The 116,993-nt window shown below is 37.7% G+C and overlaps 1 protein-coding gene and 2 long non-coding RNA genes across 8 annotated transcripts; 2 read left to right on the top strand and 1 right to left on the bottom strand.

The window, feature by feature from the left end:
• Positions 1-353: 353 nt before the first annotated feature.
• Positions 354-34,516, bottom strand: LOC308067582. Its single transcript, XR_013929664.1, has 2 exons — positions 34,408-34,516; positions 354-15,156 (listed from the first exon to the last, which is right to left on the bottom strand). It is a non-coding gene; the product is annotated as an uncharacterized lncRNA (long non-coding RNA).
• LOC308067586 lies at positions 17,940-32,443 on the top strand. The gene is made up of 2 exons (XR_013929674.1): positions 17,940-25,053; positions 25,231-32,443. It is a non-coding gene; the product is annotated as an uncharacterized lncRNA (long non-coding RNA).
• CGNL1 (cingulin like 1) lies at positions 34,465-98,370 on the top strand. 6 transcript variants are annotated; one of them, XM_080396576.1, is made up of 19 exons: positions 34,465-34,611; positions 51,192-52,797; positions 53,328-53,422; positions 54,362-54,455; positions 55,460-55,561; positions 56,286-56,434; positions 56,950-57,085; positions 59,072-59,284; positions 74,064-74,270; positions 74,573-74,677; positions 81,022-81,174; positions 81,836-82,006; positions 85,026-85,187; positions 85,983-86,072; positions 91,708-91,791; positions 93,596-93,720; positions 94,285-94,393; positions 95,307-95,470; positions 96,111-98,370. In XM_080396576.1, the coding sequence occupies exons 2-19, from the start codon at positions 51,211-51,213 to the stop codon at positions 96,235-96,237; spliced, it is 3,873 nt and encodes a 1,290-aa protein (XP_080252702.1). In that variant the 5' UTR covers positions 34,465-34,611; positions 51,192-51,210; the 3' UTR covers positions 96,238-98,370. The 6 variants fall into 6 exon arrangements, with proteins under 6 accessions (XP_080252702.1, XP_080252704.1, XP_080252701.1 ...); XM_080396575.1 differs by lacking the exon at positions 34,465-34,611 and adding an exon at positions 35,635-42,827 and having other exon boundaries at positions 96,114-98,370; XM_080396574.1 differs by lacking the exon at positions 34,465-34,611 and adding an exon at positions 35,636-42,827 and having other exon boundaries at positions 54,365-54,455.
• Positions 98,371-116,993: the final 18,623 nt, after the last annotated feature.

The raw sequence follows: 116,993 nt of genomic DNA, 5'->3' as shown, positions 1-116,993 counted from the left end.
AATGACACCTTGGTTAATCCGACTGTTTCTGTAACCACTGACTTTCCAGCTGGAAGGCTATGTGAACGGAGCTGTCTGCAGGTGCTTCCACAGAGCTTCCTGGACTTCCTCCCTCCCTTGTCCCCACCCTGCCCCACCTCAGTTTTTGTTGCACGAGATACGTCCTCCAAACTGTATCGGTTATAAGCCAGCCTAAAACTTAGTTTCCAGGTATGTGCCTCTGCTAATTAACTAACGGAATGATGAGTGTGGTGCAGGTTTACTGCTCCAGTGTGAAGAGCGATGGTGAGATTCAACAATGCTAGGTCCCTTCCAGCATCCACAGGTAAGTGTCAGGGACACTTCTTGCCTCACTTACCTGGGCCACTTCTTGCCTGATCCTTTGCCCGTCCTTGAGGGGTTGTCCCTTCGGGCTTGCAGCTCTGGGTCTGATCCTTCCCTCCCAGCCTGGTGCATGCCGGCTTCTGCTCCTCCCAGGCCCAGGGCGGGGGCTGCCTCACCTGGGTGAAGTGGCGGCTGCCTCCTCCTCAGCACCCAGAAGAGCAGTGGGACAGGAGAAGACAGAGCAAGTCCGAGTCCTTCTCCATTCCAGCACACAGCACTGTGCTCACCTTCAGGGCTGGAAGGAGTAATTACGAGGGAAGTCTTATTCAACCCAAATCTAATAAGCCTATATTGAACATATGCTTATTAAACCAGTACCTTTTAAAGGTAATTTTCAATGAAAAGGAACATTCCTGATACAAGAACCTACAAACACCTATCAGACTCTATTATCATTCTAATTTGTGAGCAGTAAATTTATGGGCAGTAAAATTTCTCAGTAATAGTAACAAAAAAGGAATATGCACAAACCAGCAGTTCTTCTTAATCAAATTATCGGAAAGTCTTGCTAAAAGTCTTAAAAGATTTCAGCCCAAATTCTCAGCATGGAAAACTTGTTCCTATGGTTAAAATCTGTAAAGTAATAAGCACTAAAAATAGGAGCTGAAATCGGAAAGCAGCAGGCAGGCTTACCCATGGGAAGTGTACCATCTCTAATTGTACAGACAGGGATGCCATGCCAAAACACAAATGGAACGGTTTGGGGTAGTCAGGTTGTTCCACTGTTGAATCGTGCAAGTGCACGACCCTCTTACTGACAGCCTTCATCTCACCTTCCTGCTCAGGCTCACGCTTGGTGAGCTTCATACACCTTGTCATAAATCAATTCCTAAACTCTTTGAGGTATCTGCTTCCTTCTCCCAAATACTGTCTTAAGGCAAAAAATTGACAATAATCTGTTCATTGGAAAAAACATAATTTAGCTCACATTTGTTTTAAATTTATTTCATATTATTTTGTAATATTTTAAGCTCCATATGGAATGAGAAGGACATCTGAAAGAATTTTCATCTTAGATCTGGATTGCTGCATTATAACCATATAATTCTTCTCTTCTGCACATAGAGTAATTCTCATCCCCCACAGCCTACTACAATTCCCTCTGCCCAAAGGCCCTTGATGCCACAAAGGCATATGCAGTTTATGTATAGGACAGCCCTTCTCATTTCAGTGGGCATATTTCCATGCTTCATACTTGAGTTCATTTCATTTCTTCGCAGGTCAGAAGCCTGATGCTTACAGATATTTCTGGGGTTTCTACAGTACCCAAGGTAAGAATATGTGCAACAGAAAGGTCAAATGGTTAAGCCTCACTGACTGCTTCATTTTTTTAAAGAATTAGACAAAAATACCCCTATCAAGTCTTTCTTTATGTCTCTGTGAGTGAAGCAAAAACAGTGTTTGAAAGCAGGAGGCTGGGTGCGGGGACGTAAGTACGTTGCATCTGTGACTTTATAAAGAGATTTGGAGACATCTATTTTGCAACAATTGGGAAGAAACTGGGTGGGTGGCGTAGAAGAGAGGGAACTGTGAAGACCAAATGTTTAGCTGTATTCAACTGTAAACAGAGTGATAGTCAGTAAACAGTCTCTCTGAAGAAAGTAATTAATAGGCACATGTGAAGAGACGGAAAAGAAGATGTATCCTTCTTCAGCAGACATCAAAGGGCAGGCTGGACAGTGAGAAATTAAGCATACCCCAAGGAGGCCACACAGCTGTATGTACATTCAGCTAGGAAATGTAATGCAGTGTAATGAACTAGGAAAAGGAGTGAACGGGGAAAATAGGCCATGAAAAAGGAGTCCGAAAGTAACAGATGAAGCAGCAACTTGCTCTGGGAGGAAGGGAGCAGGAGCAGAGAAGCAGGGAGGTCTAAGCAGGTCAGCTCTTTCAGTGGAGGGGTCAAGTTGCAGAGAATTTTTGCAGGATTAGAAAGAGTGATAAGATAACACAGTAGGTAGCCTCAAAATAAGATAAGGAAACAGAGGAGGAGCCACTGAAATGAATGGTTCTTCATTGTGATTCTCCTGCATCTTGCTACATCTGAAAGCAGAACCCTGTGGCAGTTGGCCAGTTTGACAGGGAAGGCGATAAAAATAAATTACATCCTCTGTTTCCAATACAGAATGAGATGTTTCCAAAAGAATGGGGGAAGGGAACTTATTTGCAGGGAGGAAAGGTACTTACAAGATCCAAAACTCATTGTCTGTTCTCTATGAAGTGGTGCCACAACTGACTCCATAACGTACATACTGGGATCCAAATGGGGGTTTGGAACATTCCACCTCTGGGCCCAGCTGCTTTTGTGAGTGTTCAGCTGGAAAAGAAATCCAAGCTCAAAATTAAGGAAATGCTCTTTTTTGTCTCTCAAAGAGCGTACACGAAGCTGAGAAGAGCAAATCAGAGAAACTGAGGCCAAGCAGTTTGAGATTCCCAGTGTCCTGGGACATCTTTGCTCTTAAATTCTGTTAGTGTCATCTGTGGAGAATGTTTTCCTTCAAAACCTGACTATAACGTGGACGAGATAGACTTTCCCAACCAATCTGCTTTACAGTTTAGCACGAGCAGAATACACGTATGTTAGTAGTGTGGTTTTGGCCTACTGTTGCAAATCAGGTTTTATGCCCCCAGTTCAAATGAGCCTAAGGAAACTGTGAGGGTTTGAGTTTCTTAGCACAAGTGAACATGCGTTTTTGCTGTAAAAGCAGCTTTAGCAAGGGCAACTAACCTCTCTCAAACACAGCACTAAACGAGTGTTTTTGCAAGAAGCAACCTAAGAGAAGGCTGGAACCAGTGGTATCTAAGATGAAAGGTTAGTAGGGCCTGTTGTGATAGAACAAGGGGTACTGGTTTTAAACTCAAATCGGGTAGATTCCCACTAGATATAAGGAAGAAATTTTTACAGTGAGGGTGGTGAAACACTGGCACAGGTTGCCCAGAGAAGTGGTAGATGTCCCATCCCTGGAAACATTGAAGGTCAGGTTGGATGGGGCTCTGAGCAACCTGTTCTAAGTTGAAGATGTTCCTGCCCATGGCAGGGTGGTTGGACTAGATGACCTTTAGAGGTCCCTTCCAACCCCAACTAGTCTATGATTCTGTGAAACATACCCTGTCCTCTTGCATGTGCTATCCTCTTGGGTCTGATGTGTGCTCTGTGGATCTTTGGAAACTGAGGATTGCCATGTCTTCTCTAATACTCCTGGCTGATACGTCGGATCACACACGGAGGGAAAATGTGTCTTGTACCATGCAGGGACTATAACCGTGGGTTACACAAGGCAGGGAAGTATTTTGCATGCTAGCACTTCATCCTGTGCAAGGACCAGGCAATCGCCCTGTTCGTTATCTACTATCACTCTCCCACTTGGAATGCAGTCCAAGTTCTTTGTTTAACAATGTATGGAGTATTGTGGAGTAAGCCATCAGCTCCCCATGAACTGGAAATCAAAAGTAGATCTGTCCTTATGGATCCAGAATAAATACATTATTCATCTTACCTGGCTGATTTGTCCCGTACCACTAGTGATTTTCCCAGAGAAAGATTCTGCACATGATTAATGGCATTTTTTGAGGGTTAGACATTTCAAAATTGTCTACTCAAGGGAAGAAATTTCATGTTTCAGCAACATAGAAACACTGGCTGCAGTTACAGCAAAGAATGGAATTTCAATTAGCCTTCTATGATCTTTATATGCATGCCTGAAAAACAGAGATGTCAATATTGCAAGTCTGAGAGGTCAGTAAGACAGTGTCCTTTGCTGACAGACAACAGGCCATGCCTCAGAACTCCCACTTGCTGGGCTGGTAGAGATAACATTTAGTGTGAGGCAGAGCAGCTTCAGTTTTAGGGCAGGGGTGCTGCCTCTGTGGTTCTTTGGAATCCTCTTTGCTGGAAAACAATGCTGTATTATCCTCCAGAGATCAGCCAGGGCTGGTCTCCCATCTGTTCATGGATCTGCACCTGTTTTTCATTTCACCAATAGTGGCCACATGGCCTAAGACTGTTGGGGAATGTAGAGAAGAAAATGAATGTGTGGTTCAGGCACTGGAGTTGGATTCAGAAGCTCTGAGTTTAATTCCTGACTGTGGCATAACCGTGGTGAGTCCTTTTATTTCTGTCTGCCTTAACCTCATCTGTAAAGGAGAGGAAGGAGTGATTATTATTCTGGGGCCTTCTCCTTACCTTTTTTAACAAAGGAATTGGAGAAAATCTGTTTTTTCCTCTCTGCTTGTATTTCACCCAGCACAGAGGTCTTTACGGAAGCAGATCTCTATAAAACACGTCATTGATGATTAGGAACGCCAAACAGGTCTCCCATCCATTTCCTTTGCACTCTGAAAAACAGAAGGGAAGTTCCTTGGGAAAGCTGCTTGGTTTCTGCCTGTGTAAATGACAGTGCTGCTGGGACATAGCTCCAGTAGCATAGAACTGGTGTACAGGTATATTGAGTGTTTATCTGCAACTGGTCCACATGTATCCAGTGTAGTGACTCTTTGTTGATCTGAGCCTGAATCACGTTCTAGCTGCAGCCACCTTCCCTGCCTCTCTCATGTCTTGCACTGGACATGCCATAGATTTGGCATTGTACATTTTGTAGCCCTTACACTTGTTTAGAAAACAAAGGTAAAGTTGTTGCCCCCCTAGCTGCCTTTTCATTTTATTGATTGGTTCATCAGCCACACTCTGTGTTTACCTTCCAGTACAACAGTTTGGCTGCAGCTTGTGTTGACAGCCCGTAGATAGCTCAAGGCTAAATAAAGAGGGTAACTTCTGTCAGGTTCCATGTAAGTTCTCAGCTGGGCATGGTAACGCCATGCTAACTGGGACACGGCGACCTTGCCAAATGCTGTCAGCTTCTGCAAAAGTCCCTTCAAGTGCTCAGTGTCAGAGATCCTTGCAACTCACTCTTTGTGAATTCTCAACCCAGGCACCACTTGTAAAGAATCCTCTCACATTTATTCTGTCCTTACTGGGGACTGAGTTGATTATAACTGTTCTCAGAGTTGGTTTTCACCTTGAGCCTCACCCAGCTTCTATTGAAAGCTGCCGGGTTTTGTCGTTGACTTCAATGGAATTAGGCTTAGGCCTTTATCACAAAGTTTGCTGTTTGCTGCAAGTTTGATTTCCATGTGATATATCTGGAAGCTTTCAATTATCGTACTGCCTTTGAGATGGGAAATTGACAAACTGTTATCTCTGGGAGCTTTGGGTGGTTCAGATTGGTTCTGTCAGATCACAAGGAAATTTGTGCCAAGCAAGGTTGCTATTGAGTTCTTCATTTGATCCTCAAATTAAAATTTACCTGTTTGACTGTTTTGCACTTGAGTCTTTGTTTTTATCTGAAATTTGCCACAATACAAAGGGCAGGTATTTTGCATGACCCATGAATTAGGAGGTTTGTGTCACCTTCAGAAAACCTCAAGAGGCTTGGGATACAACGTTATGCTGAGCACTACACATTTGCAGGTGCTGTGGCCACAAGAGACAATTACGATCATTTATTTTGACCTTCTGCAGTTTTTATAGAGGTCCATACCTCCCAATTTAACCAATACATAGTCACTAGAGTAGTAGTTTGATTTAACTACCTCAAATTATGGAAAGTTCACTGCAATCTAAGGTTCCTTCTCCTCAGTGTTTAAAATTTGTTCCTTATCTCTCATCTGAACCAGTTTAACTTTTGTTTTATGTCACTGGCTGTTGCTCTGCTTTCACCTGTGCCTATTGTTGGACTCTATAGCTCTATAGTATCTCCATGTAGACCCTTACACACTGCAGTCTATCAACTTTTTGCTTTTTCTTCGTAACCATCTTTAGTCAGGTATATATTTCAGAGCTCTATTCATTCATAAGTCCAGTATTTATAGTTTCAGAATTTGGATTATACCCATTAATCCAGCTTCTGGTGATCTGAATCACCATGCGATTTTTAAATGTTGGTTTCAAATTAAATATTTCCCTTGAAACTCCTGTGGTTCACAGTCACTTTACAGTTTCGTAAGGCCTGCTTATAAAATCAGTTCCTTCACACTCAGATGTATAATTAATATTGGATTCAATGGAAACATCCATTTTACCCAGGAATAGCAAGATCAGAGTTTAAACTAGCAGGCAATGCCAATGAAGACGTTAACCCTGAAAGAGCCAGCTACTGAGATTTTCCCTCTATTTCATGACTTGGCCTGTTTTTAAGTTAATTCCATTAGATTAGTTTTTTCATAGAACGCTATAAATGGATTTGCTAAAAGGTAAACTAAATCTGGACCCAATGCTATTAAGCCATAGAGTAATTGCAGTGGGAAGGAACTTTTGGAGGTCATCTTGTGTAAATCCCCACTGACAGCAAGGTGAAGTTTGAAGTTAGATCCAATTGCAGTGGTAAATACAACCGTGAGTACAGGAAAAGGTTGAATGTACCACATTCACCTTTTAACATTACACATTCATTAAGGACATGACATACAAATGTTATGAGAGATTATTACAATAGGGATGTTGCTTTTATATTTTGCTAGGCACCTTCTCACTGTGCATCCTTAACATATATTTTGGAGCAAAGCTCTATCAGTCAATCTAAAATCAACATAAATTTGCATGCAAGTATACAAATGACTTTGAAGTCTTTTGTCTCATCAATGGCCTGAGACCTAATCCTTTTGTTTAAGCACATAATGTGCAACAAGTTGACTTAAAAGCTTTTCTTTATCTATATGCATTTGTATTGCATCTATATTCATTCTACTTTGTCAAAACGAATATGAAGAATTACTCTTCCCACTTTTGGAATGATCTTAGTAAAATTAGACAGCTGACAGAAATCTGTACAGTGATTATTTTTTTTTCTTTAAATATAAAATGCTGCTGTAACATTTGGTCTTCTGGTCTTATTCTTTATTTACTACAGTTTTTGACATCTGTCCCTGTCTCTTTTCATCAAATATTTATCTGCAGCAGCTGAAAGAGCCTCATTTGTTTTAATTAAAAAAAAGACCACCAAGCTGGGATCACTTCCTTAGCTCTTCCATGGCTTGCAGAGACAGACAGTAGATCTTGTGAGGCTTTCCTGAGGGTGGCCCATTGACAGGCTTTCACCCCTCCCTATATCCTTTTCTTTTGCACCATGTTTATTTTTGGATAGAGAAATGTAATCAGAGCCACATTCCAGACAAAGAAACTTTTTACAGTTAACACGCATAAGAAAGGAGGAAGATCATGTTGTGTTTCGTTTAGCGTTTCATTGTAAGAAACCATTTTCTAATGTGTGGCTTCTGAAATGGAAGTATCATTGCCACAGAAACAGAAATTGTCATAGCATTAAGGCCTTTAGTTCAGCATGCTAATATTGCCGCAGGCAGCAAGCACTTAAGGAAAAACTGTAGAAATTCAGCTGAGAAATATCCTACTGATTGAAAACATTTTTCACACTTTTCCTCCCTAGCTGATATCTGCCTCATGTATTTTTTGCCCAGTGTTGACTTAAGAAGAGGAAAAAACAAAGAACAAAGCAGCAACCTAAAATAACTCCTTTGTGCAAAGTTAGTATTCTAAGGTCATGGTACAAGCTGATGCCTATTGCTACTAAAACTGTTCTAGAGGGTGTTTGGAACGTGTTCTCAGTTTTAGATGTCATAGACAAATACTTTTTGAGTGCACAGACAGACTTCTCATGACTTCTAGAGGTGGTGAGATGTCTTCTGGTCTCGGGCTCCCAATTCAGTTGCATAGCATCACTGGCTGCTCTCAGCCATCTTGATTATCTTAGTTCTTATCAATAAGACAGATTTTTGAATTAGGCTTTTATATTTATTTGAGATGGAGGAGACTAATAAGCAAATCTTGTTTTTTTCATACCCCATTTTCACCTCGTTCTTCATCTTACATGAAAAGTAAAAAATAAAATGAGCCATCCCTGTGAATCACCAAATTAAAACTGTTATAGCCTCACTCGGCAAAAATTACCTTCAAAAATGATCCTATTTCAATCTCCTCTGGCAGTAAGTTACAGTAGAGTCATCCCATGCTTAGACGGATATTTCTTAGTTTGTTAGGTACAAAACATTGACTAACTTTAAACCAAAACAATCTCTTTGTGGGTATAATCTGTTTAAAACATTACGCCAGTTGGAGTTTTCTGAATTCTGAAAAAACCCGTAAGACTCAAAGCCTGACAGTAATGTGTGCACCTTTTAGTTTACTTTGTAGGCAAAGCAGAAAGAAAGGTTGATGTGATCTTATGTATCACAAATTACCTCATTACAGCATCTACATAAGAAAATGGGTTCAGGTAAGGAAAGAAATATTTTCCCTATTATAATACACATATGCAACAGGCACACGTATAGCACGTTTCAGAACATTTATATAAAAATTGCTGACTTACCAAGAGGTCAAAGGAGATTTTATCTCAGCATCTTTTCCAATTCACGGTATTATCTCCCATTCTGCAGGACACAATAATGTGGCACCATAACATTCTCATGTAGACCAGTTCTGTATTTGAGACGTGTAAAACTGACATGGAATTTTAAGAGCAAAGTTTTCAAAAGTAGACACATATATTAAGAGTACAAATTTAAATAAAAACTTGACCCCTAAGTTGTCGTGTACTGAAACCTATTATTTAAGTAACTTTTACAGACAATAATTTGCTATATTATAGTTATAATATTGTACTATGACTTTCTAAGATCTTGATATTGGCATAAAGGAAACTAATCAATTACATAACTTGGAATCAGAATTTAATCCTTTCCTTGAGAGATACTGAGACAGGAGACAGCACCATTGCTTAATCAATGGAACAATAGAAGGGCATTCAGGAATTTAGATTTTTCTTTCCAGCTCTGCCATTGGATTGAGGGTGACCTTCACCAAATACTGTTTCTACTCTGCAAAATGCAACTGTAAATTCTCTTTTTAAAAGCATTTTAAATGAGAAAGTACTGTAAAGTACCCTAGATTTGATGCCAATTGCTTATAAGGGTAAGTGAAATCAGAGTTAAACTAATTTAAGGGAGGCTTTATTATCTAGAAAGATTATGAGCTTGTCAAAAAGATATTAATTAAAGTCTGGGGACTGCTTGCCAGTGTCATTCTAAATTAATTGCTAATGGGTTACTCTTAAAAGTGGAGTGCAGCTGCAAGAACATCAGGCTCAAAGGAAACTTGATTTTGTTTATCATTCATTTTTACTTTGTTTAGCAAAGGATTTCTAAGTACCAAAGAAACCTGAAACTGTTTCTGGCAAGGATATTTTTGATTACAAACCTCTTTCTATAATCTAAATGGCAGGATTCACACACTTACTGTAACCTTCTATACTTTCCTCTCTTTCTGTAAATCTCTTGAGAACAGAAAAACCTTTAGAACTGTGTCTTGTATATCTTTTAAGAGGCAAAGAAGCCAAAAAAGCCAACTGGCTTTTTAGAGCCAGTGGCACACAAAATGGATTGATTGACATAAAGTTAGCAGTGGTTCTGCTGACCCCCAAATCATGTGTGGTTGGTATCATGTTCTTTGGGGATAATAACTGCAGGTGAGAGCAATTCAGAACAGTCCAGAGATTTCTCCTGATTTCAAGGCCTCCAGTTTATAGTCATACTTAAGGGCACAGGCGTGGGAAGTGGTTCATACCCACTTCTGTCCCTATGTACAGGCTACGTGTTCTAGCTTTTTGTATATGGGTTTTGCTGCAATGTCTCACAGAAATAAGTGCCTCAGGAGGATATGTAGCTAAAGAAAGGCCGTGTTCTGATCAGACTTAAATCAGTGCATGTGGGGAATATTCTTTGAAGACAGTACAGTTACACTGGTGTAAAATGTGGGAAACTGGAACGTGAAGATTGCAGCCCCTGCTAGCTCCTTTTCCTGTCGGTGACAGACTCTCCTGCTTCTGACCCTTAGACAAGACTTAGTCAGGCTGCCTTTTCAGTCTAGGCATTCAAGGGGCTTTTGCAGGTACTTCCTTTCCAGTTCAACAGTAGTGAGCAGGCACCCACAACAGAGAAAAAAATCTATCCCACTGAACATCTGTTAAACTATTTATTTCCTTATTTTATGCTACCTGATAGCATAACCATTTTGTATCAGTCCCTGGGTTAAACAGAAACACAGATCACTGTTTTAAAGGAAGTTGAAGAGGTCTGTGCTACCTCAGACAGACATTTTTGAAATAGTTGGAATTTAGTGAAAACATTTATTTTTTAGAAAGCTCTGTCACCAAAGAAGGAAGTGATAAGTTGTAACTTTTTTTATTCCTACAGTTTAAATTTGAAAATCTGAAACCCATCACTACATATAATCCTACTAATTCAGGTATGTTAAATCCTGACAAGATGGTCAGACCCAGAAAACACAGTTCTGGCCTTGTGGAAATCAGTTACAAAAATACCAGTTGATTTTAATAGATGCCAAAATTGTACCAAAGTGTTTAGTTGTTTTTTACCCCAGAAAATAAGAATATGATTTACACCTTCCCATATTGATCCTTCTGTTCAGACAGTCATGATCTTCATCATACTGGGACACTTCAGTGCTTTGGCTTTTATTTTGGATGCTGTCATTTTATATATACTAAGTAATATGGGAATATGGTGCTTTGAAGTGTTGATGACTGTTCTGTTAACGGCTTGGGAATATGGCTAGCACATCTGTCTCCATATTATTTGTGAACAGAATTCCTCTTCTGTTTGCTTCACAAAACTTGATGACAGAGTATTAGCAATAACTTTTGAAACTTTTTAATATACTAATTAAAAGTCATCTTCCTAATACTTATGAAACCATCTCAGGAAAGAGCAACATAACACTATTACATTAACTGTCTCATTTGAAATATCTGGTCTCTAAGCCTGTAGGTTCAGAACCCCCAGCAGAATTTACTAGCCATTTCTGCTCAATATTGACGTGACAAACTTCATAGCATTTTTCTTACAAGGGATTTGAACCAGGACAAGGGCCCAAAGTTTCCCTCCCTATCTGGTAATCTATTTATCATTGTGTCATTACTTCTCTACTCATACACATGCATATATACATATAGGCAGCCTTTCTTGTGGTTTTTCATAGCTGTATATGCAGTATGCAACATGCTGGACCAAGCAGGGAGAGCACCAGCAGCTGGAGAAAATTTTATCACAGAAACTTTCAGGAGCAAAGTAGTAAGTCTCCCCTGAAAGTGAGATAAACGAGAATGAAAGAACAGCTTTCTGTGTGCCATGGGTGAAGCCATTCACTGCACTTGTTAGTGAATCTGCTATTGTACCGACAAAAAAAAGAGGAGGCCTATAGTCCAGCATGTTCTTTGGGACTCAGAGACACAGTTTGACCAAAGCAGAATGCTTTGACAACAGAGTATGTCTTGTAAGAATGCCATAAAAAATGTAGCTGTGCTTACTGATCATAATTTAATTCAGTAACAACCATACACACTGCAAGGTGAATGCTGTACAATGTTTGGTTGGTACCAGGATTCCTTTAGTAACACACGGGCAAGGAAGCTCAGTGATTCACAGACCACGTTCAGAGGGACTATAGCACCCATGGCTACATGAAAGTTGGCAACTGATTCTTGTGGACAAAAGTTAGTAAGTTCCTTAAAATTAAAACATGTATTAGAAAAGAAGAGAGGTCAGAGAAATACATTGTAACTCTGATTCATGAGAAGCCTTACTTTACTAGATGCTCCAGTTTAAGATTTCTAGGCATCCCATCTAATCTTCTAATCCAATAATCCTAAAATCCAGCAATTAAAGAATGTTTTGACAAAGCAGCCAGAGGCTCATTCCTCTAATTATGCTGCACAGTTTAAGCTTCAGATACATAGGTTTACTCATGCAAAATATGCATGCAGTGCACCTGAACTTACTAGAATAATAGACACTTCTGCAAAATGCAGCCTATTAACAGCTTCATCGAAAATGAAACTAAATCAAGACATCTTATTGCCAAAGAAGAAAACTCTGGGGGAAGTGTTCCCTTAAGCATTTCTGTTTCCTTCCTGAGAATGAATTCAATTATACCTCTAACACTAAGTCATATCCGAGACCAACAACATTCTTAAAAAATAGAATTTAATCAGCAGCTTCTAGAAATCCCTCTCGCTCTGTCATGTGGGTTGAATTCCTCTTTAAGCTCTGCCATTTTGCTGGTGTTTCCTGTCAGAAGGTGCAGAGTCTGATGATTCACAATGAGAGACATTAAATGTTCAAGTACTGAAGCCATGGAGAAATTGGAAGCTTCGGTGTTACAGGGAATCTATGTTATATGTTGGTTAATTTAAGATAATAACCAAAATATTTCTGTATATTTTTCCTGTGGTAGAATTATACTCTATCAAGTATAATTAATATTCTTTCCTGCTCCACTCCTAGACATTAAATCATTCCTTTCTTTAATGAGCTGGTTTTATGAGAGGTATGAGAATTCACAGGCATCTGACTAACCTCCAGAAAATTTCTCCACCATAAAGGACCTGGGACACTTCTGAGTCAGCGGTTTGACAACTTGCCATTTGCAGTCTTACCACTATATGCAAGATATCTGCACTGCTGGACCCAATCTATATGGCAAAACTTCCCATGCTTGGCCCACTCTCCAGAAAGATGTCCCAGTGACTAAGACCCACACAGATTTTTTACCTCATGCTCCACTTCATGTCCTCCTCATCAGTCTGCTTTGCTTGTCTAACTGCAGTGGTTCTGTGGGAGGATCCTTAGGGCTGCAGAAGAGAACAAACTGAAATCTGAAACAACTGGTAGCTGGAACTGCTGGGTGGCAGCATTTCAAGCACCGTGCAAAAAAAGTGTAGGATGAGGAAAAGGTGGGGTGAGAGGCAGCTTACCAGGCCTCAGATGATACCCAGCCTATTGTTTTACCCTAGCTGCAGCTGCAGATTCATGAGGATAGAGACTGGTGAATGACTGGCTTTGGAGTAGGGAAAAAAGTTACAGAGCAGGCCTGGGGGAAGCAAAAGCACTGCTGAACTTCTGAAGAGGAATGCAAAAAGATTTGTACTGTTTGATAACACGTGAGAGAACTCTGGAGTGTATAGGGTTTGCCCCAAAAGATGGAAGAGAAACTAAATGAAACATTTGACCTCTTGTAGCAGAAACCCAGAACAGAATCATAGAATCACTTTGGCTGGAAAAGACCCTTAAGATCACAGAGTCCAACTGAGCTGTCTTTTCAGAATTTTGAATTGGACTCAGGTTAAACATGAAGCCTGCACTATCACAGTCTGATGCAGCATGTGTCTCCAGTAAAGTACGTTTACTAGCGAAACAAATTACAATATTTTCCTTGTGAGTTCTGTTGACCTTCAACCTGGTAAGAGGATAAAATGTTAAAAAGCACAGAAATAGACAAAAGTGTTTTTTACAAGTGGAACCTTTTTAACAGCAAGATTATGTCTGTGTGACAGGAGGGCTTGGCTGTTTTGTTGTTTGTTTTGGGGATTTAGCAGGGTAATGAACAAAGCAATTACAAGAAACAAAGATATGCAACATTTGCTGTTGTCCCAACAATCTAGGGGAATTGAATCCACTGGCTGCCTGGAGTTCATTCTTGTAATCCCTTTATTAACCCTTTCATTCAATAAGCCCTCAGTTTTCCACAAGTAAAACTGCCATGTGTCTGTGCCCACATTTCTCTTTCATTTCTATGTTGGACAGAAATTCTTCTCTGTAGTGTTTGCTTCCTTTTAGTTGCATCAGTCTATTACCAGACCACGTGCAGCTTTTCCAGTGTTGATGGCATTATTATTATTAAAAATACGAAGTACAGTGATATTATTCAAGGGACCACACTGAATCTTCCTTTCTTCCTAATGATCTCCCGTAACTTCCCTGACTTCTAATTTTTTTGTTATTTTATACATGTTTTTCATAATCCTTTAGCCAGCAGCTAAGGAGTTAATTGTTTTTTATCATATATGTATTGTACAGGCTGAGGTGAAAGCCATGGCTCAGCAAAGTCTTGGCTAAACATGCTTATTATCATCAAACACTCACTCTAAAAAGGTGTTGCTATGCACCTGCTATTTTAATTCATATTAGGTTATTAAAATCAAAGTGTCAGAGCAGAAACAGAGCAGTGCTATGATCTGCTAGAAGACATCAAAAGTAGACAGGTTGTGAAGTCTGATATGGCTACTGGAGTAATGTCTAAATTTAGACTATTCATTCTGTGTAAAATTTTCAGGTAATATCCTCAGCAGAGATACTGGCACTGAAGCCAATAACACTGTTTATATCAGCAAGATCTGGATCCATTTATCTTGCATAAGACATGAATTACTAGCTTTTATGCAGTTGCCCTGTCCACTGTGATTCTCTGAAGAAGAGGCATGGAAGAAATAATTTTTGCAAGGAAAATTTGAAAAGCATTTTCCTCTTGCAAGGCACCCACCCTTGACCGCTGTTCAAAATACAATACTGAGCTAGATGGGCTTTTGGTTTGACCCAGAACAGGTGCTCTTAACTTCTCATATATTCACTCTTTTCATCTGGAACAAAACCTGTTGTTTCTCTTTTGCTTCTACTCCCAGATACTTGGTAGAATTTGGTATGCTTTGAATCTACTCTCTATCAACAGAAGAACATGCATTTTGTTAATTATAGAGTGGGGGATACAGTTAGCAAACTGGACACATCACACATTGATCAGGAGTTATTCCAAAAAGTACCGAGTGCCTGTTACAGTCGTATCTTGCAATGCTGCTGACATCCTGCTCTGTGTCCCAGAATATGAGATAGCAGTATGTATCACCTCAGCTAGGGAAGATGAAAAAGAAAACATTGCTTATCAATAGAGACGGACCAAACTGTTTCTCAGAAATCAGGTGACCAGAAACTCTGCTATAGCAACTCTAAGCCTCAGGAAAAAGGCTTGCATTAATTTTCATAATTTGAAGAGCACATAAATAGAGAATTTTAAAGGTTTAAGATCAGCAAAGAAGACATTTCAAAAGTACAGAAATAACAACCAAGTGTTGGGATCCATCAGATGCTTAATTGCAATGAAAAAAAGAATGAAATATAAATGTCAAAGTACACACAGAAGAATACCCAGGAGTATCTGTGACTACTTAGTGAAAGAACTGAATAGATCAGATCTTCTTCACAAGTCTAGAAATTTTTCAGTATGCAGATGGTCTGGAATTCAGTGGAAACAAAAGTATCACATCATAAGTCAGTTGTTTAACATACTCTGTGTTTATATAAACTGTGGGTAGACATCGCATTACTGTAATATCGTGGTTGAGAAATCAGGCACTCAGGTCAGAAAATGCAGCACAGGTCAAACCACAACCATAATTCTTCCCTTCTCTTGCTTATGCATGAAAATACGAGATTGGATGTTCTACTGACTGATGTCAGGGGGCCCGAGTGCACCGATAGGATTTAATGGCCCTGACCAGCATCGCCTGGGGCCTCTACCCACACTCTTGCCCATGGGCCCTGGGCCTTCATTTAAGCTCAGCCCTGGACTTTCAGCCCCTACCTGAGCTATTTTTTAGGTGTGCCGGTGCTCGGCTATGGAACCTGCTGATCAGATCATCAGCTGAGCTGACTTCCCAGCTTCATCTCAGCCCTGCCTGTCGCTATGGTCCTGCCTGATGATTCTTGGGCTGATCCTGATGTGCAGACTGCCTGCCTGTCTTAATGTTGGACCTGCTTTGTTGCTGCAGACTTGCCTGGTATTTGGCCTTTTGCTTAACCCTTGCTGCCTCCCCTGAGTTTTCCCTGCTCTCTTGCTCTGGTATTGTAGAATGGGGCCCGGGCTGATGAGGTCTCTGCCACGCTGGCTGTAGTGTCATATTTGGCTCCTTTGGCCAGAGCTAGCCCTTGGTGTGCTCTGACCACTTATACTTTATGTTACCATGTATATTTTGAAAGAGTGAGAGTGTGACTTTCCTATAAAGTCCTAACCTCCCCAGCAAGACTTGGAGGGTAAGCCTGCATTCACTCTGCATTTAGAGATCACTGGTTAAGAGATGAAAATCAATTATTAAAATCTTACAACTACTGCAACAGTATGATAACATAATGCTAATGAACTGTACATGAAAACATGTGTCTTTAGGTAAAAAGTAACTTTCTCAATACCTTGGAGAATATCTAAGTGACATTTAGTATGAGACTTCACAAAACCGTTTTTATTGGTCTCCTAATGTTTGGCTATCTTTTTTTTGTTTGTTCTGTTTTCAAAAATTCTAGACTTTGGTTATGAAAACTGAGGTTTCTTTTAGCAAAAAGAAAATCAATTAATTGGTGGTTGTTTATAAACTTGTATCAGAAATACAAGCATGTTCCACCTCTGCTATTAGTTTTTCTAAGACCAATAGTTCCATAGAAAAAATCAAGAAAAAGCTGGAGCATTTTCAAACTGACAAAGCATTGCATGCTTCTAGTCTTCAGTGATTTTAAAGACAGGAGGTGAAAAATTCTGGCATCTTAAAATTTGGTGGCTCCAGTTGATTTCAGAGAGACCAACACCTTACCCAATAGCTAAAGCAGAGGGACCATTCTGCCAAGTGAAATGTTTCCAGAGACAAAGACGACCAGTCAGGAGATGTCTCCTGGCAAGTCCACAAGAGAAACCTAACTGACAAAAGAGATACTGCTCAAAGGCACTCTCATGGACAAAATATGTGCTTACTTTGCACAGCCAAGGAAACTTCAAGTATTTAAGAGTTGGGGTGCGTGGAAATCTTAACCTGTTGTATGTTAGTGAGGTACAGCTAGAAAGCAACAATCAGTGGCTTTGGCATTAGCAGTGTGAAAGCTCAGGCTAGTACCTAAGCAGTCTCTAGTCTGTTAAAGTTCATTTGCCAGTTTCAAGATGAAATTGCAAAGACTTTTTCGGAGTTGGAAAAATTTGAAGTCAGAAGAGATTGGGGGGGTGGAGCATCAGAGGGGAAAAAATTGGTCTTTTGAAGTTTTATATGTAAGGAAAGACCTGGATTTGTGCCTTTAAAGTAAACTTTCCTAACATTACAAATCCAAAAAACCTCGCTGTGGCCAAAAGCCACATTGCATACACTTATCTTTGAGAGGAAGGGGGAGGGAGATCAGTTCACAAGCAGGAAATGGTTTCCAGGTGTCCCCCTACTCCAATGCACAACTTGATCACTACAATCCAGTGATGCCAGGCTTAGTAGTCCCAGCTGTTTTCCTTCTTCTCAGAGATTTGGACTAATCGTGCATTATCACAGTCCTTCTCCTGGTGACAGCGTGTAACCCTGGCTCTGGAACTCTGCTTGAACTGCTTACAGGCTGTGGGTGATTGAAAAAGTTACAGGTAGGCCTTCTCAATCAAGTATAAGCATGTGGAAATAAGCAAGGTACATATGTATATGTCTGTGTCTGCATAGGCACTCATGCCCATGTGTGCAGGAATTCAAACCACATCTGTTTCTGGAGCTGGACAACAAAATCGGCAACTCTGCTTCTTGGTGTGTTGTGGAAGGAAGTAACTGAATGTGGCACTCTTTCCATCCCAGCACTTTGTACAGCTGAAGAGGGAGAAAAAGATCTGTTCCATTTACTGCTACCCACCCCCCCCACCCCCAACTGTAGAAATACTTTCTTGTTGGGTATTATGTTTTCATTTTTGCAAATATGGAAGGAAGAGCTTTCTGAAACTTTGTTCCAGCTTTAGTTAAGAGTATAACAAAAAAGTAATTAGCTTAGATATCTGACACAGAAAGAAAAGTTAGTTTTAAGAAGTACTGTTTAAACGTTCCCTTTTGGCCTTTTTTTCCTCATGCAAAAGTTTGAACTCATAGCATTAAGCAGACAGAGAAGTGCTGCTATCCATTCTATTACATTATCTACATCGGTAGAGACCATGTCATGATGCACTAGAAAAGTGTCCTTTTATTTGCCAATGAAGTCACATTCCATGCTGACTAACTTTATTGTTTTCTGGTTAACCAGAATCAATTCAGCAGGGAATGTGACATATGGTGGGGAGAAATAATAAAGAAAACAAAAAGTAACTTTATTTTGATTGAATATATAGTGTCACAAAATAGTGAGCATTTACTTGGCTGCAGAAGCAACGAATATTTGCATTCTCAATGCTGATGAAAACTTCTCCATTGCTGTCCCAAGAGATACTGTTTTCACTGTGTTCTCTGGAGGACCATTTTGAACAAAACTCTTAAGGTCTGTATTCAAGTATAAAAATTTTTTATGAGTAGTTTCTTTTTAAAGCTGAATGAAAGTATAGCAGTTCCTTAGCCTGGAAAAGGCTTTCTCAACATACAATAGCAGCTTTCCTGGGCAAAAGGATGAACAGATTATTGAGAACTTTAATTCTTGCATGTAAATATTTTTTTAAAAAAATCTGTCTTGGAAAAAAAGCAGTCTGAACAGCAGGAATTGGCACTATACTTTTTTATGTCAATGTGAAAGGCAAGACCAGTGGTATTACAGCAACCAGCACCTCCTGTACTTAGACTATGTCTGTAAGACATGGAATGGTAATTGTTACAAGCCGGTATTGTGAAACTTATAAACAATTATTTAATGTGACATATTAGATGACAATATATTAGACATATAAGGAGTCAAGCAACCACCTTCTCTTCTGTCATTGTTTTCTGACAGTAACTAACACCCTGATGGTACAATGCTCCTATATCATGTATGCTGAGTACACCAGCACTCTACATCTAGTTCATGATTTTGTGAAGCTCTGAGACGTTTCTGCATTGAAGTAGGGTCATGCTTCTGTTTTAATCTTTTCACTAAGGCTTTTAATATTGTAACTTTTAATCTTTATTTTTCAGTATGTGAGAAACTCTAAAAAGCTTGAAGCTGTAGTCCACCAATTCTATTGTCAAAACAGGAAAACTATATGACTCTGTATATCCAAAGTTTTATTACCTACCTTTTTGCCTAACTGCTTAGCTTCTTCCCAGATATGACTGTTTCAAAATGAAGTGTAGTACTCCCGCACCATATGTTCAGATGCGCCAAGGGAGAAGGGAGTTGTTTTTCAATTGGCTCACTGTCTTTTAATGAGACAGAGGACTTGTGACCTCGGTGCATTGTGGCTGATAAATGGTAGTATGTACCCACACATACTTACAGAAAACCTGCAAACACAAATGAGTCGTGGGTAATCTCTAGCCTTTACTAAGGAAAGGCAATCTTGTGGGCAAACACTTAAACAGAAAGCTAATGCTTAATAGTATGTGATTTTAAACTGCCAGTGCACAAGCCTGTCAACATTTATTTCCAGGTTCTCTGATCCTCTTTATTAGTTTCCTGTCTTGCTTTCATCTTAACCAAGTCACAGAAAGATTTGATTTTATTTTGTTAACAAATATTCAATTTTTCTCTTCACATTTGTCTGTATTTCTCAAAGATCTGAACAGGTTAAAAATGTTGTTTGTGCAGCTGAAGGTAAAGTATGCTCTTAAATAAAAACTTATGTAACTTATACAGAATAATATCACATGCTAGACCATTATGCTAGGATCTGATCAGATAAGTAAGCTTTGCCTTCATTAAAGGATTTAATCTTGATTATACTCAGGGCAGGCTCTAAATAACAACCCTGGAGTTCTCCTCTAAAGGATCTTTCATGCTCTGGTCTGGAGTTTTTCAAATAACTAACACTATTTTTTGAGAAATCAAAAGCAAAATTTTTTTCCCCTCTGTTTTTTAAAAGTAACAGGGTGATGACAGAAAAACTTCCCCTTGGCTCTCAACTGGGAGTTATAAATACCCAAAAGCTAAATCCTAGTCTGGGTTGGTTTTTTTTTATTTTATTTTATTTCTCCAAGATCTCTTTTCTGGAGATGTGTTTGAGCCTTAGATCTCTTGCTTGCATTGCTACAGAACTGATGAAAGTCTGAGATCTCAATCAAAGGCTTAACAAAACAATAATCCTCTATTGCCCTAATTCTTCTCTGAAACATCTCTCTCTGACAAGAACAGTCCTTAAGCTTTTACATCTTTTTCTGCTTAAAATTACTTTCCTAATTAGAAGGAATTGTTTCCTTACCAAGTCTTTGTGCTTGAAGAACAGTGTATTTATGGGAAAGCATCTCTCAGGCTCTTTAGTTCTCTGCCCTCAAATACCGTGGCAGTGATGACTGTCATCATCAACTCTACGTCCCCCCCAAACGCCAACTTCCTTTTTAAACAAACAGAATCCAGTAACATTCTTCACAATCAGCCCAATTTCATTTGAAGCAAAAATCAGAAATAGCAGGAATAATCATGAATCACACAGATTTCATGCTTAGTGTAATCACTCTCAAGCACAACATTACAATTTAAAATTAATTCTCTTTCCCGGATATATTTACTTTCTATGCTTCCATGCTAATCCTGATGGAATTTTTAGACACCATATTTAACAGGAATTAGAAACAGAATGTGTGAATGCAGTGTAGGTAGAATTAGTTGAATATTAGACATTAAGTAGGGAATGAAAAACAGATTTCCATACCAGAGGATTTGTTTAAAATTTTTTCCCACTCAGCAGCTGCTGCTCATCCTTACAGGTGATAGAGGCCCCCTTTCTAGAAAGTACTTATGCAGAAACAGAATCAGTAGCTTCACATATCTGAGTAATTCTGCCTACCTAAGTTGGACATGAGTTCAGATGCCATCCTGACTAGGCTTCAGTCCTAATAAATATGCCAGCAAATTTTAGTGTGCTAACTGCTGCCATGGACTATGCTAATGGAAAAAGTTCCTGACAAGCTGCAAAAAGATTTGGGAAGGTCAAGAAGAACCTATTAAAGCAGTTGAATTTGAGTCCAACTGAATACAAAATAATTCAAAATGAATGAGATTACTTTATTAACTAGTGTGGTTTGGAAGAGCACTGGAATGAAATTTGTTAGTGCCTCTACAAGGAAGTATGCAATATGATGTGATGATGGCCAAGGCTTGTGTGACTGTGGTTGTTACACCACCTAGCCAGTAGGCATGACTGCACCTGATTTGGCACTCTTCAGAAGTGGACAGAAATAGCTGTTCAGACAGCTGAATGTCTCTTCCTATGCCTGTGAATGCCATTGTTTAAATCTGAGAGGAGTGGTTGAAGCTGGAGTAATGATCTCTCTTGCATCTGCCAGTAACCCAGCTTAGAGAGGCCACCACAGTTTCATGACAATGTCTTAAGTTTATCTCCCCTGGATATGGATGTCTGGGAGTGGACCATTTTTTCTTCATTCAAATTCACATCTCAGTAAGGATACTGCAATCACAGAAAAAGCCCGTAAGTTGGGAGTGATTAAAAACAATTTGGAGACTTTCATATGACACATTCGTGAAAAATCATGCCACTGAGCTGAGACTGTAAGTAACTAAGATAATGAGGTTACATAAAGCAATGAATATCACTACAAACATTTTTAGTGCTGTCCTATTGAATAAGAAGATGGCATACCATAAAAAATTAATAAAACAGGGGTTTACAAAATATCTCTTTCTCTCATCTAGGTAACCAAATGCAACAGGTTATTAATCAATCTCATGACTAAATAGTTAAATGAATTACAATATCTTCTTACTATATTCACTAGGCCAAATAACTTTCTTTTCCAGACAAATACTTGATTATTAGTTGGTCACAGAAAGAAAGTTTCTGCATACTTTGGGCATACATCATATATTCAATTTAGACAGACAAATGTTCTGGAAAATAATGTTTTTATTCTGAGGGTACTTTCCTACTTCTAACAGTGAATTACTCCTAAGATTGCCTCTGAAAATCCTTGAATGCATGGATTTATACCCTCAAACTCAAGAGGTTTTTTACTATGGCAGGTGCTACTTACACCCTCCTTTTGACATAAGAAAATGAACATAGAATGGATTGGTTTTGTTTCCTTTGTTATTGGTCACAGTTCTATGAGGGAGTTATATTTCTGACTGAGGTCTGAGATATATATCATTAATGAATACAGGTGTCTATGCTTTAACATGGTCTTCTAAATGAAGGGTCACCCTAGCAGCTAGAATAGTTTCACACATACGCCTTTGGAACATAAGAGAAAGCAGAGGAAGGATTCATCTTTCTCATAGTCTGAGTATGCTAGGGGCCAGAAGCTAGCAGATTGAAAAAAGAAACTTGTGCATCTGGACTACCAATAGAATCACAACAGAGAAGTGCTGAACTGACTTGAAAACTAACAAAATCTGTGAAACAGATCTGATCTTTTGAAAAGCCAGTGCAGACCTGCAGAAATGACAGAGCAGAGAGGCCATGCTGAAAACTCCAAGTGCAAACTGACTACATCATCAGCAGTCATGGCAATGGGAAAACTCTCTGGATTGACAATAAATAAGCCGATCGGGCAAAATAAACTCAGCTGCTTCACAGGTCCACATGCAAACTTGGAGGAAGCTGAAATGCACAGCAGAGCCAGCTGGCTGTTCTTGAGGGTGGGCCAGCTGCCAGGCAGCTGTGACAGGGGGAGCCAGACTCAGTAGCCACCCCTTGATGACCTGGGCTACCCTGGGATTGACTGATATTCTTTATTGGGAAGGTAGAAGTTGAATATACTTTGTGCAAATAGCCATAGATTTTGTTAATCATTATTTAAATATATCTATACAGCCAGTGTCCCACAGTCTGTTGTTTGTATTCCAAAATAATCAAGAGCAGAAGAACCTCTCAGTAAGAGCACAAGAAAAGGTTTAATTCATTTTTTCCCCCAGAGGGAAGCTGGAAATGAAACTCTAAGCAAGAGCTTTGAGAGGTGGTTATCTTGCCAAAAAGAATCATAGATATTGACACTGATCCTCTTTCCTGCCAATTTAGAAATTTTGGTTTTGAGCTTCTGCTGTGATGATTTTTTTTAAAAAAAAATTTCTAATGTGATTGACTGTTTATTTTCTAAAAGTTTAATGCCTCCACTAATACTCTAGCTTCACATATGGAAAAGTGCATGTCTGGATCTGGCGGGTCATACTTTAAGGACCCATTTCAAAGACAAGCTAACATTCTGATCACAAAAGAAGACTGTCAGAGCCACTGCGTAAGCACAGGTCAGCACATTTGCAAAATGAGATATTTGTCTTTTTTCAAAGATTAGGGGTATCTCTTCAGTGAAGTGTTAGAAGACACGTAACTGCAAACACTGCCAGCTGCCCCTGCTATTGCAACAAAACTAAACAAATATTTTCATTGTACTTAGACAAAGAAACATCACTGACACACACACCCCCACACCATTCTCATGTTTTGTTACAGGGTGTTATAAAACAGGAGAGCACAAATTATATATTAGGGTGCCATCTCTCCTAACATTCCTGGATTTCAGAAAGGAAAAGATGAGTGTTTCCACACATATTGTTTTTTCACTCTAGTGAAAAGAATGAAAATAATTTTCAGTATACAGAGTGTCTGCACCTGGGGCCTAAATGAAGGGAATGAGGTAAATAGTTCCAAGTAATTAATGTAAATGGCTCAGAGGGGCCACAGAAGGAAAGGGGAGTTTCTCTAGTTTAAATGTTTGCATTCATGCTTTGCCTAAAGCAAAACAAGTTATCTGTCTTCTGGTTTGCATTTTCCCAACGAAAGCTTCCATTTGTCTTATTGTCATTCCAACATGTGCATCATTTACAGCTTTCACTGCTTGAAATATGCAAGTACTGTACAATGCAAGATTTCTTTTCTGAGCTTTTAAGATTTTCTAGAATTGTAGAGTGGGTTTTAAAAAGTGAACCACTAAGGGCAGATCCAGTTTAGAATGTGTTGGGTGATTTTTGTAAATGGCTACAGGTCAGAGGGTTTGGTACCGTGGTTTTGCTGTGCAGTGGAATCTCCACCCCAGAATGAAGTGCATTGCCTCTTTTCACACTTGCGGGAAGAGGGTCCATCACAGAAATTACCAAAGTTGATAGGCTACATGCAGATTGGCCATTATTAAAGACTGAAGAAAGGGTGATGGGTCTTGAGTTCCATCGGTTTCTGACATTCTGATCCTTTAATGTGAGCTGTAGAGATGTGAAAATCTCCAAAATACATTTCTGAACTCTCTCCTAGAGTTAGAAATTTATGCCAACCTTTTCTTACAAAGCAAGGGAGTAAAAGTATTATCTGTTTTTCTAATAGCTCAGGGAATAGAGGATTAGTGATCAGAGGAAGTCTCTGTTCAAGTCTTAACACTTACAGAGGATATTAAATTTGCATTTCTCCCATTTTTAGAACCTCAGTACAAGGGATGTGTAGGTGAGACACTTCTAGTTTCTCCTATGGAAGTGAAAACACTGCCCACCAGAAATACTGTGATAAAAAGAAAATTAAGTGTGACTATTTATCTTAGGGTACTCATCAAGGTTGGTTGTTCAAATTACTATGAGATATGAGATAAACTCCTTGTCTTCAGCCTATCATTGTGTTCCCCTGTTACATGACTCATATCAGAAATATTTTCCATCCTTAGACTGCAGGCATTATCATTTCTTCTATTGAAGAGAATTGCCTGATGTGTGGGGATAGTTAATTTTGCCAGCTCTCACAAAGACAGAATTTCATTTGACTATTTGCATGGCAAGCCTGCAGTCACAGTCCTAGCTAACATAAAGTCCCCTTTGTATGATACAGTGTACAAACATGCTAAGGGACATGCCCTAACTTGCAAGTTGATAGAGTGATGAATTTGATGCGGAAACTGGAGATGAACAGGCCAAGTTCATCTCATTAGAAGCCAGCAAACATCTGTTAAGCTTGGTCTATGCTTAAAAGTGTAGTGATCTTGGCAAAGTCTCCCTAGAATAGATGCTGCTGAAGTTAGCCAAAAAAGCTCAGAGGGCTTCCCCAGACAAAACAAGCTGTACTGACTTAGATGCTCTGAACTGGGCCTACAGTAGAGCTGTTGCAAAAGCATGGCAAAGAGTCACAGCCTTTGTGACACCCTCATATATAATAAATATCTTCTGTAGACCTGGTCTGAAATAGGGTTAATTTTATATGACGTCTGGATCTCAAATAAGTGACCACTGGTGAAAGTCCTATTATCTGAATTCATGTTTAAGAGTACCTTCTCAGGACAAGTATACAAATTCAGTATAAGAAGCAGAGTAATTGTTAGAAAAAGTTTAGACTGGGAAAACTGTGCTTCTGCAGTATATGTTTCATCCCCTCCCAGCAAAACAACCTAGTCAAGAGAAAGTGTCGTTTTGCTGTTGCAAATGTATAGGCTTTTTTTGACACAGTCATGTCAGTCTAAGATCACACCTCAACACATCCAGGACTAACAAAGGAGTGCTGACAGAAGCCTATAGCCTAGTCGTGGTCTCACAGGAAAGGTCCTGACCTCAGAAACGTTAACTCTCCTCACACCGCTCTGAAACAGCCGTATTGCAGTTCCGATTATTAAAATAAAATTCTTACCTTTCTGAGGTTTATAGACTCTGCCCTCTCTAGAAAGAGGTAACATTTCTCAAGCATACAGAATCAACTCAATTATTTCTCATCTGTACTGACGGGAACACAGTTTTATATTTAAAAAGACATATACTGTATATTTGAGGGAAAAACATAGCAGGACTAATTTGATTTAGTCCATTGTATCTAGGATTTTTTCCCCCTGCTAATTCGGTTAGAGAAGTATAAAAAAACAGATAGCTTGGGAGTATGGCAGAGCAATCTGCCAAACTACAGACAAAGGAAAGTAAAATAAAGTTAAATCCTTCCCAACAGAATTCCAGATAGCACAATGTGGGAGCATCAATTTCATGTAACTAAAGAATTTTTGTGAATAGTTAAATTACTTCTTTGGAACAATAAGCTGTTATCCAACTTTGAATGGCCTTGCAACTAAAAATACACTCTATTTAGTATTTCTTTCAACTTGTTTCAGACAGCATCAATAGTTTGCTCAGAAGATACTATCACTGTTTGGCAGAAACATACTTGCAAAAATAAACTAAATCCAGAAAAGTTTCCAGGGATGAATTTGGACACAAATGTGCATAGTGGCCCTTGCCACTATCCAAAACAAAACACACTAGCTGTACAACAACTTTCTTTGCTAAATATAAACATCCTAACATTGATAAGCTTTACAGGAAGAGAAACTGATTGCCATATATTACTACCATCACCAGTATTTTAAGAGCACCCTCTACAGTCACAAAACACTAACCAGGAAAGTTGATTCTACCTAAAGAAAACAATATTAACTGAAAAGCAGAGTATTAGTTCAGTTTATCAGTACAGTTACAAATCTGTATGAACATCTCTCTGTGTGTGCTTTAAACCCCAGTAAAGATGAGCAGGCTTCACATGAGTGGGAAACATAGAACCTACTTCATCACTGAAGCCTCCATATTTGAGAATTTAAAATACCTCAAGTATTCTGCACTGGCTCATCATTAGGCTGTAAACTTCTCTTAAGACAATGGATGGTTGTGGGATCTGAAATGGAAACCTGTACAAGGCAGTGTTTGTTGTTTTCAAAAGCAAGCAAGGAATAAACCATGGCAAAGGCCAGGATGAACTAGTTCCCCTGAGTTTGTGTCATTTGTGTGTTCGCTCATGGTTTTAGTTCTCAGAATACTTTTTGTAAGAGTTGTGCAAAAAAAGTACTTAGCTCACAAATGGAACTGAAAAACGTTAAAAATCTCCATGAAATGCTTATTATATGCATGTACATTCTACTGTACAAACACTTAGATCTTGCTTGATTTGGGGTTTTGGTTAGCAGTTCCCAAAAAACACACAATTCCCTCCTGGAACTTCAAAGCAAGGAGAGACAGGGTAGAGAGTGTGCCTCTGCAATCTTCATACACTAATTCTTTTCAGCAACCTCTCAATTTCATGCAGTCCGTTCTACTGGCTCCTGACACGGTAAATCTGACACTATGGTAATATAATTTTCTGTTATTGCGGTGTAACTTTTTTTAATAGTTAAAAGTCTGTCTTCTGTTGTGCTTTTTTTTTTTTAATATGTACTGGACTTTTTTTTTTTTTCCGTTAGGAGAGAGCTGATTTTATTCTGCTATGGTTTCCACCCTTCCAAATGAGTAAAAAAAGTTGCATGTGTTTGCTACCTTTCTTTTTTTTTTTCTTCTTGAAAAAGAAAAAGCAAAGGATTTCCATATCACCCATTCATTTTCCCACGCTTTTCCCTGCTTCTGTTTCCAAGTGGTATGTTTAGCCTTGAATATTTTTCCATGTTCAACTTTGAATGACTGTTTATGTCATATTGAAGTGAGTAGGACTAAAGAAGGCCTTTTAAGTTAAGGACGTGCTTAAGCAGTTTTCTGCATCAGTCCTGACAAAACAAACCTATAAAGGTTGGAAATTCCAGTCCTCTAAAATCTATCTTTCTTAACCTGACATTCTGGGTCTTGCCTAGATTTGCAAAGTTACAGATATTTTCTTAAGTCTTCAATGCATCAGTAGTTAAGATATTGGAGGTGAATCAGGAGTGATGCTTCACCTTTAAAGCAGAAGGATCAGTATCTAAGCTGATCCTTAATGTTTCTTATCTGGGATGTTACTGAAACGTTTATCGCTCTTCTAAAATATTGCTTCACAAAGCTATTTAAATGTTATTACCTCATTTGATTAAGAAAAGTGGTCAGAGATAAAAACAATCTTCAGAATATTAAAGATAGTCTTTATTTCCTGGTCTTTCTTTTCAAGCTGCTCAGGTGCAAGTTCGTCAAAGGGTCAGAGCAGTTAAAATCACTGGAGGCACCAGGTGGTGCTATTGCACAGCAGCAGAAAAGCACCGCCAGCGTACGGAATTCCGCTGGGATAAAGGTTTTGGATCAGATATTGCTTTAGGCTTCCCAAGGCTTGGAAATGTATCCTTATCTTTTTTCCCAAAAGGGGGTGTGTGTGTGAAGCAATAATTAACATATTCATGCATGCCTATAGGGGGAAAAAGTCAGGTTTTACATGGGGTAGTGATGATTTTATCTCTGTTCCAAAAGCTACCTGGTTCTGAACCCAAGAATAAATTTAACATTTCATGTCTCTTGAAATAATTTTAATTCAGTGGGAATTAGGAGCCTAAATTCGTTACTGGATATTGGCCTTAGTTCTCACCAGGGACACACACATATTTCTAAGAAAACTGAATATAAGATGCAGTGTCTGCAAATCTTCATGTGACTAAAAGGATGAGTTAACAGATACGCTAAACTGAACAAAACCTTGTCCTGCTATATTTTTAGTCAACAGTACATTTTAGAACATGAAAATATTATTTTTGTTCTTCTGTTCTGTCTTCCTTAGCACACTATATGTGTGTTAAATTGCCTGCTTACCCCAAACCAAGATAATCTTTGATCTACATTGTAAACAAAAGGAGGCTACTTAAAGGTAAAACAAGATTTGAAATTAATATTTCTCAGAGAGACAGAACATATTCTGTCTCCAGGATGCAATTTCTGGATGCCAAGCTTAAGGATTCAGACCTTAATTTTGCAAATATTTATGCTAAGTTAAACTTTAAATACATCAAAAATGCTTACATTTGCTTAACCTCACACGTATGCACGTTACTTCAGCACGACAGACGGAATTGTTAAATTACTCAGAAAAGCTCCTGCATTATCTTGCCATGATATATGGTTTTGGTTTCGGCATAGCACATTCTGTATTCTTTTTTTGTGATTAAATCTTTTGTCTGTTTTTTTTTGTTTGTTTTAGATTGTACAGCATTTTTTGGTATCTGCATGGAGTGCTACATTCCTAGTACAAGGTCCTAATACTAAGGCTGTTGTTATAAAATAGATAAGAGCAATAGTTCTTAAGAGCTCCATGCATAAAGAGCATAGGAATCTTTAATATAAGCATAGGAAAGCATAATTTACTACTTTGCTGTTTCTGCGATAATCAATGTTTACGTTTGCAATGACTGAAACAATGCACTCTTTTAAGCTTCCTTCAAATAAATATATTGGAAATGCCAACAAATTACTAACTTTATGTATTTGTGCAAAACAGAGACTCAGTCTATGCTACTCCCAAAAAATCTAGTCTGTTCCTGCAGTGCAGGCACAGCTAAATCCTTGCAGGCACAGCTAAACCCTAGCAGGCTGGACTTGACCAAGAGGAGCTACATAGAGCACCACAGAGCAGATAGCAAAATGGTTTCTGGATCTTTAATGTACATGCACTTGGTAGTACCTAGGATTTCTGCAGGCTCTTCTTGGAAAAACTTATTTTGTCATTGCTAGGATTATTTGAATAAAGCTATTCAAGGGAGCAAGACTGTCATTAAGGTGAAGGAAGAAATGTGAATGTAGCCAGAAGTTGTCCAAGGAGAAGAATGGGAGGTCAGAAAGTCCTGTGGTGGCTAGATACAGAACAGTGTCCAAAATCTTCAACTAATGTTCCTATCAGTACTAATTATTCACTTAATTACTGGACTACATATTATTTGATAAATGAATACTGAAACTATCATATTATGTGTGATCAAACTTTGTGTTGTATTTTCCCCTCAACAGCTTTTAAAGTCAATAGTACCTTCTCTTCATCTCACCTTGCAACTTTGAAATGTCTCACTCTTGATTTCTATGTACGTAAGTAAGATTAATAAATGTACAGTCTTATATTTAGTAGGAAGAGTATTTGTGAACTTGAGCTAACTAAAATGAAATTAAATTCTATAGAAGACAAGTTACAGTTTAAATCTTCAGCTCGTAACTTATCATTTTGTACATTTCATTTACCACATCTTATTCTCCTGCAATGTAACATGTTCCTGAATAGCTACCCTAATGGCTGGGATTATTCAGACTTTTTTTAGAATATTGTTATACAACTCTCCACATTGCGCACTTGGGTTAGAGACAGAGTGAACCCAGTGCTCTGGGTTGTATCAGCAGTACCCTGTGTGTTTGACAGCTCTGTATGGGAGAACAGAGAAATGGGAGAACAAGAGGTGACAAATGTAAAAGACTGGGGCTACCCCCAGAAAGAAAAAGGGGAGGAGGGAGTGAAGCAAGTGAGAAAGAAGAAGAGAAAGACCACGGTGAAAAGAGGGGAAAAAAATCAGAAAGGTGGAAAATAAAAGGCCTGCCTTTCTGGTTAGTTGTCTTTCAAGGAAAAAAGAGAGGTCATAAATTAAAAAGCATCTGGTAAGAGTGTAAAATTAAATTCCTTCAAATAACCTAAAACCTCCTCTAAAAGTAAATTTACACCACAGTAAATTTGACATTTAAAATAGAACTGTTCCTTGTGTTCTATGATAGCCAAAGTGTTCTGATTTTTATAAAAGGGTATTTTCTCATGCTCTTATAACTCAAAAGTTCTTTGTTGTTTGTTTAAATGGTTGAGATACAATTTGAGAAAACAACAAATCAGTGAAAATAATGGTAGACTAGAAAGAAGAACTGAATCTGCAAGACTGGTTTCTTGAAATAAGAAATAGATAAAAATGTCTATTCAACACCTTACTGAATACAATAATAACAGATAATTTTGTTACTTCTTAAGTAACAGACATCTAGTATTTTATAATAATTTAAGGAAATTTGCTATATATATTGCAAAAGATGAGTCAGAAGCAGTGTTGCAGAGTAATTATATACTATGAGAAAGACTTCTCTTTTTTTTTTTTTCTTTCCACTGTGATTATTGGATCAGATCCTTTCCTGCAAGGAAACCAGGGGTCTGTAATAAAGTGTCAAAATTCAGTTCAGTGTGTAGTTGAACAGAAAGAGACAGATGCATCTTGCTAGGAGCCAAGCATATAGCACTAATAACCCAAACTTTCAATCCAGTCTGACTCAATGCAAAAGGAGAGCTGAATTTTAGGGAGTGCTGCTCAGTACCCGGGGTGTGCTGGTGTAGCTAGCAGCTGGAATTAATCTACAGCACAAGCTGCTAGAGCATTACTGTTTGTTTTTGCTTTAGCTGCATACTCCATTTTGTATTGTATTTCACAACTGCCTGATAATACACTGCCTGGTCAGAGAGTCAGAGAGGCATTAATCAGTGTCGAGCCAGTTTTGTAAACAAGGACCAAAGCCTTCGTTTAAAGGAGAGGAAAAGAAAGTGGATGAGGGAAAGGAAATGGTAGCCTGCACTGAGATGATATTCTGTGTATGACCTAACGCTGCCTTTGGTGCAATTTTAGCATATTGCTGTGTTTGCATACACTCTTTCAAAAAATTCTTACCTCACTGGACCTTGTATTCTTGCAGGATTGCTGCTGGACTACAGCTCTTAGTGAACAAAGTCTTAATGTTTGTAGCATTATTATACCAAGTACTTCTAAAACTCATGTTCAGAATACGCCAAAAATCTCTAAGAAACTGACAAAATGTTTGACTTAAACTACAGTTTTAATGAAAACTTAAAGGGTTTAAATTAAGCTTTCCTCAAAGGCTTATAGAATGTAGAATAGAACTTGGAGTTAAAATCTAGTCAAAGCTCTCCTCTTCAGTATGGGATGCTCATAGCCAATATAAGAGTTTTAGCAATTGTGCTGGTCTACCTTTTTCCCTCTGTTTATTTTCCACCCCCTGTAATATGAAAAATACAATAAAATAAAAAGAAAAAAAAAAAGAAAAATGGCTTGGCCTAATTATCATATGAAATATTTTTTCTGAAACTCAATACAGAACAAGAGAACAGTTTGCTAAGCAGTTTAATGCTAAGCACATCAGATAGCAATTGAACTGTCTTCTGAGCTGTTACGTGATAGGTAATAATCATGAAAAAAAATAATTATGGACTATATAATAATTCCTAGTAGTCATCATAGCCTGGTTGTTTTAGCAAGAAATGGATATTTCACAGGTTTTTTTTCTGGTTTGCTTCTAAATGAATGGAAATGTATTATTGTATAACATCATTGATTAACACCTGTTTTAATTAACCTCTAACAATAACCTGAAAATTATAGGTGTATACACCTCTTTAATGAAGCATTTTGTTTTTTATTGATTTCAATTCCTACACACGTTACTAAACTACAATATGAGGCTGAACAAACTGTCAGCGTATTTCTTCACACTTTAATTGTAATAAAATACAGCCCTGTACATGTGTCTGAGTTCAGATGAAAACTTTGCCTCATAGCTCATGTAACCCTGAGGACAAAAATAAAAAGTTTAATTACTTTGTTTCTTTTCCATGCCTTGTTTCTCAGTTTTACCAGTTAGAGGGGGTGGGCAGTAAACTTCACTTGCTTTCTGAATATTATAGTGCAAGGAGCTAAGCAAACTAATACATCTTTTACTTAAACAGCTCCAAGATTAGTCATGCCCTCTGGTTATATGAAAAAAATATATGAAAAGCAAATGTTAAATGGTAAAATATGTAAAAGATCGAGACAGCAACTCAACTTTGGCTGCTCTGTCTCATGAGCATTTTCCTGACAAGTCAACTAAATGCCAAGGGCAGAAAAATCCATACATCTCTGACTTAGCTTTCAACAACCATTTTGAGGGAGAATTAATTTAGTATGTTATGCAGAGGTGCGTTTTTCCACAACAGAAGACTTTATAGCCCCTGCCACACCTAATACTTCCATACTCTCAGCAAAAGAAAACATTGTCAGATGTCTGCAAACACCTCAGTAGCTGCCTCTGTAGAACTGTTTATAGTTTGTTCAATTCCCAGTTTACAGTTCTTTCTACTTATTAACCAGCAGTATACTGTTTTATCACAAGCTATTGCTGTCAGTTGTTACTTTTCTGTCTCCCGGTTTTGCTTTTGACTGTTTCTTGCAGCTGTAAATAGATCCTTATGGAACACTGATTTGGAATACTACTGAAATATGTGTGTTTTTAAAATTCTGAGTGCACCTCATTTTCCCATGTATCACAGATTCATGTGAACTTTAACTTCTTTTTCCCAGCAAAGAACCTAAAACTAGGTACAGCGCCCCAGAAGTGTCAATATTGATGCTGTATTGGGACCAGTTACTTTTCTGATTGAACCTCTTCTGTTTATACACCCTAATTAAGACAGGGACATTCTCTACAGAAAATCCATACAATTATATACTATACAATCCCATACATTACTGTTTGCTAACTTGGCTTGTTTTGTCAGATGTGTAACACGTTTGAGCAGTGAGCTCCAGCACAGCTGGATGTGAAAAGAGGATGTGTGCCTATACATATTCCTGTAGAATGACCCTAAGTGGCTTTCATGCATATATACTGGGTGGGGTTTTTTTCCTCATGTTCACTGAATTTCTCGGTTCTAGACATGGACCTACAATATTTTGTTGTGCTCTTTCTCTCCTCTAACCTTTCTTCTTGACAATGCTGTGTGGTTTAAGGGGTTCAAATCTTGAGAAAAAAATTCTGAGGGCAGAAGAAGTTATCTGAGGCCCAACTCTTGTGAGATGCTTATAGGCACTGTATTCTTTTGTGTGACACTTGTAAACCACAAACCCTTAGCACCTAGCTTTCCCTTGCACACGGGCCTGGGGAGAGAGGCACGCTGGCAGCACTTCAGCTTTCACTGTAGATGTAGAATATTCTGGAAACCTGCGGACACCTTGTGATATTTCCAGTTTAGCTGAAGACATTGTGGAAATCACCCCAAACGCTTCAGGCCGCCTGGGCGCGCCCAGGGGCGCTGCCGCCGATGCCCCCCGAGCAGTACGGGCACGCTGCCCCGGTGGCTCCAGCCTGCGTGCCGCGGCCCAGCGCCTCACTCCTTCCCCCTTACCTCCGCCACGCGTTCCGAGCAGCCCGGCCCTGCCCGCCCGAGCGCTGCCTCAGCTCGTCCCGCCGCCGGGAGCCGCGCCAGCCGCCCCCGCACGCTGGGAAGCCAGCGCCAAGCCGAGCGCCCAGCGGCCTCCGGCTGACAGGACCGGGGCTCGGGGCCGGGCTGCCTCACGGCATTGTTCTGGCCGCCCCCGGTCGTCCCGGCACCGCTCGCCACAGCCCGCAGCGGAGGAGCGGGGTGCTTTTCCCCTCTGCGTGTGGTTTATGGATGTCTGTCGGGGGGGGGGGAACCAGCCTGAGGAGGCGCCGCGCGCCCCCTCAACGAGCCCAACCGGCGCGGGCGGACGGGCGGGAAAACGCCGCGCGCGCGCGAGGAAGCCCCTCGCTCACCTGAGGGAGCGCCCCCCGCCTGGCTCCTCCCCGGCAGGGCCCGGGCGCGGCCCCGGTCCCGGCGGCTGTGGCACCCCCTCCCCCGCTGGAGGGGGCGGGCAGTCCGCGCTCGGCTCCGGCGGCGAGCGCGGCTGGCGGGGCGGCGGCGAGAGCGGCACGAAGTTGACGGGGATCCCCCTCTGAGGGCGAGGCGGCTTGGGACGGGTGAGGAGAGCGGCGGCGGCCGGTTGTGCCGGGAGGTCTGGGAGCCGAGGTGGGGGCGGGCGCTCGTCGCCCGCTTCTTCCCGCCGAGGTGGCCGGGGCCGGCCGGACAGGGCTGGGGCGCGACGGGACCGGAGCGCGGTGGGCACAGGGGACGTCGCCGTGTGGCGCCTCAGGGGCTGCCGCCCGCGGCGGGGCCCCGTGGCTGGGGGGGTGGCTCCCCGCGCTGAGGCGCCCTGGGTCGCTGGCTTCGCTCCTCCATCTCGCTCCGTTAAACACGCTCCTTTCCAAAGACCAAGGACGCGGGGTCCTGCCAGGCGTGAGGGGAGAACAACGCGGCTCTCCCTGCCCGACCAGCTAGCTGGGAACGCGCGGAGTCTGGCGGAGCGCCGGCCGTGCCGGGACAGGCCTTCCCCCGCAGCGCTCCTCGGGGCTGCGCTGGCGAGCGGCGGCTGTGCCGCCCCCGGGGCGGGCGTGCTGAACGGCGGAGCGGGGAGGGAGTTGCCCGGAAAAGTGTCTCCGGTGAGACTTCAGGATTTCTTAGTCTTTTCTGGGGGCTCTTTTCCCCTGGTGCGTGTACCGGCCGCCCCGGAGCCGCGGTTGCGGTGCCTCAGCCCGGGGTGCTGCTGCCGGCCTTCGGTTTCAGGTGAACTCGCACCGTCCGGGGCGGAGGGGCCCCCCCGCGGGCCGGGAGCCCCCCGCGGGTCGCCGAGACCGCGGTGTGTCGGGGGCGCCGCCGCCTGCCCGCACGCATTCCTCCAGGGATTCCTGGCATTCCTGAGCTGAGGGCGCTCAGACTTCATCTCCCTTTTATTCCACGAATTAGCGTACTTTTGCGAAAGGGTGTGTCCACATTGTGTGTGTTCTTCTTCATGGGAAAATAATGGCAGTTCAGCCATTTATTCTTCTTCCCAATTAACTTGGCATCTGATATAATTTATATCCCTCCCATATGATGACAACTTTATGGGGAGATCAGTGCTGTGATAAAACTTTTGTGGTGAGTTTGGATTAGCATCTGCAGTTGACATAAGAATAGTTGTTACGGCTTTTATCTTTCTCCTGTTTTTCTCTTTAAGCATGTAAGTGGTTTTAAAATATCACTGCAGCGCAGTTTGAAAAATTGTCGAAGTAGAAATAGCGGAAACCCACCCTTGAAAGTTGCTTTATTTATCTGAGCATGTACACTGTGTTTAACTTGTGCACAGTCATATAAAATGCTTCGTGTAGATGAATCAGAAACCCCTTAGGATGTAATGATTTGTGATATACCCATATTAATTTGATAGATTCAGTGTCTGATGCTTATTCTGACAACTGTCTGTCACATGTCTCATAGTGAAGGATCTTTTTATAGAGATGGTTTTATCAGAACTTTGTAACATTTATAAAAACATAATTAAAATGGCAAAACCAAACCACTGATTACTTCTTAAAAGTGCTTTGTAAGAACTTGTTTGACTAGCAGTTATATTTTCTAGAAATGCCATGGTTATTGAATTTTTTTTCCTCATGTTGGGCTGAGAATAAACGTGCTTGTGCTCACAGTGTGTACCAAGTCAGATGTGGTTACTGCTGACTAATGTAAAAGTATACCAAGTTGCTATAAGCTTTTTTTTTTTTTTTTTTTAAAAAGAGTGTTAGTTTGAACTCAGGTCTTTGCATTTGGGAAAAGATTATAAATGGAAATGAAAACTTTTCATACAGTATTGGAATGTACCATTAGTAGTGTAGTAAGCAGCATGTTTTACAAAGGAGTTGAAGTTTGTTGGATTAGGAAAGGCAGTTATACTGCTTTTTATTGTATGGCATTCTTCTTGAGACATAGCTATACTTCGTAAACCAGAAAACTCCAAATTAGGAAGCAATACTTCTAACTTTTATAAAAAATTTTCTTAGAATATCATTCACATAAGAGAAGATTTTTATTATATTTTTTCAGTTTAATGTTCAGATATAGTTTTAAAAAAATTGATATGAGATGATTAAAATGCAGTGCTTCAAATGATGTGCCTTATAAAGGCACTGATATTTTTACATTTTACAGTTTAGAGGTATTTTTGAAATGTATTAATCGTTGGAGAAGAATTCCTGGTTGGTTTACATACACCTTGAATTGCAACTGACATTAACTGTTTCTAAATCCCACTTCAGTGCAAACACACACTAGAAAGGATTATTTTAGCAAATATCAGGAATGTTATGACAGTAATGAAAAAGGTGGGTTTACCTCTTTGATTATATATTCCAAAGAGCCTGTCTTCTCCATGGGTGTATCACACAACTGTTTTTATTCTCAGTATCTGACTTAGTTGCGTTTTGCTTTTGAATTTATTAAATGGGATGAGTGCTTAGGCTGCCTGAATTACCTCTAAGCAAACCAGCTTATTTTAATTTCTGTTAATTGCATTACTAGATCTTACTGTCGCTAGTGAAATTCTGAGAATGCACTTAGGTTCCCCTGACAGGGTATATATGGGGGATGTGGAATTTAATTCACTGCAAAAATGGTCTGTGGTATATCATGTGTAAGGAACTTTACCTCAGTAAAAGCATGACAAAGCTGAAAAAAAAGAATTTGTGACAGTTCCTTCTTCTAGTTTACCGTATGTAATAGGAAGTTGATCTTTCTGGGAGTATTGGTGAAACTGGTTTGTCTGGGCTCTGCAGTGTCACCTGAAATGTGTAGGTGAAATGGCATGACCTCAAACTTGAATTTTTAAACCTCTTGTCATGGAGCAACGCAAGATTCAGCCTGGACCATAGTGGGCAGGTTATTATTTAAAAATAGCTACTTAAGTATTTTGAAGCCAAATAATTCTGCTGATGTCAGAAACTAAACAGAAGTAGACCTGCAAGTTTCATTCTGCAGCTGCTGTTTGACCATTTCTGCTTTTTGAAGTCACAGTCATAGTGATGGTGATGTCATTATTATCTGGCCTTTTTACTATGTTGATAACCTGAAAACCTGTGTATTAGTATCAAGCGCATGAGCCTGATTATACAAAACAACGTTCAGCCTATGGTAGTGCCTGCTTGTGTTAATAGAGGGGAACTAGCAAGAATCCGGTCAAAATCACTGATGCTAATAGATTTCTGAGAAATGGCAATGAACACTAAAATAATGGGCCATTTTTCCCACTTACTTCACCCTCTATGCAACTCTGAATGGCAGCAGAAATGATGGATCTACCTGCTGTCCATGTATTCAGATACAGCAGGCTTAAGGAGTTTGTTTTTCTTTTCTCTGTCTGCCTCATTTCTTCCTTTTTAGGGGTAGGAGGAGGTTGTCTTCAACCTGATCAGTTCAGTGCTATGATTCAGAGCTGGGCTTTACAAAGAATACATCCTTACAATATAGAGATGAGTCTTGAATGTGTCTTCACTGTCATTCAGTGTTGTGTCTTGAATGGCCAGGATGAGGCAAAGATGTTCGAATTCCTCCAGTTTTGTTGCTAGGTCTCAACAAACTGCATACTGAGGAAGACTACTGATGATGCATCCTCAGCTTAGGTTTGGTGGTTTACAGGGTTTTTTAATACATCTTGAATGCTGTATTGGTAGGGTGTGCAAAAACTGAAGGAAAAATGTTGATCTTGTTGTTTCTGTTCTTACTTGGCAAAAGAATGGAGGATACTCCCACTGAGAATGCTGCCATCACCAGGTTATTGTGAGAGCTAAGGTGCTTCGCGTGTTCATGGAGTGTTTATTCCAGGCATGTTTATCTGGAAATGTTAATACAGTTCAGAAACTGCTTTGGCTTTGACTCTCTGAGTGGAGTTAAATCTGAATGGTGGTAATTTTCAGTATAGCCAAGCATGAAAATTTAGTGTTTAAATCTGAGAAATTAAAAGTTAGGAATGCATGTGGTACAGATTTAGTGGAATGGTAGTCATGGAATCACCACTGTTTGGAATTAGAGCTCAGTGTATTTGCTGTGACCTTGTACCATCTCTGCCAACAGAGCTGGCAGCCTCCTTGAAGGAGTTTATCCAAATGTAGGCTTATAGCCTTCTGTTTTGTGTGAAATAGAGTGGATGACAAAATCTATAGCCATTTTAAGTACATAGTATAGTTTTTCCATAAATGCCTCTACATTTTTAGCCAAATTAATTGTTTTAAATTAAATTGATCCATCTTTTGTATTTCTGTGATGCATTAACCAGATTGACAATATGAAATTTAAAATTAATATTCTAGAATAAACTTTTCACATTCTACTTGATTTGGGTAGAGAGAGAACAATAAGGAATAAAGGTGATTGCAGAGAATGTCTCAGAAAGCACTTTGACTTAAAAAAAAAATAATCAAGGAGATTGGTAAGACTGGAAGATGCCTCAATTATTAACACAGTAGCCCCTTTCTGTGAGGGTCCCTGGGCATGCTAGGGGTCATTACCATTCAGGTAGCTGACCCTTATCAGTCTGAGTACGGCAAGGGTTTGACTCCAGGCATTTGCAGAAGTTCATAATTCTTTAGTTATATGTATACCGCACACACCATTTTAATGTAGCTAAAATGTCGATGTGGAAACTATATAAATACACCATGAACAGGAGACTTGCTGGCTAGGCTGCCCATGCTTACACATTCATATAGATATGTGCCTATGTATTTCTGTGTGTGTATACATAATCTTATAAGGCTTCTGCAAGTGTCTGGGAGTTTATGTAGCCATTAGGAGTGTTTCAACCTGATTTTGATTTCTATTGAAAGATATCTCTAAGAGCTGATGAAGTTTGTTAGAGTGGAAGATTTATGTACATAAAAACACTCTCAAGTGAGTAATGATTTGTGATCTGTTTCAAGATAAGAAGTGGTGGGTAGAGTTTGAGCTTTTATACAGAGATGGGGGAATGTTTTCAGGGATGTGAATCAAGCTCAGAATATTTTGTTAGGCCTTGTTGCAACTGGTAATGGGTTGGAGTAAGTCTTCATACAGTCATTTGCACACCATTAGCTGGTACATGCAGGGAGCAAATGTTCAGCAGTCACAGCTTTTATTTACAAGAACAATTGGCATGTAGTGTTATGTTATAATTTCACAAACACTTCAAGCCTCATAAAGAAGCAGCCCTACCTCTCATTTCCCCCCAGTAATTATACTATGCCAGTGTGAAGCTGAGAAGAGTGGTTGCTTGTGGGAGCTGGTTAAACCTGTCCTCCATGAACAAGCAGAGTACACACCAGGCAGCTTTGGCTGCACAGGCTTTGTAAGCCCTTCTAAGTGGTACATCTCCTGGTGGAGCAGACCAGCACACCGTGAAGCTCCTTTCCTCTGTGGAGTTAGTTATCTAGCTTGTCTCCTCTTTACTGAGCTTATGTCTCTCAGACTGAATGTGATGATATCATCTCATCTCGTGGTGGCTGGGCTCAGGGCCTGCAGTTCTGACTGTGTATTTAAATTTTAAAATGCATGGTTGAGTTGGTTGAAAGAAACTAGATGGGTGTGAAGCCAAGTGTTTGAAGAATACAAATGTAATTAAGACAAAGTTTAACAATAGAAAAATGGGAGCCATAACCAGCTTGAATACACAAGAGGCTGTGGCCTGATGTTGGCTGTGTACGTATGACTCCTAAAGTCTGGTTTACGTGTAAATTTTGTACTTAAGTACTTGCAAACGCCATAGAGATTAACACTTTTCTGTGTGTCTTTATGCAGATGAGACCTGCGTCTTTGCATGCAGGTGTACTCATAGCTCATCCTTAATTTTATTTAGGAATAAGCTATATTTATATAATCAAGATTATGCTGGTTGCATCTGTTGTGTTGCTGTAACTGTAATTTCTGTAGACAAGGTTATGTCTTTTTTTGGTGGGATTACTGAGAAGAAGGTCCAGTGTTATGTCACATCTAAAGCCAAGAAATAATTTTTGGAGTGGGGGAACCTGTTTAATTATTAATTTATTTTAGATAGTAGTATAAATAATTTTGTGTTCCTGAAGCACTGGCAAAACTGTTTAACAAAGATTGCCCTAACTCTCTTTCCGTATTTTTGAGTAGGGACTCTTTATTTCAACAAACTTGAGATTTTTGCCTGAGCCTCTAAAAATATGAACAGGATACTCTCTTGTATTTAAACAATAGTGATATCATTGGGATGTATTAAGATAATTTCCTTTGGAACAAAATACAAAGTTTCTAACACTGACAATTGGAGGAAAATGTAGTGAAACAATATAGACTCTCTTGTGGAGTGAGTGTAATCGTATCAGATGTTTGGACACAAACCAGCTATTGTATTTGAAATCACAAACTGCTTTTAGAATCTGTAAGTATCCTTTTGTCACTCAGCTGTTGTTTCTGTCAATACTTATCAGATATGAACATTTAGAATTTGATAAACTAGGAGAGAGTATATAAAATAAAATTTCCTCTTAGTGACTTTTATTACTTTTTTTAGTTTTAACCTTCTCCTTTGCAAGTTTGCAATAGAAACAAGGAAAAATTGAACGTGGTCATATTATGTGTCTATAATTAACTCTCTTAAGATAAGTATAATGTTTTGCTGTTTGCTTGCTTTTTGTATTTGAAGTTTATAAATGTGAATTGTACTGCAGTGGTGTCAGGATACTTAAAGTGCAAGTAGATAACCTCAGCAGATTGGATTCTGTGTTAGTGGCAAAAAAGAGCTTGTACAAGTGTACATAAGCCTGTGTGGGAGTGAAACAGTATAGTAGTACATGTACACTTCTGCAGGTATTTGTGCCTGCATAAAGCTTGTACCAAAGTAACTAGTAATAAACAAATGTAACCCATCTTCCTCCAGTGACTTAACTAGTATCGCAGTATACAGGACCTGGGACTAGTCGAGACAGGTGATGTGAATTAGTCTGTTGGAACTGTATTTCAGATACAGGTTGACTTCCGTTTTAGTATACTTTCAATGTTTTTTGTCTCTGTTTCCATTTTGTTTATGATTTGGGAGAATCTGGAAAATAATTACTTCAATAAAGAAAAAGAGGCTTTTTAATAACAATGTAAAACATATGGCAGTGTCAATCATTTAGAATATTGGAGAAGTTTGGGTTTTTCTTAATATTTTTATAATTAAAAAAACTTCAGTTTCCACTCAGTAAGCAAGATTAGTAGGTCATGCCATGTTTCCTCTGGGGATAAATCTTGTGAAATTATGACTATGTTAATTGATACACAGCAGGTTAAGAAAATTAAATATATGTCCTTGTCTTCAATCAAACTTTGACAATTTATGGGACCTGAGTATCTGCCAAAATGTCTTGTTGTTGCCTTACAGCTATTGAAGCAGATTTTCCTTTTGAAAAAAACTCCAAAAATAAAGCAACAAAACCTGCTAGTTGTCACACAACTCAAGCATTTGGCTGATCTGTCACATACTTTCATAGGATGAACAAGACGTATTACATTTAAGACACTGAGGCATCCTCACACACAACATTTTTCAGTCAGAGGGAGTATGAACCAAGCTGTAAGCAAGCAAACGGTATTTTTTTCTCTAACTGCTGTTGTTAGTTCTTTCTACCGACAGCCTTTATTAAATGCAGTTCTCTTCCTGTTGTTGAAAGGGTGGCTATTAATATTGTTTTATCAGCTGAGCATCTTAGTGAGGTAGTTTAATATTTGGTGGACAGAACTGAAACTGAAATCCTCATCTCTAAAGCAGCAAATCCAAGACTCATCCACTTCGCTATACTGCGTTTCAGGAGAAATTAATAAAATCATGTGTGTAATCCATGCGAACCTAAGCATGGCTGTTTGTTTCCACTAACAGCTATGGAAGAAAAGTGGTATTTGGAATTTTCATCGACAGGAAATTCTAGCGTGCCATCCCTACGCTGCCATCTAAAATCTGAACAGAGAACGATATTTTTCGCAGAATAGAAATGAAAGTAATTGTTTCAGAAACATTGAAGTACTCACTACAAAAATGTATTACAGTGATGGTGTGCTTCCTTCTGCCCCCAGACTTCTTTATGGGTTCCTGGCTGGACTTTGTTTTCCATTATGCACCCAAAGCCATATGACTATCATATTTAATCACAGCTTTGTCAAAGGAAAAAAACCAAACAAAAGCATGTTGCATTTATGGAAGGCGCAGACCTACATGGCTTGCTTATGTGGAGGCTGGAATTACTGCTTTCAACAGGAGGCTTAAGTGACCCACTTGCCATGTGGGTGTGGGGTCCTCCAGCATTTACTTCTCTATGTGGGCACCATGCACACCTTGGATTGGCAATAGGTATGAATTTTATTGCAGGTAACAATGCAATGTGTGGTATGCCGTGCTGGGACCATAATGGAATGCAGCAGGTCAAACCTTTGTTCTTCTCTCTTAGCACTGCACCAGTAAGTAATACAGGTGCATGCAGGGACTATATCTAAGGTAGTGGAAGGGATCTAGCACTAGGTTTAGAAATAGCTTGTGCAGTTCATTTATATGTAATGGTTTTGGAAGAACATAAATTGCTAGCTTACTTTTTTATGAAATATGTAAGATTAATTCTGTTATAATAGTAGGACAGCCCTATCTTGGAGGCTGAAGAGATACTTTGATTTGGTCTTTTGTTTGTGTGATACCAAGCATAAGTCTTTGTGGTGTGGCACTGGTGTATGGCGTTCTGAATAATCATGCTATATAGCTTAGGTTCCCAGCAACTCATGGGTTTTTTCAAGCACAGAATTTTTCACAGTCGCTTTCATTCCAACAAGTACGAAGAAGAGGTGGGACATGAAGCTTTCAGACTGCTTTTAAAGGGAATGAGTATTTTAAAATTCAGTGGTCTGTTTTCCAGTTCTTCTTTTATAGACATTTTAGGTAGGTCTTTGATGACATCAGAAAAGCTGACCAATAATAAAATAAATCTTTCAGAGTAATTTCTTTTCCCCACTACTGCTTGCAGAGACCCTGCATATACCTGCATATAGTTAGGACATGATACATTTAGAAAATCTGTGTAGGCCTTTTGAAAGTTTTGTGTTTTGAGGGCTAGGCAGGGAGTGGCAGTTTAGACAGTACAGGGACAAGAAGAAACTGCTGTGGAAGTTTTACTGTGTTCTATAACTATCATAATTTTCTTTCTAGTAATTGTAAGGAGTGACTGACAGGTATGATACAAATATAATTTTATATAGACAAAAACCATGCTGGAAGTAGGGCAAAAAGTCTTAAATGGAGGTAGGGAATCTACTGGAAGGATAGCGGACTTGTTTCAGATCTTTCTGCTGTTGGATGTTGTCAATTTGCTCTTAAGTGATTTTCACTGTTCCTCTTTTACAGTTCCATTATCTGGAACTTTAAAATTTCACTTTTCTCCCTTCTGTTCTCCTGTAAGCAGTAGATCAAGTAAACTCAACTATCCCAGAGCTATCTTCCATATAGACTAAAAGGGACAGTGACCCAGGCCCATTTTCCTTTTGCAGAAGCCTCGGATTGTAGGTAGGATTGGCAGTGATAAGGTTTCCCCTCATGTTTGTGAGATTGTGTTCCACCAAGTGTGAAAACTTCACAGTTTTGGTCTTTCCATGAATTATCCTGTCTGCTTCCTTTTCTTTTCCTTCCTCTTCTCTCCTAAAGTTATTTCCTGTCCTTTTTCCATAGCGCTGTCATTTGTTATTGACCTAACACCCACTTTGTCTTCATGTGATATTGCTGGTACTTTCTGAATAGTCAGCTGCATAGAGAATCCATTATTTAGCTTGGAGAGCAAGGTCAATATTATGTAAAGCTGGAGGACAAATTTTATAGTTCCTTCCTGGAATTTTGCTGTGCATGTGTGAAAATCTGGAGTAAACATCCATAATCTGTTACATCCCTCTTTTCAAAAAAGGCACTGATTAAATAATATAGGCAGTGCCTTTTTGTTTTTGGTAAGAAAATTTGGAAATCCATGGAACCAAATGTAATTCGATAATTTAGCTTTTAATAGCTTTACATTTTCAGAATTCTGAAAGTTCACTCCTCCAAAGAGAAGACAGTGTGGTATGCCCTAATCTTCCTTTAATGAAAAATCTTCAGCTGATTCAGTCTTAGGAGTTCCAGGATTATGATATTGGATACAAGGGAGTTCCTGTTTTTATATCATCAAGGGAGCCAGGAAGTGGTCTTAGTGCCATAGGAAAAGTGGAAATGTCAGATCTGTTTTATTTTTCCATATTCCTTCACTAGTTGTATGCAAAAGAAGCATACATGTAATGTGAGGCAATAGCAGTAAAGGATCTGTGGCTCTTCAACAAGGAGGCCAGGAAACATATCAACTGGTGGGACGGTGTCTCCCCACTGCATGCCAGACAACATCTCTGCCTGTATTATATACCACAGGAGCCCTGCCTGTCTGGCGCAGCTAGCTGGCTCACATGCTGGATGCAGAAAGTGTGAGGTACTTTATGGCAGATGTATTACAGGCATGGTTTGAAGGAGGATGTGTGGACAGGATAAAGGGCAAGCTTCATATACAGAGCATGGCATTTAACAGGATTGGGAAGGCTTGCCCCCCCCCCCCCCCCCCTTTTTTTTTTTTTTTTTGATAGATCTGTCCTGTATATTTGGCTAAAGAACTGAAATGGATGAGTGGACACAATTCCATGCCTTTGTGATGCTGTAATGTTAGGAAGGCTGCAGAGCTGTTGAAGGGAACAGCCATGTCTGGCACAGGAGTATGTTTCTCAAAAGCACGCTTTTCTGCTTGTGTTGGCAGGGAGAGAAACTGGGGTTCCAAATTACAGGGGTTTTCTTTTTTTTGGTAGGCTGGTCTCACATAGCTCATGATACCTAGCTTTAAAATAGCTGTGAAAGGAAATGTTTTGGAGGCATTTTTTAAAAAAACCATGCTTTTGACCTGTTAAACCTTAAGTGTTCCTCTCTTGTGGTTCTTTGTAAAGTATCATATCGCCACCAAAGAACAAACTGCTACAGAAGAACATGCAGAGTATTGGATTTTCAGACATGAGAACCTCTGCTGACAAGTTCTCTTTATAAACAAAAATGTCATAGTTTCGATTTTTGGCAAAAATAAGTTGTTCAGAAAAATGAAACCACTTCTGAGTAATGATAAAACATGGGACTTTCATACCCACTGGGGGCCACTATTTAAAATGAGTATTTAAACACCTTTATGAAGGCTTATTTTAAAAAGAAATCCCCAAACTGAAAGGCCTGAACTGCTTTGCGTGCCAGTTTTGTTTATTCACAGAAGTTTTTAAAGTTTTCTGTCCCTGAAAATGTAGTTAAAACACAAATTCAGTTTGGAATTTTGTGATTGCCTTGAGGAGTCCAAGGCCACGTTTCTGCCAAAATAGGTGATCCCATCATTCCCTGGTGCTTTTTTTTTTTTTTTTTTTTGTCTCCCCTTGGATCACTAAAGGTGAGTGGTGGCTGCATGGTTGCTGGCTCACAAAAGGAGAAGGGAGGATTGTATGAGCTGAGATAAGGGTGTGCTGGGACTTCTGGTTTTGGGGATAGTGTTATTGCTGAAATTTTCTAAGTCAGTAACATACAACATTGAAGTAATTGTCTTGCACACCAACATATTGGAACTTTTTGAAGAGCTTGACCCTGTAGCCTGATGAAACTGGATGTAACCACACACGGTTTTCATGGGGTTTCAGTATGAGGAAGGGCCTATGTAGATACAAAGGCTTAGGCCTGTAGGCTCAGGCTGAGTCCATGGTGAAGTCGTTAAGTCAGTTTCTTTCAGCTCTTGACAGTTTTCAAGGAGATACGTGACTGAAAGTTACTGTTTTGCTGAAATTTCTAATAAAATAAGTTATCCGGAGTATACAGTGAATACCCTCCAGTGCTATCTGTAAAACTTAATGTGTTACCTAGTGAAATTAATTTGCTTTGTTTATGCCTGATTGCGTTTCTCGGGTCTTTAATTCTCTGTTCTTTTGGACTTGCTCTACATGACTGGATTTACTTAACCTGTTGACCAGCAAATGCAGCTGTTTAAATTTATGGTGTCACTGTAGAAAATCAGGCTATTTCTTTTCTGGACTGTTTGCAAGTTTTCAGGTGAAAATTTGCTGCCCATTAAAATTTAGCTTGGTATGAACAGCAGTGACGTTACCAATCAGAATATGTCAATATACTTTCATTTTTCTGAACTGCTGCTGAACTTTTAATCTCTGAAAGATGTTGATGATTATATGTCCTTGACTATGTCATCTGTGGTTTTAGCAAGTAGAATGCTTTCCAAAGAAAACAATTTATTGAAGTAGTCATTTCTTATGTCCTGATCAATTTGTATATGCTGTTGTGATAGAATTTGCCTCACAAATAGGAGATAACTGATTATATAAAATAATGGGATGAGTCTTCTACCTCATTAAGAATTTATGCAGAATCATTGCTTCTGTTTTCTGAAAAGTGTATTTTTAAACTCCTCTGAGACAGCAAATAAAAGTACTAGCAAGACTACATAAATGTAAAATTAAAAGTATTAGTTTGGCATGAAAACTGGAATTTATCTCGCCCCCTATTTAAAAAAAGAGCTTGTAACTAACTACAAGGAAACAACAAGCCAGCCCCACAAACAGGGAAATTGTCTTCCTAACTACTGTTAAAATATCTAACCTCTTTTCATAAGCTTAAGAGTAAACAAACTGTTCTGTCATAACATTTGAGGGCTTCAGCAGACTTAAAGAAGATTAAAACTGGACAGTTGTAGCTGTCAGTGTCCCTAGCTGTCAGCTCCTCCACCATATCAGATGTCAGAATTTCAGTTGTTAATAGTATGGAACACAAGGCTGATTGCATTTACCTGAGCAGTATGCCAGTCTGCAAATTTTTGTGGCTGAGGTGTATACTCAGCCATCAGAGTTTTCAGATGTTCTCATTTTTGACATGGTGACATCCATGAGAGGAGTGGGGCAGACAGATGGGAGGGGAACAGCTTCAGTCCTCTTATCTTAATCTTTTGCTGTAAGCCTGCCAAAGCCTGAGATGCCAACTGTACAATGTTTGTGTAGAAATATGACCATAACTAATTAAACAATTAAAGTTATTAGAGGATTTAGGTTTTCATCAGAAAGACTGTGTGTAAGGAAAACCAGTAATGTGTTTTTTAGGTAAAAAATGTTTACAATATTGCAAAACCATTTTTTTGGTATACTGTAAAATAACTTTTTGATATTATGTAGTTCATGGGGTATATTATCCACTGCTGCTTGACATCCTATAAAACAGAAACCCTAAATAAAGCCTTCAACTATTTGAATGGTAGGGCCAGCTGTCTTATTATCTTGTAGATGTAGCAGGGATTTATATATATAATTTTTTTCACAGTTCCAGAAAGATAAAATGCTTTATTTAAAAAAATGTTGGTTTAGCACTTTGATTTCTACAAGATTTTATTGTTTTGTATAGTAAAATTAAGTTTTATTAGTGTAATGCACATGAAGAAGACAAATACACTTCTTTATAGTTTTAGAGACAATTCAAATTAAATATATTAATGGTTAATATAAGATAGATTATTAACCTAAATTCCGTTTCCACTGTACACTGGGGGTTTTGGTGTTTCGTGGTTGGTTTTGACACCCCTCCACCCCAACCCCTTATCTAATATTTTTAGCAACTTTGCAACATGTTTGAAAGTTCAGCTTTTGCAGTTGCCTGGAATTAGGCATATTGTAATTTATTGTTTATTGGTTCTCCATGCAGATTAATTTAAGTCCTTTTTTTTAAAGATTTTTTTTTTTAATTTTTGTTTTACTTTTATTAATGCCTTTTTCTTATGGTTGTTAATTGTTACCGCTATTGGCAAATTCAGAAGAACTTTACTGTTTTTATACGTCTGATAGTACATACAGCTTTAAAGTGTAGTGTAACCTTTCATAAGTAATTTTTCTAAATTTGTTGGTGGCATTTCTAATCTTGCTAGAGTTGCAAGTGGAGAGTCTTTTAAAAGACATTTATGTATTCGTCTACTGCAGATGTATGCTACCAACTGTGTAGAGATAATGATTTTTTTCACTTACACGTTCACATGCAAATACGCCTTGAGTGATTTTAATTTACTTAGAGTAGTATCAGCACACTGTATTCTGCAAACTAGAATTCTTTTTATAGAGTTCTGAATAATTTGTATTTTCTGAAAACATTAATTGAGACACTTCAAACACTTTCTTGCTCTTTAGAAGATACAGAATTTTGTTGCTTTTTTTCATGGGCTGTTTGATGTCTCTTTGTTAGTAATTTTCAGTTACAAAATTGTGTCTTGCTAACACTTTCCCTAGACAATCATGCAGATTTGATTTAGAAGTCTGAGAAACTTTATTGCATAAATTTTATTTTGCAAAAACTTGAAGTAATTTAAATTTTTATTTCATTACATACCTGTAATAGTAACTTCTGATCAACATTGTATAATGTAACAGTAATACAAAAATGGAAAGCACAAAAAATTCAAAATGCTTGCTTTTATTTGAAAACAACTTTTGAACTTTTAAAAATAGTTCCATTTTTGTTGCCTTGAGCATTTTGAGACATTAATAAATGTAGTTGCACCCACTCAACAGTTTAAAGAATGGAGTGGAGAGCCTGGTTTCTTGCCTACCTCCAGCAGCCATTTATTAGATATACAGTGTATAGTTTATGTTACAACTCTGTACAGTGCTATCTTTTTTCCTCCTTTGTTGTGTCATCCACCATCAGTGCAGCTCAGAAGCTGATTTCAGTGCCCACTAAGTCAAAGGAGATCTCTTCATTGGCTCTGGGTGTTTAGAATCAGCTTCTGCTATTTTGACTTTGTCATTTTTGTCTCAGCTTATATATTGAAACATTGTAATTAATGTGAGATGTTATGAGTATTCAGCAAAGAAAGTAAAGTAGTATGGAGAAATACACAGAATGGAGGCCCAAGATAATGTAAGTGTATTGGTCTTTGCTGTTCCCTTCCACTGTTCTTGCTGCTTCATTTTCCCACTTCCATTAGCTTTCTTTGGCTTATCTTGGTTTTTCCCTTGTTCTGTTTCTGTTCCTGCTCCAGGAGGTCTTAAATGGAGATCAAATCTGTAGTGTCTCTTTACTTCCCTTTACCAAGTTAATTTAACCCCTGAATTAATTTTGATGAATTTAACTAGTTCACCAAATCTTTTATTATCTAAGGAAGTCTTTGACTGTGAGACTGCTTTTTTTTCTTCATTAAAATTATTTATTGATACATGTAGCATTGCGTTTAGAGAAACTAGCTGCTTTTTTTGGATGAAGTAAACCTCCTGTTGAGGAGGAGCTGTTGGTTTTTAGGGAGGTGAAGAAGTTTTTGAGGGGATCTTTCCTGCTAGAAGAAGTACTTGCATGGAAACTAGCATACTATGAATATCAAGCCAAACTTTTTAATTCACTGTCAGGGAAAAAAATCATAATTCTGCTGTTGATTAGAATTACCTGAGGGATATGGTTCATGCTGAGATACGCAGGAGGGTGAAACTGGTTGCGGAGGTTTGTTTTTCCATGAGACATCCTGTTGTTTGTTTCCTCTTGATGATTATTCACCATTGATTAGTGATCTTGGTTTTGTCAGGCTTCAGTGATTACTCAACTCTCCAGCTCAGTTCAAAAGTTTATTCCCTCCAGGTTTTGCATCAGTCTGACAGCCCTGTGTTTCATTCTTTTGTAGACACAGCTCCTACTGTCACTGTATTGCCTCTGCCACTAGACAGTTGGCTCATAATATGCAACGGACAGTAAAGTAAAACACCCACAAAACCAGCTTTTAGAGAAAGAAAGAATGGCATTTAACATTAGAAGTGCAGGTGGGGTTTATTTTATTGTTTTCTAGAACTGAAAACAGTTTTGGGACATAGAGGCTGGAGTTACCATACCTATTGCTTCTGAAAAAGGTAATATATGCTAGCCGTATTATTCCATTTCTGTTGTTCAGCAAAATATCTGTTTTAAAATAGCAAATGGAGTTTTCTGGAACAAGCCTACAATTGGGGGATTGTCAAATTTATCTGTAGGAAAGTTTATTCTTATGGATGACAACAAGATAATAAATGAAAAAAATTATTATCAGATGTCTTTAGAAACAAATATTGAAAACCAGGTACATAAAAGTGCATCTCAAAGGCATGAGGATATCAACCTTCTTTGCAGTGCTTTAGTGACCCAAAACTCATAACCTAAAACTGCCTGGTTGTGTTTCGCTCTTCTGGGCTTATGTTTAAATGTTAATATGGCTGATACTAACTGCTAGCTATAGAATGAACATTGATTTGTGAAGGGTACAGTCGTCCAGTAAATATAGTGGAGACACCCAAAGCAAAAGCTGTTTGGGTTCAAAAAGCTGTACTAGATTTGCTTATTTGAAGTCATTTGATTCAAAAGCAACTAGCATCAACTCTGTGTAGGTAATCTTGTCCGTTGTTATTTCTTAACATTTACAGTCATAAAATAACATTAAATTGATACAGAATCAGGCAGTCAGACATTTGTCTTTGTATCACTATGCATTTGCTTTGGACTTTGTATTTCTTGTATATTGATTTGTTTGCGTATTACTCTTAGTCTTGATAGTCACACTGAATGGTGTACTAGAGTAATTAATGAAATAATGTAGAGTATTTAAAACAGTGACATTTTTGTGATTTCTCTTCTATTCAGCTCTAATCCTCTGATAATCATGGAGCCGTATTTTTCTGGTTTTAAGCACATGCAGCAGGACTATGAAGTCACTCTTGAACTCACGAGTGAGGAGACTCATAAATCTAGAAATGCACAAAACTCTAGGACAGGGTCTTATGGTGTCAGTATTAGAGTCCAAGGAATTGATGGACATCCTTACATCGTACTAAACAATACAGAAGGATGTTTGTCAGAAAATCCTCCTCCTTCTGGAAAAGAACAGCAAGTAATTTCTCAAACTGTAAGCAAGCCAGCCGCAGACTCCAATACTGCTTTTAAGTTGGAGGACAAAAGCAATGAACACACAAAATTTCCTGGAACGCAGCACATGCAGCCCTGTGTGCTTAAAAGCCTAAAGATAACCAATATGGATGAAAAAGAAAATGGAATATCAGATTTTAAAGATGGAACAATGAAATCCTCCAATTTGTTGAACTTTCAAAGACATCCTGAACTTTTACAGCCTTATGATCCTGAAAAAAATAACTTGAATTTGGATAATTACCAGTCTTCTGTGTGCAGTGAGTCTAAATCTTTTGCGGATGAAAAAACGGAAGCAAAACCTTGGATTTCCTCATCTAAAGTAGTGTCCCTGCAGAAAACAAATACGTATCTTGCAGAGCCAACCAAAGTGAATTCAAAAAAGATACAGTTAAACAGGTCAGTGGAAGCAGAAGATCAAAATAAGCAGCTGTTGGATTGTCCCAGTAGCACAATCAGCCCCAATGAAGTGTGTGTTTCAGAATCATTTTCATCTGCAGGAGGATCCCCTTGTGTTAGTCCCACTGTATATCCGGAGACAAGAAGATCTAGACCAGATGTTCTTCCCTTCCGCAGACAAGATTCAGCTGGGCCAGTATTGGATTACTCAAGAAGATCATCATCCTCATCAGCTACTCCCACTTCCGCAAATTCCTTATACAGATTTTTACTTGATGACCAAGAGTATGCCATCTATGCAGACAATGTTAATCGGCATGAAAACAGGAGATATATCCCATTTTTGCCTGGAACTGGTCGTGATATTGACACTGGTTCACTTCCAGGAGTAGATCAGCTAATTGAAAAGTTTGACAAGAAAGTTGATCCTCACAGAAGAGGTAGGTCAGGAAAAAGGAATAGAATTAATCCAGATGATCGTAAAAGATCAAGAAGCGTCGATAGTGCCTTGTCGTTAGGGCTTGATGTAGATTCAGATTATTTAGGTGAATGCAGTAAAAGCTTGGGTAAGTCAGACGAGCACTTGCTGAGACCATCTAAAGTTTGCCTTCACAAGCAGTTATCCAGAGATCAAAAACCACCTTCCAGAGAGATGAAGATTTCTGCTCGTAGTATTGGAAAACTGCAAATGCCTGATAAAGACACTCAGAACAGCAATTTCAATTCTTTGCAATACCATAAACAAAATGGAGCTGATACAGACAGCTTGATGTTTAGGTCGTCTACACTCCCAGGAGAGAATAAGAGAGAGGAAATTAGAACAGTAACTTCTACTTTGTTGTTGCCAAACCGAATCACAGTTCCATCTGATTCAGGAACGAAAAAGATTTCTGTAAAAACATTTTCATCTGTCCCTAATATACAGGTAATTTTTAATTTATTCTTTAAGTTGTGTTTTGCACTGTAGCATACTAAAATGGTCATACTGTTGAATGCATATTTTTATGCTTTTCATTAGAACAAATTCCTATCACGCAACACTTGCAAATGGATAGCAGAATTGTTCTGGAGAAATGTAAATATAAAAAGTTATTCCCATAGTTGCAGGTATAGAAAATATGGTTTCTGAAACAGCTTATTCTTCTGTGGGTCAAGAAAGATGGTGGGGCCAAAGAAGATTATTGTAAATGATGTTATGATGATTCTTAAGCATAAATGCACAAAAGTAGAATGCTGAAATATATGTAACTCCACGCAAAATTGTTTTCTTTTGGTGTAGAGTATGCTTTTTTTTGCAGCAAACTGAAACTCCAGTAGATCTTTGTGAACTTTAGGTCCACAGTACATAAACATTTTTGTTTATGTGTAGAATAGAATGGAGAATTTCAATTGTACAGGTTGTATTTACAACTGTTGGAGGATTATATCTTTTGACATTTTATCTTGTCTTTTTAGGCAACTCCTGATCTCTTAAAAGGCCAACAAGATCTTGCACAGCAAACTAACGAAGAGACTGCTAAACAGATACTTTACAATTACCTTAAGGAAGGGTTAGTAAACATAATTAACTTTTGGAGAGGAGACTGTATTTTCACAATATTTATGTTCTATTACCTTCAAAATGTAAAATTCTAAAATCAAAGCTATAATTAAATGAAATGCCTGTTTCATAATTCTGCATCTCAGCTGTGTCCTTTAAGGCATTATAGAATCTCAAGATACCCAGGCAATCAGGACTTACAGAAGGTATTGTACAGGATTTGATTAAGTTTGTGAATTGGAATAGGTTTTGTCTTATAAATACTTCTGGAGTAAAACTTCATGTGATATGAAGGTTCACGAAGAATTCAGATCATACCTCATGGGAGCTTAAGCTTGTGGACTTTTTAAACAACAACAAAGTGTTTTCTTGTAAGGTTTGACAAAAGCTCTCTTGTTGCTGTGCATTTAATCCTTTGTCCACCTGTAACTCTTTTCCTTGGTATTTTCTGATGATAACTTATTGAAAAATGTGGGAAGGAGAAATGAATTAAAATATACATGATGCATTTAAATTTTTTTGCATTCCTGATGTAGCAGGGTCTGTGAACTGTTAAAGTGTTATTTTATGGTGCAGTAGTCAGGACTTGAAAAACCTAGTACTAATTACTTATAATTTCAGTATGTTTGAATAATATACATGTTGAATACCTGTCTTTCCACAGCTATGGACTTGTAGAAGAGAGTTGCAATTAAAGAGTTCAGTGACTTTTTAAATTATTTTCTAAACATTCAGAATACAGAATATAAATTTTTAGCAGCCTCCGTTTAAAGGGTTTCTTTAAAGTGTTTAAGGTAATTTCTGACTAGTTCACATTAGAGTGTTGGGGTTTTTTTTTCCTATGGTGGTGATTTTCAATAGTTTGGACACTCTGAATTTGTTTTAATGTTAACAAAATAGTACCTTTGATCATATATATCATAGCTTACTTGTACTGTCTGTGTCTTAGAAGTGCTGATAATGATGATGCAACAAAGAGGAAGGTCAACTTGGTTTTTGAGAAAATTCAGACCTTAAAGTCGAGAGCTGCTGGGAAGACTCAGGTATTTTTTTTTTTAAGTTGTTTTGTAGTAATGCTGTGTTCAAACAGGGCTTTAAAAATTTGAATCCCCTCACTGACTTCAGTTAGACTGTTCTTGTAGTCCTTCAGTAGTATAGCTTAATTTTAGTCATGCAATGAGGTGACTTATGGGAAATCTAATTGTTGATAATTAAAAATGAATGTAAAGCAGTCTGCCATGAGAGCTTCTACATTTTGCTCCTATGTTTTAGAAGGAGATGCAAACTTAACATGAACATTAAAAGGATGTTGGATTGAAGCTAACATACATAGCTGTAAAAAATGGTGGAGCATCTTCTCACTATAGTGGTGTAAACAGATAATTGAAGTGGAGAGAGTATTTTAATGTGTGATTTAGGAAAGCCCTAAACTAGAGTATTGTTTAAAAGCCATATTACAGTAATAGCATTTGACAGTCTGCCTACTGAAAAGTTTTTGTTTCCTGCTATGTGGAGGTTCTAAAACAAAATGAAGAAATGTCCAGTTGTTGCAATGATGGTCTAAGAAGGATTAAATGCTTATTTTTGATGAATACATTATCCTGGGCTATAATGAGTCAAAATGAAAATATAAAGCACGTCTTAAGAAATTACTGAAAAACTGTGTTTGAAAATCTGTCTTGACATATAAGCATGAATCCCTTTGATGTCCGTTTTGTGTAATTGGTGATACCCCAGTCAAATCTGGCCCGAAGTACTCGTGATTTAATTCATATGTTTGTCTAATTTGAATTTTGCTTTAGGTTTGTGTATTTTTTGTATTATTGGCAATGTGCCTTGAGCAATTATCAAGAAGTTTTATGAAAATCAAATCATGGTTCCTTTGAAAATATTAGCTTGGCTTGACCCATATGAAAAGTCCCTGGTGAGCTCAGACAGTTGATGCTACACTTTATTAACCTTGCTTGTAGCTTTACTTCAGATTTTAAAAAACAATTACAAAGACCATTTTGACTTTGTGGGAATTAACATCTCTATTTAATTGTAGGTTTCAGATTCTTCGGCTGAAGTAAAAGCATTGGTAGAACAAAAAGCAGAACTTGAAAGGAAGGTGGAAGAATTACAGAAAAAACTGGATCTAGAAATTAGGGTATGTCACTTGGTTATTATAAAGCTTTTGACTATTTCAAATATACTTTTGTACGTGATAACTGATTAACCAGCTGAATCTTTTTTGCTTCATATTCCTTTTAATCTAGATATACCTGTTCTTTTACAGAAGACTTTTTATTTTAAGCGCAGCTGCTCATAGCATAGTTAACCTTTTTAAGGAATCTTTCTTCTTTGTATTTGAGAATGGCTTTGGAGCAGTAAAGAAAAATATTAAGCACATGCACATAAAATTTCTTGGCTATCTGCAAAGTTAAATGTTAATCTGTTGACTGTGATGAGACAGATTGGAATCAAAGACAAACTGTATTACTCGTGTAGCTGCTGTTTGTTACTTACAGCATTATTTTTACAGTGCTGAATTAAAAGAAATTAAGTACAACTATGCTCTGAAGACATGAGAACAACAGCTTGGCTTCTTTCGGTTTACATTTTGAATCTGTGATAAGAATCAATATACTTGAAACTGATTAGATAGTACTGAGGAGACTTCACTTCTCCCATTTCTAATAAAAATAAAAAAGCAGTGCTTTGTGTGTTTTAGTAAGCATTCCCAGCTTTTAATATTCTTAGATTAATAAGCACTTCTACAAGTGAAAAATATCAAAGTCTTGGAATGGCTTCTTTCATATAATAAAAAAGAGCCTTTGATTGATTTATACTTAGTTTATTATCTTGCTTAACTTTTGGTGTACAAAATTCAGAATCAGCAAAATTCCAAAGAAGAGAGAGATGCTACACGAGCAAGCCTGAAAGATCTTCAGTTGCAACTTGATGAAAGTATATGTGAAAAAGAAGCCTTAAAAAAGCAGCTGGAAGAAAGTGAGAAGGAACTCAGGCAAAACCTAGAGGAGTGAGTTAATTCTAAAAAAAGTTACTTATTGGAATTTATGTCTTTTCTTAAACCTTTTAGATTAAAAGTACCTGTGTCTTCAGAATATGATAAAGGAATCAGAGTGACATTTGTTATTGTAGGAAATGTTTCTACCGTTTGAGAGTGCCATGTTTTTGGAATATCTGGGAGGTAGAGAAAAACTGCTGAATTTATAGTCTTCCTCTTAGTGTGAATTGCTGTAATGATTCATGGTCATAATATATAGTTCAGGTCTTTAAAATATGGAAGCACTTGAATGCTTTAGTTTAAATGCAGTTTTAAAATTACTATGTAGTTGAAAAGTACAACTTTCCACTTAAATATCTACCTAAGAGTTCTCATTTTTACCCCTCTGATGTTTCATTTTTCTGCCTCATTATATCCCATTCCCTTGTGGGGAACATGGGAATAGATGCTTGTATCTTTTTAGTACTTGAAAGAACAAATTACTATTTCTAAAAATTAAGAAATCCTGTCTTATTTTTCCTGATGAGGCTTTTTCAAGTGAAGATGGAGCAGGAACAACACCAGACTGAGATCAGAGATCTTCAGGACCAGCTCTCTGAGATGCATGATGAACTGGATAATGCAAAACATGCCGATGAAGGGGAGAAAGAGGTTCTGATTGAGGTTAGTTATAAAGTACCAGAAGGAGAATGAAAAAATCAGAAGAACTGCATAAAAAGTGGGAACTAAGATACAGGTAGAAGAAATTCATGCCTTAGCTTTTCCCATTCAATCAGTCCAAAACAATATACCATTATTAGGTGACCTAAGCAAGCATGTTGTAACAACTACATTAATACTAAAAGGAATACAAAATATAAGTACCATTATCTCATAGAATGGGAGAACAAATAACATATTGGTTGAGGAACAGCCAAGTTATCCACTATTACCAGATAATCATCTCAGTCAGTTTTAACAGTTGGATAGGATTTTGCTTCACAACAGGAAACAGAAGTTTAAAGAAGGTGTATGTATTAGCAAGGCCGAGTGAGATTCAACTAAGAAAAAGTAAATATTCACCAAAGCAATCTTTAAATTGTTGACTTTGTTGATGGGGCCAGGTAGAGAAGAGAAGGGATAGAGTCTGAAGAGGAACAAAACAGTTAGGGGGTTCTTGTCACCTTGGGCTTAAAGAGGAATAGGTTGTATCCCTGGTTATAGTAATTTACTGATGATGAAATAGGGAACACTGCTTAATAAATTTGTTGATAAGGGTGTGTAAGAGTATCAGTGCATAATGGTTCAGAAGGAAGATTAGAGTTCAGAGTTATCTTAATACTTGGTAGTACCAAAACAATTAACTTTTTTTTAATATTAGTGCAAAAAGCTAGCTTTAAGAAATGGAAGCTAAATGATAAAATGTGAAATAGGGAACAAAACCATAGACAGTAGATCTCAGGAATATTAAAGGTGTTTGTATGCAGGACATGCTGAGTAGAATAACTAGCTTGTTTTGTGTAGGTGAGATTTGATTACTCTCTTAAATTACTGTCTTAAATCTCTGTTGAAATCTGCAGTTGAAAGTTGTGTGTAGGTAAGGGAATATCTGGAATGGTGGTGATAGTACTGAAAAACATTACCTGTGAAGAAGGACTTTAATCTGAATGGAGGAGTGAGGGAAGAGTCAGAAGAACATTTTGTAGAATGTTGCTATAAAGGAGACGATGATCATTTTTTCTATGTTATGTAGGGATAGACTAAGAAATGAGAGACTTAGCTGCAGACATTTAAAGTAAGTGTTGGAAAACATTTTCTATCAATATGCATAATTAAGCAGTGGAACATGGTTATCCAGACAGTAGTAGAATCCCTTTCATGGTATGCTTTTAAGAACAGAATAGATGATGTGTATCAGGAATGCTTAGATGTGCTGATCCTGATTCGTTGCAGGGGAAGTTCACAGTTTTTTTGAAAGTGCAGTTATTCACAGCTTGAGAAATACCGAATTAGATAATTCTTGAAGCGGTACATTTTTGAGTTGTTATTGTTACATTCTGTGTTTGTATACATGCACGTGTGTATTTATTCTTCAAATTCACTGACTATCCCCTTCCTTCCCAGCAATCTGGAGAGGGGAAATGACTTCTAGGGTGAACATGGTGGGAGGAGGAAGAGTGTAAAGATATGGACTTGGTTGTGAAGCACTTGTTTTGTCTTCAGCACCTGTAGAAGCAACTTTATTCTTTCCAGCAGAAAAGACAACAAAGAATTATCATTGGGTTCACCTCTCTTGCAGTGTGGGGAAAAAAAAGGTTTTTCTTTGTTCTTACCTACCTCTCTGCCACAGAAGGTAGGACTGAGGGAGTTGTTAAATTGTACCCTTAGTTTGATTCCTGCTTTATTTACGGACAGCAATAACATACCCCATCCAAATTTTTTCATGCTTTTGCAGCATCAGGTGTATTGACCTGTTACATAAAACATCAGCTTTATGTTATACTTCTAATAAGGTTTAGTAAACTTTTAGCTTACTAAAAAAGCCACAAAAAATATGTTGGTCATATGAAATAAAGTTGGCCTTGGGGAATTTATATGCTTTCCTTGCTGAAGCACAGAACATCCATTGGAGCCATTTGTCATGCAATTGTGTTTAATTTTATTCTTTAGGAGCTCATGCAAATGAAGCAGGATCTGCAAGAAGTATTAATAGCAAAAGATCAACAAGAAGAGATTTTGAGAAAGAGAGAGAGGGAGCTTACAGCTTTAAAAGGAGCACTAAAAGAAGAAGTATCTAGCCATGACATGGAGATGGATAAACTTAAAGAGAAACACGATAAAGAAGTGCTTGATCTGCAACAGAGCCTGGAGGAAGCAACAGAGGTGAAAAAAGTGATTGCAGTTAACCTTTACAGGGAAAAATCAAACCTCTCACAGATGTCTATACTAGATGCTTTGAGATACTGCAGTTTTCTTAGCAAAATAATAAGTAAAGATTTGGGCTAGGAGACTTAGCTGCTGAGAATAGGTTTTATTTCATACACTTACATAATGTTTTGATTGTTTGTCACAGCTGAAGTTGCGGCCCTTTCTTCGAGCAGTTATTTACTACATTTCCTTCATAGCAGACTTTGTGAGAGAATAGATGGGAGTATAGTACAAAGGACCATTTGCTTGTCTTTGGGTTAAATGGAATCACTGAAACCTTGTGGATGCCCTGAAGAGTGCCAAGTATGCTTTGCCAGTGATGCTGCTGCAATAGTTTTGGAGCTTCTAGCAGTTCTCTGAAGTTCATTGCAGCCCACTGTTCCTACCTTCAGCTCCTTGTGTCATGTCCTGTTCCCTGGTTACATTGTCCCGCCTTGTCCCTTCAACCACTTACTACTAGGGTGGTTTTATGTTTGTTTTATTTTGTGTCCTTTTCATTTATTGAGCTTATCTTGTTTACTGTATGGTCACATGAGTGCCAACACGAGGGAAGTAGCAGGGGTTGGGTGTCTAGAAGCAGCCAGGAGTAAAAAAGAACTGAAGGAATTGCCTTTTCCAGCATCAGCAGGAAGTCTTTGTGAGGGGGAGAATAGGAACAGTTTTCAGATGTAAATATCTGTTACTGTTTTCCAAAAGATTTCCTTTGTGAAGTTATCTTCACAGAGACAGCGACTAAGAATTTATTGAAAGATTGGTGTTTTTTTTAAGGGGACAGTTCTTTCTCAAAATAAAAATTTTGAGCATTATTTTTACAATGACAGTTATTTATGTCATTTCCATATCCCCTTCCCTCATTTTATTTCTGTTAAATATTTGAGAAAATTTCTACAGGGAAGCTGTGCTTGACCTATGTAAGTCAAAATTGTAGGCCTGGTTTTATGCTTAGAAATATCCGTGCTAGTTTTTATCTTTTACCTACACCTTATTGGTGTTGAGTTGCAGTTATCCTACCGATCATGGCTGAAAACATGATGTAGAACTGAATTAAAATTAAGCTTGGAACTTGAAAGAAGTTTCCAAAGCTTTATATGCTCTATGAGCCAAATAGGAGCACATATGGAAGAAGCTGAATAGTTACTGTGTGACTGATTTCGATAAAGAGTATTCTTTTAAAGGATTGGCTTTGAATGTGCAATTTTCTTCAGTGGTAGAAAAGTTTATATACACTGATTTATTTATGTAGCCTAGGACTTCTACCTGAGATTTTTTGGCTTTGCTTGAATGTGTTGTTTCTTTTTGTTTACATCATCATGAAGATATTTGACTCATCTGAGCTGCTTGAACTGAATTAATTTTTTTCTTTGAGAGAGAAGTAGAACATCTAAATTATCATTTTTTATTATACAGTAATTGTAGTGACGGCTTAACCTCAGTGAACCATCTTTCAAAGTTACTGCATGGTAATTTACTGTATTTCAATTATGGAACTGTAATTACAACTGACAAGAAATGAAAGAGTAGTCTGTTTGCATAACAATAACAGTCTGGGAAATGGCTCTATGACTGGGTTGCTGTGGCTTAGTGATAGTTATAAATAGCATTTATTTACTTGCATGACATAGCCTATCTAATCGTAAATTTAATAAGATATTCAAAAGTGAAATTTAATTAATTAATGTTGCTCTGAGCACCAGTTCTGCTTTTCTGATTGTTGTTTTTATTTTAAGTAAAACTTCAATCATGCATAGTTGGAAGGCGTTTGGTGATTGGTTTTTTTGTTGGTGTTGTGTTGTGTTTTTTTTTTTTTTTTAATCTCAGCAGTATTAGTATTCTTAATGATTTTTTTGAAGCCCAGCATTACCCCTATGTCTACTGGCTGAGATCAGTTGCTGAGTTTGATGTATCATCTATCAGGAAACTATAACCAGTTTCTGTGGAGAGTTAGATGGGTGATCTGCTGTCATCTTACATATGATGTTGATTGTTTTTATAATTAATCAGAGTACCCAGCAGTGTGTGTGAAAATCATGTTTTATACAATTGAAGCTCCTTGACCTGTTAAACTATCTTTTTTATATTACTGCAAGTTAGAAAGATTTATATTGGATTGTGGGATACAAGAAATTTACATCAAAGATTAGTGGAAAGTGCCATTCTGTTGTATTTAATGAAGAAAACAGGTGTGTAAATGCTGTAATAGTGGTTTATCATACAGAAAATATGGATACTGATATTTGCTAGAGCAGGGTATATTGGAGTCTGTATGTATAAGGTGGTAACTTCATATGTGGCTTCTGTATCATCCAAATTGGTATGCTGAATAAAATTATTTTGTGATATGTATTAGGCCAAAAAGAAAGTTTTTACAGGGAGAAAAGAAGTAACTTTTGTGCCAGTGTTAAATCAACAGAATTTTTCAGCTGCTGGAGGTGTTGGATAGGTTGGCAAGTCATGTACAGTGCATTTAATCTGTGATTAAAATGCCACATAGATCTGTTTTGAAATCATGTTAGAAGCATATTCAGGGTAATCTGATAGGAGAACAGAGCAGGGTTATTTGTCATGTGTGGTTCTTTTTTCATGCTCACTGATGTGGTGGTAGGCTTTTTTTAAATAGAGATTTTTATATAAAGCCACAGTTATTAAGATGCTAATATTCTTTGCTACAGTTTTAACTCAGTTTTGTGTTATGTCTTTTGCTTGTGGTGGTCTTGAGATGGCTGTGATTGTTCTTAACTTCCATCGCCTGTTTATTAAGACTGAGACCAGACTATTTCCATTTAACAGTAGCAAAAGTTTTACTCTTCCATAACGTACCTCTGTGGGGTCATCATTGCCTTTAATAATAAATTAAAAAAATGAATGTTTTTCTAATTAAAGATTGATTTCTTCATAACTGCAAGTGCTAGAGCAGAAATTAATATGAATCCCCTACTGGTTTTAATCTAGTACAAAAATTTGTATTACTTAATCTGACCCTACAACACAACAGGCCAGAATTGTACTACTTAACCATGAATGCTCTGTTACTGTACATGAAGTGCCACTGTTTCAATAAAATTTGGAAATAGCTTTTGGAATGTAATACTGTAGGTAAAAGGTTGTGGCAAATAGCAGCTTGTACTGTTCAAATTCCACTGAAATTGTATCAGCTCGGGAGTGCAGTTCCAAACTGCACAGCACTGTCAAATTTATGTTTTGAGAAGCAGTCTGCACAAATTGTGTTGCTCAGAAAAAGCTGTAATCATCACATTATGAAGAGGCTTATCTAAGCCTGACCTTGACTGGTTTATTCAGGGTTCATCATACTTCCGACCTTGTCTTCAAAATGATAAGACAGAGTTTAGAAGCTGATACATTTATCAACACATTTAAGAATGCAATGAAGCTTGTTGGTCATGTGAGCTTTAACTGACATGTATGTGTTAAGACATATGATATGATTAAAGAGAAGAAGGAATTTTACCAGAACAAGTGGTAGGAACAGCAAAAGACAGTGGTTACCTTCTGCACATGTCATGAACTAGAAGTGTATTCCTTTAAAATAAGAAAATAATACAAAATGTTGAACATTGTCAATGAGAAGATACTTTGGTTTTGTTCTTGTTTTTTTCCAGTCAGTATGAACTGATTGTGAATTTAGATGAATCTAGCACAGGGCTGTAAAGAAATTTGAAATGAAAGTGAATATTGAATCTTTTTCTACCTAACCTGATAATATGATACTTCTTCAAAGCTAATAATAATCTCCCACATAGAGCAGCAGTTCAACAAAAGCTAGCTTAAGCATTGTAAATGATACCGATATATACTGTGTATGACTTTCTTGTAGAAATGGCTTGGCATATGTAGTTTAAATGTAAAATGAAACATAACTAAATCTAGTGTATTCTGAGAACCTATTTTGTAGTAATGCTGTACAAACACCAAACAGTAGTTACCCAGGTTACTTAGGGTAAAGTGAAGACTTAACTGATTGTGGAGCATTGTAGAGACACTGTGGTACATAAAGTGATAGACAAATTTAATGTAATTAACTGTAAAATTATATATAAGGAAAAAAACCAATAGGAGCCTGACTAATTTGTACCAATCTAAGGTGTGAAATCTTAGGGCCATAATAACTAGCTCTATAAAGGCATTATCTTGATAGCAGCAAAAGAAATGTTATATGACAGGAATTACTTGGGCAAAAGAACATCATTACACCCTTGTATAGATACATTCATAGCTCATCTGAATCTGCATCCTGAAATCTGTGTCTGAGTCTGATCCGTTCACCTCCAACAAGATACACTACAGTTGGAAAAGATTTAGAGAGATGAACCAGGATTTCGAATGCGACTGGTGGGGTTATTTTTTTTTTTCCTCTGCTTGCCTGAAGGCAGCCTTTCACATCTTGAAATAACACTTTTTTTTGATTGTTTCAATGGTAGAAGCTGGTTGGTGACTGATCTAAACTGTATACAGAGTGAAAGAATAGTGGACTGACTGGTGCAAGTCAATGTTTCTTCTTTCATGACCTGCCTTCGCTTGCTTTTGCATTTTCTGCCTGCCTTTACCAGCACTTTAAAAGCCTGGTATGTTTTTGATTGATTTCCAGTGTGGTCCTACAGACACAGATGGAGTGGGGGAAAGAGTGGGAGGGTGCACAGACAGATGCATGATGGTAGAACGAAGGCTGCAGGCACTCCTTAAATAGGCCTGGTTATTGGAAACACGTATTTCAGAACTGTATATGGAAAATCTGGGAGACAGATTTGATTTGTTTTGCTGTAAGCGTCTGTTCTATGCATGGAAAGGAAGTTGTTTGGTAATTGCATCATGCATGTTTTTAGGCACCCATTAAACGAAATACCAAACAAATTATGGAATGCTAGCTGTGTTGTCAACAAGAATAATAAACATGCCTCTAAAGTCCACTGAAGATGTAACTTGGTGACTTTGGTTTTGGATGCTAAAGCAAGCTTTTTAAGTTCCAGCTCCCCTGGTCTTTCATTTCCATGCAATTTACTCCTCCATTTGTTTAGTGGGGACATGTGTTTGGATGCAGACAGTACCATGAAGCTACAATTCAGTGAGTTTTATGCTGTATGTAGAGTCAAGAAAGCCTCTGAGCAAAACTGTCCTGCAAAATTCTATTTGTGTTGGATTGTAACACATCTAAACCAGACCCCAAAAAAATGATCACCCAGGACTATTTCAGTTAGTCTGGGGTGGGAAGGGGGGTTGTTTGTTTGTGGTATTTTTTGTTTGTTTCTGAAAGTTGGCAAGAGTCTGTGCAGTCAGATACTTCTTTAATACCATCAGGAGGATCACTAATCCTTATCAGCAGAAGTCAGTGTATGTATGTTCAGGTGACTTGTCCTGTGAAAGTATATGTTTGTTTGTGTATGTGTGTGAAGTGTTTGACTGTGTAAGTCCATTCAGTAGGGTACAATGTGAACATAGAACTAGTTAATATTTCACTCTAGTCTTTGCAACAACTTCTGACCTTGGAAAGACTGTTAGTATAAGCCGATCTGAGGAGGATAATATGACATTGGTATAGCTACTGGTTGAGAGGTTAATACTTTCCTGGCTTTGGATTTTATAACTGGGTAAATGTTAGGTCATGCCTGTATTGGGAAATTTTGTTTAATATGCTCTGTGTAAAAAAGAAAAAAGTGCATTCTCAGTTCTAAAATGTAGGCACTTAAATCTTTCATTGCATCTCAAATGAAAACCTATATGGTTCTGGAATTAATATTAAGGATAGGATACCATTTCGATCAGCAAAAATGACCTTGCAAGAAAAGTCTTGTCTCTAAACTGTCACAAGTGAGTAATTTTTAACCAATTAGTAAAATGGCTCTAGCTGAAATGGAAGGAAAGACTGTCTGACTTGCTTGTAAATTTGTGAGCTTGTTTACTGAATAATCTCTTGAAGTACAGCTGAGGATTCAAGTTGGTTGCAGCATACCTCACTAAGAGATAAAAACACACTGACCCTTTTAATAGGTAACTCATAATGGTTAACTTCCAAAGGCATAGCCACGTGTTAAAGTAGGCTAGGCCTCATTTTGAGATGATGGGAAGAATTAATATAATCAGTTGAAGGTAGAAGGGCAGTAAGTAAAGTTGTTTAGGCCATTTAGTCTCTTCTCCAGAAGCTTTTTTGTTTGGAGTTTTTTTTGGGGTTGAGGGGTTGGTAGCCTAACAGTCCATTCTGCTTTTAAGGAGTTTTTGCGTTCTTTTTTTAGAGGTATGAGATTTTATTATCCATGCTATCCAGTGTTGCTATATTATTCATCCCAGAGCTTTTAACTGCTTTAAGAAATAGTGTCTGAGCTTAGAAGAATTGCCTAAAGGTGCACAGTGGGGAAAAATACCGGAACTACAAACAGAAATAAAGACCTATTATTTGCATTCATGAGCTTTAAAAACTAGATGGCTATACCCAAATAATACTGATTTCAGAAGCTGTCTTTATTGAAGAGCTAAAAAGGATTGCAGTTAAAGTGCTGTCCCTATGTTGAGAATCACTATATTTGTCTCTTTTCCTTGGGTGTCAGTCTTGAGGTGAAGGTTGGGTTTGGTTGTTTCTTTCTTTGGAAATCACCTGCATGTTACCCAGGGAAATCAGTGGCTAGTTGTTTTATTTAAACTTGATTTATTTATGTACAGAAAGGAGAAGAAAAGACAATAGAAAGGGATTTGGTATCTCCATCACTGCTAACCCCTCAGGATCATCTGAGCTGGTTAGTTCTGAATCCCTGAAGCCACATGGAACCTCTTACATGTAGTTCAAGAAGTTAAACAACTAGTCCAGCATCAACCTAAAAAGCTGGCCCATGAGACTTCAGAGCTGGTTTCATCAGACAGCATTGTGATAACTTAAGTGTTCCACACCAGGAACAGAATGAAGTGAGCAGCCACACCATACCCTTTTTTTCAGAAGGTTTTGGAAGATTATCATGTCATTTACTTTGATTCCACAAATATGAATTTAGGAAAGAATATTTGAAAGTCTGTTGCTTCCATTAAAATACTTCTATTTGTGCTGTAGCTCATTTTGAATGGAGATTTATTCTTTAGATTTGTACTTCAAGTATGGCAATTAAAGAACAGTTAATTGACTGAACTCGATTTTACTCAGTTGAACTTGATTCTGAAAGGAAATGTCAAGGTTTTTAGAAATATTGTCAAAGTTTTGCCTAATAAACATTGAATCTAGCCAAAATTTAACAATTCTAATAAGCTGTGAATTAGATAGTTTCCCCTCACTTTAGCTCTTCCTGTATTTTGTAAAAGAACTCTAAAGGTCCTGTATTGTGCAGTCACTGCCAAAGGGGAATTTCACCAGTTGAACCGCGGAAGTCAGCCAAAACCATTTTTTAATGATCAGTTACACAACCACTGTCATGTCTTTGCCAGTGTTAAGGGTGTGGTAAAAAAAGGTGTGGAGGCACAGAACATTTTCTGCATTCCTATCAAAGAGGTTTTTTGCTGTATTCAGGTTGAAGTAGAACATTTCATTTGCATCTCAGGGACCCATTTCTGTGTTCTGTCCAGTTTCTTTGGGTTTGCACAATAATGAGTGGTGGGAAGAATTTTACTACCTTTTGTATTAACTGAGCTTAATCTCTGATTCTTTAAATTTATTCACTGCTTGCACACAAGTTGAGAGTAGAATAGTATATAAATACATTCACTTTACTGAGATTTCTGTATCAAAGCAGTTGGAATTATATTTATTGCTTTATTTAAACTAGTTCTTGACTAATTTTTATATATTTTTAAATATTTCTGGGTATGTGTACAACTATATTCAGACCCAAACTTTATTAGATTTGTTTCTTGTTAGGCAAAAAAACTGAAAAGGAGCAGGATGAGAAGTGAGGGAATTGAATTTCACTGCTGAAGTTCCCTCATGGAGAGTAACTTCTTCAGGGCCAAAGCTGAAAAGTGAATGTTGTGTGCATATGAACTCAGCAGCTCTGGCTATGTGGGCTCATATAAGCAGACCTACGCTAGGTAAAACTTTATAAATCAGGTGTGTATACCAAATCAAATAGCACACATATATATGTGCATTCATCCTGTCACGTTCTTGTCCATCTGTGGTGAATTAAAAGTAGCTTTGTACTCACTTAAACAATGTTAGAATATTTCATTTATCAATGTTTTTCAGACCAGTCTGTTTCTGCACTCGGTACATACTGCTAAAACCTTCTTCTGAAGGAAGAATTATATTGATTATTTCACAAACTTTAATTTCTTTTCTTGCATAGGCTGCAAGCTCATGAATAATGTTATTCCCCATATTAAGTGTAGGAAACTAAGAGGTAAAGGCGTAACTGTCAAAAGGGTCCGTGAGTTGTGCGTGTTCAAATTGGGGTGCCTAGGTTAACATAATATTAACCATTACGTAGTCCTTGATCTATTCAGGGTACAATTTTTGCTGACTTCAGTTGCAACTGTGCTCACAAGACTTTGGAAACCTAGCCCTGGTGTCTTAAGTCAAGCATCAAGGAAACTAAAGAATATGCACTTCTTGGTCCCCTCTGGAAAGTTTTGGTTGAGTGATTTGCCTCAGGAGCTCTTTGGCAGAGACAAGAATGGATTCCAGATTTTCTAGGGCTTTATTTGGGTACCTTAGCTGTGAAACTATCCCGTTCTCCTGCTGCCTCACTCATTCTGCAGCACTCCTGTATTTCTGCAGCAACAGCCTCTTTCACAGTAAACTCTTTGACTTGTTCTCAAGCTGATTGACTAAATCCTTTAAGCTTCAGAGTTAAAATTATGAGAACTATTAAAATATTTAGTGGTTATTGACATACATGGATTATTTTCCTCCGTATATGATCTTTTTTTTTTGTGGTCAAACTGATTTTTTTGCAGTGGACCTTTCTTTTAGGTTTGGCAAGGTGTTGTTTGTGGTGGTTTGAGTCCACTACTGGGCTAGTAAGTAAAGCTGCTCCATGTGCACTATGGCACGACAATATTAGGATGCAGAAGCTTTTCTTCAGGGAGTCACAGAGAACTTTGTATTGTGGGACTCATCATTACAGCTATGTTTTCTTTCTTCTAAACGGGCTGTTTTTTCTTTTTTTCAGCTTTTTCCAGGAATTTGCAACTCATTTCCAGCTTCTTTTACCTAATCTCTGTAGCTTAAGTCTGCTGATAAGGTCTGCTCAGTCTTAAATCATAAGTTTAAGCATGACAAAATTTGAGAAAACATAATACTTCATGTATTCAAAAATAATAAATGAGAAGAAGGTATGAGTGTGTGTAAGAAGTCTGCAAAGGTGTGGGTAGGAGGAGGAAGGTATTACTCCTTCAGTGATTGCAGAGGTGGAAATTTGAATGTGAAACAGGCTAAACATAGGACATAGAAGGCACTGAATGCCCTGGAAGACAGAGTGAGGACAGATTGAAAGAAAAGACAAAGCAAATGCAGGCAAACAAACAAGGAAAACACTGTAGGGTTTTTACCTTACATGAATATAATTCCCTAATATAATATAGTAAAAAGTTGGTTTACTAAAACATACCGGCACAACTAGCAAGTGGGAGTAAAAAGAAATTAGCATGTTTTATACATCATAGGGAAGAAACTGCAGTCTTAGAATTGTGATATATCAATTCTAAGATCCAGAGAGCCCACTTCAATGCTTGATACAGTTCCACTGCTTCCCCTCATCCTGTTTTTTAGGGGAGTTTGGTTTTTTTGTTGTTTGGTTTGTGTGTGGTGGTTTGGGGTTTTTTTGTTGTTTGTTTGGGTTTTTTTGTTATTGTTGTTGGTTTTGATTTTTTTTTTTCAGCAAATATGTCTGAATATACAGTATTTCATTCCAGTTTGTCTTCAAGAATCTTGTTTAACCAGTTCTGTCTGTTATGTGCTCTGCGTGTTTATGCACATAATCTCATTTCAGCTCTCTGAAGAGGCTGATATGCAGTTCTGTGAACTAAAGATCGTGTTATATTAACATGTTTGTTAAAGTTTCATATTCAACTTAAATCATTACTTTGTGACCTTTACCCAGTTCTGTTACTGTGGGTTAAATTTATATAAAACTTTAGTTAAAATGATTTCCAAAAATCTGGCAACATCCCCAAATATTAAAATGTAGCACTGTAAAGGATTTACGAATGGGTACCCAGAGGATCTATTAGTTGATGCAGTGTCATCAACTTAAGGACCTTTTGTTAACTTGCACTGTTTAAGTACAGCACCATTACAAGTCAGTCATGTATGGACTGAAAGCTGTGGATCCACAGCACAACCTGTGTATCTTGAGTTCTCTCTGTCTGGCTTTTTTTTCCTCATTTGTACTTACTAGTCATATAGTGTTCAGTTATCCTTCTGCTTGCATCCTCATCGCTTAACCCACTCTAATTCAATGCTTTTGCAAACAGCTTTCGACTCCTTTTTTAGAACGTGAGAGCCAGTCGCTGAATTTTAAGTGAAAGCTGTGCCTTCTTGCTCATATAGACAGAACCAAAGAGAAAAGCTTTACCACTGGCTGTTAGCAAATACCATCTGTTGTACAGTTTAAACTGTCTATGTTGTTGCCACTTTCAGTTTTAGCACTATGAAACACAATAATTGGCATTCAAAATTTATCAATGTACATAGTAGTTTCTCTGTAATTTCAGTGCGGTGAATTTCATATCTTCTACTGGCATATTTTTATGAGGGGAATTTTATGCAGAATATAGTGGGCCAGCTCTAATGACAGAGTGGTAAATTTAACAAATGCTTTCTTTGTGAATAATACTGCCTTTTAGCTGCTCAGAGCTGGTTGAGTACGCTGCCTGTGCGGTAGGGTTCCGTAGTCAAAGGATGCAACAATCTGTTTCTGCTTCGGCAGTGTCCATATATCATTTGGTAGCTGATGACCTGAACCTTATGTAACTGTTCAATATATGGATAAGGATCTCTTTCCATGGGGTTCTCCCCTAATGGTGTTGCTACAAGGTCTGTCAAAGCTATGTTTCAGTGCTTGTTTCCTTTGCATAGCCTTCCTAAAGATACCTGGACTCTTTTCTATTGTGTTCACCTGTCTTCCCAAGAGAAGAACTGGAGGGGAGGTAGAAGGTGACGTGGGGTGCCAGATAAGACTAACAGTGGAGAACAGGAGGAGGGAAGAGGCGCAGAGTTTTTTGGTACCATAACTTTCTGTGGCGATATGGTACAGGAAACTTCATTCCTGCCAGTGAAGAGAGCTCTGCATGCAATTCTCACAACACTGGGGATAAATAAATACAGGCTTTTTTTCTGTCTAAACCCAGCTGTGTAATTTGACTGTTTTAGAGAAGTGATGCTACATGTGCATTTTCTGCTCAAAGAACATCTCAATTGTATTTGTGTGGTTTGACATTGTTTAATTTTTAGTATCAAATTGAAGATACTTGTATATATTTTTTTTAATCATCCTGAAGGTGATCTTCTATGCCTTATGTATATAGTACAATTGTGTAAGGTAAACCGGTAGGATAGATCAGATACTCCTGTGTTTCTTTTCAGTCTTACTTGAAACGAGTTGAAAAGATGTTGAAACAACAGTGTACAGTGAAATGTGTATTGTGAAGAAAATTTCTCCTACTCTTCCCAGAAGATACATAAGAAAAATACCCACTCTTCCAAATACAATACAGTAAAGCTCCGCAAATATACTAGAAGAGTTTTCCTACCATCTTGAAAAAGTGTGTGCCTATCAGTGTATGTATTTATTGTTGCTATTTTTAAGACAGACCCCTTCCAGGTGAAAGCAAGCAATTTTGTATTTAACATGTTAGAGAATTTGCTTGGGAATAGTTAATTGATGTGAAGGTGTAAACCTTGTAATGATGCCAAGGTCATTAGAGACCTGTGGAGATCTGCTGGCTGAGTGCTACTCACTCAGGTAGCTGGAACTTTAGGCAGGTTTTACTTACATACCCAATCTATTTCAAAGATTTTAAATTAGGTTAAGAAAGATAATAGTTGCAACTTGCCCTTTATACTTCTCTACCTTTTATATATATTCACTTAGCTAACTTACTGACATATATAGTGGAAAAGAGAGAGTACCAGTTTAATTTTAATTTCAGTTGGCTACAACAGTATCCTAAGATACATACAGCAAAAGGCAGGCTGGAGCAGATCTCTACATATGACTGCATTCGTGTAGGATGAACTGAATTTTGAACTGTTAAGTTAAATACATATATATATGTATTTATGTGTAAATTTATGTATGTAGATCTGGGATATCTGTTTAGTTGTGTGATTGTGTGCTTCTGTGTGTGTGTGTACTTCTAAGTAGGTAATGCTTCCTGTGTTGGAAAAGTAGAGCAAACCACGGTAGATGAGGTAGTGGAATCTTCAGGTACAGTGTGGGTCTGCTGCAGTCCTCTTACTGTGCAGCCCTGTGTAGGCAGTTGGATGAAAAAGAACAGACAAATCAACATTCCTTTCCCTGAACTCCCCAGCATGCCTCAGCTGCTTTCACTCAGCTCCAGAAAGGGGAAATGAGACAAAAAGGAGCCACTGATGAAGTGCTTGCTAATTAGTAAAACTTTGCTGTATGCAAAAAGCAAAAATTAAAGGAATATATAAATGCTATTAAAATTTCAGTATGTGAGAACGTAAAACATCAGCAGAGATTTATTTCAGAGCTTTTAACTACTTGTGCACTTATAAGAACAAGTTTTTTCAGTATTTTCAAAAGACCAGAACTTGTCTGCTTGCTTATGCTGCCAGTTTTTGTATAAGTTCATTGACCCTGTAGACAGTCTGAGTGTTTTCTGAGTTACCGCTTTATCAACCTAATTTGCATGAATTTAAAGCTGTTGCTTGCTAGAAAATAATCTAGTGAAGATTACTTTGTAAACACCCTTTTATATAACTTTGCTTACTCCTTTTGCATGTAAGGAGGGGAAAATTGGGAGCTACAATCAAAAATAGCATAAATGAAAATAACTTTTCAGGCTTTCTGTAAGATACCTTCACAAAATAGTTTTTTACCAAACTACTTTGTAGGATTTCTTTTGTTTTCTCTCAGATAAACACAATTTCACATGCAAAAGTGTTATGCTTCAGTAATTAACGTGTAATTACCTATTGTCACCTGACAATGTAGACACCAAAGGTATAAATGGATTAAAAAAGGATTAGAGAAATTAATGGATGATACATTCATGGAGGAAAAAGCAGTGAGGGCTGGCAGTGTGTAATGGAGAAAGGCTTGCCCCATAATTGTTTTTCTTCTTTTTTTTTCCCGTAAACATCAGCTATGGCCACAGGAAAGAATACTGGTCTAGATTGACTCATTTATCTTGTTCTTGTGTTCTGCCTATTGTTTAAGGTTTTAATGTAGAAGGCAGTGGGCCTATACATGAGAACCAGATCTTTGATACAAAGCAATACTCCGTACAGACCCTGAAAGCCCAGGAGCAAGAACCACAAATTACATCTAGGATTCTTTTATGTTGGGGATTGTGACCGACAAGTAAATGAAAGCAAAGATTAAATCCTTCCAGCTCTTTACTTCACAGAATTAAATGTTTACAAATACATATTTGGTTTGTGTTGTAGTATAACAGTATAGGTAGTCTTAACAGTATAGACACATACTTCCACTCATGGTTTCCACAATAAATGGTAGGGTGTTTTAGAGAGGTTAAGTGGTGAGACTAAGGTGATGATTAGCTCCGAGGAGTTAAATGCCAGTTGCCCTGCCAAAAAAAATAATAATCTATTGCCACGTGATAAATTGTGATGAGTAGTTTATTATAATTTGTCTTTGTGCTGTATATTGATTAGAGTTTCTGAAAACATACGAAGTGTATCTTTTTGAATACAAGTTGAACTCAGTAGCTGAACTCTTTCCGTCCCCAGGCAGTAACTGGAAACCATGCAGAACTTCTACTGAGTAAGTACAGCCCCAAGTGTGGGCTGTATGATGGGTGGGTAGAGCTGCACCAATACCACTGTAAGGTACCCCACTCTCTATTGCTTGTTCATGCCTGCTCGCCATCTGCTCTTCTGTGCTGGCACAGCACTTTGTGACACTGTGTTTTGAAATGAATTGGGGCTTTTTTCCAGTAACAACTCCCACCTCCCCCTCAGGCTTTTTGTTTTGTTTTATTTGTTTTGTTTAGTGTTAGTATCTTTTTCTGTTTATCTGTATGTGTATATATTACAGTTGATCCTGTTGCCTAAGCTAATTTACTTCGTAACCCCACAAACAGTTTCATGAATGTAGAGTGTTGTATGTTTGTGCTTGGAATAAGCAGCGGGGTGAGACTGCCTAGATTTTATTTTTGCTATGGAAGATACTCTTCATCAATATGTTCTTCCTTAAAGGTCTGTATGGCTTTTGATGTCTATTAAGTTTTTTAGATTACATGGAATTACCTAACAATGGGATTTGGTAAGGAAAATGTTTTAGGGCAATGAAGAGGAAGATGTTAAGGAGAAAATACGTGAAGGCAAGCATGGGACTGGTTAGGTGTTGTATGTTACTTTAGCACTTAGGTATGCCTGAGGTGAAAAAGAATGTTCCTTGTGTGTTGTCCCACAGTAATACGAATAATAAAAATACATGTTTGTAGTGCATACGGATGTTTAAGTTAAATTATTTGTTGACATTTTAGTGTTATATCCTAGCTATACTTCCTGTGGTGTTATATGAAACTTCTGTTGGAAAACAGCATCAATTATTTTTATTCTTTTTTTAAACATGACATAATTTGTTTTCACTAGAGCGCTGCTGTCCTTGCCAGTGAAAGAAATGCTGCGCAAGAGTTGCAAAATAGTTTAGAAAATAAAGTCAAAGAGCTGACTGAGGAAAATGAACAGTTGAAGAGAACAGTCGATGAGCTAGAGAAGAAAATTGAAGAGTTGCACAAACAAATTTGTAATATGAAAGGAGAAGAAAATTCAGTGAACGAAAGAATTAAGAGATATGAGGTAAGTTATGAAAACAAGTCCCCTTCTGCTTCCTGTTTGCAAAGGATACATTGTAGCACAAAAACTGACAAATTGGACCATGAGCCATGTCATTGGGAAGGCTAAGCAAAACCTGCAGGTTGTCAAGAAGCAAGATGCAGTTTCCTTAAATGTACAGGAAAGATTTCTCCTATGAAAACCAATGTAAAAGCAAGTCACAACTTGGAACTGGGGAGATCAGAGTGAACATAATTTAAAGTTCAGTTTACTTGTCGGATTAAAGGCCTTGCCATTATTTCTAAATGTATCAAATCATATTGCAGGAAGAGAAACAACAATTAGAAGAAGCTTTGAAACATGCTGAAAAGGAGGCAAAAGAATTGGTAGTGTTGAAAAGGTCTTTGGAAAGCCAACTAGAAGATATGCAGGTAAGAGCAAGAGCGATTTGGAATATTTAAATTTTAAAATTCCTGTTTGTTTACCTGAGTCACCATTGCTTTCTGCAGAGTAACATCTCATTCTTTTTGAGGAACGCTTTGTTTTAAAGTCCAGACCTCGCTGCAGTGTTCAAATGTTTCCCAAAAGTGTATTATCATCTGATTAAAATTACTTTATTACTAAAGTGTTTTGTTTTTTGCTTTTTGGTTGTTTGTTTGTGGTGTGTTTTGTTTTTTGTTTTTTTTTTAAAGATTTCCATGGATCTAGCAAAATTTCAGGGACATTAATCGCAAAATAAACTGCCTAAAGTTTTCTAAGTCTGTTTTATTGTTTGAATGATCATTCAATTCTGATCATGTGTAGGTGTTTACATGTAAATAGAACAAAAAGCTGTACTTGGCTATAAATAAAAAAACACTGGTAGTAGATAAATATTAGGAAATTGGCTTCTCTCTTTTAAGAACTTATTTCCAAATGTCGTATGGAACTGGTAAATTCCATCACAAATCCAGAGAAATTTAATGCATATCACTGTATGAAGTCCTCTCTCTGCCTTGCTCCTTAGTCTACTCAGTATCCAGGAAAGGATATGCTTTCTCCCACATTCACCCAGAAATTAATCATGTGGAGAGTTACGTTGGCAATGTGGTCTATGAGTAAAGATAGAATGATTCAGATAGAATAAAAATTCATATCTGTTTAGTAAGGAGATGAATGTGTATAAATCTTAAAACTCTTCTTATTGACATCATATTCTGTATCTGAAAAAAGTTGCAAACCTAGTCTTTCTTCTATTGTAATTCACCTTTTACATGTTGCAAAGAAGCATCTATTGCTGCAGTGTCAGGTAGTTTAGCATTCTCTTAAGTTTTGCTTCTAGAAGCAAAGTTTTTAAGTGATTCTGTCAAACAAGTGAGACTCAAAAGTGAGGTACACGTACATTGCTAGCAACCCTTTTTTAATTGAACAGACATTTTCCCTTCAACAAAGATTTTACATTACTGTTCTGAAAATGAAACTTGTCTATAAGTGGTTTATAAACCAAAGGAATCACGGTTCAGGTAATTATGGTAAAAAAGAAAAAAATAACAATACAAAAATACTACTATGTCTTTAAAATGGAATGTGCTTCAAGTATACATAGTTTTAACAGTATGGAAAAGGAAGTTTTGTTTCTACAATATGATGTAGTTCCTTGTAACTACATCAGTGGGTGTTTCATTGGAGGCTTTTGGTCAGAACAGATTTAAAAAGAAAAAAAACAACTATCTCACTGATCCTCCAAATTTGCTTGTGTGTACTGCTGATAGTCTGCACAGTCACAATAGATGGTGGCCCATTGCTCATCATTGGCTTACATTTAGCACTGTTCACTAAGAACTTCCTTCTGTCACAGTCTGGCTTGACCTTCCTGCAGAACATGAATCAGTGCACTGTATGCATCTCCTGCATCTTCATTCACTTTGGGTCAAGCTGCTTGAAAGTGTGTTCTTTCTTCTCGGTTTATGCATCATTTAGGGTGTCATGCCCAGTAATGCTGCCTCCAGGCTGGGCCTCCAAATTAAAGAAGTCTAGGAAAGGTGACAGATAGAGTCTGTCTTGTCATTTTATTCACAATTGATGTCTGATTTCTGGCACAACAAAGTTAGTCCTCGTTCTGATTCTACACTCTTCTAGTCCACCGGATATGAGCACTAACGGATTTCAGGATGTAATCAGCGGTCCCTTTTGTTTAGAACAGTTCAGCCTTTCTGTCTTTAGATTTTTGCTTGTTTTAATGAATGGTGTCGTGAAGTTGATTTGGCCTTGCGTTACCTTTGACAATTTAGATGACAAACTTTGGCACAGTAATAATGCTTATCACAGTGGAAACGTAATTCCTGACTGGCCCATCTTGCTTTTTACATAATACAAATTACTTTCAATGGTGGGCTAGCATAAGAAAGACAATGACAATATGAATAGAATTATAATAGTTGCTCTAAACAGCCAAATCTATTACTCTTCGACCCCAAATTTCTACTCGGAAAAGTTAAAGCAGGAATACACTCCATTATTATAGACAGTTTGTTTTGATGCTTTTGTCTAAAATCAACATCAGTAGGTATTGATATTTTCTTAATGGATCGTCAAGCAAGTAGTATTTTTTTTTTTTTTTGGTAGCATCACATGCTCTATTATACGTCTGTTTTAGGGTAGCCTACTCTGTCTGTATCAGTGTTTCAAAAAATGAAATAAATCTTAACATTTTTGCAGCAGACACTTGTAAGTTTCTTGAAAGCTCTCTTGGGAAAGGAAATATTATAATGATTATGCACCTTAACCATAGCATATGTGATACTGCAATATATTAAAATATGTCACTTATACCACCATTATGGATGGAAGTGCCAAATGTTCTGTGCTTTTTAAAGTAAACAATCAGAATGCAGGATCCTTTCGTTGGGTGGAAGAATATGAAACACCTTTTTATTGTGGAAAATAATGATAGGTACATAAAATTAGTGTTGCAGAGCACTGTAAGATAACTGAAAATTAAGAATGTATTTTATCAGTTGCGTTAAATTATCAATTTTGTAAAGAGAAAGCTCAACTAATGTTGTTTGGAAAAATAAGTATTGCAATAATCTTATATTACTATGAAATCAAGTTACTACTTTTGTCCTCCCACATTTTATTTAATTTTCTTCTCTAGGTATGTGGAAATGTGAGTGTGCTCTTTTGTTGTTTTATGGCTTCTTGTCTTCTGGACCACTATCTGTCCACCAACCTGAAATTGAGAAATACTGCTGTAGAGTTAGCCTCACTTGTGCTGAAATAACACTTAAGCTTCTTCACAAATTAATTAATCAGCACTGCAGATTGGCTTTAAATTGGTGACAAACTGTTTACTTGACTTGTGATTACACTGTAACTGACAGGTTATGGGTACTCGAGGATTTCTGTATGTGAAAGGGACACACATTAGAGGCTATACTTGAGTTAACTGTTGAAGCTGTCCTATAAGACATCCCAAATTTCAAATACTGAATTTCAGTATGTAGCCTTCAGAAAGGCTAGAGGCTAACCACAACATTTGGATAGTTGGTAGCAACATTTTCATTGCATTGTGGTTTTTTTTAATACCTGAGTTAAGAAAAGTGATATAAATGAAAGTTTGGTTGTTTCTAGTGTGACACATTGGTTTACCTCAAATATTAATGTGAAGCTAGGCATGCTATTTTTATCAGTATTTTTCTCTTTTATCAGCTAATCTAGAAAAGGGAAATACCGCATCCTAATTTGTGTTGCCCAAGGAGAGTGAATGTTGATGAGAAGCTACATATAACATGTTAGGTCTCCTGAATAATATTAATAAGAATATTACAAGAATTAACTAGTATCTGTTGGAATGCACAATTTTTATTAAAACAAAGATAATTTCTGTAGCAATGCTTAGTTTTCATAAGGAATATTTTTACTTTATACTTATGTTAACAAGTTTTCTGCTGGCTACATTTTAGCAGAACAACAAGGATCTTATTATGCTCTAGTGGTAATTGCATTATTTGAAAAATAAATGATTCTGTGGCGTAGTTACTAGGTAAATAATACAGATGGTATTAACACCTGTTAATTAGATTTTGAAAAGAAAATTATGCGGAATGGTGGGGTAAGAAAACCACCATTTCCAGCCAAGTAGAATTCATCAAGCCCAGACATTACAATCAGATATTACACACTTCCAAACAGAATGGTTGTGCATGTGAGCTGTCCGATGGGGCATTAAAAACTTGTTGATTTGGTAAGAAACAACACTGCTGTAGATCTTTCTTTCCAGTCTTCCCAGGGAAGCCTTTGTTTTCTCCAGTTGCTAGTAAATGTGATCTACCAGAATGGGAGGCTGGAAAGTGACAGGATTTTTACTGTGTCCAGGAAATGGCTTAGTCCTGATTCTTATGGCACATCAGATGGCTCAACAGCTTCTGATGCATCACAGGAGGGACACAGGCGTGAGGGATTTTAACAGATGTGGGGAGAACGAGAGCAGGAAGCACCTGAACTTCAGTACCCATGATACTCTGAAGCAGTATTGCCACTGTCAGTTTATTGTTGAACTACTAATAAAACACAAGTTCAGCAAAACTGAAATTTCTCCTTGGAACCTAGGTATTCCATTTTCTATTAAAATAATTACGATTAAAACTTTACAACACTTCCTAATTTTTAGTAATGTACTTAGTATTTGTTTTATCATCCTTCTTAGTAATAAACAGTAAAAAATATGTTTATGAAAATGGGGAGATGCAATACGTGGAAAGTACAGATTTTTCTTTTCAGGAAGCCAGAATATAACTCGAAGGAGAAAAAGCTAAATTTCAATCTTGGGCATTTCATTCTGCTACGTATCTGAAAATCAGGCAAAGGTTAGCATGACCTGTTAAAAATTGAAGTGGTCCACTGCTTGCATAAGCTCCCCTATTATTATTATTTTCTTTAAATATTGTAATTATTCATACCTATTATTATTTGTTTAATTGCCCTAGTTAGTAGATTAAATTTATTCCCTTATTAGTGATTGATTTTTTTTTTGGTTGGTTGGTTGGTTTTTGGTTTTTTGTTGATAACTCTGAAGTAGAGAGTCACTTTTTTTCTGTTTACCTCCTCCCTTTTCAGCACACTGGAAATGCAGAACAGGATCCTGCTGGCACTATTATTCTGCCACAATGTATTTCACTGATCTGTGTCTGTGCAGTTTGTTTCTCAAGGATGTGTAAACAAACAGTAAAGTTAAATGAGCTGTGAAAGGCTGGTTGAGGGGAATGCACATGAGGTTGCTGTAACCTGTTCAAATAGGGCACATTAGCAGGGTCCCAAGATTTCAGCAGCTTTTAGAACTGAAGTGTTAAAGCTGAACCTTTTCAAGGTTCTTAAAATCCTTTGGTGTCAGTTAAACCAATTCTGGTGTAGAATTAGGCTTTGCAAAACAGTATCTGTTAGCCCCCAGCATGTTTCAGGGTTACCTATACACTTCTTAGGCATCCACCGTAACTCCTGTTAGTATATCAGAGATGTCTTTTGTTGACAGATTATAGAGGAACATAAGAGAGACCAAATCTAAAGAGATCTCTTAACTTATAACATTTGATGACGTTCTTTGTTTTCTTTTACAACAGAACAACTGGTTTTTGAGATTCTGATCTATGTTGCCTACAGAAATACTACTGTGTTTTCACATTTAAAGTTTTCTGACATGTAATAAAGTAAACATCATAGGCAGTAGATATTCAACAAAACTTTGTATTTCCAATATTAAAATGTAAACCAATGTTTTGGAATGCTTTTTACCATTTATGGTGATTTTGATTTTTACATTTTTATGTTGGAACAATTTAAATTGTCCATAATCTGGTTTTAATCAGTTTAATGGTGCCTCTCAGACTTTGTAAAAATAAACCCTTTTTTTCTAGTCTTGTAGTGTCTATTTAGAATATAGCCATTACAGTATTTTATTATGGAGGAAGACGGAAGAGGTGAGAGTCCCAACATGCAGATAGAAGATAATTCGCTTTTCTTGTGTTAAAATGAACTTGTGACAGTCAGTTATTCTGGTGATCAACGGTACTTAGAAGTTGGAGGGTATTAAGTTCTTAAACATCCTGAATGTGATAGCAGAAACATTTGGACCTCCTGGCAGATAAGCATACAGCATAGCTCTGCAGTTCATTCAAAATTTAATCCAGATAATTAAAGTCTGGATGAACACTAATGACAAAAGTTCTTTCAGGAAGGGCATTTCTATGCTAGAAGCTGTAAAGTTCTGTTTGCACAGCATTTGTCACAATGAGACGTCATCTTGAGTAGGGCTTCTGGGTGCTACAGAAGCATATCAACAGAGGAAAAAAAAATCCCCAGTAGTTTGTCCTCACTCATCATAGGAACAGATTTGTACTATATTTTTTTTACTGAGGAAAGAAGACCGTTGAGTAAAACTTTTAAGGGAGCATTAAAGGGATATACAGGAAAATGTGAAACCTGAAATGAATATGGCATTTGCGCAGGAGATAGGATTTGCGGGTGTGTGCAGCTGCAGAGGAGTGTGTGCTTTGCATGTAACTGTCATGAAAAGGGTCTGCATTCAGTCCTACAAACCTTGCAAGAGTGTAGTAATGTTTGCCATATACTGGCTAGCAAACTGTAACTCTATAAACTCTTTTTTTAAATTTAAATTTGTCTAAATGTTAAAGCAGCTGGTGGTATTATTACTGCTGCACAGAGTGTTATATAACATCCCTTTAAGGCATTAAACATAGACCCTCTTTTCTAATTATACATATTTTTAAATCTACTACAGGAGAACATCCGTTCTATTTCGGAGGAACGGCAACAGTTAACTCAGCAGTTAAAAGATGAAACTCACCAGAAAGAACAGTTAAAGCAGATAAAGAATGAAATGGAGAATGAACGATTGCAACTGAACAAGACTGTTGAAAAGTTACAGGAAGAGGTATGAGTTCACTCCAAAGAGGTTGCATGAATCTGAATATCTAACGCACAGAAGCAAATGAGCTGCTAAATGATAAAGAATATTTTTTTTTCTTTAATGTGTAAAAGAAAGTGAAATGCAAACTTAACTATTAGTCTCTTTAAGATAGATAATATCATTAAAAGCTTTCAGGGCTGGAAACAGTGCTTGGAACACCACTATCTCAAAATACTGTTGTCAGTTCTGTTTTGTTTAAACAAGATCCCAGATTTGAGTTCAGTTCTAATGCATGCTACAGTGATTTCCAGAGTTTCACAGCTGGTTCTCAAAATGCTACTGCATTAGACTTATTTTGCTGTGTGTGTGTAAACTGTACAACTTAATATTGATATACGGAAATATAACTGTAGTTCATTATGTCAGCCAGCTGGAAAAACTGCTGACAGACAAAAAGAGAATAGTCTTGCCACACATACTATTGGAAAATAACCTTGCTGTTCTGTGTTTTCACACTTCTGCATGGATATTCATTTGTGTGGGAACATATTTGATAAATTTTCAGAGTACTGAGATGAATATTGAAGCTGGAGGAAAAAAAACTGTTTTGGTGTATTAATCATGACAGAACCTTATGTAGCACTACTTTAGGAAAAAAAAAAAAACATATGTGTTTTTTTCCCAGATGTCTGAAATGGTAGAGGTCTCAAGAACATCAGCTGTGGAGCTTCAGAACCAGCTTATTGAATACAAGGAGAAAAATCGTAGGGAACTTGCAGATATGCAGAGACAATTAAAAGAGAAAAACCTTGAGGTAGAAAAATCACGCCTGACAACCATGAGAATGCAAGATGAGGTAATGACTCGTAAGTTCAGTGACAAATTCTAACCTTTGACCTAAAATTCAGCTCAGATAGTTTTCAAGACAATAACTGTTTGCTATCACTCTTTTGTGTACTTCATCATGAGAGACTGATTTCAATGACCAGGCTTTTGAGTTTTGGTCTTCATGATGATGATCAGTGTATTACTTCTGCCAGGGAAGTGGTGTTTCCTGTTTGACAGATGCATTCTTTTGTCAGATTCTGCATTTATCTTAAGTGATATGACAAGGATTCCATTGATGATTTTCTGCTCTTTTAATGCCTGCTGCTGAAGGAATCAAGAATGTGGAAATATTCTTGAATTGGGAAAAAAACCCAGATGTTATTTAGAAAAAAACAACCCAAACTCCAAACCAAATTCTGGCTCTAAAGGAGTTGACATACATTCTTCTCTTCCTTCATATCAGCCAGGTTGCAGATGTAAATGACAAAGGTGTCTGTGCAACCAAGAATCAACCACAATCTTGAAGTGTCTGCCTTTTAGCATGTAAAGTTTGCGATAAAGACAGTCCAGGCTAAAGATCTGTATATACTTCTGCAATTGGAAAAGCTGTGAGAATACACTGGTCACAGATGTTTTATGTACGTAGAATATTTTAAGTTTGATTTTTCCAGTTCAGAATTTCTCTTATGTTGTATTCACCCCTCAACAAACTTGTTTTAAATTCAGTTTAAAAGAACAGCAATAGAAGAAAGTATAGTTCCTATATATTATTCTGTTTTCCTTCTATATTTATTCCATTCAGGGATGGAGAGTCTTTGTAAAGGGATGAAGACTCAAAATGAAATCTGAAAGCAAAAACTGGGATATTGAGAACATGGCTTTTAAGTTGAGTAAGTGAGAATAGACAGCTTAGATAAAAGATATCTATATATGTGTGTATGTAAATACGTATACATACCGTGTTTACAGTTATGAAAAATACTTCTAGTATTACCTATTCCAACTACAAGACAAATACAAAGCAAAAATTTCAGAACAAAATAAACCTTCATTATTTGACAAAAAGATGACCCAAACACTATATAAAGGACAAAATATTACTGGTGGTTGAATTCTACATCTCCATGAGGCAATATTTAAAATACTAGGGCTTTAAAAATGTAGTATGATGTGATGGGTTGACCTTGGCTGGATGCCAGGTGTGCACCAAGCTGCTCTATCACTCTCCTCAGCAGAACAGGGGAGCAGAAAATAAGATGAAAAAAACATGTGGGTCAAGGTAAAGGCAGTTTAGTGAAAGTTGTGCTTGTGGAAGCAAAGGAAAACAAAAGTTTTTTATCCTGTCCTTCCCATCAGCAGGTGATGTTCAGCCACTTCCCAGGAAACAGGGCTTCACTATTATGTAGCGGTTGCTCCAGAAGAGGAAGACGAATGTTGTAAATAATGAATGCCCCCCTTCCTCCTCCTTTATCTTAGCTTTTATATCTGAGCAGACTTCATAGGGTATGGAATATCCCTTTGGTCAGTGTGGGTCAGCTGTCCTGGCTCTGTCCCCTCCCAAGTTCTTTCCCACCTCCAGTGTGGTGAGAGGGGTCAGGGGGAATGTTGGAGAGGCAGCCTTGGTGCTGGGCAAGCACTGCTTACAAAAGCCAAAACACTGGTTCCTTATCACTACCTTTCTGGCTACCAATGCAAAGCACAGCACTATGAGGGCTGCTGTGGGGCTCATCTAGACCCAATACATATGGTAACTAGCTGCAAAAGAGGAAATAAAATCCGGAAATATAGGATAGGCAGATTAAATAGTAGACTTTCTAGAGAGACTAAATATTCGGGACAGTTAAAAGTCTTTATTATCTCTTCCTCTTTTGTGTTTAACAAGAAGTACAAATAGATAGTCTTTCTATTCAACATGAAAGAGTCTGTTGTCTGTCAAAATCCTCTTGGGTAAGTGTTATAGTGCACAAAACATTCTTTTTGAGAGTCTCATCAAAAGCCGAGGAATGTAATGGTAATGGCAACATGAGTATCATCTTTGTATTCTAGCAGAAAAAATATTAAACAGTCTTGCAAGGCAGTATGTGAGGTCTTAATTTCTGTGTCTAATGTAAGTTCTCTGTGAATACATAAAAGATGCCAATCTTGAAAGTTGTCAGTCTGATGTCATTCTGAGTAGTTAAATGCATATGAAATGCTGTTAATACACAGATCTCTGTGCTTAATTAGCTGTACACCAAGTCATGAGATGTCCAATGTTGACTTGTCAGGACTTACCAATAGGTAGCAAACTCTGTAAATAGTCACTAATACATTATTTTAGCTTCATCACTAAAATAAGCACTTGATTAAACAGAAGAAATATATGAAGACTGTATGCTGAAGAAAAAAACCCCTTATATATTGTATATGTTACAAGTTATAAGGAATGATCACAGTCTCACCTAAAACCCCTCTCACTATATATATATATATTTTTTAAAGTATTGTGAAGTTTTTAGGTGCTTTTATTGAGTACACATAGCTGTTGGAATAGGAAATTTTTGTCCTCAGCAGATAGCCCTACTATATCTGAAAGTTATACTAATACATACATGTATCGATATATACACACAAATGTTAGCAATTGTGTCATTGGTAAAAAGCTGTAATTGAAGTGCCTCAGACATAATTTTTTAGAAGTTAAAGTATTGGTAATCTGAAAAGGAAAATAATAATATTGCAGAAGTTCCAAAGATACAACCATTTAGAAAACTGTAAACATTTTGGCTTGCTGTAACTGCGTAAAAAGAAATAAATAGCAAAAACCACCCCACTATGCATAATAGTCACTGTAAAACCTGTAGTGTGAAGCATCTCTTTAGAGCTGATATTTAATCCAAGTTTATTTTATTGGTGCCATCTTGTGGATAAAACAAAAATTACTGTGAAAAACATAACTGCAATTCCTGTCATGCTTCTGGATTGTTTGTAGTCAATCCCCTTTACTGACATCACTTATTTATAGAAAGTACAGTATAAAGTGTATTACTGTAATCTTACTGTTTCAGATGCGTCTTATGGAAGAAAACTTGAGGGACCACCAGAGAGCTCAGGATGAGGCAATAACAAAGACTCAGTTGCTAGAACAGACTGTGAAAGGCTTGGAGTATGAACTGGAAGCCAAAAGCCACTTAAAAGATGATCGGGCAAGACAAATCAAACTAATGGAGGTAAAAGAAATTTTTAAGGGTTGGTTTCTTCTTAGAATGATTAAAATAATTTTGGTATTTCACATGGATTCTGCCTGGGAAGAAGCAAAATAACTTGTTGAAAACCCATGTACTACTACTGCAGGAATTCTTTTGGTATATTCTAAAGATAGTCTGTTAGCATATCTATTGTTGCAAGATGTATTCTAAATTGCAGTTGTTCTTCCATCATTTTAATTAACTTTAGAATTAATTTTCTCTAGAGTTTATCAGGCAAAAGTATATTATTTTCACTCATAGGCCCATCACTCCACAAGTATTTAGAAGTGTAAGTTCTATGTAGCGTCTAATATTGATTATTTTCAGGAGCCTGAGTAATATTGTTATTCTATCTTGTTATGGGGTTAGCTTCATAACTTCAGTTCAACCAAACTGTCATTTGACTTTCATAAACAAACACTTTTATACCATTGTACTCATATGAAAAGAAATTTGTCCTCCAAATGTGTAATGTAACTTAGACATTCTAGAAACATTACATAATTTCTCTTATTTTCTTGAAACTGGTAGGAGTGGTTAAAAAAAGAAATGAAACTTCTATTTCACTTCTGTTAGACAAACAAATGTACTTTAAAGGCATACCTTCCTGCCATCTCTTTTTCTAGATTGTGTATGTGTTTTCAGAGGCATTTCACTTTTCAAGTCTAGTCTTTCAGACAGTTTGAGTCCTTGAAGTTTAAGGAAGAATGCTCTGGTAGCAATCTGAAGACGATGGGAATGTATTATGTTGAAATTACTTTTCTTTGCTCCACATAGGACAAGTTATCTCACCTGGAACTTGAGCTTGATGAAGAAAAGACTAATTCAGATTTATTGTCTGAGAGGATCAGTAGATGCAGAGAACAGGTACTTGAGCAACTTTTCCAACTGTTTTATAATGATGAGGAAAAAGTGTTTTTAGGATCACAAACAATAATTATTAACTACGTAATGTTCAGAAATTGGGTTTGTATACTATAGTTAAGTATGTAAATCCAAAAAAGCAAGGTTCACAAATATAATTAAATATGCTCCTCAATGTCATCACAGACCAATTTTTTTCCTGTTTTCCTAACTGGAAGACTGACACAGATTGAATATAAAGATTGAAGACCAGGATCATCCCCTGATATTCTTGATGCAGTGAGCTTCATCAAGTAATCATTGATGCATGTAGAGGTGATACTATCTTAGGCTTAGTTTTAGGTGGTAAGTCTGTTGTAGAAAGTGTCTTACATGGAAAGATCACAACTTTTTAACCTTACTGAAAAGTAGGCCAGTGTAATAAAGTTGATTTCAAAGAAGCAGGACCTTAGGAAATCGTGGAATTAAGAAGTGAAGTCAGCTGAACTGAAGATGCTAGCCAGTTTCAACAGAGAGGAAGCTTTATTTTCATTACAAGTGTAAAAACGGATGAAGGTATATCAAAGATAAGACAGTTGGAAAGTGTTTTCCACATAAAACATTCAGTCATTAGTTCCAGAAGTGTTATATGAGTAGACAGTCCAGAAAGAGAAGGATTTGTTAACGAGGTTGTGTCTCATGAGGCAGAAAATTTAAAGATAAAGTGAGATTTGCCAAGCTAAGTAAGACCTATCATAGTAGTTCAAACAAGTAACAAAAAGGTTCTTGGCTGTATAAGTAGAAGTAGTGGAAACTGTATGATGAGGTACTGATCAAGGTAAAAACTAATTCAGGTACACCACCTTCAAATAAATTAATATTTTGCTTCCATATTCAGTAAGGCCAGTGAATGTACAAGGGGGGGTAAATGGAGTAAGCTAGTGGAAAGGAGGCCGTTGAGCTGGTAATCACCAAGTGTAAGAGAATTAGGAGTTCATTGTTCTGAAGAAAGAGGCCTTAATAATATTATTAAAGATTTCTGAAAGAACTGACATGGGAAATTATAGGTCCTGTAACAAAAATGTATAATAAACCAGAAAAGTAGAGAATAGGGCCCGATGATTGAAAAAGTAACCAGGGCATCCACGGTCGAATAGTCAGTATAACGCAAGTTTTTCATTAGTCCACGGAAAGGAATATGGCGATGTCACTGTCTCGAACTATTACAGTATAGGCAATGTTCTTTGCCTTTGTTTTACATTCTGAAAGATGTGAAACTGATGCATAGCTCATTACAGCATGTCTACTGCTGTAGCTTTACATTAAGTACTGGGTCTTAGTAATTTCCTAGAAATCCAGGAGACAATTTGCATTGAGGTACAACCCGCAATAGTCTGTTCTTTGTTCATTTCTCTTCCTTTCTCCATAAAAAAAAGAATTGCTGGTGTTCTTATGAATAGCTTTAATTTCAGAGGGAGAACAGAAAGTAAAATCTTGGTTTCTGTGTCTTTTCAATGAAATTGTATATTCCACCGAGACAGCTGAAGCGTTTTAGAGTGAGTGAGAGCTCAGCTTGCTTTGATGAATCCTTGAAATGCCAAGGCACCATTACTGCTTTGTTGGGACTCAAGTTACTAAGATTCTATTTAATTGCAATATAGTCTTTTTGCTATTATTCCATTGATACTGTACAGACTGTGAGTTGGTGGGTGAAATAGAATGTAGAGGACCTATAATAATGTGGGGTCATGCTATTGTTCAATTAGGAAGCCTTTAATACTAGAGTCTGTGCCTGGAATAAAAGAACTTTAGTCATAGCTGCACTAGTGGGTACTATAGTAAGTTAATTTGCTAACTGAATGGAAACCTAAAATACAGATGGGTGACCAAAATGTTACATAATGGGTAAAAGATGTGTTTATTTTGAGGTCTGGAGTTTCTCCTTTCACACATGAGTTACAAAGGTTGCTTTGTTTTGATTTTATGCCAGAATGACTAAGTAGTCAAATTACTGAAAGGTCTGCTAAGCATTTATAATGACATGAGAAATTATAATGGATTTGCTTTGGTAATATCTATATTTCTGTAAATGTTTTTTTTAATTAGAAATGTGTTATTTTAATATACTGATAATTAACTATAATACTCAAATTTCTAGGAAAAACAAATTGAAACAACCAGTTCTATTTTGCATAAAGCTAAATGTTTGAATAAACACTGGCAAGGCTGATAGTTCACATTTCATTTACTGTGAAATGTTGCCCTTTTTCAATTTAAACACACTTTTGAATCTGGAAATGGCTGCAGGAGACAGGGTTCTCATCTTCCCTGCCTTGTTCTTGAGAACTACCACAACAAAGTAAAAAAGATTCTGAGGAAAGGTGGATCATACCCCGTTACTTTTTAAATGATAAGGTATTAGCAGGTCTGGAAAGCAAAATGATCAACACACACAGACACACAGAAAGCACTTAGCCACCTTTTCTGTCTAAAAGGAGCAGGAACAGAGCACATTTTAGTACGCGATGGCTTTTTTCCTATGAACAAGCAAATCGCCATTTTGGTTTTGCAAATATAATTGAAAAACACTTAAGATGCCCTCATCAATTCTTGTGTGCTGTGAAAATGCAACCATGAGTCTATTGACTTCAGAGTTGTTTCCAGTAAGTGCAAAAAACGGACTAGCTAGTTTCCATGACCATTTTAGAATAAGTACAGAAGGAAAAAATTGCAATGACTACGTTCACTTCCTTTTGGTAAAGTGTTCCCAATGGATAGATCTGTACTGGCTCTTTAGCTGGCACCAGGTGTGGGAAGCAAACAGTGAATAAGTGGACGTGAAGGTTGCTTTTCAGTTATGAAAGATCAAAGGGGTTTGTTTGACTTTAGCTTGTTTTACTTGTTAAACATTGGAATTTCTTGTCGCGTACTTCAGAATTGTATATGTAATTATATACATATAGGTACATATATATATATATTATTTTTCCCTAATTGGGTATTAGCAAGAAATATAGGCTGTCAGCCTAATGCGAGATAGTAAACAATAGTGATAGCATCTAAAATATTATTAGACATCAAATTGCATTTGCCAATAATGAACTCAACAGCTGCTTCTAATCCTAAAGCTGGCACAGAATGCTGTTATGTCTAATAAAGCTTTGTAAAATCCGATACTATTGCTTTTTCTCTATTCTTTGTTGTTAGCATTCTTCAAGTCCAACTGAGGTAACTGTTGCCTTAAGCTGTAGAAATATTTTATTATTTTAATATAATTAAAATATATTAGATATAGGAAATGGAGAATGTGAAGCACAAAGCTCCACATGGTATGTACACAGAGCCTATCTTAACTGCTGTAAAATAAGTGAAAAGTTTGAGCAATTTTGGCAGACAACTGTGTTTTTCCTCTGTGCATGTTTATTATATGTTTACTAATGAAAACTGCAAGAAGATAAGTGAAAACAGTTTCTACCTCCCCCAGCAAGAGTTGTGTCCTACTGCCATTCTCTTTTTACAAGCTCTTGTATATATTTGCACATAGCTTTCTGATCCTAATCAGATACAGTACTTTTTCTGTCTGCTACTGTTTTTCTGTGAGGTTGCTTTTGCCATGGGGTGTCCAACAACAGTAGCAGTCATCTTGGAAATATAATAATTGTCCTCTAAATAATTCCTTAATTTGAGATCTTGGGAAGGTTGCACAAATTTGTCACAGCCTTTGAGCACAGTAAGAACACAGTAGAACTTTAGAGTGGTCCATTAAGCAAGTTCCAACATAAAACAAAACCCCTTTCTTCAGTTAACAGTTGCATTTTTAATTAGTCATTCATTTTATTATGAATTTCGCTTTATTTCTTTGTCTGTCTTCATGGCTAAAGCAATTAACAGTGGAATAAAGTCTATGTAATCCCTCACATCATAACTTTTTTCATATATTTCATTAATAAATGCAGCTATTTTATAAGTGTGTGATTCTAATTTTATATATAATGTATAAACCACTATTATTAGGCTTCTATGTGACAATGAGAGCTTTTAGGAAATGACCCAGCTGTTGAGAACACAGCCATGTGCTAACATTTGTGTTATGATAACTGTTATGACCTTAGTTTTCAGGAATGCTTCCTACTGTTCTGAAACCATATTGTGACAATAACATATGCAACTGCATGCGTTACTACCATTGTTTGTATTGTATTTGTTTCAAAGCTACAGAAACAGTGCAAATGACTTTTGTTAAAGATGTGATTAACTCAAAATACATCTTTTAATACTGGAATGTGGTAAAAAAAAAAAAAAAAGGCCTAAGGTAAAATTTACTGTGCTGTACTTGTTTAACCTTCACATTCTTAGCATTGCCTGCAGAATTTTTTAATGCAAGAATTCCCAACAGCTTTTGAAAGACCTTTAGTGGAATAAATCTGTAACTTAGAGCTGTTTAACTGTGATGGTGTGTTTATGCAAGTTCATACATAACTGCTGTAAAGCAGGAAAGAATGCTGTGGCCACTGAAACCTTTGTCAGTCTTTTTGCAGGTACAGTTATTGGCATAGGTGTTCACTGTGTTCCCAAGGTGATCTTAACCATAGTAAATGTGCAGTGAATAGCACAAATGCTGCAGTAACATTAGCTATGCCTGCAAAGGCATTTGTAAAGACTTGAGGGCGGCCTCGGTGGGAATGAGAGGCAAGAAAAGTATTTGGGCAATACAGACTTTTCCTTTAGCCCCAAAGTTTCAGTAGCAGCTGCTAAGCTGTTCAGAGTTTCTCTTTGATCCTCAGAAATAATTATTTTTTTCCAGTCAAGTCCAATAGTGAGATAAACTAATTCTGTATTCTTATCTCAATTCTGTATCTACCAGGTAGTTTTTAACATCTTACAGATGGAGAATATACTTTCCCTTTGGTTGTTGAATATGCAACTGAAATATTTACAGAAACTGTAGCTAAAGTTCTGTTTTAATAAAACCAACAAAATAATACCCAGAAGAGTAGGTGCTCTTCTGGTATGACAGACATAAAATTGACTGGAGGAGGGGAGCAATGTTCATATCCAGTATACGTCAGAGTCTCTTGAAAAAGAGCTTTTACTATTTTCACAGACATAGAAAACTGCAATTGTCTATAGCATGTCTCACTGAGGTCTGGGTGTTTCTCTGCAGTTACCAGTTTGTGTTTAATGAAGTGAAACTTTAAAGTAGACTAGTTAGCAGCTTAAAGGTAAGGTGCCATTTCAGAGCTTCAGGCTTAAGTATGAGGAAAACAACTATAGAAGGTATTTGAAGACTGCTGTGATTTCAGATCTCAGTTCCCTGCCTCATGGTACATCTCTCATGCAACATTTTAGAGTTCAGTTCCCTGCTACAGAATATATACATTGAACATTAACAATACCCATTCTGGCTGGAAAATGCCTAGAATAAGCACTGGGAATAACACAGGCTTCCTGAAGTGGAGAATTTTGTCCAAGGTTTCAGATGGAAGTTTAGAATTACAATCACATGTACGTTTTGAGTTCTAAGAAAGAGCAAACTTTTTCTCATTGCATAAATATGTCCTTTATGTATATGTGTACATATATACATACGCACTGTATCATATAGATAAATGTAAATTAAATCTCGTATTAAAATTTCTGGCTTTTCATTCTGTAATAGATTGAACAAATGAGGACAGAGCTACTTCAGGAAAGAGCTATAAAGCAAGACTTGGAGTGTGACAAAATTTCATTGGAAAGACAGGTAATTAAGGCTGGCATATCATCACACTAGTGAGATAACAGGCTGGGTATCAGCCTTCATTAGGAAGTTCAAATAAGCATCTAAGGAGTACAGTATTTGGTAGCTGGCACTATGCCGCCATAATGTGATGCTGGAATTATGCGTTAGTAAGAACAGATTAAAAGACATGAGTATCTTAATACTCATACTCAAAATGTTATAATCTTGAATTAAGTCTTCTCTTAGTATTTTTTCTTTCTGTACCCCACATTTAGCTTGATGTTTGTAACAGTATGTATAATGCATGTACTAAACACTCATACTGTGCATACATCTGTTTATATAATATTATAAGACTTTTTTGTTGTAGTGAGTATAGGCATCTTTCTACCACAGAAATTCTGTCTATACATTTGAGGATCAAAGACATTAAAAATAAGAAATGTGACACTTGATATGGTATGCGTGTTTTGGAATAAAACTGAGATATCAATATAGGAACTTTTTAAAAGCACATATACAGAAAAGACTATAGAATATCAAAGACATTGTTATTCAGTTTAGCTATAAATCCTTTGATCACTTTTGGAGGAGTTGTTCTTTAAAGTCTTAATAGTACTTCAGGAGCACTGTTGAAGGTAGGTAATAATTTCAAGCAATTGTGAATTTAGTTGAGTATTTTCTTCTGTAGGAGCAAACAAGTGAAGAAATCACATGCCTCCGAAAGAAAAGATACAGATTTGATAGAGAACTGCTACTTTCTGTTGTCTAGGAAAGAATATTACTTACGTGTTTCAATGTCTGTGATGGAAAGTACATTAAAATACTTTCTAGCTTTTTGCAGCATTTTTTTTTTTTTTTCATCTCGGTGGTCTTTGAAAGCAGGATTACTGTCATAGCCCCAAGCTGAGATCCAGAGGAAAGCAATCTTAGCAAGTCTTGCTATTGACAGTCTCAAGAATGCAAAACAGATTGTAATGGGAATTTAGAGAACAGGTTTATACAAGACGCCTGATTTTGTGCCTTAAATTATGTAAAATAAATCCCATCTTGATTTGTTTGAGAAAAAAGAATGCCACCTACTGGTATATCCCATGTACATCCTTATACTTCAGTTGTGACATTTCTATCATTGCATTTTTAGTGTTTGAGATCTGAGATCATGGTTTGAAGTTCTGTAACAGAGAGCTTTATTTTCTGTTCCTTATATAATCTTTTTTCTGGCAACTTTATTTTTAGGTCCCCATTGAAAACCTAAATCACCTAGCCTTACAAAAATGAAAGTGTAAATCTGAGCAAAAAGTCTGCTTTTACAAATCAAGCAGCTTGCAAAGTCTTTTAGACTGTGTAATGGGGGTAGCATTGGATAGTTAAGGGGGAAAAAAACCCCACAGTAATATCTTTGATACAGTTAAGCAGAATTGGTTGCAAGTAATTTCTTTGTCTACTTGTTTTAGCCATGTACCAGTGAATTACAGGGGAAGAATACAGAATTGCGTGGAAAATAAGACAGATCCAATGCTATTTGAAAAATTTTAGCATATTAAAAAATGGTGTTGGAAGGGGCTTGCAACCATCTGCAGTTCAAGGGTCCCTTTAAGTCTAAAACTTTAGATGAAGTTTAACACTAAATTCTTTTTAATAAAGTACAGTAATAGAAGATGTTTGTAGTAAACAGTAAAATCTCACTGACTCTCCTTTTCCATATTTATAAATTAAAAATACACTGATCACTATATGTTTGCCTGGAGAAATGTATTTTCTGTTAAGGTGATACTTGTTAATGTGAGCATGTATGTAGTAATCAAGTATGTTCCGACTATAGAACAAGGACTTGAAGAGCCGAATTCTTCACCTAGAGGGTTCTTACCGATCCAGTAAAGAGGGACTTGTTGCTCAAATGGAAGCAAGGATCACAGAGCTAGAAGAACGACTTGAAAATGAAGAGAGGTGAAACTAGTTATGTTAAGAACAAAACATGCATGTTTATGTTTGTTAATAGGCCTTTTGCTACTATTAAGTCTAATACAATTAACTTGATTATCTTTTTTTTCCTCATGAGCACCAAATTAAAATGGTTGCTGTTTCATACAAGTATTGCAAAATTTCTTTTTGACTGAACACACTAGAAGTTGCCTTGTAAATTTAAAATTGAGCACAATGCTAACATGGTTCCATACCTCACTATTTTATCAATGTCTAATATCAGTAACACACTTGGAAGTGTTAAGCTATAGTTAATATTTCTATTTTCACGTTCACTGCATTGCTTAGTCTTGGGAGAATGTATTTTTTTTTTCTAAATTTTGCTCTGGAGACAGAAGAAATTCCCCTTAGTGGTTCATGCTTTTGAACAAATTTCTTAATGTGTTGCATGGAATCAGTAAATCAAAGTAGGGCCATTAGTATTTATTTCATTCTGAGAAGATTGCTAAGGAACTATGTCAGCAGGGTTGGAAGTATTGCAGTTCCTTTTTTCACAAGCCTGTCTTTTGTTTGTTTTGTTTTTTCTAGGGATAGAGCTAATTTTCAACTAAGTAACCGCAGACTTGAGAGAAAAGTGAAGGAGTTAATGTTGCAAGTAGATGATGAACATCTCTCATTGACTGATCAAAAGGACCAGGTAGAGGGAAAGACTGATAGGCAAATATCTGATGTTAATCCTACTAGCATAAATCATCATATATAAAAGATACAAGAAGAATATAGGTAGATACTGATTACTCTGTGTTTATGAATTTAGTGAGATTCACTGTTCCCATTGTCATCACGTTCTTTTGTCTAGTACTAAATCGTACTCGTTCCTAAAATTATGAAAAGGAAGCACTTATAGAAGTAAGCTATAATTATTTTAAGAAATAAAGCAAATAACATACAGTATATGATCCTAGAAATATATACACCAACATATGAACCTATAAATACATACACCAACAAATAATATATTGTTTTGCCACCAAAAAATTTTGTTTAAAGAAAGAAGCTATTTATTAAATATAGGCTATAAGTATTAAGCATACATTGATACTCTAATAGCAATGTTCTCCAACATTCCTGTCTGGTCTTTGTTGATTCTTTGCTGGAACATGGTTTGTTTCAGTACATGAGTTGGTTAATATTCTGTCTGGAGAATGAACAGTATGTTTCAAATTGCAGACATCTGTTAAGGGAACAATCTTTTAAAATCCTCCGGGTTTTTAAAACTTACTTTATAGTATCTGTTTGGTAAAGTTGCTTAACCTAGACACATTAATAGCCTCAGTTTTCCCTTATTGATAGCTGGCTCTTGCTATGACACAATACTGTCTTACTCTACCAAAGCTATGTTTGCTTGTTGCCATTTTTTTCTTCTTAAAAAATGATAATCCCATCCCTTTTCTTGAAGTCTAATGCTGACTTTCAAATATTTCGGAAGCATAGGATTACAGTGTCACTACACTGGCAAAGTTGTGTCTTTATTCTCCCTCTCATAGATGCTGGAAGAATAAAATTCCTTTATTAAAATAGTCTAATCAGCTGACATGTAAATATTTCAGTTGAGTTTGCGTTTGAAAGCAATGAAACGTCAAGTTGAAGAAGCTGAAGAAGAAATAGACAGACTGGAAGGTGCTAAAAAGAAACTTCAGAGAGAACTGGAAGAACAACTAGATGTGAATGAACAATTGCAAGGACAGCTTAATGCTGCAAAGAAGGAATTAAGGTAGGATGACTTGTCAGACCTTACAATTATGTACCACACCCCACTCACAAGATTGATCTCTTGCTCCTTTAGTCCATAAACTGAGGGCTTCCTCTAACAAACTTCAAATTTAACATAAGCAGACAGAGTTTAAGAGGGAGACCTGTGAAACTCATCTGCATTTCTTTTCTCTACAAATGTTCTCTAACTCTTCCCGGGGTGCTCTAGGTGCCCAAACCTTCTTTCCAAGATCTGACTGCTGATTAAAGTCATCGAGTCAGGGAATAAAAAATGGAAAAAGGTGGTGGGACTTGACACTCTTATAATTGATAGTAATAAAAAATTCCTGCTAATGACTGAGAAGCACAGCTATCCTGTGGATGTTTTCCTCAGCCATCTTTGAAGATCTCGGTGTGCAAGGTTTAGTTTCCCCTTTCTGTGACTTCAGTTAGAGGTGCTTGCAGATATGATAGATTGATCTTCATTCTCTTGCATGTTTCTTTCATGTAAGATGTAGTCTGTGATAAACTGCCTCTATTGGAGCACAAGTTTCTTTGACATCCTTTAAAAATTTAAATCCTGTCAATGTTTTAAGCTTTGCTTAAGTGTTCTGCATGTAGATGTGCAGTTTTAATAACAAAGGCATGTATTTTTGTTTTAGTAGACTGAAGAAGTCACCAAGTAAAGTGTTGGCTGATTCTGACGATGATGACGATGATGATGATTTCAGCACAGATGGTGATAGTCTTTGTGAAGTACCTTCAGGAAATGATGACACAAAAATCTAAATAAGTATTGAATCTGTGATTCCTTGAAAGTACTGGAAGAATAACATAAATTATCAAGAAACTGGATATTCTAGAAGCCAAACGACATCAAGGGATTTAAGTGTTGGGAATATAATGTTTCCATCCATACTGTGCCATTTTCTTCTTTAGATCTCCACTGTTTATTATAGAAAACAGGATTGCGTTATAAAACAGCTATAAACCACGGGGCGGGGGGGAGAGAGAGAGAGAGAGAGAACTGCTACTGAAAACCTAGGGCTAATGTTTCACATTGGAGATGTCATCTTGCTAAAATTCTGTTCAAGTAAAAAGCCATTTGAAAGTAATTCAAAATTAGTTTGTAGTTATTAAAAGCTTTTCCCTAAAACCAGGAAAACCACAGAAGATTATTTAATAATTGTAAGTAGGGGGAAATTATGTATAAAATGTAAATATTCTAAACCTGATCTTTTTATTGACTACTTTAGTACTATTTTGTAAAGTTTCAGATACTATATAAATCAGTTTCATACGTTAAGTACTTAAATTTATACTGAATGCTATATTTGGGTTTTAATGAAGAAGACAAATGAAATTTAATACATGTTGTGCATTACAGAGCATATTCACAGTTTGTTAGCCAGGAAGTACAATTCCCATTCTAAGACGGGTGAAAGTTCCATTGTATGTATTCTGTATATTAGGGATCAAAGGTTAATCCTGCCTGTTGACTTTAAAAGGACTATCACATCTGTGTGATGAGTGAGACTTGCCTACAGCTTTCTTGTAAACTTCATTTAGGAGGCTTTCTGTTCTTAGTAGGGAAGGCTAAGAAAGAGGTCAGTTATTACTTTGCATCTTTAATTTCCTGAAATGGACTCCATACTGCCAGAGGCAGAACATTATAGGTCTACTGATTTGAGGGCATCAGGATAGGCTTATCTTAAAGCCACTAAGGAGTCTCACGTGTTCCACTAAAATTACTTGTGGTCTTTGAATTAGTACTTGCTTAAATCTGTTGATTTAGTTAATGCCAAATTTTTATGCGCCTGTCAAGAAATTGCACCAAGGAAACACAGAACACGTAAACTGTTTTTTCTTTCTAAGCTGTTCTTGAGCATCTATCTGTGATAGACTGCAATGTATGGTCATATGTGCAGCTATATATTAGTGTTTTAGTTTATAGAAGTATCTGCATTTTGAATGATCCATCTGTTCAACAAATTTTGTCAGAGGTTTTTTTTTAAAAAAGCACCACAGATTTTATTTTAAAAGGGTTTTCCTCTTTCTTGATAAAAATAAGTTCTTGGCATTTATATGGCACCAGACTGTTTTTGCTCCTTTGCAAATCTAGAAAAGGGCACTACTACATAATTTTGTTAATAAACCATAGCTAAGTCCTGTCTGATTATTAGTATTTGTCTCCAGTTACAGGTTAGTGAGCACTTCTTTGTTGAATGGACCAAATAATAGTGTTATGTAATTGTGAAAAAATACTGTAAACTGAAGTTGCTGGGAGCTTCCATTACTCCCACAAAGGCATCTACTGAAGAGGACTAATTTAACAGCTCTGAAAGTGAGGCAATAGACTTGGTTAAGGCAAAAGTCCTGACAATGGCAGTGTCCATTTTCATGTGATTATATGAAATGGAACCTCCTGCCTGCCCACAGAAGTATATCAGAAGTATATTCATGCACAGCAGATTGCAGACTCTTGCCCTTTCCCTTCAACTTGATTTTGATGGTTTGAGATATATGGGAAATAATATGAACGGCATAGTTGTAATACTTTGTGTCTGAATCCTGTATATTTTTTCAAGTAGCATACATATAATTTTTTTGCAGTACTAGTTTTATTATTTTGACAACACATAAACAGCCTTTTCTCCAAGAAGATCTGCACTATGCTGTACTGACAATCAGTCGTCATATAACCTGCTGTGATTTTGTTGTTGTTGTTGTTGTTTCATTTGCATGTTTATGTAGGTTTAAGTTTAAACAACTGATTCCAATCTCCACTACTCTGTCCTAATGTTCATAGATTACTATTATTTCAAACCACTGGAAGAAAATAACTTAATGTTGCATCTACCTCCAGTTACACTGAACTGTAAAAGAAAAATTCACTTAAAATAAAGTCAGTCAGCTCCTTCAGTTCTACTTTGTATGTGCACATAGCTTGATATGACAATTGAATTCCATATGGAAGACGCATGTATTTAAAATACAACAAGAAAATAATTGTCTGGGAAATATACTGTGAAGAAGTTTCTACATTTTCTTCTTTTTGGATAGTTACTTTCTTTTTAACTTGTAAAGAAGGTGGCAAGTGTAATATCTAGAAGACTCCTTTTCTCATTTTAAGTTAGGAGGAGGGAGACACATTGTTGTGGACTCCTAGTGGGAGATATCCCACTTATTAGACCTTCCTCCCTCCCTTTCCCCTGCTTTCTGTGTCTTCATAAAAAGAACTGGACTTTAGTTTGTTCATTTAGACTTGGAAATGGCATTTCCTCTTAGTCATTTCATTTGAGAACCCTAAAATCAAAATAAATCTTAAGATGTTGAAAAGAGTATTTCAACTCATTCACAAAACAGTCGGTAGCTTGGTTTCTCAATGCATGCTAGCTGTGGTGAGGGCAGGGTCTAGATCTTGGCTGCCCAAAAAAAAACATTGACAGTAGATCTTGGTTGCAGAAAAAACCCACTGACGATAGTTTAAGGATGTCTGATTTGTTCACTCAGTCTCATGGCAGTTTTTGATCAAAACTCATCTTAGGTCAAGATTGATTTTAGAAAAATGTTCCTGATATTTCCATGTAATCTATTTTTAAATGAATTTCAGAAGAAGGTCTTGACCCATAAAAGGAAGCAAGCAAGAGAGAGAACATGTGAAGAAACATGGCTGTGAGACATTCAGTCCTCAGAAGTTTGTACAAATACCGGTGTTCCTGGTATATTACAGAGACATGGCTTGAATTCTGAGCTGTAGAGACCTTCAGTTTTCTTCAATGATACCATAATAATCTCATAAACAAGCAGACCCAAGCTAAATCACTTTTGATATGTGCCTAACCTGATGGCTTATATAGTGGATGCTACTCTCTTAGTGTAAGTATTCTATGATGAACAATGAACTTTTGGTCCTCTCTGTGATTAATGGCCTTTCTGAGATTTTGACCATTTTTATGTGGTGAGAGATTTTCCACAAACCCAATGTTTCTGATCGTTAAAATTCTATTCTGCCTAAATATACACGTTCTTCAAACAGCTGTGTTCAATATGGCATTATTAATTTTTGGTCAACTTGTGCCTTAAGAGGACTTACATTGTCATTTATAATTTCTGGGTTTGAGAATCAATGTCAAGTTTTATTTTGAGCATTTTCACCCATCTGTTATGCTCTGGCAGATCCTTTGGTTTTCCGAGCCTACTTTTGTAGACAGAATACAAGTTGACTTCTACAAGAGTGTTCTGATGTTTTAGATCGCTAACGTTTGGCCAGTGCTCCAAGATATGGCAATCGCTATACAATGCAAAATGTGTAAATGTAAAAGAAGCAAACAAAATTCTCATGCCCTACATAGACTCTTCACTTACTGTCCAAGTAATAAAATCAAGGATATCACATATAATGGAGTTCAATGCCCTTGAGTTTGGAAGGCATCTCTTTCCATAAAGGCATTAAGGTCTTTCAGACATCATGTCTTTTCAGACATCTTTTCAGTGCATGGAGAAAGAAAAAGGAAAAGTCATTGTCTTGCTGTTCCCTGTACCTGCTTCCCTGCACTGCACTTTATTTAAGGAAAACCCTATACTATGCAAATACTTTCTTAGTTCAGCATTGTCAGTTGCTTTTTACTGTTCAGTCACCAGGCAGGTTTCCCCCACAAGGTCATCTCTTGGTGATGAAACTATAACTTGTTGATTAATCTGTGCATTCCTCTGATTTGTCTTTATTCTTCTCAACTTAATTCTTTCATTTTTCCTAATTAAATAATCTGTTCTGATTTATAGCCAATTTTCTAAACTATTCCAGAAGCCATGTGAATTCCTTAATTTTTACAGACCAGCTGTGTGCTTTGCTGAGTGAGCTATGCAGTGCAATAGCTTCAGCTTTTAGGCCTTTTCTGGATCAGCCAGCATATTTCAGTAATTAAATGTTGATGCTTTTAGCTTACTGGAGTTTCCTACCGTATACATTTCAGCTGCTTAATTTCCACTAGCTGCAGTTGTCAAGTAACATTGCCAAATGTTCAAAGAAAACCATTCAAAGATGCTGAAAAAGCATCCTTTAGAGACTGTCAGGGTTTATAACATGTCTAATTTGTTCCTTTTTGCATAAGGTACTGATTAGGTCACATATTTAACTATGACCCTACTGCGTCATACTGGGGAAAATTTAATTGTTATTTTAAAATTTATTCATGAGTGTTGGGCTATTGAGAAAAAGGTATAGAAATGAATAGAAAGGGCTTTTTTTGTATTACAGGTTTTTCTTTTAACATGTAAGAAAGGAAAGAGTAAGAAGAAGGGAATGAAGTTCAACAGACAAGGTCAAGTGCAGTAGTGAATTGGGCTCACCTGTCTCAGCAGAATTGTGACAGCCTTTTAATGGCTAGTACCAGTGAACCTCATGTGAGGCCAGTAGAGACTGTATGTCTTATGTAAGAGGGAACATTTGATCTTTTCTTCACTTCTAATAACAATTTGCTGGTTTACTCAGATCCTGAAGCTTCATGCCGTTAGCAGAAGAACAGACAATAAAAAAACTTTACTAAAAGTCTGAGCACAGGTGGATGATGAAAGTTTAAGCTCTCCAAGTTGCCAATAGGAAAACTGGGAACAATTCTATGTGAGTGCAGAGAAGGGACTCATTACAGGTAACCTGAGTTTTTCTATGCTTTCTGTGTACTTGGCAGAATGGGTTTTCTGAACGATGCTTTATATATTAGGTTACAAAGCTATTTTCACTAGTTACAAGCAATCCTTTTATTTTGATTGCATGCAGTCTGGCTAGGATGAAACCTTCCAACAGTATGATACGAAGTAAGGGAAAAAATATACACAGTAAAAAAGATCTGTGGAGGATCCACTTCTGATTAATTTTCATTTTTGACCTTCACTCTTCTTAAAGAGCCTGACACTGAATGTTGCTTAAGCCATCTTAAACTTACAGATATCTAAATTGGGCTGAGATGCATGTAAGTTTATATTTCCAGGGAGAGACTGTGAAGGTTCAAGATGAGAACGGTAGGGAGCATATCAAAGTAGTGCTAGGAAGTGCCTATTTCCTGTATGTATTTGCAGCAAAGATTCTCAAGTGAGTCCAGCTGAGACAAATGACAGAGCTGAATAAGGAGCAGCATATGTTTCTGGTATTTCTGTGGATGCAGTGTTAATGGTGGCTGATTAGCTGCGTACCCCTGTGCAGCACGGGTAGTTCTGTTCTGCAGAAATGCTTTCAGCATCTCCAGACCTTGGATACCCAAGTGCCTGCCAGTATCAGAAGCATCTATTTTGTGTCACTCACGTTTTCTTACATTTTTTCAGAAAGAAATTGTGTGTGCAGTTCTGTGTTGTCCCTTGGATTTGTCATTATGTGAAAGATGTGTTTACTTCAATGCTTTTTGTGGGAGAGAAAGAAAACATTGCTGCCCTTGGAGTGGAAAGACAGATAAGACTGTCTGAGACTCATCCCTGGGAAAAATCAGTCTTTGCCAGAAATGAAATTTACTTTTCTAGAAAGCAGTTCCACTGGGCATAGGAGAGCTGAGCTTCTGACTACAAGTTTACCTCTCACACCCAGAGAGCTGGCTATTCTCAGCCCAGCCTGGCCTTTATTTTCCTGGGAGGTAAACACTGAGACCTGGAACTTGACGTGGCAGAGGCTATACATTTATGTACTACAGATGAGATTGAGATTGGTATACTTTTAATGTTGTTCTTCAGGTCTTTTGGTTAAAATACAGCAAATACTATTTAAGGAAAAAGAACTCGTGTATTCATGACTAGAGCAGGCAAGAGCAAATACACATGTGCACACACACACTGTGAAGGCAGAGAGAGATGGTGTGCATTGCTGCAAGTGCTTTATCAGCTGATTTGGTGTCTGCCTGAAAACGTAATCCCAACTGTTTAAAATTGATATACAAATTCAGTGGCTACAGTCACACTGTGGTTACTGTAAATCCTTCTCAGTACAGATCACCTTCATCAGAGTTCTGGCATTTTCTTGAGTATCTGCTGTATGAAAGAGCTTTTCAATAGGGTCCCAACAAGCCTCTTAATTTGTCTTTTAAACACTTTACCAAAAGGAAAACAAAGGAAGCTGAACCATCCAGAGAAGACAGGGTGGTCTAATAGTTGGAGGTAGAGCACTGGGAACAGGAGGATTCTGGTTTCTAATCTGTTTGAGCTGCTGCTTCAGTCCTTGGCCTCCTCGTGCTTTTGTCAACATGCCTAAAATATGGAGCTCAAAACTAGATCTTGAAGACTTGATACTTTTTCTGCATTGAAAATTCCTGGATAAAAATGTTAGGAGGAAATGCCAAGGATCTGTTTTTTCAGTATATCTGCTTTCTGTGTGGCATTTCGCCCTTTTGCCCTGCAGTCTGTGACACACTGCAGTGCTTTCCAAGTGGGGAGCTGTTTTCCCTGCCACATGTCTGAGATTGAAGGTCTTGTGCTGGCTCTGTGGAGTGTCTGCTGCAGAACAACAGCCTGGATACTAAATTTCCTTGCTTTACAGGGCGTTTCAAATTTGTTTTTCTTCAAATAAGAAAATGGTTTGTTGTGTAACAGGTAAGAATAGCTATGAAAAGAGGGAAGGAAAAAATAAAGTCAAATAAAAGCATGGAAAAGCTCTAACATCAGCCAACCAGAGAAAGGAAGCTTCCTGAATTGGGCTGTGTTTACTTTAAACCCAGCTCACTGTGCCTTGCTATTTCAGTACATATTGTGAGTGGTATCCAGCTATTTTAAAGATAAGATCAAATTCACAATTCAGATCAAAATGTGTCTCCCAGCCATTAACTTCTTAAGCATTACTAAGAGTCACAATAGAAGACCATGATCTGTGTGGCACTGTATGTGATACTGCATAAGGCTAAATATTTGTCAGGACGTCCAAGGGCAGTCTGGGCCTCCTATAGAGCTCAAGAGAATTCATTTCTTCGGTATGCCTGGCATTCTTTGGCTAGGAAAATTTTCAGATGGAGTAAATGTAGTAAGTATTGTGGGATAAGCAGAGAAGATAAAAGAATGAGTAAGAAATAGGGCTACTACAGATGCTAGCTGTATGAGGGGGAAGGAATCTTTGTAGGTGTGTGCACAATAAGCCTCCTGTATGCGTGTACCACACTGGTACTATTGGTATGGAGTGGGGATGGCAGAAGGAAAACTGCAGCCTACTTCATCAACCTTCTTTCCTCTTCTGCCTTTACTGCTGTTGCTGGCTTCTCTACTGAGAAAATGAGCTGTAGTGCCATTGGAAAATCCCTACCCAGTAAGCTAGAGTCCTTCGTATTGCTTTTGTATTCACTTGGAGGGCTTTTGCTTCCTGTAAAGTAAAAGCTTCACAGTGCTGTTTCCAGGAGAGGCAAGTGCTTATGACTCTCAAAAGTGGGAGGCCACAAGCCTCAGGAGCCTGTGCATAAACTGCAGCATCTGTAGATGTCAGTGTGCCATCAACTGAATGACATTGGCAGTGCAGGTGGCAGGAGGGAATTGAATGCCTGGAAACTCAGTGGGGTGGGGAGTCTACCTACATCTGTTCTGTACGGTGTCAAGCTTACCACCAGTGCACAGGATAAGTCACTCCTTGAAAGAGTCGGTCTCCACACTGAGTGAATAAACAGACCTGTACCTCATATACCTGCCAAGCCTAGAGCATCAGATATCCAGTAATTGAGCTTTGATTCCACAAACTTTTCTAAGTCTCATCATTTTAGCTTTTCTTAAGAATATAAAGAGACCAGCCAGCCGCAGCCACCGCACACTGCAGTGAGACTTCACTGAAGCATACACGCAGTGACGTGCTGCTGACCTCAGTTACTAGTATGCGTGGCTGCCAGATCAGCTGGGAGGCCCTTAGAGGATGCTCTGCAACTGAGTGCAGAGAATCAGCTAAAAGCAGCACATTTTAACTTTGATTGGCACTTTGTCTAGTCAGCATAATTGTTCCCATCACCTTTCTAATTTTTACAAGTTTAGAAGTAATATGGAGGGGAAAAGGGAGATTGATATCTGTTAACTTTGCTGCTCCTCTGAAACTTTCAGTGCTTAGCAGAGCTTGCATTTCTGGCTCTTGAGAAAAAAAAAAACACAAAAAAGGCCATAAAAAGGGAAAGTTGATGCAAGTTTTCTGAAGAGAAAAGGACTATTTTTCCACAGGAAACGTTTGAAAGTCTTAAACGTGGGAACTGCAGTCATGACTAAACTGCCTCAGGTAAGTCATTCTCCTCGACAAAGCCACCCGAGGAGGGCACCCCACAGGCAGCAGCAGAGCACGAGCAGGCAGCAGTGCTGCAGGCAGTGCTGGTGGCAATATAGTGAGGACTGCAAAATTCATCCCTCTGCACTGCTAAGCAGCCAGGGAGTCCTATGGTTGTCATTGAAGCTGAGGTGTTGCACCATTCCTGTTGACTTGTGTTAATTATGCCCTAATAGTGCACCTTTTGTTTTGCTTTCCTAGGCAGCAACTGCTATGGAGCCAGTCATGATGCTCCCTCTGCAAAGAGGGTTCGTATATAAACCAACCTAAAAGAGAGACTGACAAGCTAAAGGGTACCTTGAAGTTTTAGAATCTTGAGATTGAGCTCCTGCCAGAGCACAAGTTCTTTGCAGGATGGAGGAAATTATTTAATCCTCCTTGGATATCAGTTCTCCAGCAATGAAATACAATACAGAACAGCCAGGTTGTCATTCAAGAAGTAGTCTTTACAGAAACTGACCCACTGCTCAACAAAGATCCTTTTCTGTATAGAACCACAGTCAAAATAGCATCCAAGATGTTGGGGTGCAAGAAGTGACTAATGTGAGAAAGGGTATGGTGCTTTCCTGTAAAAATTCCGCTGCTGTAAGAAGTCCTTGAATACTACTGTATGACTCTAAGAGGACAGAAAACTGATTCTGAGTCTGGAGAAATTTATGAGACAGAAACAGCACAGATAACATCTACTCTGTACTGCTTTGTAACACTGTAACAAGGAGACGATCATTAGAATGGAGCAAGGAGAATCAAAATCTCATGATTAGACACGCTGGTGCTGATGGTGGTAATTGCAAGAAACAAAAGTTCATAGCTGGTAAGAATACCTATTATTCATGAAAATGTGTCAGCAGGATTTACTAAACCTACAGTTCAGGAAGTAAACCAGTCCCTAATAATTAGACATCCAGGGAGATATTTGGAGGGAGTGGGAAGATAATTAACGTTTATCTCCTGTGAAGTTCTTACAGAACTTTCAGAAACAGGAAATTCTGGCCACTGGCAGAGAAGAGACAGCAGTTCTGGTGTGGTCTGGGCATTTGTACTACTCTGCATAATACTGAGTGGTGATCTGGGAGGCAGTATGAGGTAGTTCGTGACTATGGCTGGACTATGACTTGACAGAAAGAATTTATTGGAAACCAATTTGTCTTTTACCTCAACATTTCAGTGTATTCTCAAACAAATGATTTTCAGCACCACTTTAGACCTGGGTTCATTCCACCTAACTTGAGGCACTGACCTAGGAAGATGTCAGCAGTATAAGAACAGTATAAGCAGGTATGTTTGTGCTTTCATTAGGGGACTGGAGTGTTTACACTTCTTGTTGTGATCTTTCTCAGAAGTTTCCCTTTTTTTCCATCTGACTTGGTAAGATCCTAGTATATCTCTCTTTCACTGAAAACACAATCTGTTTGATGTTTGCTTAGTAGAGTATGGATCGCCAGCAGACAGCCCAGTTGCAAAGAAACTGTTTGCGACATGATGAATATGACATCTGTAGAATAGTGAATTTTGAGCAGTAACCATTTCACCATGTTGGGCTCACTTTTCCAGAACTCACACAGGACAGAATGAACTGTGGTGAAATGCTTGTGGTTTATTTGCTGATGGCCTACACTAGTCATATCATCAGGAATCTGTAAAATTTTATAGGTTAGCAAGACCACAATTTTTACTTGAACAGGTTCCTCACTTTGTATCACTGAGCTCTGTACAAAATCAAACTGTTTTAGCCCAAGGGAAACCTCAGAATTTCTACACACACAAAAAAAAAAACCCTAATCTTTTTGGAAGGTTTTATTTTAAAAAGATGAGATTATATTTACCAAAGACAGCTAAAAATTTGGCCAAAGCAATTATAAGTGTCTAGACCATATGTGGCTACAGAAACACTGGAATTCAAGTTATATCTGCATAACAGGGTAAGTCACTGAATTATAACATTTGTGTTGCTATTGCAAAATGGTTGCTGCTACCCAAACATGCTAACTTAAAGGTAGCCAAGGAATCTGACCTCTATATTGCAGCTATTTCTGGTACTGTCAGACAAAGAGTAATCTAACCACAGACTGAAAACTTTCCAGAGAATTTGATGGGATCTGTGGGAACTACGCCAAACACCTGCAGTATTAATAGAAAATTAATAAACAATATCAGCCACAAAAGGTTAAAAACTGAAGAAATTGTACAGGTTCTGTGGATGGGGGAATAAAAAAAAAAAGACATTTGAACTATGCCAGCAGTGCTATTTGGCAATACAGAAAGAGATTCCAAACAATCTTAAAGCTATGTGGTTGACAATACGCACTCAAGAAATCTGTGGACGTAGGCCAGCAGCAAGCATGCAAAAAAATCCCGCCGTATTGCAGGTATTCTTAATGCCGGTGTTCATCTGTATGTGTGGTTGTGTGGTTGTCCTGTACTGAAAACCCAACCTAGAGATGTGGAAGTTAATGTCAGGTTCCCATCAGAGCCAAAACTTCAGCCAAATACCCAAATATGTTGCGACATTATTTTCCTAGATCCTTCCATTGTTAAGAGAATCACCGTTATACTGAAATGATTCCAACTCTGAGAGTGAGATCCTGTTTATTGTTACAGCAGATTTATGCAGAAAAGGTATTGTTAAACAAGAGGATTTGGGCAGTTGGGTAGGACCCAGAAAGTGTCCTAGTTATACTCATCTTCTGTTGCAGTTTATGCCCACATTGGCCACTGTCCCTTGCATAAGCCAAGGAAAGGAAAGGAAAACAATATTCTATTGAGAAATCTGCTTCGACATAGTCTCCCTAAGGACAGGGACAGAAATGCTTAGCAGGAATACAATTCTGGAGGGCATTTCAGTGGCTTTTGTTGGATGTTTAAATTCTATGGGATCTTTTTGTCTTAAGTATTTTCTCTCTTGTTAATCAAAATACTAAGCATGTATACTAATACAGGAGAACCACAAAATTCATAGAGACTCCATAACTCCAGTCATATGAGGAGAAGTGGGAAATGTACCAAAACTCCTCAAGAGCTTGCTAGCCTGTCTGCTGTCAGAATATTTTGGTGTATTTCCATTCTAATGCTTTAGCAAAAGCACACTGTGTGTCATAGGACAGCAGACTAAAGTGTTTGTTACTCCCCCCAATGGTTTACTCAAATAAAACAAGCTAGAAAATGAACAACCATCAAGTGTTTTCAATTTATGTAGTGCATGCTATTAATGTTTTAATATATTAGAGCCTCTGTGCAACATTTGTAGAAATTACTGGGAATTTTGCTGTTGATTTTAGAAGGAGGATTGGGCCTTGTGTTACTGTATTAATCATATGGTAAATATTTCTCTAAAGGCTAGGAATATAGAAATTTCCAGGGGCAGAGTGATGGTCTAACATCCTGTTTTCAACAGTGGGCAATTCCCAGGGCCCCACAGGAAGGCAGATCCCCTCCTTTCCTTCCCCCCATATCTAGTGTCAGTTGTGTCCCAGTAGACTGCTGTCAGTCTCTCTCTGACCATTGCCAGCCATGGGATAAGCCTGATGGATAGCTCTGGCTGGCTTCATGCTAGCTAGCTCACCATTTTGTCTGACCTAAACCTGATCCTGTGTATACATATCTGTACGTGTATCTTCCTTCAGTACTAGTGACTTCTTTGTTCAGTCACCTGTGGCAGCAATAGGTCTCCAGGTTAATTATAAAAAGCAATAAGATATTTAATTTGTACTACTTTACTTCTATTAACCCACATTAATATCCAGAGCACCTCCATTTACTTCTCAGGTTTTATCAGACAGATGCTAGTGAAAATGAGAGCAGAAGTAGGGCAATTGTCCTTCAGTGATTTTTTTTTTTTTGTGTGTGTGTGTGTCTTTCTGTTCTTGTTCTGCAGCAGGGAGAATAGGTGTTCCAGACAGGTCTGTTCTAAGCATTCATTACTCTCCATACTCCTCTTATATCTGCTTGCTCTGCTTACATTAGAAGAACACTGCTGGTCTAAAATCAGCAAGATTAAGTTGTGATAACTAAAATTCAATGTTAATCAGCTGTCTTGCATGTGACTGTATATGTGCATTTAAAAAAAACTCTGGAAGTTATACTTAGACAAAGGTAATGGGAAAAGAACACCCCTTGCAGAAGCTGCATTTTGGAATAAATGTAGGAGCCCTATAGTGCTTACTTTCCATGCTGAAATACCAGACCTGCAACAGGAAGAATTTAAATACATCTCTTGACATATGCCATTTCTGTTTCCCCCTGCCAGGTGAAGATGAGATTCTGCCCAAGTGAGCTATAGAGTATGTCCCCTATTAGGCCAGCTCAAGGAGGCCTAATAGAACCCCATGAATTACTCAGTCCAACCGCTCCGGTAGCTTGTCAAACTCTCAGATAACTACTCCCAAAGATTTCCAGAGGTGGGAATCTATAATAAATAAATAATATATATATAATTATAATTATACTTATAAAATAACCTATAGTAAACTTCTCAAAGGAGTAGCCTGGGTAGGCCAGAAATGCAGCAAAAAGGCCTTAGCATGGTGAAGTTAGGAGAAAGAGAAAGAATAGCAGTTAATCTTTCAGGGAAATTCAATTTTCAAGTTAATGCTAATGATGCCTTTTAGAAATCGATATCTACAAAATATATTATTAAATATCTACAAAATATATATCTATGCCTACAAAATATATTACTAAAATTAATTCAGGCAGCTAAAGACTTCATCAACAGACATGGTTTGAAATCTTTTACAAAGGCATGTCAGAAGCACTAGAAATAGGGCAGGCATCTAAACAGAAAAAGAGAAAAAGGAGTTGAGTGATACAAAAGAGAACCAGCCTTCCCCAGAGCCCGCAAAGAGTTTGTCATAATATAGTCACTGTGCGTGGCTTTCTGTGTATTTTTTTTCTGCATTTCCCTTGGATTCAAATAGTTATGTTAGGTACAGTAAATCTTGGGCGCATTCTGAAATGCAGGGAAAGTAGAAGAATTTTATGGAGGCTCCTGCCATCCAAATCTCCTGATTGGAATACATTTACGGAATAAGTCCACGGAGCCCATGGAAGTGAATGGGTCTTTTAAGTCATTTCAAAGGCCTTTTGGTTAAGTACTCACTACTTTTTGTTGTGGTTTTCTCTGGAGGGAGAAACCTGATGGGAATAGTTCCACTGCAGAAACAATTTAATTTCATAGTATAAACTTTAATTTCTGAATTAAAGAAGTGCAAGAAGTGATCTTGCAAATTGGTTTATATCCTTTTTTTTTATATCCTTTTGTAGACTAGCCTTTGTCACTCAATCTGCAGGTCTATTTAGATTTCACATTATCATCAAGCAGGCAGAATGTCAGGAAATCCTGCTCTGCTGGTCCAAGTCACTGATGTCGGTTTGATCTATTTCAAAGTCTGTAATATTTCTTGAAAGTGCCTTCCTGGAATAGCTCAGATCTCTTGCTCTGTGATCAGGACCCAGAACCATGCAACTCTCAACTGCATTCTTGCTAACTGGATGATGCACCATATGCAGATGAAGGAAAAGCAAACTCCTCCTGGGCTGAGGTAGCTTGAAGGATGACACACTGGAGATATTTAAGTGGTTAAGTGTGTTAATCCATTTCCTTCGTAGGACTGGGTCTTTGTTGGAGGGTCATTTCCCTGAGTAATATTTAGTCATTGTGGTTGAGCTGTTAGTAAGTACTCTTAACTATTTAGTCCTCCCTACGCTTCCTCCTAGTAACTTTACTTCAGTTAGGCATAACAACATCTACTGTATTGATTATAACTTTACTTCTTTTTCTATTATTGTAATGACTCATGCAAGAGGAAATGAGACAGCTCTTGGTGACAGGATAAGAAAATTTCATTATCTCGTAGATACAGATAGGTCTACTAGAACATTTTTTGGAGCTGGAGGGACTGAAAACTAATCAAGTTTTCCTGATTAAAGTCCTCTGATACCAAAGGTTCAGTATGACCTGATATTTTAAGGTTAAAATACCTCCCTTTCCACCTTATTTTCCTTTTATATGACTTCTGATAAACTGCTTTTTAGTATCTAGAAAGAAAATAAATAATAGAACCAGATCTTCCACTTGTACTTCACAACTTTTATGCACAGCTCCCTGTCCCAGCTATGTGTGCAAACAGGCAATGGGCTGGGAGAGTCAGTAAGAACTGATAAATTCCCATATGTATCATTCTGAGATGGGGAACATGGAGGTCCGAAACTGGATCTAAATCAATGGGGAAGCCAGACAACCAGGAACTTCTGTAGCATCTGTGCAGGTGTTCTAGACATGTACCTGGTTCCTTTGTTAGTTAGAAAAATGTACCATCATCCTCTGCCCTGAAGCAGAGCTGAAGTCCACTACTTGCTGTTCTGGCCTTCTATCATAAAATAGAGGAAGCAGAATATAGTTCTTCCCCTTCTTCCTCTTCTGTGTTTCCTTTCCTGTGGGGAAGTAAAGATGAAATATGTCTCTTCTTCCCCTTTGTAAGGTAAAAGAAGTCAGTCAGAAACAGTGATTTCCTGTCCTTAATAATGCTCCCATTCCCTGAAATATGTACATTCCTTACACTTATAGAAGAACTTTCACGCCAGAATTTGTTTCTGCCTCTAAAGTTTCCTTTTTTCCTACCACAATGCAATACCGATACCAGTCTTTTGGAAGAAATTTATCCTTTGATATTATCTCCAGGGAGTAAAATAGGATTTTAAATACAGCTACCTAACAATGTAACTGTGGTGCTCATGATGGGGTGTGCCTGTTTTCTACTTCCCTACCCACCTTAATCAGTTCAATTATGTGACCTGGTCAAGTCACACCCCTACGTGAACAATGCTGCTGCTCCTGTGCTGCATTACTTTTACATGATATTTATGCTGAACTGTCCTGCTTGCATGGACTGACTAAACCAAAACCTGCTGGTGAAGAATGAATGACAGGCTTCTGGCACTGCACGTGTGTCTTGGGCCACATTGCTGTGGGCTGTGACCCAGTTGTTAACTGGATGGGAGACTTATCTGAAAGAGGAAATAGTGAAGATGAATCAAGAGGTGGTACTTTTTCTGCTGAATCAGAACTGAGTTGATGCCCTGTAAGCTTCAGCAAAATCTGAAGTGATCCTATCTAAATCACTAAAAATCTGTGATTGAAAAATGACAATGCTATTTTTTTCATTCATATGTGGCCATATATTCATGGTAGAAGAAACTGTCCTATATTTGCCTTGATGTATTTCATATCTCTCAGTTCATTTTGGTAAAATCCAAGCTTTTATTTTTTGTTTAATAAAATAAAAGCCATGACTATAGCTGTGTAAATATTATGACTTATAGACATGCTCATCAAAAGCCTTCCCAAATAAAGCTAAAAATAGATATCTTTCCTGAAATACATGACCTTCCAGGGCTTTGCAGCTGCCTTTAAAATCTTAGCAGTGATTTTTATTTCACTATTAATTGCATTTTGACATTGTGAGTCTGAAAATCATAGCTACCAGGTGTAATCCTTTTTTTTCTGTTAGGTGCACAAACTGTGTGAAATACACTGGCATGCCTATACATGCATAAAAGTACATGGCAGAAACCTTTTACTATTATTATTACCTCATTGGCTTTGATGGACTTGCTCTATGTTCTTGCCCAGATGCGGTTTTGAGTAAGTAATCCATTTTCTTTTTTCCTTTCTGTCTCTTTCAGAGAAAATGGTAGTGCACATTGCATTGTGTTATTCATTGAGCTATCTAGCATTTTGTGGCTTTATTGATAGATAGTTAAAAAGTACTTTGAGAATCTCAACAGGAAGGTGGACTTTAAGTAGGAAGTAGGACAACAATTAAAAGCAGAAAACTTTAAAAGAAACATTAATTGCAATTATAGTCTGTAACTCTCCATTATGAGTAACGATGGAATCAATCCATTATTGCAAGTAACTCCAGGAATTTCTTTTTTTATGCAATTTAACCATAACTGAAATAACTGCATAAAATGGGTACCGAGGGCTTTGCAAAATAAAATGTATATTTGCATTTCAAACTCCTGGTGTGAAAATTTCTAATTATAAATTTGTATATGTTAGATCAGCAGGAGAGGCTCTGAGTTTCTGTAGTAATCCTATATTATCCATGTATCAAGAGTGTTAAGTGGCAGCAAACAGTTGTATCGATGGGTTTGATTTGAGAAGTGATATGATGCTTGTGGCTAAACCAAGCTGGACATTCAGATAGCTGTATGTGTTGTGTCACTTCAAAAGAGTAACTGTAAACCACAGTAGCTCCAAATGCAGCAAAGATGTATTGGCCAGTGAAAGATGAAATACTGCTCAAGACAAGAATTGTATGATATATATTGGTTTGTATATTGCATATAAGGGGACCTATGACTACTGAATACAGTTTGATATGCATCAAGGTGTTTCAGCCTGTGTTAGCAGGTTAAAATTTTCATGCTAGCTGTAATGCCCAAAAAGGAGAGCTTGAGAGTTACAGGATGCTGAGCTGAGTTTCTCTCTGTAGAATCCAATGGTGAAAGCTAGCAGATAAAAGAAAGAGCTCTGAGGAGAAATAGGTGATCAAGCCCGCAGGTCTTACTAAGTCTGGTTCTGAAATATTTGACATGCATCTGGCCATTTGATAATCTTTGCTATAAATGGGTTTCATGCCTTAGGGATGATGAAGGCAGAATAGATTTTAATCCCCCTGGAAAGTGAAGGCTATTACAAGTTAATTATAACAACTCATTTTTGTAGCAATACAAATGGGATTTTATAACCTTAATGACCACAAGTGTGAGTTCTTGTTCAATTTGTAACTCTGCAATTATTCCCAAATCCCACAGGATTAATATTCCGGCTGATCAAGAGTTGTTGGAACTTTTTTTCTTCCTCTGGACCCTGTCAGCAGTTAGCCTGAAGATGGAGAGGGGATTTTTATGAAGAAAAAAAAAAAATCAGCCTTGTATTGTGTCCACATTTAGGCAGTTTGTTAAGGTAAGTCCAGGCTACCCACTCCTGCAGGAATTCTTCAATAATCTGCTATTCTGTGAGGGCAGACATACTTCCTACTCCATGTATTGTGTGCTCTGTTGCCCATCTTGTGACTGTTGATTCTGTGACATCCTGTTTCACTTTTCCCACAGCATAACAATCTTTGGGTCTTCTGGGAAAAAAACCCCAACATTTCAGTAATGCTGGCAGTGAGGAACAAGTTAGTCTGCAAAAAAATGAAGAAGGTGCCTACACTTTAAATTTCTTGCAGTTTCTGTGTAATTATATTAGCTGTTTCACAACAACTATTGCTCCAGATATTCATACTATAGTGTCATCTTGTAATTAACTTGCTGTGCCTTTGGATTATTGCAGTCACAAAACACTGGCTGGATTTGAACTGAAAGCTCAGCAACCTGGTCAGCTTATGTTCTGCTACCACACTGTATATTGTCTATAAGCAGTCTGTATGACTGTATACCTGTTGTGTGATCTGTCCAACTGTAGTATACTGTTGTTTTAGCCAAACCAATTTCCAAGTAGTGATTTACTTTCCATTTCCCCCATCCTGTTTCTGTAAGTTAGTGTCACATCCAAACCCCAGAGAGCATGAAATGCTCACAAGAGCATACTATGACCCTTGCAGGGAAAAAGAGCTGTAAACTGTAGCAAATCTCCTTCAAACGGTATCAAAGTCAGAGAGGTAAGGTCATAGGTCCCGGCAAACAGGGACAAACTGAAACAAAGCAGTCACTTCTTGGCTTAAGTCTCCATTGGGGGTGAGAGAGAATGGAATATGAGCTGCAGCCAGAAGTAAATGTGGAGCTTGCCCTAGGCAAAGACAGATGCTGGCCAGGACAGCTCCTTTCAGAGCAGAGGAGAACTGTTGCTTGCTAGAAGCCTGTCACCTTTACCACTGTTGGTGAGGAGTCTATCGTGTCGAGGCTGAAAAGATAGTGGTCAGAGGTGTCCTGTCACAGGAGAGCTATCAAGAAAGCAAACTCGCAATTCAAGGACCTCCTGAGTCAGAAGTTGTAGACGTATCTTCATGTTTTATAGCCCTCATAGCTTATCTTCCGTGACTTTATCCAGCTGCTTTTTGAGAGCATTTATACTTTTCGTAATTGGAGTATTCTCTGCCATAATTTAATTTCACACATAAATGTGGTGCCTGGCTTACTTCAAATCCATTGTTCCCAAGCACAGGAAATAACAAACAGCCATTCCCCATTCATTTCTGCATACCAGTCATGATCTTCTATGCCTCTGTTGCCCATTCCCCACCACTGTCTTTTGTCCAAGATGAAGATCCCAATTTATCCTGTCTTCATCCAAAATAATTCTATAACTTAGAGGTTTTTTGCAGCCCTTCTGTGTGCACCTCATTGCTGGAACATCTCTTTTCCTTTTTCCTGCCTGGGGGTACCAGATGTTCACTCAGTACTAGCAGCTGGCTTTATAATCCCTATAGTTTATCAGAGCTTTGGGGATGGAGAAGAAGTTATTCCAAATGTTGCTTTCATGCAAACAGCGGTATTGGTTGATTTATTATTTTTTTCTCAGTCTCACTTCTATGTGTTCACCTCAGCTTTGGCAGAGTTTAGAGATTATGAGGTATTTTCAGCTGTTTACTATGCGCACAGCCTACACATGGCTGAAGTGACTGCAGGTGGGTGCACGGGATGCACATCCAACCAGCAAGGCAGAAAACAAGTTAGACTCCTTACTACACTTGTGCAGTTTGCAGGCTAGGGGGAAGGGAACAAGGTGATTCATAGAGTACGCAAAAAAAAAGCTGGGGGGAAGGGAATGAGATGATTCACAAGAGTATGCAAGAAAAAGCAGACGACTAACCATGCATGCAGGTTATTCTTTCTTGGAGGATTTTCATTTGAGGATGCGCCAAAAGTAGAAGATGCTGCTGTTCAAACACATAGTTCTAAATCCAGGTAGACATGTCCTGCTGCTGCTTTCCAATAAATGGCAAGAGCTGCTAGTAACGTAGAAAAAAACTGAGAAAACTGTATTTTTATTATCTTTATATTTGTAATATCCATGGACAAGTCTTTTCCTCACCTGCACCAATACAATTTCCATCAAAATTATCAAAATTCTCAAAGTTGATGCAGACCTTGCAAATTCTCCCAGGGATCTGATGATTGTGCCTTGCTCTCGTGCGCTGTGGCATATGGGAAGGGAGGTCCTTTCCCATAGTGTGGCACAAGTTTAGTCTCTGTGCCTGTTCTTAGAAGAGCGGTTCTCCTGCCTGTGCCTTGCAGTGACTAGACAGCCCTGTGTACACACCTTTTCCCAGAGGGGAATGAAGTCCTGAAGGCATAACGTCTCACTAACCAGGAGAATCTCATAGGTATATGAACTCCTTCCCAGCTGAAGCCACAAAGGCCACTAGCTGGCTGCATACCAGAATTTAAATTGAGACATTTCTGCTCACCAGAATGACCAGGAACAAGTAATGACCACAGCTAAGGTGCAGCCCAGTGGGTAGGCAACATACCCATGCATTGTGAAGGAACATGTTTCTATGTTCCTGTTGCTGAAGATAAGCCTATTCTGCACCTGCAAACCCACTCTGAAAGCAGCATTACAACCAGGAGTTAAGACAGTGGATGATTCAGATGGAAATGGAGTTCTTTGTAGGTTCAAGACACCTTTGCACAAAAAATATTGTTTAGCTTGCAGCCAATCTTGAGTTGAAAGAAATCCAAATACAAGTAGTTGTTCTAACTCATGTACCTTGGGCTATGTTACCTTCCTCAGGTGGAGGAAAGAAGAGTAGCTAGGAAAGCAACAGAAAAGATGCTGAATACTAACTGCAGACCCTTCATTCCTGTGGGTCTGGGCAATGCTTTCTTCCTCTCTTCCTCAGATCCTTGGCATGTTGATAGCTCAGTATCTTGTCCTGGGGAGAGGGAACTGAGAGGCTGAAGAGAACAGACCCACTGTACAGAGGGTGAGGCACTGGTAGTTGAGTGCAGTTTCCATTTTTCCTATGCAAGTTACTTCCCTCTCTTCAGCATTCTGCAGATCAGGAACCCGCATGATCATTAACCTCATAATGGGCAAGGACATCGCATAGCCATAACTGCATTTTCTCCCCGTCTTAATTATTTCAAGGTAATTACATGGAGACAGAGGATAATCTATTTCAAAAATGCTGTTGTAGCTATTTGATCTGCAATTTCTTTCAAACAAAAGCATCTCCTTTGCTTGTAACTCCTTTGATTACAGAGGCACATGCTGCTTGTGACCAACACAGGAGGCTGCAGGTGAGGATGGCTGTGCGCCGAGGCCTGT

The sequence above is a fragment of the Falco punctatus genome (genome assembly GCF_963210335.1).
Source record: "Falco punctatus genome assembly, chromosome: 7".
Taxonomy (NCBI): Eukaryota; Metazoa; Chordata; class Aves; order Falconiformes; family Falconidae; genus Falco; species Falco punctatus.
The sequence above is the reverse complement of the archived record's forward strand: the minus strand, read 5'-3'. Positions and strand labels throughout refer to the sequence as shown.

Excerpts from the sequence above, each read along its gene's own strand:
- CGNL1 (XM_080396573.1), top strand. The coding sequence starts at position 42,793 with ATGTGGGCACCATGCACACCTTGGATTGGCAATAG. Across the intron at positions 82,007-85,025 it reads CCATGAGAATGCAAGATGAG|ATGCGTCTTATGGAAGAAAA; the intron begins GTAATGACTCGT and ends TTACTGTTTCAG. Across the intron at positions 94,394-95,306 it reads TGACTGATCAAAAGGACCAG|TTGAGTTTGCGTTTGAAAGC; the intron begins GTAGAGGGAAAG and ends TAAATATTTCAG.